General features: G+C 40.1%; 1 protein-coding gene across 1 annotated transcript; it reads right to left on the bottom strand.

Annotated features, from left to right (window-relative positions):
* Positions 1-296: 296 nt before the first annotated feature.
* Positions 297-88,573, bottom strand: DUSP8 (dual specificity phosphatase 8; the record flags this gene model as incomplete). The annotated part of the gene is made up of 6 exons (XM_081319872.1): positions 297-1,416; positions 2,411-2,534; positions 6,799-6,958; positions 8,197-8,363; positions 63,710-63,848; positions 88,343-88,573. 6 exons carry the CDS (start codon positions 88,571-88,573, stop codon positions 297-299), a joined length of 1,941 nt encoding a protein of 646 aa, XP_081175998.1.
* Positions 88,574-121,896: the final 33,323 nt, after the last annotated feature.

The raw sequence follows: 121,896 nt of genomic DNA, 5'->3' as shown, positions 1-121,896 counted from the left end.
AATGTGATTGTGGTTCGTCGTGGCGGTGGAGGTAGGAACCAAAGGAGGCACTAAGCATGCACCGTTATGTTTCTTGACTTCAGATTCCTTTAGCTTTTTGCCTTCGTTTTAGCCGATATGCCCTTTGGAAATGCACACGGGCACATGAGAAAATGCTCTTTAACACATACCCACACCCACACCCTCCTCAGTTAAATATGTCAGCAATCTTCCTCCTCATCCCTACCTCCCTTCCCCCCCCCCCCTGCATCCCTAGATGCACCCACACTTGCTCTCAAATCTCACACGGTGAAAAATCAGGACACCTCAATGATCTCCATGCTGCCCGAAAAGCTAGACTGTTTGCTAATTTTGCCCAGGTCTTCCCGAGATCTGCTCTCTGATAAGGTTTCTTCAAATTCCATTTGGCAGCTCCTCCTTTTGAACTGCTTCTCGGGCATGGTGTCCTCGTGCCAGCTGTGTCGCACCTCTCGCTGCTCTCCTCGTTGCTTGTCCCTCAATCTGATCTCACAGCTTGCCTGGATTGTGCTGCAGCTGAACGAGGAGTAGGTGGTGGCACTGGCAAAGAGAGTCCCACTCCCGCTGCCTTTGCTGCCTGTTGCTGAGTCTGTGCTGAAGTACCAGGGGTTCTCCGTAGAAGGCGTGCTTGGGGATTCCATGTGCATTCCCCAAGTACCAGCAGTGGAGGGGGTTGTGGCTGGCTGGGCCAGCTGCTGCCCTCCATTGGGAAGGCTCAGCCGAAGGGTCTGCTTGAGATTGTCCTCCGTGCTGGTGCTTTTGTGCATGGCACACATCCCGCTGAAATTCAGGCTCAGCCCATGGGCAGGGGAGCCTGCTTGGTGCCTGTGCTTCCGTCGTTGTCGTACTTTGGCCTCTAGAATGAAGTCAGGTCCACTGGGCCAGTCAGAACCATCTGGAACAGGAGAGAACTGACACGTACCATTGGGACCTGAAGGGCTGTCCAACTTACAAAGCTTGGGAGTTTCCCCTACTTCTGTAGGAACTGGGATCTCCTGCCTTTGAGTAGGACAGTAGGCTGACTTGATGTCCAGAGAAAAAGAACGCTTTAGCCGGTTGGTGTCTTGGATGCGCTCAGAAGATAAATGCAGCCCATTGAGTCCTTGCTGCAATGCCATTGGTGAGACAACCTTTGAAATTCCTAGTGATCGTTCAGAGTCAATGGAGGATGTTTCCAAGATTGTGCTTTTTAATACCTCCTCAGGCTTTTCCGACACAGACAGAGTCTGGGGTCTATTACCTTCACAAGTCTCAAAGTATTCTTGCTGGGGTTCCCCTTCACCTTTCTCTCCTTGGGCCTTCAAAGCTTTGAGTAGCTTCAAACTTCTCTCGTACTCTAGGAGTTGACCTAAGAAGTTGAAATTGGGGGATATGGAGGGACGTCTGTCTTTGACAAACCTGTCGGGGCAAGCAAAGAGCCATGAATTATTACATGGCATTTTCTTACTTCCAAAGATACATTTTACAGATCTTGAAAGATTTTGAACATCTAATCAGCAAGCCGTGGTTGTAAAAGATTCTTAAAAACTCTATAATTCAAAGCAACACTAGAAACTAATTATATTCATCTTTCCCACGTGCCCATGGCTTTAAAAAGTAGATATATATTTAAGGATCTCTCCTTGTCCAATAGAGGATCAACTGTTACCAAGTTCCACAAATTTCAAGGGTTCAGCAAAGTGGCTATAGATGTTGATTCCATACCCATATAAAAGCTCTTACTTTTGGGCACCAGAGACCAGTTCAGCGGAGAGAGGTTTTTCCACGGACCGGAAAATGTGTGGCTTTGTGTGCTACCTGCATTCCGTGGATGGGGCTTTGCATGTTTGTATGGACCAGTTGCTTGCATGCCATGGACCAGTACTGGTCCACAGACCAGGGTTTGGGGACCCCTGGAATTGAGTATTAGTTCAGCACTTAATTTTTTTTGTTCAGTCTGCCTTATCAGTTTTTAAAAAAACCAAATTTACTCTGAATCACAAAATGACTTAAATTTACCTGTGAGTGATCCCAAACATTCAAAGAGTGGGAGCCAATCAGCAGGCTACCGCAAGCCTGACAGTTACGTAAATCAGCTTCTAAGCTTACACTAAGAAACCGGCCCACAAATTAAGAATTAGAGCCTCACAAAAGGCACATCATTGATGGTGTTACTTTCTTTTTATGTGCTCCACTTGTCTTTTTGTGGGGGGGGTACATAAGAGGGGGAAAAAAGCTTGACTTCAAAAACAGCTATTAAAAAATAAAAATAAAACCTGTCCTAAGGAGCTTTTGAGGATTGGGTGGGAGGGGAGAAGGGAAGGTGGGGTGGGTGGGGAAGAACCAGCCAGCCAACTATTCTCCTTGGAAAGGAAAAAGAAACAGCATCTTCTGGAAATTTGTAGAAACCTACCTGTAGGCATCATCTGAAGACATGCCCATGGTCTTCATGATGTACGCAATGGCAATGGTGGCCGATCGGGAAATGCCTGCCAGGCAGTGCACAATCACCTGACAGCTAGAAACCTTGGCCTTATCTGCAGCACAAGAAACAATAAACATAGTTTATTGTTGTTAGCATATGGTTGTTTATGATTGTTTTTTGTTTTTATACCTTGTATTTAGCTCTGGGAAGTCGGGGGGGGGGGAGGGGGGAAGGGGGGGGAGGGATAGGGAGGGCTAGGTAGGGGTGGGCGGAGGGAGGGGGGAGGGATTGTTAAAGATAAAATGTATTGTAAAACTTTTCAATAAAAAAAAAGAAAGCAGAGGTCACTTCAAACAAAGACATCTTAAAGACTACCAAGACTCCTTTCAGATTTGGTGGAGTAAAAGCAGCTCCGAGAAAGCTTATCTTACCAAATCTGAAATCTTAAAATGTGTCATAAACTTCCTTGTTGTCTTTGTTGCAGACTAACATTGGTCTCCCTTGGAGGCCAGAAGGAAAAAGCAAAAAACTGTAGGAACAAGATATTTAGCTCTGCGCAGGTGGATGCTTTCAGCCAAAACCTGCTTTAACTAAAGTGAAACCTTGTTTTGATTGAATAACTGGGAGATGGGGGGATGTTCACTCTGGTAATCTGATCACCATGGCATCATAGGGCCATATATTTCATCCTTTGTTTATTGACATCCTTATGCAAATCACATCATTTGTATAGTAATGTCATTATGTAAATTATGGACTGTTGCAAATTCCATTATATTAAAGTTTAGGTTTCACTGTGCTTGTCATGCTGGTGACCCAGCTCTTGCATTTAGCTTGCAGCCAAGAGAGGGAATCTGAGGATCTCAGACTACAGCTCTAATTAGCCCAGCCAGCATGGCCAGCAATCTGAAATTTAAAAAAAAATGATGTAATCCAGTTGTATGTTCCATATATAATATGTGAATCAGAGAACTTGCATAATGCAAATTTAAAATAGTTTAAAGGAACCGAACAGGCAAATATGTCCACTCATCCCTTATGAGGGGGTGATTTGATTCTTACAGCCTGGACTATGGCTGTCTATTTGACAATCATTTGCAACAAATTGTGTTGCTTTGACATGATAAAAATTATGGAACAAATAAAGCCTGGATTAAAAATCTGGGCACAGAATTCATTTATTTAAGCATAGCATCAATTAAATAAGTCAACAGATATCAGCATTGTTTGCAAATGTTTCATTCATTCATTCATTCATTCATCCTGTAGATATTTTGGATATCAACATTCCTAAATCCTAAAAGGTCATTCTGGCTCTGAATTATGGGAGTTGATTCAATACTCCGGAAGGTATCAGGATGATCAAGAGTGTTTTCACAGACTTCCGGTGGCGGCGCGGCGCCGGAGACAGCCCTTTCGGGCTGCCCGCGGCTCAGCTGTGTTATTTCCACCCGAAACAGCGCCGATCAGCTGTTCGGGTGGATTTGAAGCCCCCTCCTCGGGAGAAGAGGAGGGGGTGAGCCCCCAGGTAGGGGTTGAGTTCTCCGGGGCCGCCTGAGCTTAAAGCTTGGGCGGCTGAAGGATCGAACTCCCCCGTAGCCTGGGTTGCTCCCAGCTGGTCAGCGTCTCTGCTCCGTGATTTCTGGAGCGGAGCCAGGCGTTTGTGACCACCCCTGCCAGAAGGAAAGACTATGGAATAAAAGGAGCAGGCAGAGCGGTACAGGAGGAAAAGGTGAAGAGGACTTTTATTGCTGCTTTCTAGCTTAATGGATTTTATAAATTTAAAAGTGAAAGTGCGTAGTAAGTGAAAGTAAAGATGGCGGCTAAACCTCCTCCAAAAGCTCTTTGGAGTGCTGGAACTTCTCCGGTGCAACAGTCATCATTGCAAGCGTTCCTTCTTCCTGATGTATTGACACCGAAGGATTTACAAGATGCTCTCGGAAAATATGCCCAGGTAATTCTGGAAGCAATGGGTGATAAATTTGCAAAGATGGAGGAGAAGTTGGAGAAACTGGAGGAGAGAATAGAAGAGAGGATGGAAGAGAAGTTCAGAGTGATGAAGGTAGACATTTTGTCTTCAGTGTATAGAGTGGCTGAATGTGTGGAAGATTTGGATGAAAAAGTGGAAGATTTGACTCAAAAAAATGCCATATTAGAAGTAAAAGTACTGGAAAATGAAGATTTAAGAGACAAAATGGACAAAGAATTGAGTCTTGCTCAATATTACCAGATGCAGTATGCTGTTAGAATCAGAGGTTTAAAAGAGAATATTAAGGAAGATCTAAAGCAGCTGATTTCTGAGGCTCTGGAAGTAGTATTGAGTCAGCCAGCATCTGAAATAAAGGGAGGCATGGATAAAGTGTTTCGTGTGAATTCATGGATTGCCAGACAGAGAAAGCTACCTAGAGATGTGGTGGTTTATTTTGTAAAGAGGGAAATTAGAGATGAAGTTATTCAAGCTGCTTATGGTACTAAAGTCGTGATTGCTGATCAAGAAGTTTTGGTTCTAAAAGAAATTCCTCCAAAGATTTTAAGGAGAAGGAAGGATTTTACATTTTTAGTGCAAGAGCTCAAGCAACGAGATATAAGGTTCAGATGGGAGATTCCAGTTGGGTTGATGGTGATGCATGAAGGTAAAAGGTACCGTTTGACCACTGTGATGCAGGCGCGTGATTTTTACAATAACGTTTTAAAAGCAACCCCACTATCACTTCTGGAAGTTGCAAAGGGATCTGGACAAGGAGAACACCAAGAGGCTGAAGATGGACAGACAGAGGAGAATGGTGCTAGAGGAGATCAAGCTACAACTTCTTTGGATGATTCTAGAGAGCAGAGGGTGACGTGTGCTGCTTTAAAACGATAAAAAAAAAATAAAAGAACAAGATCAGCAGAAGTCTATGGAATTTCCAAAATGTACTTACAGCCAAGTAGTGGGAGGAGCACGGCCTAAAAAAGATAGTCCTGTTTAAGCAGTGCTCCAAGAGCTTTGGGATGATATGCATGGCAACTAAATTTTTAATTTGGAACGTTAATGGACTAAATTCACCACAGAAGAGGAAGAAAGTTTTTTAATATTTAAAACAATTTAAGATAGATGTTATATGGTTGCAAGAAACGCATATTAGGGTTGTGGACCAAAAGTATTTATCGAACTCAAGGTTGGGCACGCAATTTGTTGTTTCTGCAATGAATAAGAAAAATGGAGTGGTTGTTTATCTTAAAAGTGCTTTAACAGCGGACTTAATTGAAGCAGATAAGCATGGAAGATACGTTATGATAGAGTTGCTGCTAGTAGGTAAAAAGATGCTTTTAGTTGGATTATATGCTCCTAATCAACAAGAAGTTGACTTTTTTTAGTTTATTTCATACAAAGCTTATCCAGTTGGATTATAAAATTTTTATTTTTATGGGGGATTGGAATGGTGTTTTGGATGTTCAGATGGACAAGGCTGGAGCTTTAAAGCGCGTCCCAAGTCATGCTCGACTGCCTAAATCCTCTTTTGAAATGAAGGATGACTTGGAACTGCGAGATATTTGGTGTGAAAGACATTCATATGAAAAGGATTATGACTAATGACTTTTTTTTAAGGATTAAGAAGGTGAAGATATGTGCAAGAACTATTTCTGATCATAGCCCAGTTTGGCTAGAGATTTATAAGGAGAATAAGGAGATTTTTTTTTATATATATTCTATATTAATAGTGTTTGTAGTTATCCTATGTGAGCTAGAGAGTGATAGATTTTAGAGTCTATGGTTGTTAGCATATGGTTGTTTATGATTCTTTTTTTCTTTTTTATACCTTGTACTCAGCTCTGGGAAGTCGGGGGGGGTGGGTGGGAAGGGGGGGAGGGGTAAGGAGGGAGGGATAGGGGAGGGGTAGGGGGGACTGTCAAAGATAAAATGTATGATAAAACTTTTCAATAAAAAAAGAGAGTGTTTTCACAGACAATCTGAAGCACTGCTTACATTCTATGTCTTAAGAAATAAATTATTTCTTTGTACCCATATGCAGTTGTTTAACAAATAATATCTGACTGAGCCTGGCTGTTCTGAAGTTTAAAAAGCATATTCATCAAAGGAAGGAGCAGTATTGTCTCAATTAGTTACTAATTGTTCCTCTGTGGTATCCAAATTTACATCAGCCTTATAATCTGGCCATCAGCCCCAGGAACTTGTTTTGTGCAAGGGAGAAGGTCCGTCTTCCAAGGGCAGGCTGGTATTTTGCACACCGTAGATCTTTAAAATATGGGATCAATGGAAGGGGAGAGAGAGGGAACTGAGCAAATTGGTCATCATTTGCCACCACACCAGAGTAACTGAAAAGGTATGACATTTTTTCCCCCCAAGAGCTCTTTACCAATAAGCCTGGTCTTACCAATGAACTCAATCGATTTATCCAGCCAAGGAAGCAGTTTCTCACAGTAATTGTCATTGACTGGAATGCGCATGAAGTGACTGTCACAGATGAAATCGGGTTTGGGACATGAATTGCTGGCGTTGAGAACATAGCTGATCCCATTCTGGGTCATCAGGTCCTGAAGGGAAAAAAAAGAGCTAGGTTCTTTCATTTGTCACTGAGTGCAGAATCCTCTCCCCTATTCTTCCAGAGGTTCCAATTATGCTCTAGTTTTAAGAGGCAGTGGAAATCCAGAAGATATTGAACTACAGTTCTCAACAGCACAGTCAGTATGGCCAAGGAGAAGGAGGCAAGGAATTACACATCGACAATGTTGAGAAGGTTACAGATTTTCCACTCCCAGTACATTGTCCTCCTTTCTCTCTTGCACTGTATCTCCTACTAGACTGTCTACCATCAGGTTTTGTAGCCATAGAGGGCTTCTATGTATTTTAGCCACCAGTTGAAAATTGTTGAGCAGCTTCTTGTCATAGCAAAGAGCTGTACCTTCACCAACAATGTCAAGGGCAACACAATGTTCCTCTTGTTGAGTTAACCATTTTTTTTCTCCACAGTCCCTGTGCTTAATGCTTATTAACCCCAACCTCAAATTCTAGGAGCCAGCCAAACTGCCCAGCTTACATTCTTAGCATTTTTTTCATTCTTGTGTCTTTCTACTCCCTGTATAAAATGTTATTTTTTTTCTTCTTTTTGCACCTCTAATTTAGATGCTTCCTCCCACCTCCTTGTGAGCAAATACGCTACTGGCGCCCTCCTGCCTGGGATACATGCCCACTGATATTGTAATAATGACTTCTTTCTTATTCTCTCTCTTCCCTGCAGTCCTATCATAGCCAAAGCATTCTGGCACCTTTTGAAAGGACAGTGCTGCTCCCTCCCTCTCTGCCTTTCCCAATGCCCATCTTTATGCATTCGGGGGCCCTCTCAAAAGGATTTTTTTCTTGCAGATGTAGGCTGCACTGCCTACACTCTCTGGCACCTCAACTTACCATCAGTCACAGCTGAATGCCAAGGCTAATACCTCATCCTCTGGCTGGACATGGAAAAACTGAGGTCAGTGTTGTTCTTTAGCCTGGCTGGCACCGTACTCTGGCAAGACAAAACTGGCTCCCCTCACATAACATTTCTTAGGGACAGCCTCACCATCCTGACATTCCCACTGCTAATGCCTTTTATGCTTCAAGGGAAGTCTATGAAGTCTCTCTCTCTCTGCACCCTTCAGAGCTCCAGATAGACACTGTTGTTCAACTGGGTGATGTACGATTGCCCACAGGGAGCAAATGACTCGTGGTGCCTTTACAGAAGAAGATACAGATTCTACAAGACAAGCCCAGCTCCCTCAAAACGACAGAGTACCTTATTTAAGACATCTTTCTGGGAACCTAGGTAGAGGTGAGGCAAGATGCGTGTTGGGCCAACATTGGCCACTGGCAAGCATGGCTGCGAGATACTCATTGGCAGGATGGCAGTTGGTTTTCCTTCACAGAGTCCTGGGAAACAAGACGAAAAGGTGGCAAAGCCCCCTGAAGGAAAGAAAGGAAGGAAATAGGAATTAGGAGCAATGTTTTCTTGTTCATTAACTGCGTTTTGCTTGTAATATTCTACACTCATTCTAATCACCTATCACTTCAGTACCGAACTAAACTTTCTATCTGTGGAACTATTTGGCCAGAGAACATTTCAGTACAGCCCTTAGCTTTCATTAAAAAATTAGACATGCATATAAAAGCAAATAACTGATTTTGGTGACAGATTCCCCCCCCCAGGCAATTTACAAAGGGAATGTACCTGTTCCTAGCTAGGAAGAAAGCATGGCTCTTGGGGATATTGCGATAGCTGTCCTGGTGTTAGGCTTTGTCAATGTGTTGCATTCCCACAATCTTCAACTTTCCTTTTTACTTGCCTGCTACATTGTCTCCTTGTTTAGCCACTGCCATCTGTTCCAGAGATTTTGTCATTAAATGAAATGGTCACTATGTGAACACATAACTCGGAGACAGAGGAGAAGATTGCTGGTTGCTACAAAGATTGCTGGTTGCTGCCAGCTCATTCAGATAAAATTCATGCAACCTACAGTATATCAGTGTTACTCTGACTCCAGTGTTTCTGATTGTCAGGTGCAGAAATGTGGTTATAAGCCAGTACGTTGGTTGGAGCATGAATTTATTTTACTACTATTTATTACCATTGTATTTGCAAATGATGGCTAGCTAAGGTAGTTGCTAAATGGGGAATAGCTGTTTTAGGATCAGTATTTCATTAGCATCCATTGTCATCTCTCTTAAAAATTTCCTGATCTGCTATTTGCTAAAACTTGTTAATGTGGGTAATATTCTTTTACTTTCTTACATATCTTAGTATTATGAAACTATTACTCAGTTAAGAAACATAGTTAAACAAATATTAATGTAAAAAAAGAGAATGAGCAAAGAAAGTATGGTTAGAAGGATGAATTAAATTGTTAACTTCACTTTCTCATCCCTCCTTAGTTCATTTGATTCATTTTCCATATCATTTTGAAATTGTTAAAAATACGCATACAAATGTTACTAGAAAAATCCAATTCCCTTATATTATTTTTTATTTCCTCCATACTTAATTTTGTGGTTTTTCTTTAAATTCAGATATGTACACCACAAATTTGTGAGAACTGTGACTATTAGAAGATAAGTATATTCTACTTTGCACATTTATTTAGTAAATAGCAATAGCATTTAGACTTATATACTGCTCCATAGTGCTTTACAGCCATCTCTAAGTGGGTTTACAGAGTCAGCATATTGTCCCTAACAAACTGGATCCTCATTTTACCAACCTTGGAAGGATGGAAGGCCAAGTCAACCTTGATCCAGTGAGGATTGAACTCCTGGCAGCAAGCAGAATCAATCTGAATACTGCATTCTAACCACTGCGCCACTATCGCTCATGCACTTTTTTAAAAAATCAGAACTCAAATGGATACAATTCGTTCTTCTTTCTTTAAGCTAGATTGTTAAAAATCAACAAAACAAACTGGAAAAATGAACCTCAAACCTACATTCCATAGTTCTAAAAAACAACTTTAATAAATTTAAATCCAATAAGAATCAATCAAATTCTCTCAAAAGAACGAGTAAGTATTTTCTAGAATTCTTCAGACTTATAGCATATTGTTCAAATAGGAATTCTGGATCGTTGGAGAAATATACTATTTTTGTGGATAAATACTTGAAAACAATTATATAAACCAACAAAGGAAATCACTTAAGACTTTGATAAATAACTGTATTTCCTAAAGCAAGAGAGGGATACTTACGTTTCTGTCAAGACAAAGCATCAATTTGCATATATTGCATGCTCCAATAAAAATCTACATTTTAAACCTAAGATTAATGAGTTAGCTCATTTATCATATGCATTAATCACTTCATTCTTTCAGTGCTTACTGTAATGACAATGGCTGCATTTTCCATTCACTCTTGCTTTTCCTTTTTCCAAAAGCCAATTTCAAGATTGTCTGTTTATCACCCATTGATTCCAACTGTTTACAGAATCTATGCCACCTAATAAAAATCCCAAGTCTCTCTAGAGCACCGTGTTATTTTTTGACATTGCTCTTTCAGTATTTTACAGATCACTATCCCCAATGCATGAGCAAGCAGCACAGGTTGCACATTTTTAACTGATTACAAAACAACGGAGTATCTTAGTGATGGGAAGTAGCAGACAGACAGTGTAAAATAAAATAATAAAATAAAATAAAACAAAACAAAACAAAATAAAATTAAAATAAAATAAAATAAAATAAAATAAATAAAATAAAATAAAATAAAATAAAATAAAATAAATAATCTGCAGGGGGGAGATGGGCCGTAAGCGTGTGTGCATGTGTGTAATTCTAGGAAAGCAGGAAATAAACTACCCGGACTAGAATTTGGTCAGGGCTTTGAGGGATAATTTTACTCTTCATTTATAAATAGTCCTCTTGAGAATCTTTAGCGGTCACATGTGAGTGAGATTTGTCATCTGAGAAATGGCAGACTGAACAGTTGCCAGTGTTGTTATATCCTGGTTTAAGAGGGTCTAAGTCAAGAGAATAGCTTTGAGCAATGATTTTAAAAATGTTCATCATTAGAAACCATTCCTGTGTTGATTTTTTTTAATCAAGGAAAGCCTGCTGTATTGCGGAAAATTGATGGCCATTTTTCCATGTGTGTTATAGCATCACTTCAGATTAGACATGCTGAACTAACTGCTATCTGCTAAGAAATGAGAATATAATATTAAGTTTTCAAGTGATGGATCAATTCCCGCATATACACAAAGGTCTGTGCCTGTTATACCAATCCAGGATTTTTAAAAAATAAAGAAAAATGGTCCTGCAAGGTGTTTCTGAGTTGAAGATGTGTCCCAGGTCTGAAAAGGTAGAAAGTTATGGATCTAAACCACATCCAAGACTTTCCCATCTTTGCACACTTCTAAAAGAGTTTTTTAGTTTGTTTCAGGTAAGCACTATATATTTTCTAATTGAGGAACACCTAATAGCACCTATCAGATTTATCCCTGAAGAACCATTTGAAGATTACTGAATGAACCAATCACTCCTAGGATCTTTCCAAAGCACTGATCCCATAATTTTAGATCTTGTTCCTTTGTCCATCACCAATCATCTCTGGTTGATTCACTGCCAATACAGAAGCTGGGTTTTTATAGTTGACGGAGACCCATGTCTGTTTGGCAGTGTTTCAGCATCTTCCTCCCTTTACTCTCTCTCTCCAGCTCCTACTCAAGTACGTAAAAAGATCTTTTCTAATTCATGTTCTGGCCACTGGCCAATTAAGCAGCCCCTTGTATAGGTTAATTAGAAAAACGAGTCTATACTCGTGGGTGGTCAAGGTATTTAGACAGAGATGGCAGGATTTCATTTCTGATCAAATCCTTTGAGCAAAACATATCTGATTCATGTTTTTCCATTTTTTTCCCCTGCCGTTTTTTTTAAACTGCTCACGCACTCCTTAGCTACATTTCCTAGAACTCTTCGCTGTGGGAGCCTTGCTTTCATTAACTCCTAATTCGGATCTAACAGTGTTTGTTTTTCCAGCAGTAAATATCAGACTGAAAGCAAGCAAAAAGTCCACTATTAACTGACAGATATTTCCTCTATGACCAGATAACTACTAAAACTATTGAAATTTGAGTTTTCAGGATCTCTTTGTCAATTTGAGATGCAGAGAGTTAATGCTTTTTGCAACACTCCCTCAACCAGGATATTAAATCAGAATGAATGAAATGAGATTAGTGCAGGTGTCCATGAGCTATGGTTACTTCTGTTTATTGCCCCTCTGCCTTTTGCATTCCGTTTCACCAGAGGAGTACACTCAGACGCATGTATAAGATGACAACTAGCAGTCAAAACGGAAGCATTCCAGATGCATTTCTATAAGAAGCCATATTGTACCTAGTACAGTACAACAGTTCTAGCTGTTAGTATCTCACAACATAAACAACTTAGTCTGTTGAAGAGAACGAAAGCATCTATCCTAACTGATTTATTCCTCAAGGCCAGGCTAAGCAGTACTGATGTCAGATCCGTGGATTTAGAGAAAGAAATATTTGACCTAACGCTGCAAGAAGGAGAGGGTTTTTAGCAGCAAAAATGATGCAAAGCATGCTATGCAGAATCCTCCCTCTTTCTGCTGATCAACCTTGTTTGCCCCCCCCCCCCCAAAAAAAATCACTCCAAGTATTCAGAACTCAAGAATGATCAATCTTCATCATGTCCATCAGGAAAAAACCCCTAGGATTTTATATATGGTGATGGCAGAAAGATTGCTCTATGCACAAAATTGGAAGGATGCCTCGATTCCTACCATGGACGAATGGTTACAAAAGCTGGATGGAATTAGCAGAGATGGCCAAATTGACTGTGCTGATCAAAGAAAAGAACATAAGTATTTTTGTTTCTATTTGGAAACCGCTACTGGACTTTGTGCTTGTGGTAGAAAAAAGTGATATTATGATTTTGGGTTTTACTCATTAGACTGATTTGCCTATACAGAAATGGCTGGTGCATATTACTATAGAAATATAAAAAGTTGAGATTTGATTTTAATGTCTGATTTTACTGCAACAGAGAGAGTTGGAAGTCAATGCCTTTTGTTTCTTCCCCTCCCTCTCTTCACACCTTTTTTGTTTCCTTTTTTTCTACTATTGTCCCCTACTACTTGCTTTTGTATTTTTACATTTCATGTTATAAATGAATAAAACTAATAAAAGAAGAACAAAAAAAAAACTATGATGATTTTTATTCTACATATGTGTTAATGAATATCCCAGCCACAGAACCTGTAAAGTGCTGTGAACTGGTAGTACAGCATCAATACATCACTGTTTGATTCATATTTCATTATTTCCTAACTGTAGTACTGCCTTCCTGTCATATGGGAGTATTAGCAAAGAGTATTCTCACAGGACATTACAATGGGTAATACTATGTAATGGTGCCGATCCTATTCACCCAATCATAACTTTCCCCAAGAGTTAGCCCTACAAGTCCTGGAATCTATAGAGTAAGTCTGGAGGCTAAAACATATAAGGAACGGTTGCTGGAACTGGGTATGTGTAGTTTAATGAAGAGAAGGGTGAGGGGTGACATGATAGCAGTGATCCAATATCTCAGGGGCTGCCACAAGGAAGAGGACGTCAAGCTATTCTCCAAAGCACCTGAAGGTAAGACAAGAAGCAAGGGATAGAAACTAATCAAGGAGAGAAGCAACCTAGAACTAAGGAGAAATTTCCTGACAGTTAGAACAATTAACCAGTGGAACAACCTGCCTCCAGAAGCTGTGAATACGCCAACACTGGAAGTTTTTAAGAAGAGACTGGACAGCCATTTGTCTGAAATGGTATAGGGTTTCCTGCTTGAGCAGGGTGTTGGACTAGATGACCTTTAAGGTCCCTTCCAACTTTATTATTATTATTATTATTATTATTATTATTATTATTATTAATAATAATAATAATAATAATAATAATAACCCATGTCAACCATTAGCGCCAGTCAATTTGAGTGTTCAGTTGACTGAGTTTCGTGTTTTATGAATAAAAGTTTTATATAATAATAATAATAATATAGAAAATGGCCATTCATTTATTTGTCTATCATGCTCATTTTCATCATAAGAACCGGGTCGCTGCTTGGATCATACAGATAGTTTTCATTTAGTGACTGCCTCATTTAGCAACCATTCACAGTTATGATAAAATATTAAACAGGGGCAACTGAAAAGAGCAAAGAAAAAAAAAGAGTAGGAATTCTGCAATTAGCCTTTAAGATTCCCGGTTGCTAATTTTTTATTTACTTTTTTTAAAAAAAAAAAAATTTAGAACCCAATATAATTTCATTGAAAATCCACGAGGAAATACAAGCGAAACGCTTAGCCTCTCTGAAGGTGGGGTGGCTTTTGCTTACAATAAAGGCTAGCTGCCTTTCCACCTTGAAATCAAGGGAGGAAAATAGAACAAGCAATTCCTTTTACAATTATGACTCTTTGGCAGGATATCTGGTTTGGGAACGGCATTCTCTTGGGCATGAATGGAATTGAGAGAGGGAATGAATCCCTAAGTGGAACAGTGTGGGTAGAAGCAGCTCTTAGGTTTCTTGTAGTTCCACCCTCTGGTAGGAAATTTGTCTGAAAACCTGGCAAGATACGAATTGCTTGTCCTTGGTTCAGAATCCCAAAGCAAAGCTGCTGCATTCTTTGACACTTTAGATAAGATTCCCAGTCAACCACTAATGTGTATTTGCACTGTGGCAAGTTGAAAATAAACAGAATGGATGTACGTAGAAATGGGATACAGCACTAAGAGAAATCTGGATTGTCTAGCTAGGTTCCATCTATTAGAAAGCACCTGGATATTAGCAAAGGTGGGAAACATCACGGCAACTGAACTTTTTCTGTTGTTGTTCGAAACGTTTTTATCGAATTATCAACTTTAGAAGTTGAAGAACTCACAGAGTATTCTATTTAATATTTTCTTTTTTTAAATATATATATATATATATATATATATATATATATATATATATATATATATATATATATATATATATATATATATATATATATATATATATATATATATATATATATATATATATATATATATATATGTTTTCTGAGGTTTTAGCGGGTGTTTGTATGTGGATCTTTGGTTATTCGGGTTTTTCCCCGCGTAGAACTAAAGGTGTAGGCGCAACGTTTCGACGGAATCCCATCCGTCATCATCAGGCTGGTGGCTTTAGCTTCCTTCTTCTGGGACACATGCTTCTCCCAGAAGAAGGAAGCTAAAGCCACCAGCCTGATGATGACGGATGGGATTCCGTCGAAACGTTGCGCCTACACCTTTAGTTCTACGCGGGGAAAAACCCGAATAACCAAAGATCCACATATATATATATATATATATATATATATATATATATATATATATATATATATATATATATATATATATATATATATATATATATATATATATATCCTTTTGTCCTCCCTTCTCAAATCTGCTCTGAAGACTTCTCCAACCTGCCATTACAGATTTGGGACAGTTTTATTGGTGGATGCCATTTCATCAGTGGAATGACATAACTGCAAACACCCAAGATCAACTTCCCTTTTTAAGCACCTTAAAGTATCCTAGTGAGGCAGCCTTTCATAGTCTGGTATCCTTTTTAGAAGGTGCAACCCTTAATAGCTTCCTAACTCTTAGTTTTGCTTAGACAATGTACTGTATACGGTTACACAAAAGGCTATTTACTGTACTATCCATAGGATTTCTTTTGGTCCGCACTGGAGCAAGAAAATTGCTTGAACTGATCACAGCAACCATAAACAATAATTTTGTACAATATCTCTTAAAACCATAATAGAAAGGCTCACGGCACTATGTTTACTTGTAATTTGCACATGCCTAAAATACAATCTAGCCCAGCCAAAAGAAACACTAGCAATCTGGCTATTAGCTGAACCACAACATGATTAAACTAGCACTCTAAAGTGCTTCTTACCATCTTTACATTAGCACTACACAAGCAAAAAGCTAAGCCAATTACAATACAGTATATTCAGCATTGAGGTATTCAGCATTCCTTGTTTCCATCAACATAAAGAATAGAAAAAAGAGAGGCTTGGCCTACAAGAGACGATTTTGAACCAGAAACCTTGTAAACACTCCTCCTTGTGGGAGACATGCTTTCCTACAGGAGCTATATGTTTCTTGGGTGAATATAGAGTACAAATGACCATGAGCATAAGATATGGGGCTTATTTAACATTGGAAAACCTACAAGGAATGTTGCTCTCAAAGTAGATAAGAGGAAATAATAGGGAATTTGTATGTTAGTCGTATGTGTTATTGTGCTAGATGTAGACAACACTACACAGAGACTGAATGTACCACCCTCTTGGTGCCTTTGCAGTCACAGTCTTATAACAATCCTTTTCTGAGCCTCTCATTTTACTGCTTGTAACCTCAAGCCATTGAATTTAATTAAGCCAGGAATAAACTTTCTTTCCTTGCATTTACCAAAATAAGCCTGAAAGAAGGAGAGCATGGTGTCTGCAAGGCACATTAACTACCGAGGCAAAGAATGTGGGCTTTTACATTTTTACACATATGACAATTGCTAAGCCAATGTTTGTGATGCAAAATATTCCATCTATTTTAAAAAGAGCAAACCTGAAAATAAAGGATTTGCAGTATCAGATCTTGGGAGTCAAGGCCATTTAGCTGGGGAGGCAAAATCCATCAGAGGCATACAAGTCAGCTTATGTTGTGAAAAGAGAACTTTGGGAATGGAATGGAATGGAATGGAATGGAATGGAATGGAATAGAATAGAATAGAATAGAATAGAATAGAATAGAATAGAATAGAATAGAATAGAATAGAATAGAATAGAATAGAATAGAATAGAATAGAATAGAATTCTTTATTGGCTGTGTGAGACTTTGTCTCTGGTTCATAAGCTCTCACTGTACATACCACAAGCAACACATACCTGCCATTTGTTTTGGATCTGTATAGGTAGTCCTCGACTTACGACTGCAATTGGGATCAAACTTTTCCTATAGTTAAATTTTCTACTTTTGTCCTAAGATACCCACCTAAGATAGATTTTTTCTAAATATATATCTTGCTTTCTGAACCTCATCCAACCCTGGTTTTATTCCTCGTGTTTTCTATATTGGGCATTTTAATGTTCAAGCATTTAACATTTTACACAGATCAATCAATTCAGGAACATTCAATGTGAAAAAAAAACCCCATTCCCTCAGAGATAGTGTGTTGGGGGGTTAACATGGCTGCTGAGGATAAAAAGCTTTAGGTGGGCCTCAGTTAAAAATAGGAGGATCTTCTCTCCGATACGTTTTCTTTCTCTTTCTGTTACACCAGATGAAGCATCAAGGTTAAAAAGAAATTTGAACTGATCAGAAATCTAAAGCAATCTCTTCTCACAGGGTCTTGAAATTAGGTTAAAGCCAAAGGAAATTAGCAGGTAAACAAGCTGAGAAGCGAAACGTCTTCAAGGAAAAATAAAGTCCAGTTGCCTTTTGAAAAAGGACCTTTGGGGCTGACTTCTTTGGTTTACAAGATTTTTTTCACGCATTTCTTGAAAAAAAACAAACCAGTGTTGGTTTCATGTAACAAACTGTGCCTCACAGAACTTTGTGAAGTCTCACAGAAACATCATACCGCTGTAACAAAGAGCAGAACATTCACTTCCACCTCTGCCCTATCCTGCTGCAATGTGCTGATTTTGGTATTTTGAGCCTGGTTTCCCCAGGTCAATGTAACATTTTTCAAAAGAGCAAAATGGGCAAGGCTCACCAAAATTTGGAATCAGGATTAAGCAGTGGTTTCAGATTTTTCTTAACAACCCCTTCACTAGACATATTTCTGAATGTAATGTAATGAATGTAACAAAAAAAATGTGAGTTAATGTAAAAAGGTCCAGTGAAAAAAGAACAAAGGAGCAAAATGAAAGCCAGCTGGGCCAGTCACTGTCTTTTAGCCCAACCCACCTCACAGGGTTGTTGTGGGGAAAATAGGAGGAGGAAAGAGAATTTGGCATGTTCTCCACCTTGAGTTACTTATAAAGTAAAAATCAAACAAACACACAGAAAAGGGCCAAATGCCAATTCTTATTTATGAAGTAAAATTCATCACATTTGAACTTGCAACCTATCAGATCAAACAACTCTACTGATGCCTATATACATGACAGGTTCCATTTAGCCCAAAGGTGTTTTGGGATGGGGGCTGGTTTATTCTATATATATTCAAGGCCTTTGAGCAAGATGACTGCCCAAATTGATCCTTGTTGGGACAATCAATATTTACTTCCCGAATAGTAAATATATGGTTATGCTGTTTGGCTAGCAGTGAAAATATGAACTTGAGAATGAACACAGTGCAAAATTTAGATAACTGAACAACATAAAACAGAAGTATAAGATCATTTCCCAGCTAAACCTGGTAATACATTGCTGGTACATTCTGTATCCTCATCTCTAGGTAAAGGTAAATACCAACTATTTACCTGTTGGTAAATAGTTATTGGTAAACCCAAATCATTAAAATAACATGAGTAAGATTCAAATTAATATAACAAAAAAGAGCTTTGCAAAGCATGTTAGTACAATAAAGCACATATCTAGGAAGTATCTTTCTTTTGTAAGGTTTACCTGGTGACTTGGAAAGATACACACAGAGACAACCAGAAACAGTTTTCAAAGCAGCCATGTGAACTTTGCAAAGGAAGTGGCTGCTTTAACATTTCAGAGAAAGCCTCTTTCTAAGCATAACTCTTCACTATTTCCTTCCAAGCATGTTTTTACATGGAAAATCAGTCTATGGGAATGTGCTAGACATATTTGATTATGATAACAGTTTTAAATCATCAGCAAAAATATTTTTTAAAAAAAATGAGACACTAAGGTATGTTTCAGAAATCAAATTTCATTTGAAAAACTTTTTTAAAAAAATACGTTAATTTATATCAACTTTTTTCTTGTCAGGAAAATTCCATTGATTAGCAACCAAATTGTTCAGGGTTGTTTTATATCTATATCTATATCTATCTATATCTATATCTATCTATATCTATCTACATCTATATATCTATATCTATATCTATATCTATATCTATATCTATATCTATATCTATATCATCTATATCTATATCTATATCTATATCTATATCTATATCTATATCTATATCTATATCTATATCTATATCTATATCTATATAAAGCCGTGAGTTAGCTTACCATCAGTACATTTATTTGCAATCTGCATTGTGGAATGAACCAATTGCACATCAGTCCTGAATTAATTGAAAACCAAACCATACAAAACCTTGTTCAATTATGGGGACTTCCGGTGGCGGCGCGGCGCCGAAGACAGCCTTCCCGGGCTGCCCGCGGCTCAGCTGTTTGTTTTTTCGCCCGAAACAGCGCCGATCAGCTGTTCGGGCGAAATTGAAGCCCCCTCCTCGGGAGAAGAGGAGGGGGTGAGGCCCCAGGTAGGGGTAGAGTTCTCCGGGGCCGCCTGAGCATGGAGCTTGGGCGGCTGAAGGATTGAACTCCCCCGAAGCCTGGGTTGCTCCCAGCTGGCCGGCGTCTCTGCTCCGAACTTCTTGGAGCAGAGCCAGGCGTCTGCGAACCATCCCTGCCTGAAGAAAGGACTATGATTTAAAGGAGCAGGCAGAGCGGTACAAGAGGTAATGGTGAAGAGGATTATTTTACTATACTCTCTAGCTTTTTGGACTTTTTAAACTTTAAGTGAAAGTGCGTCATAACTGAGGACTAAAAGATGGCGGCGAAACCTCCCCCTAAAACTCTCCGGAGCGGTGGATCTTCGCCGGTGCAACAATCATCACTACAGGCATTACACCCTCCTGAAGTGCTGACATCGAAGGATTTACGAGATGCTCTGGATAAACTTTTGGAATCAATCAATCAATCAATGGGTGATAAATTTGCACAGATGGAGGAGAAATTGGAGAAATTGGAGGAGAGAATGGAAGAGAGGATGGAACAGAAGTTCAGCGTGATGAAGGTAGACATTTTGTCTTCAGTGCATAAAGTGGCGGGATGTGTGGAAGAATTAGATGAAAAAATGGATGATCTGGCTCAAAGGAATGCTATATTAGAAGTAAAAGCACGGGAGAATGAAAATGCAAGAGAAAAAGTGGAAAGGGAGTTAAGTCTAGCCCAATATTACCAGATGCAGTTTGCTGTCAGAATCAGAGGTTTAAAAGAGAATATTAAAGAAGATTTAAAGCAGCTGATTTCTGAGGCTCTTGAAGTGGTATTAAAGCAGCCAGCATCTGAAATAAGAGCAGCTATGGATAAAGTGTTTCGGGTGAACTCATGGATTGCCAGACAGAGAAAATTGCCTAGAGATGTGGTGGTTTATTTTGCAAAAAGAGAGATTAGAGATCAAGTTATACAAGCTGCCTATGATGCTAAAGTGGTGATTGCTGAACAAGAAGTCTTGGTTTTAAAAGAAATTCCTCCAAGGATTTTAAGGGGAAGGAAGGACTATACATTTCTCGTGCATGAGCTCAAGCAAAGAGATATAAGGTTCAGATGGGAGATTCCAGATGGGCTGATGGTGATGCATGAAGGTAAAAGGTATCGGCTGATTACTGTGAAGCAAGCGCATGATTTCTACAATAATGTCTTAAAAGCAACCCCATTAACACTTCTGGAAGCTGGAAAGGGATCGGGAGAAGGAGAACATCAAGAGGATGAAACAGAGGAAAGTGGTGTTGGAGGAGATCAAGTTACAACTTCTCTGGATGATCCTAGAGAGCAAAGAGTAACGCGTGCTGCTTTAAAACGAGCAAAGAAAATAAAAGAACAAGATCAGCAAAAGTCCTCAGATTCTTCACAACGTACATATAGTCAAGCTGTGGGAGGAGCACGGCCTAAAGAACTTAGTCCTATCAAAGCTGTGCTCCAAGAGCTTTGGGAGGATATGCATGGCAACTAAATTTTTAACCTGGAATGTTAATGGACTAAATTCACCGCAGAAGAGGAAGAAAGTTTTTCAATATTTAAAACAATTTAAGATAGATGTTATATGTTTGCAAGAAACGCATATTAGACTTTTGGATCAAAAGCATTTATTGAACTCGAGACTGGGTACGCAATTTGTTGCCTCTGCAGAGAATAAGAAAAATGGAGTGGTTGTTTATGTTAAAAGTGCCTTAACAGCAGACTTAATTGAAGCAGATAAACATGGAAGATATGTTATGATTGAGCTGTTGTTAGAAGGTAAAAAGACGCTTCTAGTTGGATTATATGCACCTAACCAACAACAAGCTGATTTTTTTAGCTTACTCCACACAAAGCTTACCCAGTTGGATTATAAATCTTTTATTTTTATGGGAGACTGGAATGGTGTTTTGGATGTACAGTTGGACAAGGCTGGAGCTTTTAAGCGCATTCCAAGTCATGCTAGACTGCCTAAATCTTTTTTTGAAATGAAGGATGACCTGGAATTGCAAGATATTTGGCGTGAGAGACACTTACAGGAGAAGGATTATACTTTTTATTCTGACAGACACCAATCTTTTTCGAGGATTGATTTTATTTTGTTGACTAATGATTTTTTTTTCAGAACTAAAAAGGTGAAGATTTGTGCAAGAACTATTTCTGACCACAGTCCAGTTTGGTTGGAGATTGATAAGGAGAAAAGAGACAGGCGCTCGTGGCGTGTAAATGAGAATTTGTTTAGAAATCAGAGAAATGTGGAAGAATGTAAACAGAGGATGAAGGATTTTTTTGAGATTAATATGAATAAAGGTACCTCTATGGACATGGTTTGGGATGCTAGCAAGGCCTATATGAGAGGGGTGTTGATATATATGAATAATAGACATAGACGTGCAGTGGAATCTAGAAGGAAAGAATTGGAGAATGAAATAAAGGAAAAAGAAAAGGCTTTGATTTTGAATCCAGAGGATGTGAAGCTTAAGGAGGCTATTAGACTGCTAAGAGGACAATTTGATAAATTAATGGCAGATCAAGTGGCAACCAATCTGCGGTTTGCTAGGCACAATACTTTTTGCAACGCCAATAAACCAGGCAGATGGTTAGCTTATAGACTGAGGAAAAAACAAAGGGCCTCTAATATAGACAAGATTGAGTATAAAGGTAGGGTTGTGTTTCAACAGAATCTTATTAAGGATGCTTTTGTGGATTTTTACTCGAAATTATATACTAAAGAGGAAATTAATGTAAAAGATATCGATATATATCTGGAGAATGCTAGCATCCCAGTTCTTACGCAAGTACAAAAAGAGGGGATTAATCAATTGATCACAGAAGAAGAAATTCTTACAGCAATTAAAGAACTGAAGGTGGATAAAGCGCCAGGCACGGATGGCTTGACTGCGGCCTACTATAAAAATTTACAATTTGAGATGATAAAGCCGTTAAAGGAACTGTTTCAGACAATTCAGAGGGGGGGAAAGGTGCCACCGTCTTGGAAAACAGCTTTTATCTCTTTGATTCCGAAGGAAGACCAGGATGCTACTCAAGTTAAAAATTATAGACCGATATCGCTTTTAAATACAGATTATAAGATATTTGCTAAGGTTTTGGCTAATAGACTGATGAGGGTTCTGCAACAGGTGATTCATGGTGATCAAACGGGGTTTATTAGTGGTAGGCAAATGAAAAATAATGTGAGACATATAGTTGATGTGTTAGAGTTTTTGGAAAGGCACAACCAGATCTCTGCAGCGCTAATCTTTTTAGATGCTGAAAAGGCCTTTGATCAATTGAATTGGCAATTTTTGTTGAAAGTTTTAGATAAAATGGATTTTGGGGAAAATTTTTTACAGCCGATTAGGGCATTATATCAAAAACAATCTGCCCGCATTATAGTTAACAATAGCCTGACGGCAGTATGTAATATTGAGAAGGGCACAAGGCAAGGGTGTCCGTTATCGCCCTTGTTATTTGTGTTAACATTAGAGATACTATTGGCTAAGATTCGGAGCTCGGAAAAAATTAAGGGGATACAAGTTGGAGATCAGGATTATAGATTGAGAGCATTTGCAGATGATCTGGTTGTTACAGTGACCCAGCCAGAGAACTCTGTTGTGGACCTGATGGAGATAATAACGCAATATGGGAAGGTTTCTGGATTTAAAGTAAATACACAGAAAACTAAAATTTTGGCTAGAAATATGACAATTTCACAGAAGGCTCTCTTAGAAGGATTAACTGGATTTGAGATTGTTAAGAGGGTTAAATATCTGGGGGTGATTTTGTCGCCCTCTAATACAAAGCTATATAAAAATAATTATGAAAAACTATGGGGGAAAATTCAAAAAGAATTGGAGAGTTGGCAAAAATTGCAATTGTCTTTGTTGGGACGGATTGCAGCAGTGAAAATGAATGTCCTGCCCAAATTTTTATTTTTATTTCAAATGATACCGATTCTTAAGAAAGATTCTAATTTGGAGGAATGGCAGCGTGGTATCAATAAATTTGTGTGGGCAGGGAAAAAGCCACGAGTTAAACTTAAGATTATGCAGGATACTCGTGAGAGAGGTGGCCTTAAATTGCCTAATTTTAAATTATATTATGAAGCTGCTGCATTAGTAGGAATAAGTGATTGGATTAATTTGACGCAATCGAGGTTATTAAATCTTGAGGGCCATGACTTGTTGTTTGGCTGGCATGCATATTTGTTGTATGATAAGAAGGTAGATACTGTGTTTAGGATGCATATTTTAAGACAGGCATTGCTGAGAGTTTGGAAGAAGTATAGACATAAGCTAAGCAGCAAGATACCATTGTGGGCAATTCCAAAACACGCAATAGAAAATATACATGCTGGTTTCAAACATGACGTGACTACGTACAAGGAAATTTTAAGTTTCGAAAGGAATGTTTGGTGTTTGAAATCATATAGCCTCTTGCGAGAAGAGAAGGTTGTTCAAACTTGGTTTCAATATATTCAACTACAGGCCAGGTGGAAAGAAGACCAGAAAAATGGATTTACAATGACTGATGAAAACTTGATAAAGCAGATTAGAAATCAGGGATCAGCACATATTAAACGGATATATCTTGCATTGATAGAGATTGACTCAGAAACAGAGCTTGTTAAGGATTGTATGATAAAATGGGCCCAAAACATCCAGGAAGTTATCTCAATGGACACGTGGGAAAAGATTTGGGTGAGGAACGTAAAATTTACTCAAGCTCAAAATCTAAGAGAGAATTTTTACAAAATGTTTTATAGATGGCATCTAGATCCTAAAAAGCTTGCAAGTATGTATCCGAATTATCAGCCTAAATGTTGGAGGTGTGGTGAGGAAGATGCAACATACTTTCACATATGGTGGACATGTAAGAAGGTTAAGGCTTTTTGGATAAAAGTCTGGTGGAATATGCAGAAGATTCTTAAACAGAGGATAAAGTTTTGTCCGCAACTCTTTCTGTTGGGAATAATTGCAGACGCTACAGTTGTGGACACCAAGCTGATGTTGAACTTAATTACGGCGGCAAGACTTTTGATAGGCCAATACTGGAAGAAAGAGGAACTGCCGACCATAGAAGAGTGGACTTTAAAGGTTTCCGACCTGGCAGAGATGGCGAAGATTTTGGCCTATTTGAAAGATCATTCGCAAGAACGTTATATTATGGAATGGAGAAAATGGATTGAGTTTATCCAGAACAAGTATAGGGTTAAGAAGTTTTATGTAGCATTCGAATAAGTCTTCTTTCGTTTTCTTTTTTCTTTTTCTATTTTAGTTTTTTATATATATTTAATAATGCTAAGGTTTGTTTTATCCTATATAAGCTAGAGAGTGATGGATTTTAGAATTTATAGTTGTTAGTATATGGTTGTTTATGATTGCTTTTTTTTTATATATACCTTGTATTTAGCTCTGGGAAGTCGGGGGGGGGGAGGGGGGGAGGGGGGGAGGTAGGGGGGGAAGGAGGGAGGGGGGGAGGGGGGGGGGTGGCAGGGGGAGGAGGGAGGGGGAAGGGGGGTTTTTTAAAGGAAAACTGTATTTTAAAACTTTTCAATAAAAAAAAAAACCTTGTTCAATTATGGGTGTGATCTCTATGCCAGCACTTGTTCAAACACTGAGGGAAGCCTGCAATTCACAGTCTACCACATTTAGAGAACAATATCTTTCCCACCTTTCCTTCTGTTTTGTGATGTATCAAATAAAGAGAACCTATGCAACTTGGATTCTTTTTTAATATGGATGCATTTTGCACTGATTTTCTTTAACTGAAAAGTTACTGCATTTCCCTCTATATTCTGCAAGCAGTCAGCTGCCCAATAAATATCAGTGGACATTTTTTTAAAAGGCACTTCACTTGCCAGAAGTAGCAACAATTTACTCTGATTTAGTTAGCTCACAATAATTAAAGCTTAATATTTTTTTGGCGACTAAAACATTAGCTCATGTAGTATCAAATCCTTTGCTTCATTGCAGATCGTGACTTAATACAACACTTGTCTTTGTTCTCTAAAGATGCAAGATCCCCATGGATGCCAAATCCACTTTCTAGGCAAGCTTGGATGATAAAATAGACACCAACCAACCACCAGATGTCACTATGAGTGAGTTGAGCAGCCATATAAATTCGGTTAATAAAGGGGGGGGGGAGGGAAATGGATGTACTAAACTATACCTAAGAAGATTTCAGGCCAACCCAGATCCCAGCTGGAAAGCTGTAGCAAACCTCTGTGATAACATGCAGTTTTCTTAGCAGCATCTGCAGGTTTTCAAAAAGACACACAAGTGGAACTGTTGCAACCCCATTCAGCTAAATTTTAAGATCAATTTATCTCCATCTTTCCACAACTTTCTCCCAGATTGTTAGCGCCATTAATAATTTCTATTATGCACCGGAAAGCAATGTTTATTGTTGGATCCTATGTAACAGTTCCAATGAATAATCCCTAATTACTTTGATCAGTAATTGGGATCGAAGTACACCGACGTGTTCATCGGGTTCTAAAGCATTCAGTGCTGAAGGCATGAGAGGTGAAGTTTCCTTTCCTTGCTATGAAGGACTCCATTGCCTCAAGGGAATCTCTCTTATGGGGGATATGCCAACGCTGATCACGTCTTACAAATACTGCCTGTTTGCTTTTTAAAAAATTACCTTTCCTTACTGTGTTGCTATTTTTATTCTGAACAAAGAGAAAGTGTGTGTGTGTGTGAGAAAGAGAGAGAGAGAGAGAGAGGGGAGAAAGGGGGGTGGGGAGAGGGAAATGAAATGAAGAACAAGAAATAAAATGACCCAGAAACCACAGATTATCCCCTCTTGGTTTAAATTTATAAATGACCCAGAAACCACAGATTATTCCCCTCTTGGTTTAAATTTATAAACTCTCGTATGATATTTAGTGTTGTATGTGGGGAAAGACCTGTTTCCGCCACCATCACCCAGGTGTGTGATTTCTGAAGGGTGGAAACAATCCACTTCAATGAAGAACATAGTATTTATTTCAAATGAAGTACAGAACAAAGGCATGAATTATTTCATACATGCAGTGATAGCATACCCACCCTCTACACTAATGAAATAAGTATAAGCGTAATGAAATAAGTGTAAAGGTTAAATTAAAAGACTTTGTTCTTAAAAGGAATCTTATACGCTGTATGGGTGTTTGTGGGTGGGTAGCTGTAAAATACTAAGGTATTGTATTCCAGGTTATTTAGCATGTAAGATTCTTGTTCCTATAATTGAATCGAGGGTTTTTTTTAGGCAAGCACTTTGGTTAAGGATACAAAGGCGACATATTCGAATTATATATTCAATGTGTAGAAGGTAGTTTTTTTAAAAAAACCTCAACTCCTCAAATGTCAAAAACAGAAAGGAGAGGGGAGAGACACCTTCCCCCCCTTCAATTTTATAACAGTGAATTTGGTGCCTTCTTGGAAGATCAGGAAGAGACTACACGGGGAGGTTGGACTTCCTGTTGTAAATCTCTGAGAAAACCCCAGTCTCTGACCTCATATTGCCTCCAGCATCTCTGTCTTAATTAGAAGATTGGGCGAGGGGGGGGGAGAAAGAGAGAGAAGCTGCCACTTGCTTTAAAAGAAGCTTCTGTATGTTTTCTTATAAGCATGGCCAACAATGAACTCAGCCTTTGAAAATCTTGCAGGGTGCCTCACAAAAGAGCTTCCTTTTTGCTAAAGAGTCTGCTGCTTGTCACTCAGTCTCCTGAGTGTGAGACAACAGCCCAGATTGGTTCTTTTGTTCCCACACAAAGCAGTCATAAGCTGTCTGCTTTGGTCACCAGCAAAACCCACCACCTTTTTTAAAAAAAAACAACAACCCACAAAGCTTTTCTTAGGAATCTTTAGAATAGGGTGGTATACAAATCATGTGAATCAATCGTCCCTCTATCAAACCTCTCTGATATAGCTGAACGAGTTAGAAAAAGCAGTGATCCTTCTTTCAGGAAAGTGTAGCTTCTTCCCCCACCCTCTGCCCTAGTTTTTAAGGAGAAAGGCAGTGGGGACAGAAAAGAAAAAAAAAAGAAAAAAGATTTTAAAAGAGAAGATAGAGAAATATACCGTTTTGCTTAGTATGCTGCAGTCAGGATAAAGAGGGATAGCTAAGTCAGAACTGAACAGGGTGACTGGGATGCATCAGGCCCAAAAGTTTTCTACTTAAGACCATGCATGGGGCAATGACATTTGGCACCATTTCCCCTGCTCCCCTTCATAATAGGATTAGCATGTCAGAGTTGGCTTCCTTCCTCAAGTCAACCTCAAATGGAGCTCACACCGTCAGCTTGATTAGGTCACCCCTGCTGCACTAATTCTTCATCATATCCTTTTTTGTATTATCCATGGCACTGGGAATGCTCAGCATATTTCTCTTGCAGTCTCACTGCCTTCCCTTGTGCAAGCCAGAGTATTTGCTGTTTAACCATGACCAGCAGATAGGAGGGATTCTGGAAATATATATATACTGCTCTTACGTTCTTCCAAAGCTGCTTCTTTTGATGCTGTGGTCTCAATGGCTTTAGGATCTCACACCATACTCCTATTTAAAGGTTTTTATTGCAGCAAAAGGCTCTGCTGTTATCTCTGCTATCTGGCCTCTTCCTTCTTACATGTGCTGGCACATCAGTTGATCTCCCTTTCCATGCTATCAAGGTCCACCTTGCAGCACCACAGTTCAAGTCTCATCCATTTCTATCTCATCCAAGGCGGACTTTTTTAAAGCAACTACAAATTTATTCCATCTACACATCATTGTGAATATACCTTTCTCTTTTTTTTGGTCTCTATGTGAGTTCTCCATATTTATATATGTAAGACCAGTTGTTTCCATTTGACAGATTAGAAATTATTACTCCTTAATTATCCCAACATGGACCTGAATGAATAAGTAACCTAATTTCATCAGGGTTCCCAAATAATATCCAAATGATAATGTCATCTTTCATACCTAAGCATAATAGGCATTTTCTTCTTAGGTGCCTAGTTTTCCTCTGAGAGAAAATATATGCCAGATGCAAACAGATGTGACTGTATTAATCAGAAAGAATAACCTAGGATAGTTTTTTTCCAATATGATGCCCTCCAATAGCTACAGTAAGAGTTGTAAACCAGGAAATTTAAAGAATATCAGTTGTATTATTAGGAAATCATTTTGGTTCACGAGGGAATATATAGGATTCATGACAGGTAATTTCAATTATATGCAGAAAAATTAAAAAGAAATGTATAACAGCTCTCCACCTGTCAAATGTTTTTCTGAGTTTTTGCCCACTCTACGTTTTGACTGCAAAGGCTTGTATAGAACAACTAGAAAATCAGTCTGCAAAAGCAACAATACGAAATAGCGATAGAATCGATGCTTATGTGCTGCTGATCCAGATTTTCCTCTGTTTCATGTATTTTACTTAGACCAGCTTTACAGGTTCTAAGTAGAGAAAAATGTGTCATAACCACAAATGACTTATTACTAATGACACCATCTCTGAGCTATGCCCTTCCTGACATATTAAAAAAACAAACAAAGTGACAGACAAAAAGGTCAAGCACTGTAGGAGAATCTCCATTTTCGTAAAGAGTGATGGGGAAACTCTCTGTTTCACCACTTGGTAAAGTAGGTCACTCTACATGTTTAAAAGGCTGCTTTCCACCCCTTTTTTTGCACTCACTCCCTTCTGCAAATAATAAGCCATTGTGGACAGGCTGAGGAATTCTTCTAGAGAACGAATGCTATCAGTCATGGGAAGAAACAAAGAAAATGTTCTGGGGATGCAAAGCTGTGGAGAGTAACACAGGGTCTGTTGTCTCTGCCACCTACCCCACCCTCCATCTGCACATCCGTTTTGACAGTGACCTCTAAAGAAGAGAGCACAGGAGAAAGGAACATGTGGTAGATTACATAAGAGATCTGTTTTCCTTCTCTTGGGATCTTCCCTTTGCACTCCCGTTTTGGAGGTGTTCTCAGTCAATTACAAAATTAAGCTTGCTTTTTGGGGGGAAAAAAAAGGAAAAAAAGAAAAAGTTCCAGCCTCCTTAAATCAAAATCTAAGAGAGTCCTCATCGCTAAATGCCCACTGACTCTCACACAGTCTTCTTGCAGGAAACAGCAACAATCAGCATATTTCCCAATTGTGGGTGTGTGTGCATGTATGTATATTATATATTATATATACATGTATGTTTATTTTGCCTCGTGGTGCCAACCCAATTCAGACCGTATTTCCTCAGAAGGATATTGGAGCATGCTTAGGGGTCGCTGCCTGTATCTTGCATCTGCACACCCAAGGGAACAATGGGCATTTGTACCCACCACTACCACATACCTAATGCAGATATTCGCCCAGTTCTAAAAGTGCAAGACGCCAGCTTTCAATCTGCCTCCTTCCCCAGCACACAGTCCATACTAAGCAAGCTCTCCATGCATCCACCCACCCACCCCCGCTTGCTTTTTCCATTCCCTTTCATGCACATCCCTGCCTTTCTTTTAAGGGTAATAATCCCGGAGACCAACCTCGTATGTCTCTGCTTTGCTTCATTCGCCTGACCCTGATTTTCAACTTCATCTGCCCCTTGTGCATGTCTGGCCAGGTCTGGTCCTCAGAGGAAGCAATCATAACATCCAAAGGCATCCAGGCAGCTGGATTGTGTCTTTCCCAGAGTTATCTCTCCTGCCCTCGCCAAACAACAGCTGCTGGTGGAGGGGGTGGGGGGGGAGAGAAAGCCTCCTCTTTCCAAAAAAAGGGAAAGAGAGAGCTTGAGGTACCCACAGATCCAGCTCTGAGGAGAAATTAAAAAGGGAAAGAGGAAGGTAATCGGACAAAAATATTTCTTCTCCTTCTCAGCAGGATTAATTTCCTCCTGACTTCGCCCCTTGTGTATGCGCAGCGCCAACTCCAGCGAGCCTGAATGAGCTCAGCACATGAGCAACAGCCGATCCACCAAGGAGCAGTCATAGCTAACGGGTCAGGCATGCAACCACATTCCTTACTCAGCACACAGACATGCAGTTTAACTCAAGAGCTACGCTATTGGCATATGGTTTGCTCAGCTGCTTAAAGAGACAACATCCCATTTCCCCCCCCCCCCCCAAATCTGATTCCAGCTCTTGTTCCAAAATGCCACAAACAGCAGCTGGTAAGGGCAAGATGAATAAACTCAAGTCTCTTTAGCTCTGACAATTTAATATATTTGTAGCGAGATGGGGAGCGTTCGAGTATGGTGCAGTTCAGCTAACCCATTTGCTGCTGCACGTTCCAAACCACAAACGAAAGCGTGGCAAAATTGTCTGCTATCTTGCCTGGACGAGTCCATTCAAACTAATAGCTTCCAGGATACTCTTTAGTGCAATTTATTTATGGGTTTTTAAATTATTTTTATAAGTAACTCAAGGTGGCAAACATGACCAATTCTCCTTCCTCCTCCTATTTTCCCCACAACAACCCTGTCAGGTAGGTTGGGCTGAGAGAGAGTGACTGGCCCAAAGTCATCCAGCTTTCATGACTAAGGGCAAGGCTCGAACTCACAGTCTCCTAGTTTCTAGTCTGGTGCCTTAATCACTAGCGTTTTCCAGCTGTACGACATTTTCCCTTTTCCTCTCTTATCACAAATCTTAGATTCTGCTCTGTACACAGCTCCAACCTTACTGTCCACTATTATCCCCTCCCTTTTCCAGGAGTGTTGAAGTAATTTATACCAATGTGTTCAAACATTCCAATAACTATAATCAAGTCTTTAATCTTGTTCTCCTCTACATTCCAAAACTATGTACTACATAATATCTACTGAAAACAAGCTGGTATTTGTTCCAGGACAACGAGAGCATTTAATTTAAACAATTAAAAAAGAAAAAAAAGCAGGAGTGCTGGTTCAGGATATACTTTAAGCTAGGGAAGCCTTTGTGTCCCAACTGCACTTTCCTTTTAGGGCAATTTTAATGAGGACACAAACTGGGGCAACAAACTCACTCCCCTCTGGTTCATTTGTGAGCCCCATTCAAATTGACTGGTTGGTCAATATGACTTTCCTTAAATGCACAGTTAAAGATGCATTTAGAAGTATGTTACCTACATTAAATATTATCAACTGAACTCTATATACGGACACATTTTTATTGATTGAGTCTATTATTCTAAAACTCCTGAAACAACACATTCTGCATAAAAATTCATATCTGATATACTGCAAATCATCTGCCTTAAACAGAAACTCATCAGGTGTATCAGAGGAACGTGACTAGAAGGATGGCCAGCTTGTAGAAATTTAGCACTGACACATACTTCCTCGATCTGAATCTGACCTGAAAGATCAAGGTCAATTCTTAATACATGAACTTACAAAGGTTCCAACATGCAAAGCCATCTCAGCCCAAAAAGCTAAACAAAGTCTTAGTATGTATCTGAGAATACAAAATGGGTTTTATCACTAATTCCTTGATTTCTCAAGATTGAAATCTGGATATTTGAAGCACTTCTAGTCTTAATTTAATCGAGGGCCTAATTTTTTCTATAAGTAATGAACTGATGCATTTATCAGCTGTTATCTTTATCTGAGACATGCTTACTAAATCAAGCAAGGTAAAAAGCCATCAGGAAAAAAAAACTTTTAAGTTGCTGTGCCACATTTGTGGAACAGCACTCTTATTATACTATTTTTTAAAAATTAATTAATATAACCACCCATCTCACCACAGTCACTATGGGCAGTTAGGAATGGATAAAAACGCTATGCAAAGTAACAACAGAAAATAAAACCTTTAAGGACCACCAAGGTAAAAACTAACCTAGCAAACTTCCCAACACCCATGATTTATCCAGGTCTTTAAATATTTTGGAAATCTGGCAGGGCTAAGGCCAATCTAATCTTGGGTGTTTAAGGTTCCTAAGAGCAGACATGGTAGCAGAAATGCTTGGCTTTCTAGAACACTGCAAGATGATATTCTGTAACCCTGCCTGGCACTTAAATTACAATGCTTTCTGTGCTGATACTTACAGGAAGTTCTGAACTTGTGATGATTTAAAGTTATGATGGACACATACACCCCTCCACCAAAGGGTATTTATGACCCAGTTCTGAAGTTCTGACAGTTGTCCCCTGGTCATGTGATGACATTTTGGGCACTTGGCAACTGGCCTGCATTTATGGAAGTTTGCAGCATAATTTGCAATGTACGTTTTTGACAAAACCCAATACTTACTTTGAGTTTTCAGCAAAAACATCCCATAGCGAACAATGAATTTGCTTAATGACTGCCACAGGGGACAAAAAAGGTTGTAAAAATTTTTGTGATGAATTTGTGGTCCTGTGATGATTCACTTTACAACTGTCATGACTTACAACCAGAATAGGTAGGTCTCCATTATGATCTTAAGTTGAGGTCTACCTATATTACACTCTATGCATTTAAACAACTTTTTGCATTCTGTTAAAACCTCACAGCACTGTAGTCTACTGTAGTCATCTAGCAGTTCAAAAAATGTAATATAGCAGGGGTCTTCAAACCTGGCTCTTTTATGAGTTGTGGACTTCAACTCCCAGAATTCCTCAGCCAGGCACGCTGGCTGAGGAATTCTGGGAGTTGAAGTCCACAAGTCATAAAAGGGCCAAGTTTGAAGACCCCTGAAATATAGGGTACCACTGTGGAGAGGAAAAACCTAGCTGGTGTTCATGTGCGTGGAGAGCAGAAGCCAGCGCTGGACTTGGCTAGACGCAAGGAATCGTGACATGAACCAAGGCAAGGCGAGACTGGTGGAGGAATCTGGAAGATCCAGCAGCCCAAATGCCACTAGTTAATTGTTGTGAAGCTAATTTGCTCCTCTGTGCATCAAGAATAGACGCGCAATTGCCAAACAGAATAAACTACAAATCTAGACTGTCCGGACTGCATTGTGTAGATTTCCCTGACATTGTTTGCCATATATCAGGGGTCCCCAACCTGCAGGCCACTACCGGTCCATGAGGTGTTCAAAACCAAGCCGCCTGAAGTAGTGGGTGACTGTGCGCATGAACGTGCATCCCCCCTTGCGCAAGTAGTGGGCATGCTCCATCTGCACAAGTGGCACACACGCACTTGTGCGCCACTCGTGCAGAACCATCCCCTTCCCCCCTGCTAAATATACTGTAAATAATAATATACATTAAATAATAATTCATATTTCTGACATTATCTCAATCCCGGTGCGGTTTTCTATCATGGTTTTTTATGCATTGTATTTTGTATATTATATTACTGAGCAAATAGGGCAGCATTCAAAGAACTGGACAAAATTGGGCAGTTCAGAAATATAATAGGTAATATTTAATGTGAGAGTCCATGAGATTTTTGTTTGGCATACAAACAAAAGGACAGGGAAGGAACCATTTTGTTCTTTCAGCTAATGAATATGGACCTAACTACCCCTTTCCACACCAGCCAGTGCTTTCGGTATCAAAGTGCAGTAGTATACTTAAAAACACTGAATTGTTAATTACTATCAGCAATTCATACATCCAGTATTTGTATATGAAAAAAATTACAATTATAATCCACTAAATAATTGTAGTTTTTCTATTATGTGTGAGAAGAAAAACTGTCCATATTTGTGATATACTGTAAATACAAAAAGGGATTTATTCCAAAGATAGAAAATATATCATAGCACCTTACTGTATATAAAGTTAACAATGTATTAAAAGTCCTGGGGTCTATATCCAACTGTCAGTACTAGCCCTAGTCAGAAATTCGGTATTACTGAACATATTTTGCATAGAGACCCAGATTCAGACTTGCTGGCATCTCTGTGAAACAAATGATAAACTCCTTCTTCAAACTGTGCAGTTAATAATTGCTTTGGATGTGCTTTTCTGGTCTCCAGATGTGTTGAGTTTGCAACTCCTTCTCAGTATGGCCAAAGGACATAATTGTAGCATATGACACTGGAGAATTTTAAAATGCTATATATATAAGGCTGGAGTTTAGTGATAGAGAATACAAAGCACCACATGTCTAGATAAGATAGGAAGGACCTGGAAAATCTGTACTGTCCAATCTTCCTAGCCTATTACCTTTTCTTCTACCAAGAGTGCACAATGTTTAGGATTAGTTTCCTAAAAGGTGCTTTGGCATGCACAAGAGCACAAACACAGCCCCTGTTGGTGAATCATTCGAACAAGGATCCTGAAAACAGACACATCTGTTTTAATAAATTGCTGGCACTTTTTGAAACTAAAGCAAAGTATTGAAAAATCCTACTTTCTGCATTCATGACTTCTCATACAGATAGAGGGAACTCTACATCCTCATTCTCCTACAGAATTTCTTTCTTTTTATGCCTATGTTATTCACAAAAATAGTATGGTGAAAAAGTCTGATATTAAGCTAAGGTCATATCTTCAGTTTTGGCTTGGTACGTTGTATGATTTTAAGTTACTGGGTTTGTGAGTCGAGTTTACAACTTTCATACAATATATAACCCATTCAATATCAGGTTCTACCAAACTGCCTGTAAGGGAAGGGGCGATTGTACTTCCTTGGAACTAGAGCAAATGGCACAATATTTAAACAGCCAAACAGTAAAAGGTAATGCTACTAAATCAGGTCTGTAACCAAGTTATTTTTTTCCCCCTCAATGTGTGCTGCTGTCCAATGGTTGCCCATATTTTGCAACCCCGTTCCTCTTATCCCATTTCAGGGATATCCTGGGTTAGTGGGTATATTTTATAAATCCAATACATGTCATGGGCACCCACAGAAAACAGCTACCATGGACCAGCACTATCTTTATGACCCTAGAATATAATGACACTACCTGGAAGCAAGAAAATAATCCCACTAGTAGTCTCTGTTCTGGGCAGCATGTGCTTAAACACAGAGATTTTTGAGCACATTGTTAAAACAGGGAGGACAAGACCTCTCCCTTCAGGGTGCCAAAACATGTACTTGACCAGCCAAGCTACAAAAACAAATTAATTAAATTAACAGGTGAAGAAGCAAAAAGAACCGATTGGTACATGCACCAGTGCAGAAACACAGACTAAATTAGATGAGGGATCATCTGGAAAGTTGGACTATAGCTTCAGTATTTAGCTATATACAGAATTCCGAGTGACAAAGTTCCATGTCCACTGACATCATGATAGTAATTTGACATCATGGTAGTAAGTAAAGTGACAAAGGACAGGTAGTTAATGACTACTTTAAGTTGTGCCAGCATTGAATGAACGGTACTTATGATTGATCCTCAAAGTTCTGGCCGTACTAGCATTCCTGCAATCGCATAATTGCAATCTGGGCATCTGGCAACTAACTTGCACGTAAGTCAGTTGCTGGATCTCACACTAACACAATCATCATTTGCAACCTTCCATGCAATGGGGAAGTTAGCAGGGAAGGTCACAAGTTGTACTCCATGCTGCATGCCTGCCTGCAGCACCTCTTGTCCCCACTCCACAGCGCCCCCCTTGCACCCCTCCCTTGCCCAAGCCTACACATTAAAAAAAATATTTTCAATTATTTAATTAATTTTAAATAAATAATGTCATTACCGGCAGATGGAAAGCACCCTAGAAGATAAGCACTAATCAGTGTAAAATTCTACAGGCAGCTCTTCTGATCAAGGAAACCAAGTTTTTAAAGGACAAAACAAAAGTCAAGCCTCATACCAAGAGCCTATATATTTTCCAGGTATTGCTGGTTTTGTAATTTATACAAGCTGTAGTGTGAGGTGACAGATGGCCAAAAAGGCCCGATTAGCTTTATGGTTAATAGTCTTATTCTTCCATGAGAAAGGCATTAGCCAAACCCAGCTTTCCTTTCCCGCAGATTTCTACACATTTATTAAGCAGAGCTTTGATGCTTTCTAGTTCCATTTATAAATCAGTGATTCCAAGCTCTGCAAACAACAACAATAACAACTGTCCAGGATTAAATGGACCAGATAGGATGCTTTGTCTCTTTAAATCCAAATATTTACAAGGACAAGTATCCAAGGTTGAACTGCTTAATGGGAGTTCAGTGTTTTTCCTTAACGGTGACATCATTCCAGATGAAATCATCCACACTGAACAAACCGTCCTACCTCCTCACTCCATGATTAGAACCAGTGTTCTAATGAGGCTTGTTATTGTAACAAATGTGGGGTTGATTATTGTCAGCTGTGGCTTGGAATTTGGAGAAAAACAGGCAACCCCTCCCCCTTCTAACCAGGAAAACAAAGTCACTATTTAAACAGTGGGAGTTTATGAAAACCCAAGATGCCTTTCCTTGTTCTCCCAAATTCATCAGCTTCACCTATGAATCAATATGTCATGCTATGGCCCTACTATGAAACTCAGAAAAAGAACATTTTTAAGAGGATCAATGCAATCAACTACAGAAAGTTTTAACCTAAAAAATAAAGCAAGCCTGTTTCCTTTCTATTGATGAGAACTGATTTCTGATACTATTTTCAAAATAATCCCCAAATTCCATGTAGATATTATCACTGAGGCCTTTTATGAAAAGCCACTCCATATGCATAAAACAGCTTCTGATGCTAGAACTAGCATTTACAGATCTATGGCTGTTTCCCCTAAAAAAAAAATCTGCTGTGCAAATCTTATAGTTATGGTAGGTGGAGATGATGGGATATGAAGCCATTCTGGTTAGGAATGTAATACCAATTGTATGGCAAAGTTACTATTTCCTTTCTTGAAACAATACTTCTTTTTTTGTTAGGGGACAATATGTCAGCTTTGTCAACCAGAGCATAATTTCTTACGTTATTATTCCCTAAATTCCCTTTTGTCTTTCAGAAACCAACTACAGAGTGACATCATTTCTTTAAAAAAAACAACAAAACTGTTTTCAGTTCCTCCACTTCTCCTTTCCTCGTTTTTTCGTTCTTGATCCAATTATTACAAAAGCTGTAAGAGAAAAAAGTGGGCGGCAGTGCATTCCAAAGAATAATTATAGAATCAGGAAAACAAGTTTTCTGATGATAGCATTACCAAACCCAATGCCAGAATGCAAGCCTGGAATACAATTCACCAACCACGTGACCTGGCCTGTTTTTCCTGAAGGGAGCACACAGAAACTTCTACAATTTTGGCTTGTAACTACATCTTAATGGCCAGCCACTTTGAATGAGGTTCCAAGTCCTGCCAGCAAACATAGCCAGCCATCCTTCCTCAGACTTTCTGTCCTTTACAAGTTCTAACTCAAATGGGCAACAGGATTAAAATGTGCCAGCAAGAAAACATGTGGCTGTCTTCTTGGTAGGTCTCAGCCTGAAGATCCAAGAAAAGAAGGAAAAAAGAAGGTGTAATTCTGCACATAGTCATCCTTCTCTCAAAGCTGCTTGGAAAAAAAGAAGATAAGAGGAATGAGCAGAGAGAGAGAGAGAGAGAGATAGAAGATGGAGACAAAAAAAATGTATAAATCCTGGTGTTCCCTGAGACCTTCTGTGGAAATGAAAAGCAGGATTAAATGTTGACACCTTTGCACTATGTGTGGGAGAGGACTCCTGAGAATAACATGGACAGCCAAGTAAACAAACTGATGGATAACTGAACAAATTAACCCACAGCTTTCACCCGAAGCATTAATAACCAGCTCAAATTATCCTATTTTAGACACATTATCTAAAGACTTAAATGTAAAGGTAAAGGTTCCCTCGCACATGCGTGCTAGTCGTTTCCGACTCTAGGGGCCGGTGCTCATCTCCATTTCAAAGCCGAAGAGCCAGCGCTTGTCTGAGGACGTCTCCGTGGTCATGTGGCCGGCATGACTAGATGCCAAAGGCACACGGAACGCTGTTACCTTCCCACCGTAGTGGTCCTTATTTTTCTACTTGCATTTTTACGTGCTTTCGAACTGCTAGGTTGGCAGGAGCTGGGACGAGTAACAGGCGCTCACTCTCACACTTGGGATTCGACCCACCAAACTGCCGACCTTCTGATAGACAAGCTCAGCGTCCTAACCCACTGAGCCACCGCATCCCTATTCTAAAGACTTAGGACTCTGGAAAAAAACTCTAATGCTGGGAAAGGAAAAAGAAGGAAAGAGAAGAAGAGAACTACCTGCCTCAAGGTGGATAGACCGAGTTACAGTGGCAACGATGACTACATTCAAAAGAACAGGTTAGGGACAGTTTGTCATGGAGAAAATCTATCTGTGGGTCGCTAGAAATCGAAAGGACTTGATGGCGCATAATCGATCAATCTTTTAAACTTATAAAATGAAGAATCTTAAGGTTAATTGCAAAGTCACTGGCATTCTACTGAAGCATGTTCACCTGGGAGACATACTACATTTCACTCTCTGACTCAGTCCAGATTTCTAAGAAAATTGAAGAGCTGACCTGCTGAAATATGCCTCAAATGAGACAAAGTAAGTTCTAGCCGACTGTTTTCCTCTGAAATTTTCAGAACAGACAGAGCCTATTATGGCTATTAACTTGATACTCAAAATCTTGAATTGCTTCTTCACCTTGGACAGAAATCAAGTTTTCTTCAAATATATATCGCTTATTAAAATAAAAGCTGAGATACAATACGCTAATCTGACCAAACAGATGACCGTGTGTGTGTGTGTGTGTGTGTGTGTGTGTGTGTGTGTGTAGTTTAAAAAAGGAGTGGCCTAAAGTATTTTCAGAAGCTTCCATGGATATTAGCATGACTTCAGACCACTGGACAGTGCGAGCAGGCAATTTTCCAAAACACAATTCAAAACTTGCAATTCAGACAAATGAAACAAATAAATATTGAATGGAAAGAACTTCAGCTAATAGCCTTTAATAAAAGAACTGGCTGTTCTCAGGGCTGGCTCTCTGAGTAGACCAATCTATACAAGTGCATTCAATTCCAGGGTGCCCCACCTCTGCTGAGCTCACTTCTATGTAATTTCCAAGAAAGGAAACAAGTAAGCCTTTATCTGCATAAATAAATTATCATTGGTAGCTCCCTACACTCAATGGTAAAGTCTTCTATTGTAAAGGCAATATTGCAGTATGATGCTACTGAAGTGAAGCTGGTATTGTTAGTGAATACTGTAACACTATTCCCAGAATTACATGTAATTTGGGGGCTAATCATTCAAGCTGGTATATAGCTTTGGTTTCCTATCAGACTAGGAAAGGATAAGCCAACCCTTAAAATTATTCACTGACAGTTGGAGCTGCTGCTTACATTGTAGGAGTTGTTTCATGGCTATCTCCTTTTCTCAATGATTTCCTGAACAAGCCACTGTGAACTGTATCATATAGTGTATTTTATAGGCCTCCCCTCCCGTCTCCTTCAGCATGTTTTATTAGCATTTCTAAATGATGCCTATCTTTCCCTAGCTTCAGCCACCACAGCAGCATGTGACACTGGACAGAAACATTGGTGGGGGGGGGGGAGATAGGTTGAATGGATGCTGACCTGACATTATCACAGCTGGCAAGAATTGTTTCAATACAACAAAGGAATGGTGCTTCTGCTCACAATTGTCTCACAAATGGTGAATAAAGGTATGTAATACATACTGAAAAAAATTATGTGTGGATATGAGAGTAAAGACTTTTATTGTTTCAGAACTCAGAGTAGCATGATGCTGAAGAGAAAACCATTTTTGATACTCACTGATCAGCTGGAGATAAGTACTGCCTGATTCAAGTTGACTCAGCCTTCCATCCTTCCGAAGTTGGTAAAATGAGGACCCAGATTGTTGGGAGCAATATGCTGATTATGTAAACCACTTAGAGAGGGCCGTAAAAGCACTATGAAGCGGTATATAAGTCTAAGTGCTATTGCTATTGCCCCCTGAAGGTCCCCAACGTTAGGGTATCAACGTAATTGCAGGATGGCTGCAAAGTGCTTTGTGAGAGATGGTGCAGTGGAAACAGTGCACTCTGTCAAACATCCAGCTGAAGTGGCCCTTATGGTGATTCTGCAGAACATCTTATATTCAATTTGTGATACTTATTAAGGAACAAGGCTAAAAAGTATTAAAGCAAGTTATATACCCTATTCTCGCCTCCTATATACTTACTTAAAAGTCCATTTGTCCCAAATTCTAGTAGGGTTTCCATGGAAATTCTAGAGCTTGTTCTAGACCAGGGGTTCCTTTTTTGCCATCAAACCTCCCTTTAGTGTAATCTTAATGTATAGGTAAAGGTAAAGGTTCCCCCGCACATGCGTGCTAGTCGTTTCCGACTCTAGGGGCCGGTGCTCATCTCCGTTTCAAAGCCGAAGAGCCAGCGCTTGTCCGAGGACGTCTCCGTGGTCATGTGGCCAGCATGACTAGACGCCAAAGGCGCACGGAACGCTGTTACCTTCCCACCGGAGTGGTCCCTATTTTTCTACTTGCATTTTTACGTGCTTTCGAACTGCTAGGTTGGCAGAAGCTAAAAATCCACACAGGAAAATGAATAATGAAAACTACACAATGAAGTTTTGGGAAAGGTGACTGCACTGTAACAATGTAATTAAAAGGTTCTTCACACACACCCTTGGACTCTTGTCTGCACCTCCCCAAGGGAAATATACCTCACAGTTTGGAAAAGTCTAAAGACTAAAGCTCCTCAAGCTATTTGGATTAGTGGGCATATCTGAGAGTCATTGATTTTCTTGATTTTCAAATGATTTTCCTTTCCATGCATGAATGGTTGTCAGAATTGTCATGGCAAAATAGCTGATGCTCTAAACCAGGGTTTTCCAATGGTTAATATCAAACCCCCAGGGTCAATGGGACTATCCATTCTTGCTGTTTTGGTTGCTGTTGCTATGGTTCATTAAACAGCCAGATGTTCACACTGGATTGCGCATTTTTGTCCACCTACTGAGTCCTTCCCAAGGATAGGCAGATATGGTTCAATAATATTAAGGTATCTTCACAGGAAGTAAGTTGTTCCAAGTAAAACTGCCTTTTGCAATTGACTGATGGCGAATTTGTCAATGCCGATGGTGTTCATGTGGTGCTCTAATGATTCTGGTATCCCGAGTGCCGCGTAACAGAGTGAGCGCCTGTTACTCGTCCCAGCTTCTGCCCACCTAGCAGTTCAAAAGCGCGTAAAAATGCAAGTAGAAAAATAGGGACCACTCCGGTGGGAAGGTAACAGCGTTCCGTGCGCCTTTGGCGTCTAGTCATGCCGGCCACATGACCACGGAGACGTCCTCGGACAAGCGCTGGCTCTTCGGCTTTGAAACGGAGATGAGCACCGGCCCCTAGAGTCGGAAACGACTAGCACGCATGTGCGGGGGAACCTTTACCTTTACCTTTTTATCTTCACAGGAAGTAAGTTGTTCCAAGTAAAACTGCCTTTTGCAATTGACTGATGGTGAATTTGTCAATGCCGATGGTGTTCATGTGGTGCTCTAATGATTCTGGGATTGCATCCAAGGCACCAATTACTACCGGTACTATCTTTTGCCATTCTATTTATTATTGTTATTCATAGTACTATTAATTAAACAAGTACTTGTTATTTTTATATAGTAAATGGAGTATATTTTGTTGCTATCTAGTGGTCACTCAGAATTTTACAGCCCACTTATAATCATATGCAATACTGTTGATATCAAACTAATTTGTTTCTAAAACAAATGGAACAAAAAGCATCTTGAAACAGCTTAATACATGCCGTTATACACAAAGCCTCCCAAATAAGTATGTTAGTCCACAAAGGTTTATACTAGAATCGTTTGTCTTAAAATTGCCAAAAGGCTCTTGATTTTTCATGCAAAAGATAAAAAATATCATCCAACTGTTAACTGATATTTTTATTAATTTCAGGAACAGTTCAGAATTATTTCCATTCTTCATTCTCCTATTTTACTTTTAAGTCATTGTTTGATTCAATCTCAATGTAATAAGAGAAAACGGGTTTAGGAAACAGCCACTTTAGTCCACAGGTCTGCAACCCGCGGCTCCGGAGCCGCATGCGGCTCTTTCAGCCATCTCCAGCGGCTCCCAGTCCTCTGCCATGTGCAGTCCAAAAAAAAAAAAAAGTGGGACTAAAAAAGTTCAACCAATCAATTCAAATATGCAGGGTAGGTGCATATCTCGCCTTGGCTCCACTCTTCAGTCAAATCCTGTTCTGTGCATGTGCGTATGTACGCGCATGTGTACACATTTTTTGCAGCTCCCAGTTTTTCCTTTTGTGAGGGAACCGGTTCCGAGTGGCTCTTTCACTGTTTCAGGTTGCTGACCCCTGCTTTAGTTGCAGTAAATCACACATTTCTAGACAGCTAAACCAAGGGTCCCCGACCCCTGGTTCGTGGACCGGTACCGGTCCGCAGCATGCCAGCAACTGGTCCGCACAAACAAGCAAAGCCCCATCCGTGAGATGCAGGAAGCACACAAAACCACACACTGTCCGGTCCAGAGAAAAACCTTTCTCCATGGAATCGGTCCCTGGTGCCCAAAAGGTTGGGGACCTCTGAGCTAAACTATGCCAGCAGAAATTATAGATAATCTTTGACTTACAACCAGTCATTTAAAGACTGCTTGAAGTTATGATGGAATTGAAAAAAGCTACTTACAATCCATGGTCACATGACTGCATTTCAAGGCCTGGCCAACCATTTGCATATATGACAGATTGCATCATTCCACATGATCACATTTTGCGACATTTTCTTGCTGAAAAATGGCAAAAACTGTCCATTGGATAAGCTAGATTTAGACACATGACCACCTGATTTGCTTGAGGGTCGAACTAAAAACAATTGTAAAATTGAGCCCAATCACGTGATGATTCAACGTACGGCCACAATGACTTACGATCAAAATTCCAGACTCAACTGCAGTTGTAAGATGAGGACTACCTGTATGTTCTAAAGCAGGGGTGTCAAACGTCCAGCCCATGGGCCGGATGCGTCGCATGGAAGCCGTGCCCACCCCAGCTCCAGCAAGGGGAAAAAAGTCACGATACCTTGCGACACGTCACGTGATGTGGCAAGTTTGACACCCTTGTTCTAAAGTATTTTCAAGAATGCTAGGTAAAGAATGCCTTTACCTAGCATTGTCCCGTAGTATTGAATGGGGTTATATCTCCCCCCCCCCACAAATCACTTAATCATCCACATCTAATTTCATCAGCCATCAAACTCAACTGGAAATCAATACAGAGATCAAGGGATGGCAGCATCTTGTCTCAGGCATGAATCAGGCAGGTAGGCTCAGATTCAATGCATACTGTTCACTTTCTAATCTATATTCTCCTCTCATGCCCTCTGCTATGCAGCTCTCACAATAGATTCCAAACAAAAACATCAATGGCCTCATTCTGGATGTTCAAATAAACTAAATACTCTGACCATAAGAAAGGCTGAGCGCCAAAGAATTGAGGCCTTTGAACTATGGTGCTGGAGAAGACTCCTGCGAGTCCTAGAGGAGATCAACCCTGACTGCTCTTTAGAAGGCCAGATCCTGAAGCTGAAACTCAAATACTTTGGCCACCTAATGAGAAGGAAGGACTCACTGGAGAAGAGCCTAATGCTGGGAAAGATTGAGGGCAAGAGAAGAAGGGGACGACAGAATGAGGTGGCTGGATGGAGTCACTGAAGCAGTAGGCGTGAGCTTAAATGGACTCCAGAAGATGGTAGAGGACAGGAAGGCCTGGAGGAACGTTGTCCACAGGGTCACGATTTCGCAGCTAACAACAAAAACCACTTTACCCATTTCTTTTACACACATAGGTATAGTAGAGCCCTGTTTCGCTTCATTTCCCAGGAACCATTAAGCAAACCAGCATAAACAAATGGAAACATTAAATGGCTTGACACAAAGATTAGCTCCTGACTTGTCGGATGACTATGACAGTATTTTCTCCACAGCTGAATGTAGCAACCCATCCTGGGTGTATTTTATTTTCTGTTTCTCTCTGCCTCTCTCTCTCTCTCTCTCCCACAACACACACACACACACACACACACACACACAAACATTTCTGTATCTCACAAGAGGGAAAAAAAATAAGCTGACTTGCCAAGCTTATAGAAATAGCGTGGAAAGAAAACGGGCACGCATGATATGGCTGTGAACGACACAGGCCTGCTACAGCCCCTGCAGGGCTGCAAGCGGTCTGGGATTCAGGCCAGATCTGTCAAAGGCAATGTGCTTGCAGAAGAGCTGGAAGTCAGGAAGAGATCTCTCATCAATTACTGCTGTGCCACATTCTTTCCAAATAATGAGTGTCAATGGGATGCTCCAAATTTAGAAAGAAGGCTGGAAAAATCTAAACATTCTTCTCAGAATTGGTACAAACTCAAGAGCGGGGAAGATGAGCTCACAAGTATATCAGAGCCAGATGAAAAGCTCCAGAAAGGAAATGAGAGGCCTTAGCACAGGTTTCTGACAGAGAGAGAAAGGAAATGCAAGCGCAGTCTCCTTGCATCAAAAGCAGCTTTTTCAAATCATGCGCATATACAGTAGAATTCTCCCTAAACCATGTACTGAACTGAACTGACGCAAAATCTCTTTTTCCCCTCAAGAAATAAAACTTGCTTCCAGTGAATACACAAGAACAGGCTATGTTTATTTTGACCCTTTAATCAAATACGCCACTGATTTATTTCTTTATTGCATGCTAGTGCACACATAGGCACACAAGCATTGAATTTCATCAGAACTGTCTCACTTTACTATTTCACACATGGCAACTTTCAGATGTATAGACTCCTGGAATTCCCCAGCCAGCCCAGCCATCAAAAGAGGGCAGGGAAGAGCAACAAAGGGATTGGGAGACTAAACCTTAAAATGAATGGTCTACAGGTGTCAAACTCGATCGCATCCCGTGACGGGTCATGAAGTATCGCGATGTTTTTTGCCCTTGCTGAGCCGGGGTGGACGTGGCCTGCATGTGACCCATCTGGCCCATGGGCCACCAGTTTGACACCCCTGGTCTAGTCTAATGAAGAGAAGGACTAGGGGTGAGATGAAAGCATTCTTCCAATATATGAGGAGCTGTTGCAGAAAAGAGAGGGACAACCTATTCTCCAAAGCACCTGAAGGCAGGACAAAGAAGCAATGGGTGGAAACTAGTCAAGGAGAAAATCAACCTAGAATTAAGAAGAAATGTCCTTACAGATAGAACAATTAATCAGTGGAACAGCTTGTCTTCAGAAGTTGTGGGTGCTCCATCCCTGGAGGTTATTAAGAAGAGATGGGACAGCCACTGTCCCATCTAGCATAGTGTCTCACCCTTGTGCAGGGGACTGGACTAGAAGACCTCCAAGTTCCCCTCCAACTCTGCTATCTGTATTTTATATAGAAGCTGAGAATTTTTGGAAGTTGCTGTTTGGGAAACAACAATCTAAAGTCATTTCTGCTTGACACAGGTTCTACTATCCAATTCATTCAAACCATGGTGAAACTGGATATGTGATATTTGAAAACACAACAGCCATGCTCAGTTCACCATGTGCCAGCCCACATTCCCCCTCCAGCTAGCCAGTTCTCTGAACTACTGCAGCTCTCGCTGTTGCAATAATCTTCTCCCCAAACACTTCGACAACCATTTAAAAATAGCTAACATCCACGGCCATTCCTGCTCTTGAACACATGTGCATTTGTATGGGATGCTATGCCAATCATCCAGAGTCCTATTTAGAGCCATAAACATGACACAAGTGCCCAGCAACCAGGCACTTGCCTGCAGACTTTGGGGGAAGGAGTAGGGAGAGTCATGAGAAGAGATACTCCTGCCAAGCTATCACTTGCACAGTCTCATCACGAACAAATATGGATTAAAACATGCAGCGGCAGGAACAGGAAGGAGGTGGTGTTGGTGGGTTAGATTTGTGCGTGCTGTTTAATACAGAAAAAAATGTGGCTTCCTTGTATCAATAAGCATACTGTATAAACAATACCCACACTTCTGTAAGTCTACCAGATGTAGCTACATCTGACTTAATACTGACTTTCTGGGCAGAAAATGCAAAGCCCACAGGAACGTCTTCAATTTTACTGTTATTAGCTGCAAATGCTGAGTGTGTTTTTGTAGTTGAAATAGAAGAAAATGGCCAAGGTAAACAAAGAGGCTTTCAAGGTTGAAATCCATTCTTTTGTTCCTATCTTTGTGGAAATAAGACATCTAGAACCACCATCATCCCCATTCACTGAGTTACTATTTCTCTTGCTAAGACCTGCTAATGTGGCTGAACTGAAAGGTCTTGGGGCCAAATTTCTTGAAGATAGCAGGGGAAAAAAAATCTATACGCAAGCTTCAGAAACCTTGTTTCGAACAAACAAACAAAAATTAACTACAGTTTTAAATACATTACAGCCAAATCAGAAATCTGGCTGAGCTCTTGAAAATAGCCGCTCTTGGCTCCAAAAAAAAGTTTAGGTCAAACAGATGCAAAATCTTTACACAGAAGTGCCCCACTTGTTCTTTAAAGCATCACCAAATGTCCCAAGAACCCCACTCTTGCTTCCTAAATATTGTGTTATAAGGGAGATGGGTGGCATAAAAATAGAATGAATGAATGAATGAATGAACATAACTGATCTACCTCAGAATCCTCAGTCTCTAATTTAAATGATCTTATATCATCATTTCACTCACTAACATAAAGGAAGGCCCACCTCTTAATATCATACTGTCCTGCCACAGCTTCAACGAGTTTCTATGTCTTTGCCATTGTTTTACTTGGTGGTACCTGGAGTTCATGACTATGCCTTCTTTTCTTTTTCTTTTTTGGTAATAGCCAGTTCCACACTCACTCCTTTCCTAGCTCTGCCTTTTTCTTTAGCACTATACTTCCTCTCTATGGAGGGGGTGAACTGTCCGAGCATTCCAACACATTAGAGAAGAGGGGAACACACTCCTATTATTTCATTTGATAAAGACAAGGGGACTCCACTCTGCACAACTTCAAAATAGCATCTTTTATCCCAGGATGTACCAACTTTGGCTTTTCTCACTGTAGCTACCTCCCACCCCCACCCCAAATAAAAAGCTGTATGTTTTGATTTCTTTGTCAACTTGCTATTTTTTTTCAGTTTTAAACACTTTCTCTCATTTAAAAAAAAAGGTATCGTAGATGGCAAACAGAAAATTCAGCTTGGTGGGATCTAGCTAGTTGCACATTAATGATAGGGCCTTTCTCTCTTCTCTTTGGGGATATTTTTGGTTTTATATTTCTTTCTGTATTTGGTTATACCATCTGAATTAGAATTTGTTTGGTACTGCTCAGCTAATTGAGACACTTTTGCAATTTGTGATTGGGAGCAGTATTATTTAATTGTATCCTGCCTTTATTATTTTTACAAATAACTCAAGGCAGAGAACATATCCAACACATCTTCCTCCTCCTACTTTCCCCACAACAACAACATTTATGTACATTTCTTCACTTTGTATTATTTTGTGAGATGCCCAAATGGGGTATGATAAGAACATCAGAGAAGGCAGCCGAGAGAAGTCAAAATGGAATCCTGCCATTCCATGTCAGACCCGCCCTATTCTTGTTGCAGCCCATGAATGACAGATGTCCCCCCACTGTCTAGTGAAGTGCCGAGGAGCATAATATATAACTCAAAAGAGAAGAACAATCAATTTGTCTATGACTACCTGCATACCTGCAAATCTGGATAACAGAGTTTTGAATTACAATAGCAAGACAGGAATTGGCAATGCAAAGACAATAGCAAATTCTAAGACACCATTGTTTCGGGCCAACACAAGGAGTGATATGTACTATTTTTTTTTATTTAAAAAGTTTTACAATACATTTTGACTTTAATCCCCCCCTCCCCCACCCCTATCTAGCCCTCCCTATCCCTCTCCCCCATTCCCTCCTCCCCCCCCCGACTTCCCAGAGCTAAATACAGGGTATAAAATCGAAAAACAAACGTAAGCACCCCTATGTTATCAACAATAAACTATTAATTCTATCTCCCTCTAGCTCATATAAAATGAATACAAACAATATTAATATTACAAATAAAGTAAAAAAGAAAAAGAGGAAAACAAAAAAAGAGCTTTACTCAGAATAGATTTTCTTAATCCCAGTCCTTATTCATATTAATTTCAAAAAAAAGAAAAAAAACTTTCACCTACTATTTGCATTCTCCCACCTTTCTCTAATTTCTAAACAAATTCTCAGTTACGCGCCAAAAGCGCCTATCTCTGTTAACCTTAATAATCTCCAAGCAAACTAATCTATGATCAAAAATAGTTCTTGCATGTATCACGCCAAATGTCTCGCAGTGTTCAACACATACTTTTAGTCCATAACCCTAATATACTTTTCTAACAAGCAAATAACATCAATCTTAAATTGTGTTAAATATTAAAAAAACTTTCTTTCTCTTCTATGATAAATTTAATCCATTGACATTCTAATTTAAAAATTTAATCACCAATCTTAACGCTCCAAAGCTTTTGGAGCACGTCTGTCATGACCCCCAAAACTTCTTTAGACCGCGCCCCTCCCACAGCTTCACTGTATGTACACTTTGGAGATTCCATAACTTTCTGCTGGTCTTGCTCTTGCTCTCGTCTCACTCTTCTTGGGGCGGCACGCGTCATCCTCTGGCCTCCTGCAACAACCGATGAAACTGTAACTTGATCCCCTCCAACACCATTGTCCTCTGTCTGTCTATCTGCAACATCTTGAAGCTTTCCCTCGCCGTATCCCTTTACAGCTTCCAAAAATGATAGGGGGGTTGCTTTCAACACATTGCTATAAAAATCACGTGCCTGAGCCACAGTAACCAGACGATGTCTTTTACCTTCGTGCGTCACCACCAGTCCAACTGGAATCTCCCATCTAAACTTAATATCACATTTCTTAAGTTCCTGTACTAGAAATGCAAAATCTTTCCTTCTTCTTAGGATCTTCGGAGGAATCTCTTTTAAAACCAAGACTTCTTGCTCAGCCACTACCAATTTAGTATCATAAGCAGCTTGAATGACTTCATCTCTAATTACTCTCTTTGTAAAATAGACCACCACATCTCTGGGTAACTTCCTCTGTCTTGCAATCCATGAATTTACATGAAAAATTTTGTCCATATTTCCCTCAATTTCAGATGCTGGCTGGCCCAGTACCCCTTCCAGAGCCTCAGAAATCAGCTGCTTTAAATCTTCTTTACAATTCTCCTTTAAACCCCTGATTCTAATAGCATACTGCATCTGATGATACTGAACAAGGCTCAATTCTCCGTCCATTTTATCCCTTATATTTTCATTTTCTAATACCTTTGCTTCTAATATAGAGTGATATGTACTATTTTAACTCAATTGTAGATAAATGGTCTAAGTGTTTCAGTTTTCGCATTTCCCTGCCAAAAACCTTCGGCTTCATCAATTGTTTCTGTTTGCAGGCCAGAAAGAAGAAGTAATGATTTTAAGAAAGGTTTCACTCAAATCCATGCACTTTTTTGGGACCAAACATCACCAGACTCTATTAACTAAGTGTAACACTGAGTTGTCCATCTTTTAATAACCAATTCCAAAAACAGTGACATCCAGATCTATTTTTGAAAGTCTCTGCTGCCCCCCATCTGCAAACCTCCAGTTCATATTGGACATAGCCAATGCATATCCTATATTCTCCACCGAGTAGCAAAAGGGCCTTGTGGTTTCACACAAAAGGCAGTGATTATGTCAACACTTGGATCTAGCATGCCAACTCTTCACCCTTCCAAAGAGAAGACAGACTGATGCAAGTATCTTGCCTGTGCTGGTTTGACACCATCGCTGCTGACAGCTTGAACTTAAGAGGACTTCAGGCAACATGTCTGATAAGTCAATTATAATAGAAACACAGAGGTGTTAAAGGAGGGGCTGCAGATGTTGCTCTAGAATCCAGAGGTTAAAGAACAGTCAGGCTCCTGTAGGAATAGCAGTTCTGTAAAGAAGGGAATATGTAATGCAGAAAATATGTGGGCTCCGTTCATTTTTCCCCCCAGCACTTTTTGTGACGTCAGGAAATCCATCTAAATCAATATGCTTTCTCTTCCTTTAAGTGATAGGCAGCAAGCAGAGCTTGCTTGAAAAAAAAGAGAGATAATTTAACAAGTAGCAGATTTTCAAAAGGAAGGCAGAATTTCATTTCCAGTCTTTGTCTTATCTAAGTATCCATCTCAGTCATTGTTTCTTGCCATCAAAAAAATATTTACATCCACTAGAGCAGGGGTCCCCAACCCTCTGTCCATAGACCAGCATTGGTCCACTACATGCCAGAAACCAAGCCGCGCAAACAAGTGAAGCCCCATCCATGGGATGCAGGCAGCATGCGAAACCACACTCCCTTCCAGTATGCGGAAAAACCTCTCTCCACAGAACCAGTCCCTGGTGCCCAAAAGGCTGGGGGCTGCTGCCCTACAGCAGGGGTCGGCAACCTTGGCTCTTTTACGACTCGTGGACTTTCCTGAGCCAGCCTGGCTCAGGAATTCTGGGAGTTGAAGTCCATGAGTCGTAAAAAAGCCAAGGTTGCCTACCCCTGCCCTAGAGCTGTAGGCAATGGTGGGATTCAGCCAGTTCGCACCACTTCAGCAGAACTGGTAGCTAATTTTTTTTTTGCCAGGCCCAGAATGGACTTCCGGAAGGGGCATCCATGCAGAGAACTGGTTGTTCACATATTTGAATCCTACCACTGGCTATAGGTTAGGGTTCTTCTAGTTCTTATACATCTTTTGGGTTGCTTCTGATACAAAAACAACCTCTGCCGAATTCCTTATAGAACTTCAGCTCCAGCTTGTTACTCAGGGAAGCCTTGAAGCATGTTAAAAATATTACGAGGTATACCATATGTATGTATGTATGTCTATATGCATGCATATATGTATTTATTAAATGTATACGCTATACATTACACAGTATCATGATCCGTAATGCAACTATGTGTGGGCCCCCGAGGCACCACAGTTAGAGATGAACACTATCAAAAAATGAGACAGCAAGCCGCTCTGTGTTTCAGCTGTGTAACCCTGGGGAATTCTCACAAGGTAACCAGTTTCATAGATAAAAGGGGAACTCCAGCTGGGGATTTCTGAGCTCAGGGGGGAACACTTGGTAAACCCGTCATGAAGATACATAGACTTCCAGCAATTTTTCTCTTGATGTACGCTTAACAGAGAAAGGGGTGCCAGATTATACTTGATATATGCCCATTTGCTTAACTATCAATTTAGCCATCTGAAATCTTGTTACCCTTCCATACTTCAAAAAAATGTAATCAAAACTACTCTGGTATGCTTGCTTGCTTTTGACTGGAATATTTTGCCGCTTTCATTTTTAGAATACTAACAGCAGAAAAAGATATAAAGATTTTTGCTAATGTAAGATACACGTAATCCACATTCAAATGCAAACACAAGTGCCCTAAGCATAAAGGGAAGCATGCATTGCATGGCCAGTTATGATTTCTTTAAAATATACCTTCCTGGTTTCTGAACCTGTCTGTGCAAAGGAGAAAAGAAAATCATTTTCCCTTGATCCTCTTCTCTGTCACTTTTAAGATGACATTTTTATTCAAATGTATTCAAATGGGAGGAAAGTATCCACTGATTAGCACGTTATGATCAGGGAACATAACAAACTGAAAAGAGCGTAAATATCTAACTTTGATTATGATCAGCCATAGCCTACACACAAAAAAAAAATTAAGCCACCTTGTTTACTAAAGCTTTTACAAATGTAAAACTTAAAGTCTCTTTTGAGGGGAACTTGATTCTGAGAATGACTTCATAAGCACAAAAGAGCTTTCCCACTACAAATTCTTTGATTCTAATTACACATTTTGAAGTTATTCCATTATGGAAATCAGCTTTGCACTCTAAGTACTAGCCTGATAAAAGCAAATGACAAGAATTTCACACAAGCAAGTAAGTTACTAGAGGTGAGATAGAGACCTCTGTGCACAATGCAGAAACTAAGTATATAGACAGAGAGAAAAAAATCACCTCCTCCACACTTAGCACAGAAATTCAATGAAATACTGGAAATAGGATGTAGCTTTCTATCCTTCCTTATTGACAAAACGCTAACAATATGGCCATTCATAAGTAAACACATATATTTGATTTGATTTCAAAAAAAGACTGCTAAAAAAGCAGCAGCCCAGCACTGACAGATTTGTATTTATGTATTTACTATACATAATTTGTATGTTGATATCTGGTTTGGGAATAAGATGCAACAACCAACGCCAGCTATCAAATATTGATAGGATACTTAATTGAAAAAGTGACAAGTAATAGAACTATATAACTTCCTGAATTACATACAGCACCTTGACTTTTTGCAGTAATATTGTCATCAACCTATTTTGTCATATGCAGATGAAGTAACATACTTTGCTTGATTCTTTCCACTCAACCTGGTGGTGTCTAGTGATATGAAAAATCTGTTTCATGTCCTGGGATTTAGCAAAACTAAAGTGACAGTAAAGCAATAAATTCTGGATGGAGACTGACAGTGTAATGTGGGGCTAAGTACTTGGTTATTACACTTTTTTAAAAAAAATTATCTTCTGTCCATACTCAAGCTTTTTCCGTTTACTCTTTGGAGCCCCAGAAATTAAGACGAGTGTTTTCTATGGCATGTTGTTAGTAGCACTGAGGGAAAGGTATATCTAGGATGGAAGGCCACACCTGGCTGGGCCAAGTAGAATCTTTAGCCTCCATTGTAATAAGATCTGCCTTCATTGTCTCCCTACTAGCTTAATTCCCTGGGCACACTGATGATTTGCATGCATTTTATCTGTTAGCAGAACAGAAATGCTCATCACACGGAGAAGGTTGCTAAGCTTCCTGCTACTCTTCATTATGTTCAAAGGTTAATGATTGCTCAGTGTGCAGTATAATTATCGGGTTGCTAATGGTCCTTATCATTTTGCTTTTAATTCAGTCTAAAATATTTTGTTTCTATTTCTTTTCTATAATGATAGGATATTCTCTTTCTAGTTATAAATCTTAATAAAAAGAAATCTTATCTCTTTAGTACAAACATTCCCGTTCAAGAGCTCGTTGACATTTCCAGTCAGAGAAAGGAGACAGCCACTCAGGATGGGGATGGGTGTGGTTGTCCAATATACATGGAAAGGTACTAAGTTGTATTTTTACAACATGAGAGGGAGCTCAATCAATTTTAATAAACTTTGGGTAGATATGTTATCCGCTGCCTCAAATGAAAGTTAAACCACATTCCCATTATCTTTGTATTAAGTCAAGAAGTCCCATCAGGCATTCCCTACCATGTGATAAAGAGCAGTGTGCCAGGTAGATTCATCCCCTATCCCCTCATTGGAGTACAGTCTGCAATAGGGAAATCTGCCAGATATATGGAGGCTTCCTCTGTGACAAGAAGCCTTGATTGTTTAAGGATCCAGAGCAGTGCCAGCATTTGGCTGGGTTCTCCTTGGCAGACATTCCCTGAACATGTGGACAGCAGAAGATGCAACTGTTAATTATGTGTGGGAGGAAGAGCAAGCATACCTGAAGAGGGCTCATGAGTATCTCAAAATTACAACCAGTATCCCACTAGGAAAAGAAACTTGGCTTCAGTGCATTTTTGCTATTTTAAAATTGCAAAGGTTTTAGCAATCCAGTTTTAGCTGTGGAACATCAAGATCTCTAAGCTACCTATATATATATATATAGCTGAATTTTGAAAAGAACGCTATATCTGTTAAGGAAAGTTTATATAAGGCCATTCTCTGAAAAGGAAGCAGATGTGGAAATTGTGAATAGTCACAAAGGTATCCACACAATATCTTAAGGCACATATTTTTGTGCATGACATGAACCTACAAGCTTCAGACCACCAAGGCATGGACCCATTTACTTTAATAGCCTACTTTCCATACTAAACAAAAGAGGAAATTTTGTGCATTTGTGTGTGTGTGTGTGTTAGAAATCTCTGCCTGCCTATTAAGTTTTCAGCAGCTTTTTTCTTGCTTTGAGTCATGCTTTCCACATAAAACGCAGCAGCCGTGACCTACTGTTCTACATTTCAGTCCCTTTCCTCCAACTAGCACATTAGTGGTCTGCATTTGACATTAGTGAATTGACAGGCTCCAGGGCATGCAGCTCATGACGCTATAGCAAAAACTTATAGATGAGTACTTGCCAAAACCTCAGGAAGGAAATTAACAGCAACTTCTGGGAACAGGCTGCCTCCCTTCCCTGAATGAAAGAGAATGGTCCATGTGCATGTGCGCATGTGCATGTGCATATCCAACAGAGAAACAGAGTATATACGCAAGCTGGGATAAATGAATGTAAAACAGAAAAGCACCATCTTTACTGACACAAGTTCTGCTGAAGTTACAAAATACAAGGACATCTTCCCCTCTCATTTATACTGAACTTTTCTTTAAAATGCATCCTACTGAATTCTACTTTTCCTCTAGGAGCTAATGGTGAGGGGATGCCAATGGGGGTGCTTTATGCTGGGGGGGGGAACTGATGGAGTAGAGAGAAGATTCCCACCCCCATATCACCCACCCTCTTGGTTTTTAGTCTCCATGTAATTCTTGTTAATCATTTCATATTACCGTATCTTTTTTATAATCAATAGTGAGATGGGCAGCATTTAAATTTAATAATTAAATAAATAAATCTTTTTCCCTTTTAAGATAATCGAGGCAGAGGAATAGCAAAGCCACTATCCATTAGCAGATCACTGGTTACAGCGAGAGTAACTTTCTTCTGATTTGTAAATATGTACCCACTCCAGCCCGCTCACCCACTCTTGTTGCCGGCCCTTCAAACAGGATCTCCGAATTTAAGAAGATAAAAGTAAAAAAAAAAACAGGCAAGAAAGATCTAGTCCCTGTTTCCATATTCTCAGGAAACTGAAGACAATCCTGCCATTTCAAAAGTCTATTATTTGTTAGGTAAATAAAATTCTCCTTTCAAGTCAACGTAGTAATGCCGTTTTATTAAGATCTACCACTGCTCAAAATGCAAACCACAAACACCAAGTAAGGAATGATAGCCAATGTTAAGAAAATAACTATGGAGCTAGGATATACATAATATACTAAAATGTGGCACTACTGACATAAGAACTGTAGTGGTTGGGTTTTGATGTCTTCTTACAGAGCTGAAACAGCTCTCCAATTACTGAGCTGCTCTTACAGAGGCAGAGAATATAATTCTTAAATGGGGAGAGGGTTGAGGCGGGAAAAGCAAAAGACATTCATATTCTGATCACCTTATGTCTTGACTATTGTAATGTCCTCTATACAGAGCTGCCCTAGACCACCTGAAAGCTTCAACTGGTCCAGAATACAGTGGCATGAGCATTGTAGTTTCGCAAGCTGCAATGGTTGTCATTTCCTTCCGGTGCAGTTCAAGGTATTGGTTGTTACTTATAAAGCCCTACATGGCATGGGGCCTGGTTACTTGAAGGACTATCTGTCTCTCATACTATCTGCCCAGCTGATTTGTTCTGGGAGGATTGAGTGCTCTGGGTTCTTTCAACTAAGCAATTCCATCTAGTATGATCTCCGAATCACATCTACCCTCTAAAATAAGGTTCCCCCCAACATCCCCCACCCTGCTGGGGTTTCAAAGTGGTCTGAATACCTGGCTCTTCAAACAGTCTTTTGCTTGGGAGGGGGGTAATTAAAACTTCCCTTTTAACTTAGATTCTTTTCTTTGGTTTCCATCCAGTTTGTTAACGTGTCATCTCTACCATTATTTTGTTTCTTATCATTTACTATCAGCACTGAGCAAATTACCACCAGTCAATTGCAAAAGGCAGCTTTACTTAGAACAGCTGACATCCTGCAATGAAACATTTAATATCATCAAACAACAATATCTTCCTATCCCAGGACCTCGTGAAGAATTTAGGTAGGTAAAAATGTCAAATACAGCCTAATCATCTGGCTGGAATGGAATGGAATGGAATGGAAAGGAAAGGAAAGGAAAGGAAAGGAAAGGAAAGGAAAGGAAAGGAAAGGAAAGGAAAGGAAAGAAAGGAAAGGAAAGGGCAGAATTGGTGGCTCAGATGAGTGATTCTTTCTCATAGTTAAAGCAAAACGCCAGTGAAAGAGAATGACAGAGGCAATGTATAGCCAAGTACTGCAGGGGCGACAAAATTTTCAACGTACTGTATATATGGATGAGAACTAATCTGATCCACCTCTAACAAAAGCTTGTTATTTTCAGCTGGGCTCTGGTTACGTATTTTATTAACATGCTTCCTCCCCACCCTGCTGGCCTGGAAAAAGCAGAAAGGATATCTATGAATCAGGATTAACCACAACAGATTCCAGATATGCTTGGCCTGCTCCACCTATTCAATAGGCTGATGTAAGATCCGATGTTGTACAATATATACAGGAGCTGCTTGCCCTCGTTTCATACTTTGTAATAGTGACTTTGCAATAGTGGGTCACACTTTGCCTGTGCCAGTTCTCCTGCAGTAGGAATTGCTATCGTGTGAAATTCTTCAGAGCACAATAAATGCACTGGCTTGAATTGCTGCTCCACTTACTCTCCACTGTTGAGTTCTGAAACAATCAAATCAAATGCTACTGCTAAAGCTTGTAAGCCGCCCTGAGTCTTCGGAGAAGGGCGGGATATAAATGGAATTTTTTAAAAAATGCAACTTCGGGCCTGTGAAGCCTTAATTACAGAAATAATCTTCCTTAGGCTGGTAGTTATTTTAATATTTTTATAGTAGAAACAGTAAACATCTTTAGGCAACACAAACGGATAACAAAACTCTGTGAAGCAGTACTACTGCTTAGCAGCAATCTCCAGATAAAACACTACTAGTTACATTATAGGAATAAAATAAGGTTAATCAGCTTGTCAAAAACATTACAATGGCAGGACTATTCTTCATAGATGAAACCTATACTCATAAAATACTGGTTTATTCCCGAATGTTGAACTAGTAGACACGATAGCCTAAATCATTGTTTGTTTGGGGTATTATTAATGTCATTATTTTATTTTTTATTTATTATGAAATTTATTTGCCACCCATCTCGTATCCAAAGACTCTGGACTATTTATAAAGATTTTATGGTTTTATTATTTTGTGAATACATGTAAACCACTGGGCACTTTTATAAAACTGCAGTACATAACTATGGTAATAAATAAAATGTTAGGACTTGAATTATGGAAGCTATGCTGCAGTAAATATATCCTTAATATTTCTGAGAATATTTAAATGCGCACTATTTTCCACATATTCACCTTGCATCATCGTATTTTTTCCTGTGAACTCACGTGTAATATAATGCTATTCCCATCTACATTATTATGCATTTATTCCATCTTGATAAACATAGTATTGCAACAATGGAGTTGTACTCAGAAACAATCATGATGGCCCAAATCCAGTATCAAACGCAATCATGCTGGCTAGGAAAGTTTAATTAAGTTGTAAACAGAATGCTATAATGCATAGCTCTTCAATTCACGATAAAGTTATATGTTGCAGCACATCATGAGTTGGATTTAAATTAATTTGTTGGAACGTAATGCCTGATAACATGTTATCAAGATAGTTGTACTTAACAGGCTTTTCAAGACTATTATTCTTCAAACCAAATAAGGCTTTCCCATGATTATCTCTTCTATGCAATGTGGAAAGTACTGATGAGATAGCTGTGCATGTGCCCATGTGAAAAACAATCATCTTATCACAACACAAAATCCTTCAAAGGGCTTCAGCACCTTCTGGTCAGCATAAAACTCAGATGACTTAAGTTGTGAATAAGTCTAAATGTTCTAGTGTGGAACAAAATTTAGGTTAAGGCTAAGCAATATTTCAGTATCTCTCTTCGGCGCTATTATTTCTTTTTAAGCAAGCTGTTACAAGGAAGGAAGGAAAGGAGGGTTATGCCAACCTAAAGGGAGACACTGGACAATTCCTCACTGTAGTCTAAGTCCCACCTCCCATCTCCCAGCTATTTCTTAAGCCCACTTTAGACATGCCAGTCTGGATTGCAATGGTTTGGCACAGGGCTGGTCGGATGTTCCGCCTGTGTGATGGTCACTGCAAGACCTGATTCTGGGGCAGGAAAGGGGACCCTTCCTAGGCTGCCTTTTCCCTTTAGAGAATGTTCTCTCTTTCCTAATCCTCATACTTTTCCTTTCCCTGAGGTTTACATACATGGATGCCTTTACATAGACTTCATCTCTTTTGAGGGAGGGAAGCTGATCTACCTATTTACATATCTACCTATCACCTATCTACATCCATCCATCTACTCATCCACCCTTCCATCATATTATACATGCCCACGCTGGAATAGGTAAATAGCCAATATTGATGACGCGCTTAGCAGAATGTAAGTCCAGTAAACTCCGACTGAATACTGTTAATTTCAAGTCACAGAGTCAATGAGATATCAGTGATTCTGTAGGAGAGAGAGAGAGAAAAAAATAGATGATACTTTCTTTAACGATTTCCTACAGATAGTTGGATAGAAATGAGGGGGGAAAAACACCTTTAACTAAACCTAACTCTCAGTGGGACTAAGTATCCAACTGGATAAAATTTGAGCATCTGAATGCTTTCTTAAAGAATATAGTGTGTGAATAGAACAGATAATTTTATATATGAAGTGATTTGAGAGGTGGGGTAGGAGTTGTAATGCAGCATCAACAGGCATGTGGCTTAAATATCTGAAAATATATTCCTCTCACTGAGGATTACACCTAAAAGTCAAGCTTAAATGAACAAAATTCCTGAAGTTGTACTCTTTAGAACCAAAATTCTAGAATTCTAAGCCAGCCAAGAAAATAGCAGCTAAAGTCATAGAAGTACTCCAAGCTGGGGGGGAAAAAGGGGAGGGGGGAAAATAAAAAAAAACCCTAAGTTCTCCTCTTTATTTCTCCACTTCCTTATTTACACAGTGGAACTCCAACTGCAAAAAATCCCCCTTGTAGCTTGTCCTCAAGTTGTTTTATCACATCTATTTTTTCTTGGCTAACAATAACCTGAACAATGAATACAGTATTTAGATCAGTAGATACTTCTGTATATGAAAAAAAAATGCCCTTAGTTTGTAGGGGTTATAAATGTGTAGAATTTGTGGCCTTCTAAACATTTTTGTTTTTTTAAAACATTAACTATATACCGGTTAATGGATAGATCCCATATGGCCAGAGGTCAAAGTGATTAATTTTCAGCAAAGTAAAAAAGGGAACACTAAGATCCCCCAAGTTCCTGCCTGGTATTAATTTATTCCGGTTTTAATCGGTTTAGGCCAGTGTCAAGATACACACTAAATAAACTGCATATCTCTCTGCTTTGTGATACAATTGTATTTCCTGTATGGTATTAATTAGAAATCTAATGCAGATATAACTATACGGAATAGGTTGCTTCTAGATGAAAGAAAACTAGGTTAGGCAATTTACATGTACAGAATACAGCAACCATTCTTAATCTAATGCCAATTAATGTAAAAATTGAATAGCAGTCCATAAGTAACTTCATGCTTTTCTGTACCTATACTGCAGCATCCAGTACAGCTCATTATAAACTACAGCTAGCTGGTGACCAAATAAAAAAATATTCCAACGGTTTCAGAAGTGTGGTCCTTGGGTTATAACCAGTCACTAAATGACAGTTCAAATTTGTGATGGCATTGAACAGAGGGAATTACAACTAGTCCTCAAGAGTTCTTCCTGTCTCAGTAACCTCACAGTCACATACTCAACTTCCAAAGTTCCCTGCTGGCTTCCTGCAAGTCAAGGCAATGGGGAAACCAGCAGTTCCTGCCCGGTAAGGTCCTCGCTTCATGACCCCTACAGTCCTTGCTTAATGATGGCAAACAGGACTGTTGGAATTGACATCACTAAGTTACTCAGTCACATGGCATTGTACTTTACAAACATGGCATTTAATGACAACTCTGGTCCCAATTGCCATTGTAACCCAAGGACTACCTGTATACACATTCAAGGATGAGACCAAACAACCTGTAAAATGTACTTCTAATCATGACCAAGATATCAGTGGAATGAATGCACTTTGATCTCCCTCCAGCTTGTTCTTGTTCTAATCACTTGGATGATTTCATTCATATTTGCCTCCTGCTCATAGCTTGCTAGTACTAGAGTTTCATGCACTCTGCAGAAAGACTATTTAATTACAATAGCATGCTTACTTAGCCACTTTACCAAAAGCGCTGTGGAAGGACTAACCCTGATTCATTACATTGAGTCTCCCATCATCACCCTCCTTTGTCTTTTTCCAAAAAGAATCCACTCTTTGAGAGTGCTGGAAGAAATCCCTGCTCATTCATTCATTCATTCATTCATTCATTCATTCATTCATTCATTCATTCATTCTGTAAATATTAAGTTAGTAAGGTAGGGCTGAATCAGAGGAGGAGAGGTCTACTTGGACTTCACCTTAGTCCCCCAAACCTTTTCTGCTGTGTATGTGTATCCATATGTGAATGTACACAAAGACTCCTGCTCCATATGGGTAGCTGTGCTAGTTACTTATTCCTAGGGCTGACTCCAAGCAACCTAAAGATCACCTATGCAGGGTGCAACACAAATAAGGGAAAACAAAGAAAAGATTCCAGTTTGCTATGGCATGACATAATGACTTGTTATGTAACATAATGATTTGTTATCATGTTGCTCATGTTAACAAGTATATTATGCTCACTTATTTAGCATGGGCTACAAGATTCCAGTGGATGGGCAACACTACCCTCTACTGGGCAAAAATAATTTATCCCAGGTGACTTTAGAAGAGGTCTTCTTGGAGGACACCACCTGGATAACAATATTTCCTTAAATATGCCACCTCTTTACACTATGATTAATGGCAAACAATCATATGACCAAATCTGAGATACACAGCTGTAGGCTCTTATTTCACTCAAGCTGCCCTCCATTTTATTTCTCCCCTGGAATATGGGAGCTCCGAGGTATTTGCAGTTGAACTTCAACATCCATTAGATCATTGGGACTACCTGTTAATGGACCAGCACTCCATCAAGTCTGCCTTAAGCCAGTGGTAAGTTGTGGTAGCAAACGTCCCATGTTTTATTTTATACCAACCATACCCATGACCACATACCTAAGCACTGGGTATATTTAACTTGTATATGAATAAAAATGATGCAGATTTACTATAAACATTTAACAAATAGACTCTAGAATATATTTTACTATCATATATACTACTGTATGTTTGTGTGTGTGTGTGTGTGTGTGTGTGTGTGTGTGTGTGTATTTGTTTTTGTAGATTTTCACGGGTACAGGTATGTAGGTCTTGGCATATTCGGGTCTTTTCCTGTGTAAGATTGAGACTGTCTTGGCGACGTTTCGATGAGGTCCCACTCATCATCTTCAGACTGGTGTCTTCGGCTTCGTGCTTGTGCGAGCAAAGCGTGATCAGAGTTGCCGTCAGCTCCAATCACGCTTTGCTCACACAAGCACGAAGCCGAAGACACCAGCCTGAAGATGACGAGTGGGACCTCGTCGAAACGTCGCCAAGACACTCTCAATCTTACACGGGAAAAGACCCGAATACGCCAAGACCTACACACATACACACACACACACATATATATGCTAATACTTTTTAATATTATATTCTATAATATACTCATGCTGTTATATATTAATATAGTATATAATATATAGCATGACTATATTATAGAATATAATATAACATAATATTAGTATATAAGTATAATATATACAGTATAGTACCATATATGATAGTATAATATATTATTTCCAGCAATGCAATATTCAATTGAAATAAAGACTTCAAAGCACAAAAGGGTGAATCTCATTAACGGCTACAATCATAAAACCCTTCATGAAACAAACTGTACCTTCGATTATTTTCCAGAATATTTTTCAGAATAAATACTAATTCCTGTTTAACAAAAGGTGGTAAAAGAAGAAAGTAGGATACCCTCCACTCATATCGGTTTCACAGACCCAGGCCAGACATCCAGATTTCAAGACTGAAAGAGACAACCCAAAAGATACTGCCATAGGAACACTTCATACCACTGAAAAAAATGCATCATATATTTTTCCACCATTTAAATTTAACACTGACTAAAATACTTTGAACTCAAAAATCATCAGTTAATCTCTGTTAACCATCGTTTTTTAAAAAAAGCTGTGGCTTTACAGAACATAAAGCTTTTCCTCTGGCATTTTAATGCAATTCCTCTTCAAGACAACCTGTTTACATAATAGCACATCACCTCGGTAGCTGTCACTATGGTAAAATTAGGTTCCCCACCCTGCTTCAGAATGGAAACTAGTATTAGTGGCCACATTCCACTTCAGACCACATTATCTTTTGGACAACAAGCAAGAAAATAAACGAAGAACAAAATAACAATATGGGAAAAGGGCAATTTTTGAGACTCTTGCTCACCAAGATTTAACAAATTTCATGTTTATAAAAAATAGCAAATGTGGGATATAAATAAAATAGTCAGGGTTTGTTTTGTATAAATTATAAAATGCAGCTATTCTCTGTCCCTTATCACTGTCATTTGGACCGGCAATGCTTCCTCTCTGACTAAAATTAACCAAGATGTCCTAAGAAACACCAGGAAATTCATATACAGATAAGTCTTGTAATGACAACTGGGACTGGCAACTTAAGTGAAGCGTTTGTTAAATGACACCATGACTGTGGCTTATGATTTTACTTTAACTTTTCTTTGCATTATAGACCTTGCAAAACTTATAAATGCGAGGACTAGCCACAAAGCTACCTTTTTATCATTGTTATAGCTGCAAACAGTTTCTAAACAAGGCAGTCACTATACAAGGACCACTGTAATATTGCTCATTTCATTCTGCACTCAATGATTCTGCAGGACCACTTGACTCCAACTATACCTGCTTGACCACAAGACCTGGCAGAAAGCTGTGTTTCACCCCCTTCTATGAAACAAGTGTCACATAGTGGGATCCACACAGTGTGTTCTCTGTTACAATCACCTCCCTTTAGGCTGGCCTTGACCCTTTAGTGCCTCTACAAGGCCCTGGAAACCTGGCTCTGCCACCAGGCATTGGACTTGAATGCAAGGTGAGATCATCCAGACAGAAAGACCCTGAACAAGATATACATTGGCTAGCCTGGGTGAATTCTGCTTCTTTTTTAATTACCCCATTGTTCTTTTTTTTCTGTTCTAGATGTTTATTGCATTATATTTTCTAGTTCCTTGTTTTTGTGTTCCTACCAGTTGAAAGTTTTTAAGAATTCACTTTTTACAAAATTGGATGGCCCTACCTACCTACACAAAAGCATACTAAATAGCAAGGTAAGCAGTTTTCTACCACCATTGTACCAAAGTCTGGGTTGACATGAACACACAAGCTTTTGCCTTTCCAGGGTTTGAAGAAAACTTTCAGGCCAGCCCCCCACCCCTCAACTGCTGCCAAATCGTACCTGTGAGGATGGAGACACTGTGGAAGCAACTATCCAGCTTGCCCAGAAGAATGGATAGGAAACTGTCCGTTGCCAGCCCATTTACATCCCTCGTGCTCTGATCGTAGACCACAACATCTTGGTGTTTCTCTGCCTCTACCTGCAAGAGTAGCATAAAAAAAAATGTGTGAGAGGATGCAAATGGTACTCAAAACATGCACTTGGTAGAGAGCTATCAAACACATATGAAAAATAACGACAATGTCTTCACTATCCCTCTCCAGACATATAACATTCCTATGACATCTCATTAACTAAAAACTAATCCAGAAGTTTAAAAATACAGTTAATTTAGTCTACTGATGACTTCCATAAAGTGGAACAGGAGGGAAAGAGACAAATTTTGCTTCCCATCACAAAGGCAATATGAAACTGGATGCCATGAAAAACAATAGTGTTGTTTGTTTATTGTTGTCTTCTTGCTGCAGGAAAAGAGTTATTTGTAGATTGTTTAAAAACAAGGGTACTAACTTACGGTAACTGGATTGATCTGGATATTATGTACCTTTGGCAAGGGCAGGGAGAATTAGTTACTTTTAGGTAGCAAATGTCTTGGGCCAGACCCATTAAAGTAAGTGGTTAAACCATAATTATTCCAGTGCTTATATGGAGCCTTGAATGCAAGTTAAAATCTATGCAAAGAATCTATCTGTTGTGTTCCTTTATGGACGGATTCTTCATCCAGATTGTTAAAAAGCTTTTTTCAGAGCAAAAGTAGAAACAAACTTGACACATTCTAGATTGCAGGTTATTCCCCATATTAAAATATGCTATTCTTGGCCATCTGGCAGGGCATCAGTTACTTTCTCAATTACACTACAGTATAGGATCTTTTTGGTATGCTATATACTCAAAACGCACAGTCCCCTGAGGGGACTGGGAAAAAGAGGTGGTGGTTAGCAGATTTCTTTAACACAAAATAACCAAGCCAGCCTCATGTGCGTACTTTGCACTGATCTCTATAGAAAAGGAGATAGGGAATTCACCAGCACTAAAATTGTACAAATATATCAGTGTTCTTTATGATGTCAAGGCGCATGGCATATCTAGGCAATGAGAGAAATAGTCTAGGCAGAGAGCAAGGCACAGGCAAAGGTTGCTGTGCCTAATGAAAGGTTAATGCATTAAAGGCTGATGAAATCCTCATAGTGCCATGGCTCAGTGCATCCACTGAATAGGCTGATCAGTGGCATACGCTGTCCTTCCGAGCTGGTGGCCTTCTGCCCTCTGGAGCAAAGCACATCTATCATTCTGCTATCAGAGAAAGGCAGCTGTGATGAAGCAAGGTTACAGAAAAGCAGAGAGAGAAACAAGCCAACTGCAGATAAGGCAAGGGTAAAAAAAAAAGTAGCTCTTTCCAAATTGTTCCATGACTACAACAATACTGGAAGGAATTTAAAATCAAGACCATTTTCATCATGCAGAAATTTTCAGTGTGTTTATATCCAAAAAAGTTGTAGAGTCAACAATGATTGAATTATGCCCTGAACAATTTTGACCTGAAATGATTTGGAACGTTTATTTATTTATAGTTGCACCCTGGAAACTCTAACGGGGCAGTTCTCTTTAATGATTCTAAAAGTGTACAAATCTGCCACCTGGGTCCTGATCTCATGTGCTTCATCACCCCATCAAAAGAGGAAGGGACACCACCTGGTCGCAGTGTCCACTCAAGAGATTTGTACAAAAGTTAGGGAAGACAATCAGAAATATCATTATAGCCATTTTCCTTACGCTGAAGTAGTGTTCACCTTACCCCTTTCCTGATACAGGACAACTGATCCTAGTATGAGTTGGAAAGGCAGAGCCTCAGGCAAGCAGAAGAGGCATTCTCTGCTTCCATGCAAAAGATTTTCAGGTTATAAGAATAGCTTACGCTAGAATCTCATTTACCCAATGGCCATGGAGTTGCTAGGTTGCAAGCAGAAGAAAACATGTTTACCTTCAAAAACTCCAACAAGAAGAACTAGAGACAGCTGCAACTTCTTCCCTTCACCCTCCCCGCCCCCCCCTTTGCATCTGTACTACTAGTACAGTACCCAATATATAGAAATAGGGGGTGGGGTGGGGGAGAATGGGATATTTAGTGTGGAATTCACAATTAACTTGAGTATGAATAGGATATATGATGGATTAATTATAGTCAGAGTTACAGCCTGCTGACTTACCACTTCAGGTTTGAGGGGAAAGAGGTTATTCCATTAGTATGCAGGTGCTGGCAACACATTCCTCTTAAGACACAGACATGTATTTCAGACAGTAAATCAGATGTGCCATCTTCGCAGAATTAAATAGGCTAGTTTGGATAATGAAGCTTGATGAATGCATTGAAAATGAACAGCAAAATAAAGCTGATATGGGTATGTACTGTTTACAATGGCAAATTCCTCTAATCAAGCTACTCAGTAGAAAAGGAAATTTAGCACATAGTTACAGCATCCTAAATTGTGGAATAAATTAACAATGGCACTAGGAGCATCTTCACAGAGTAAGAATATAATAATCTATTGGGAATAATTCTGTTGGAACATATGTGACACAACCATTTCCAAGATGGCCTTTGAGTGCATTGTTATTAACTAAGGAGTGGGGAACAGTATATTTTTCTACAATCCAAGCAACAGACATTTGAAAAGGCCAATCAATCCTGAACAAATTCAACAACCAAGATACCTTTCTCTGAACAACCAAGAAGAACAGGCAAAACCCACTTGCAAATCCACACAAAAAACAGGTTCTATTTTATTGTTTTGAGTTCCCTGGACCTGTTTAAGTGTGTGGAGTTGCCTAGCAACTTTCAACATATCCCTTCCGATTGACTCACGTCTGCCTGACAGCATGATACTTCAGGGATGCTAATTTAACTCTCAATTATGACTGTCAAAACAAACCACTATAAGACAACTGCAGAAATAATGATCAGGCATGTCAGTTTTCACTAAATATTTCCAGGGGAAAGAGGTGTTTGATTTTACTTATAAAGTCCAAAACTCGAGAGGAATCAAATCAAGAAGGATCAGAGGGCATCGTAACTGAAAGGAAGAGAACTGCTTCTAAAATAAAGAGGTTTTCTAGCTGTTTTGTCATTGCCAAACAAGTATAATCATGCATGTATATACTGTATGTAAAATCTTGCTATCGTTGCTGAAGGGATAAAATCAGAGTCCAAAAGAAGCAGAAAGCATTGTTCTTATTTTATTTATTTATTTATTTCATTTATTGGATATGGCATTAGCACTCTCAGTCCGAAGTTACAGAACAAATACCCTTGCTGGAAAATGTTAACAACATGCAATATTGCAAATGTCTGTGGAGTTTCTCAGTCATTCAGGTCACAGTTGTCTCAAAGGAGGTTTTTTTTTTTTCCTTCAAAAGGCAACTGGACTATTTTTTCCTTGAGGAAGAAGAAGAGAACACTTCGCTTCTCATCCAAAATTTTCATTTTGAACTTGAGAACCTGAGCTTTTCATCATATTTAAGAACATGATTGTTTCATGTCTGTTTCCTGACATGCATGTTAAAACCAGTGTTACGTGAGAATCCTACGCAACAGAGCAGGAGTTACTATAGCATTTCAAGAGGGATTTATACAAATGATCATTTGCCCTTTGTTTGATGAAAAGACTAGTTAAAGACCAGTACACATTTGGCCATGTAACGTTATAAAAACACACTCAAAGGGGCAAGAAATAATCCCTCAGTTCCTAGATTCCAATATGATTGAGAAAAAGGGTCACTTATGCACAGCCTACCCTGCTACTGCTACAGGTAAAAGAACAAGCTAACACGACAGGACTGCAAACTATGGAGGAAATAGCAGCCTCGGAAGCAGAATTATCCTACAGTAGGAATTAAAAGTTGCTCGCACATGGCAAGAGCTTTGTTTGGGGCATTATTGAAGAGTTGCCGAGCAACGGCAGATACATGCAACACATTATATCTTATTAAAGTTATAGGGTTTCAGGCAACAGAAATGCCAGACAAGCTCTGGCAATGCAGAAGCAGCCTACACTGAGTAAACACGGCCCTGCCTGGACAGAGTTCAGAAGGGCAAAGGATAGCAAGAGAGGGTGGGGATGAATTAAATATGTTTCAGCTCAAGAGGATCTCTTTTCCTTTAACCAGAAATGGGAGAAATCACACCTGTTGTGAACACTTGATTAAGAGTTAACAGTGCCCTAATGCACAAGATTTTGAGGTATTTATGTACTTTCTTCCTATTATGCTTCTACTACTTCAAATCTTCCTTAGCTGGATAATTTTGGCAGTTCCTTCTTCTCACTACAAGTCTCTTGATGCCTCTAGTTTTGCCATCTACCTGTACCTATCCTTCATTAGCTCCTCCCCATTTAAAGTACCTGTTTAACTGCCTCATTACTGCCTAAAATGTCTGTGCTGCTATTCTAGGACCATGGCTAATACAGGTAGTCCTCAACTTATGACAGCTCTCCCTGAGGTACTAATGGCTCAGTTCTGAAGATCCAGTGTCCGCCCCACCCCTGCAGTCAAGTGATTGCATGTCAGGTCCTGAATTTATGGCTGTTTGCAGTGTCCCATGGTCAGGTGACTGTGTTTTATCACGGGTTTGCCAAAACCTGGTATTTATTTCCAGTGTTCAACAAAACCAGCCCCAAGAGAACCACCAGTATGCTTAATGATCATGGTGTCCACTTAATAACCGTGGGCGTCGCTTTATGATGACAGAATTTGCTTAACAACCACTGCAGAAAAAGTCATAAAATTGGGTCGATCAGGTGGATGATCCAATTTATAACCTCTGCGACTTATGATTGTGATGGGCAAGCTCTATTATAGGGTATAAGTCAAGGACTACCTGTATTGGCATAGCCCCCCCTCCCCACTTAAACACAGAAGGTTCCAACTCCTTCTCTGCTTTTTGAAACAGCAGAAATTGGCGTCCCAGAGAACAAGAGCAGAAAGTTAGAGAAAGCCTCTCTTAAGTATACAGCATCTTTGTGTTCCTGAAAGTAAATGCAAGGCTGTCCTAGCTACATTCATCCACTCCCTCCCACCTTTTTCACACTATAAAAGGACATTATCTATAGAAAATATAGCAGTTAAGTGTGGATGGGTTTTAAGGAGCAGCTGTTGGAATAACTGGTCAAATTAGGATTACTAAATGTCTATCCTAAGGAGGCCCTTGGGCAGGCAAATTTCTGTATGGCTTTTATTAAACGAATTACATTTCTCAAGAGGGGAAAGGAGAGGGTGGACTCTGTGTCATCATTTCCCCCCCACCCCTCCAACAATTACGTAACAAGCTGTGCTGGAGAAAACTACAGGTGACCTTAACTTTCTCTCCATCTATTTACCCTGAGCAAAAGCTTCCAAGAAGTACTCAGCAAAGGCGGATAACCAAGTTCTTATAGTCCGTGTTTTGTGAGAATATATAAGGCAAGGATCTTTCAGATAACGGAGTATCATAGCCTCTACAAATCTTTTAAAGTGTTCTTTTTTTTAAAAAAGCTGCCCTCTAAAATTAACTTGCTTAGATTACAGAAGAGTTTGCACATCTAAGGGAACCAATGATGTCACTCCTTCATGAAGTACAATCTCTTTCAGATTTTCCCCTCATATTCAAAAGCCTGTCCCCTCAAGCCAACTATATCACCCAAATCATCCAGGTTTCAATTCCCCCTTCAATTATGTTTTGAAGCTGGGGTAGAAACTAGTTTTATAAATTAGGCAGACACAAACTGATCATATTTTCTTCCTAAATGGGGCGTTGTCTTACCTGAACGCCTTTTCTCAACATGATGATGGAGAATCCACGAATGGGTTAACTCTGCCTTCCTGCCCAATTAGACTAAGTCAGTCAAACTTGCCATGCCTCTCCTGGGCCAGGACACCTCCCAGTTACGACGAAGGCGAAGCAAATGACGACAGTGGAATGCTGAGAGGGATCTCAAACAGAGGAGCAGAGTACTGATCTGAGGCTGTGTGCCACTCCCAGGGATCAATAAGTAATGGCAATGGTGGTTACAGGCCCAACTTAATGGACAACTGGCACACCCGCAAAGCTCCTAATGGTCTTAAGACTAGTTGAAGCACCTTTGGAGCACAGGCCAAGTCTACTGTGGCGACGGATCACCTCGGTGATAACAGCCAGCTCACATGTAGAAACCTAGTGGCGACAGATCACCTCGGTGATAATAGCCAGCTTACTAGTCCTAGTTGGTGGCGGTGAGGCCAAGAATGGCATGGCCAGCACACATCTTCTGTGGGAATGGACAATGAGACAGCTAGGTTGAGGCCTAGAGCTACAGTTGAAGCCTCCTGTACTTGACCATTCACTTTGAAAGGTTTCGGGCAAGGCAAACAATGATTGTGCTACAGTCAGAAGGGATCTGAACTCAGAACCCTCTGCAATGATTGTGAGAGGAAGAGCCTGAAAAAGGACCCCTGCGAACTGACCAGAGGCTCAGGGACCAACTTCCCTGAGCTGGAAGGCAACTTTGAAGTCTGTGGTTTTTTCTTCTTTTTTCTTTATTTTTTTTGGGGGGGGGCTGAAATCTCCCCCCCTCCTTCTCAGAAGCTAGCAAAGGCTGCACAAGCCTTTTCAGAGGAAAAGCAATGAGATCGTGGCACCCAAAATGGCGGCCGCTACTGCTGATAGCAAAAAAAGAGAAGTAACCTGTCCTTCCCCCTTGATTCAGGAGAGAAGGCAGGCAGTTCTGAGAGTCTTCACGTGCCTCTGATGCTATCAGCACGCTTAAAAAGGCAGCTTAAAAAAAGCTTTGTGACGAAGAGCCTCCTCTTGGCCAGCTGCTGGTAAGCTGGAATTCAAAATGGCAGCCGCAACTAGCGTGCTGCAAAAGAACAGCCTGGGGCTTGTGAGAGAAAGATAAGGTCCTGAAAAGAACTACAGTGAAAGCTATCTAATTGAGAAACCTTCCCCACGGATTTGCAACAGTGAAAACAGTTGAGTCCTCTGGAAGAGAGTGAACTAGCTCCATGTACAAAGCAGCTAATGGTGTTCTGCAAGAGCAGGGGCGTCAAACCCGATTGCATTGCGGGCCGTATTGTGATGTATTTGGATTTGTTTTGCCTTTGCGGGGCAGGGATGGCATGGCCTGTGCGGGCCTCATCTGATCCGTGGGCTGAGTATTTGACATGCCTGCAAGAGAGTCGGTGTCATCCAGGGCCTTTTTCTCCACTGGGTTTTGTCTCACCTTCAGACTGGTCTGGTGCCAGTTGGTTTCTTGCTTACACCATTAGTCCCACCAGAGTGGTACCTATTTATATACTGGCATTTGCATGCTTTCGAACTACCACATTGACAGAAGCCAAGGGGAGTGATGGGGAGCTCGCTCCATTCCGTGGTGTTAAGGCTCAAACTGCTGGAATGCAGGAAGCTGATCTTCTCCGGCTGATAATCTCAACCTCTTTAAGCCGCTGAGCCACTGTGCCTCTCAAATAATACGAAATAATATGAAACCCAGAAATAAAGACAGTACTATACATAATACAAGCATCAGTTCCAACCAAACCCTGGACAAATTTGCTGAGGGAAAAAGTCCGGCAATTTACTGTAGTGATGGGGTCACTAGTAAAGATGGGGTCCAGCAAAGATAAGCAACTAGGCATTCCAAAAATGTGGGACTCTAGAAGTCTCTCTCTCTCTCTTCTCTCCTATTTAATCAAGCTGTTCAGAGAGTGCCAGTTTTGTATAGTGGTTAAGGCACCAAACTAGAAACTGGGAGATTGTGAGTTCTAGTCCTGCCTTAGTCGCAAAGTTATCCAGGTAGCCTTAGGTCAGTCATTCTCTCTCAACTCTAGGTAGGAGGCAATGGCAAACCACTTCTGAAATCTTGCCAAGAAAACTGCAGGGGATTTGTAGGCAGTTGACAGAAATAAAAAATGACTCCCCTTCCCCCCCCCAAAAAGCAGCCCTAAATGGAAAAACGTCTGTTACAGATTTTAAAGCATGAGCAGGTTGACTTGGGTAAACAATTTTCTTCAAGTTGCTTGGCTCCAAACAGTCTAAGAAATGCAAGCACTTCAAACAAGGCAGAGAAACACACTGGGAACCAATGCAACTATGTAGAACAGAGCCACAAAATCAGTCCATCATCAAAAGCTTTATTCTGCTTCAGTGAAATTTATGAGTCATCTTCAAAAGCAGCTCCATGAAGACTGTATTTAGCAGCGGAGCCTCTCCAGATATTCTGCATCTGGCATAAACTGGTGAAAAGGACTCTTGGCTATCACAATCATCAATGCTTGCCAAGGAAATACAGACATAGTGCAGAGTCCAAACAGACTCTCAAGCTGCCCTTTTAGGCCTTCAGGAGGAACGAAAAGCTATTCAAAATTAGGGATAAGCCTCCATCAAGAACATTTAGTCTCCTTATCTGTGAAATTTCAACCTTGTCTGAGATTAAATCTCCATTTATTTGTCTTCACCTACCTCAGGCAAAAATAAATAAATAAAAATAAATCCAAAGGTTTGGGTTCTGTGGTCTCTTCTAGACAGATAGACTGTAATGCCAAGTGGAATAGAATATTATTAGCAAATGGGTTATGCTTCAACCTTCTGAGTTACTTTCCCTAGCACTTTCATGCAATGGCTGAAAAGCAGAAGTAGTTTTCCAGTCTTCTATAAGGCCCCAGTGAACACCTGCTCTAGAATGGTAACCATATGCAAAACCCATTTATACAACTTTCTTCCCATTTCACATTTTACAGAGCATGCATAAATTCTTCTCCTCTCCCCTCTCCCTTTTCTTTAAGTGCCGTTCTCTCAAATCACAAGTTAGAAGGCGGGCTTGCTTCTTTCTGATCATTATCTACTATGCTGCTCTAGAAATAATCTGAATCTGATAAGTAACAATTTACTCAAAAGGGAGGATTTTTTTTAGGAATTCTGGCAAGCTTTTCTTTCCCCTTACCAAGCTTCCAATTATGTCCACAGGAAACAATAAAGGAGGGTAGGGGCCTGTCAGGAAGAATAATGGGGTAGGACAATTGTGCCTATGATGTCACCCTTCCTGCCATCTGCTATTCAGCAACAGTTCCACTCACCTCTAACCCCTCCCCTATTATAACTAGAAGGCTTCATGTAACAACACAAGACTGAATTACTTTGCTAGTGCCCTCCACATGTTCCTTCTCCTTCCAAGAGAAGCTGAAGAAGCACCACTGGTGACAAAAGAAATGCTCAACCCTGATTTTCAATGTATTTGGGTTGTTTGCTAAATAGTCCCAAGTTGTGTAATAAGAGAGCTGCTGCCTTTCTGAATTTTGTAGAATCAGGAACCTCAGTGAAGTGACATGTCCCCGTGAATGCTATCAGATGGCACTGACCTTACCGAAGCCCTCCTACCAACATCATCCAAATGAAGCTATCTCTAAAGGTAGTCATGCATCCCAGGGACAATCCATAGGAAGAATATTTTCATATGTATGGCTGAAGACATATTGCTTTCCATGTGCAGCAAGATGCAAGTGTTGATGGGAATGCAACAGACAATGTCAAAGTCATGGCTGATGTGGAATCCAACACACACCATTAATTTGCTTCTATGAGATGCACAACTACAATTCAAGGTAATTACAAGTCAGGGTAACTTAAAGGAGATAAGAGCTCAACCTGAGCAAAATCCGGAGAGACCACCAGATTTTTTGAATACCCAAGGCTCATGATTCCAACAAATATGCTTCTTGAACTATCTTATGAAGACTCTCTCCTCTCACTAGCATACAGAGAAATGACTCTGTAGCCACAAGTTTAAGAGGAGGATAAAAACTAATGAACAGACTTAATTACTCCTTTTATACCTCAAACAAGGCGTCCAACATAAAGAGAAGAGGAAGAGGAAGGCCTATTTATGTTCCATGGATACATGTCTTACGATATATATGGGAAGCATGATGCCTATGGGCATCCTGATTTTAATTCTCCCCTTGCCAATTATCTGCCCAAACTGTCTTTATTTTTTATTCAGTCATTTTAACATTTAAAAAACAGAGACAGATGACAAAGCAAAACAAGCCTTTGATACCACATCTTCTTTTATAACAGGCAGACAATCTATGACCCGTTTGCAGTCTTCCCAACCCCCATTCTTGTTGCTTCCAGGAAAGATCACACCATTGAAATTAAGTAGCAAAACGAAATGCAGGCTCCATTTTAATAGTACTTATCTTGGACTGTAAAATTCAACAACACAGAGCAATAAATCTATTAAAAAATAGAATTGGTAATATCTGGCCACAAAAACAATGTTTACCCTCTAATCTAGAAGAATTTGCCTGGATATAATTCTTCAAGATATTTTTATAAAATAAATGAGACGGGTGACCACAGCCTAGTATTTTGCTCAGAAGTGTATCTACCTGTACAAAAGAAAGGGCCAGGTAGATGAAGTAATAAAGAATGTCCTAGTAACTAGAGAGGATAACAAAGAGCAATACTCTATTTTGCAACTTAATCACATCTACCATAAGATACATCATTCTGTGGGAATACCAACAACACCCTGAAAATTCCTAAAGTGCCCTCCAATCCAAGATTCTGGAAAACCCTACCATAAAGGTAAAATAGAATGCAGAAAGCAATACTTGGAAAAAAGTTTACTGCTTCTTTTTATTTTGTCCCCACAACATAAAGTAAAATAATACTATCTCTTGTGAAATACCAATACCATCAAATGTCATTGATAATCTGAAGATTAGTCAATCCTTAACTTCCATGATCCCTTGGCTTTCTCTACACTTGAGGAAATCTAAAGAAGAGAGCATGGTCTATCTCTGAACTCCTTGTATGACTTAGAACACTGCACACAAATCAAGTTTTTCTCCTACAATACCTAAACAGCTGTACGTAATCTTGGCTAGCAGCTGCATAGTAAGGGCTTAAAAAAGTAAATCTTTATACAGCATGCATTAACTCCTGTTCCTGGATCTCTTTTGGTTCACTGTCCTCAGATGGAGCTTTTTCATTTTCTCATGAATATGTTACAATACATTTACTAACAGGTAGACAATCAAGCTTACTAATCTTACTGATGCTGAGTAGACATGGATCTCTGTGTTTATGATTCTGGATGTGAGGTTGCCCACAGAATTCTCTTCCTTAAAAAGAGATCAGAGGCAGAACTGATTGCAGGCTTTCTTGTTTGCTTGTAATGATCTAAATAAGCTAATCATTCAGTGATTGGTATCTTTTCCTTTGTATGTATCTTCACATTAGGACTGAAAACTATCAGGGATCATCATAGGAAACATCCAACAGTGTATATGGGGTCCCAAAATTAAATAAAATATAAACTTTAAAAAATGTAAATAACCCAAATCTTGAGAAATCATATTTCAAAACAAACTGAAAATACTGTGAGAATTAGGAGTTTCCTAACATTTGGGGCATTTTTGAAATTATTTTTATTTTGGCAGCTGCTTCAGGAGTGAATTCTAATACCTGCAGAGACCACAGATTGGGAAGCACTATATAAATAGAGCACACAGTCACGCTGTGACTGACCTGCAATACAGATCACCCTCAAAACATGTGGGATGAAGTGATAAAATTAGAGAATCCAGAAATGAAGTCATTGCAGAAATATTTTATTGCTCACATTTAACTTTTCAAGAGAGATGAGGAGATACGTGGATTTGAATGTCTGAGGTTCAAATCTCAAAACTGCAATATTCTCTGGGTTAGAGAACCACCTAGTTTATTTTTGCAGATAAATTATGCCACTGGGCCCTATCTAACACAATGCAATTCAATAATGAGAAAAGTAAGATTCTACATTTAGGCAAGAAAAACCAAATGCACAGGTACAGAATAGGTGGTACCTGGCTCAATAATAATAAGTACGAGAGGGATTTTGGAGTCCTAAGGACAGTCACTTAAATATGAGCCAGCAGTGTGCTGCAGCTGCCAAAAAGGCCAACGTAGTCCTGCATTAACAGAGGGATAGAAACAAGATCATGTGAGGCGTTAGTTCCCACTTGGAGGGCCTTCTCAGGGTGCCGCCTGTAAAAGACTGCCGGCGGATAACACCCAGGGGGAGGGCTTTCTCTGTGGGTGCGCCTGCCCTTTGGAACCAGCTGCCCGTGGAGCTTAGGACTGCCCCCGACCTTCAGTCATTCCGCCGGGACCTGAAGACTCTTTGAGCTTTCCGGCCCAGGATGAGAGTTTTGGTTTTTTCCCAGCCTCAGGGATCAAATTTAATTATTTTAACTGTTTTTAACTCTTGTATTGTATTGATGTTTTTAAATACTTTGTAAACCACCCTGAGTCCTACGGGAAAATGGCGGTATATAAATTCAATAAACTTAAACTTAAATTTAAACTTTAAAATGCCTTGGTAAGGCCACACTTGAAATACTGCATCCAGTTTTGGTTGCCATGATATAAAAAAGATGTTGAGACTTTAAAAAGAGTGCAGAGAGCAATGAGGGCACTGGAGGTTAAAACGTATGAAGAACGGTTGCAGGAATTGGGTTTGTCTAGTTTAATGAAAAGAAGGACTAGGAGTGACATGATAGCAATGTTCCAATATCTAAGGGGCTGCCACAAAGAAGAGGGGTGGGTGTGTCAATCTATTTTGTCATAAATTTCTAATCACTTCAACAAAGTATCCAATAATCTGATCTTTGGTTTCTTCATAGGAAGCAATGAACAGTTTTCACCTTAAAAAAGGTAATATGAAACCTGAGGGTAGATGGAGGCGGGAGTGGGGAGAGAAATAAAAAGTATTAAATAAATCAATCTCCTGGTTTACATCTCCTTCATAAATCTGATTTTTCAATCTTGCCTGCTAATATCTACAGAGATATAAAGGGACTCTCAGAAATCAAGTATGGAAATTAGCAATAGGAATAAATTTTAAGTTCTTTTATCATTTGAAAGAAATAGGCACTGTAAACCTGGAAGGACACCCATTTTCTATCAATTGTGCAATATTTTGAAGAACTCCTGGGAGACTATTTAGAAATATATTTGCTTGTATGCTTAATTCCCTATTCAACTGGCTTGAGTGTTAATTATTTAACTGCACAACATGATGTTCATATTCATATTCATTATCTTTAGAGATTTTTATGGGCTTTTTCTTGTTTCGCTCTATTTTATGTAGGGTAGAATTTTAAAATGTACAAAACAGGAGTATCAATTAAATGATTAAAAAGCCATATGAGGCTCAAAAGCAGCTGGAAGTTAAAATGAAAAGACATGGTGGAACAACAACAAAAAAAAAACATCCTAAGAGAAAGGAGATCATTAGGATTCCTTTTTGGCACAAGTATCACCAACTGGGTCTCAGCACGTGGCAGAACAGACCAGCTTTACCTGGATTCAAAAGTTAAACAGCTTTGGACCTGATTAATAGATAGGAGAGATATTGGGCTTTAGGCTCAGCTTCAAGTCACAAAAGAAAAAGCCAATAGAAAACCTGAAAGCCAGTTTATGTAGTGGTGAAAGCAGCAGGCCAGAAACGAAGAGCCCGTGAGTTTGTCCCACCTTAGGTACAAAGAGAAGTAAATTACATTTTGGGCAAGTCGCTCTCTCTCAGCCCTACGAAGCAGAATAGCAAACCACTCTCAAAATTTTGCAAAGAAAACTTCAAGGAATTGTCCAGGCAGTTGCAAAAAAAAAAAAAAAGTTACACTCCCCCTACAAAAAGTTACACTGCTGCCAAGAATGTTACTGGGATGTGTGTACGCAGTGATCCAGACTTGAGTTTGACTTGAAGGAGAATCTATTAATATCTGACAGGCATAATTAGCAAGATATGAGCCCAGATATGTACAGCATTTCCCATAGAAGAGAATATATGTAGCTCAGAATTGAACTGTGGACTCCTTTTTTTAAAAAAAAAAGTTTTATTTTTTAGTTTTACATTTCAGTATTTAAAAAGCAACGTGGCGGCTGGGTTAATCGATAATAAAATAACGTACAAGTATCCTTAGTACAAGTCTCAAGCTACTACATTAAAATTTTCCTCTCTTTTCCCCTTAGCATTTACTGTTTCCTATTTAAACTAATACAATTCTTATTAAATCAATTAAATAAAATGACATTCTTACATTTATCAATAATTTTTGGATTATACATATCCTTATTATTTTAACATTCAGTCTTATAGACAATCAATGTCCTAATTAGTTTTCTCCAATTTTTAATTTCCCATTAATATTTAACTTGAACATTTAATATTTATAATTTCCAAGTTTTGAGTAAGCAAATTTCCCATTTTCACAATTCATCACAAAGTCTAATATTCAGAATATACATCTTATCTATTTAGATATATTCTATTTCTCACTATCTTACATCAACTAATTGATATGAACTAGACTCCTTGATGACATCTGAGCTTGGTTGTGGCTTGCAGATACTTCATTACCCAACTAGATACCATCAATAGTGAGATGGGCGATAGATTAAATAAATTTAAATAAGGAAGATGATAAATGAACAAATAAATAAAATCATCAAGGCTGATGAAATTACTAGTTGCCTAATGCTGATGTTACTGGTTGGCCAATGAAACACCTGCAAACAAACAACCAAACTCAGAGAGCACCAAGGACTCCAGTCATCATTTTTTTAGATTGATGGATTGTTCGCTTTGGAAACCAAAATCTGAGAACATTTTTTCCTTATATTTTGTATTCAGTGATTTGTAACACCCTTTATTATGTACTATCAACAGTACCCCCTTCATGGATTACTGCCTTGTCATGGCGAAGGGGCTTGCATAATTCAATGAAGCTATGAGCTATGCCGTGCAGGGCCACCCAAGATGGACAGGTCATAGCAGAGAGTTCTGATAAAACGTGATCCACTGGAGAATGAAATGGCAAACCACTCCAGTATCTTTGCCATGAAAACCCTATGGACAGTACCAAAAGGCAAAATGATATGACGCTGGAAGATGAGCCCCTCAGGTCAGAAGGTGTCCAATATGCTACTGGGGAAGAGCAGAGGGCTAATACTAGTAGCGCCAGAAAGAATGAAGCGACTGGGCCAAAGCCGAAAGGACGCTCAGCTGTGGATATGTCTGGTAGTGAAAGGAAAGTCCGATGCTGTAAAGATTTTTTCTCCATAGGAACCTGGAATGTAAGATCCATGAATCAAGGAAAGCTGGACGTGGTCAAACAAGAGATGACAAGACTAAACATCGACATCTTAGGTATCAGCGAACTAAAATGGACAGGAATGGGTGAATTTAATTCAGATGACCATCAGGTATACTACTGCGGGCAAGAATCCCTCAGAAGAAATGGAGTAGCCTTCAGTCAATAAAAGAGTAGGAAAAGCAATACTGGGATACAATCCTCAAAATGACAGAATGATCTCAGTTTGAATCCAAGGCAAACCATTCAATATCACAGTAGTCCAAGTCTATGCCCCAACCACCGGTGCTGAAGAGGATGAAATTGACCGGTTCTATGAAGCCCTACAGCACCTTATAGAACTAACACCCAAAAATGATGTCCTTATCATCATGGGGGATTGGAATGCCAAAGTAGGAAGCCAAAAGATAACTGGAATAACAGGCAAGTTTGGCCTTGGAGTACAAAATGAAGCAGGGCACAGGCTGATAGAATTTTGTCAAGAGAATACGATGGTCATAGCAAACACTCTTTTCCAACAACCCAAGAGACGGCTCTACACATGGACATCACCCGATGGTCAACACAGAAATCAGATTGACTATGTGCTCTGCAGCCAAAGATGGAGAAGCTCTATACAGTCAGTAAAAACAAGACCAGGAGCTGACTGTGGCTCAGACCATAAGCTTCTTGTTGCAAAGTTTAGGCTTAAATTAAAGAAAGTAGGGAAAAGCGCTAGGCTAGTCAGGTATGAATTAAATCATATCCCTGTTCAATATACAGTAGAGGTGACAAATAAATTTAAGGAATTAGATCTGATAGACAGAGTGCCTGAAGAACTATGGACAGAGGTTCGCAACTTTGTACAACAGGTAGCAACCAAAACCATCCCAAAGAAAAAGAAATGCAAGAAAGCAAAATGGCTGTCTGAGGAAGCTTTGCAAATAGCTGAGGAAAGGAGGGAAGCGAAAGGCAAGGGAGAAAAAGAAAGATACGCCCAATTAAATGCAGAATTCCAAAGAATAGCTAGAAGAGATAAGAATGCCTTCTTAAATGAACAATGCAAAGAAATAGAAGAAAACAATAGAATAGGGAGGACCAGAGATCTTTTCAAGAAAATTGGAGAGATGAAAGGAACGTTTCATGCAAAAATGGGCATGATAAAGGACCAAAATGGCAGGGACAGAGGCAGAAGAGATTAAGAAGAGGTGGCAAAATTACACAGAAGAACTATACAAGAATGAGCTTAACATCCCTGATAATCACAATGAGGTGGTCACTGACCTCGAGCCAGACATCCTAGAATGTGAAGTGAAGTGGGCCTTAGAAAAGCTGAGCAACAACAAAGCTAGTGGAGGTGACAGTATTCCAGCTGAGCTATTCAAAATCTTAAAAGACGATGCAGTAAAAGTGCTACACTCAATTTGCCAGCAAATTTGGAAAACTCAACAGTGGTCACAGGATTGGAAAAGATCAGTTTACATTCCAATTCCAAAGAAAGGCAGTGCCAAAGAATGTTCAAACTATCGCACCATTGCACTCATTTCTCACGCTAGTAAAGTTATGCTTAAAATTCTACAAGCTAGACTCCAGCAGTATGTGGATCGAGAACTACCAGAAGTACAGGCAGGATTTCGAAGAGGCAGAGGAACTAGAGATCAAATTGCTAACATACGCTGGATCATGGAGAAAGCTAGAGAGTTCCAGAAAAACATCTACTAAAACTGCTTCATTGACTATGCTAAAGCCTTTGATTGTGTGGATCATAACAAACTCTGGCAAGTCCTTAAAGAGATGGGCATACCAGACCATCTTATTTGTCTCTTGAGAAACCTATATGCGGGCCAAGAAGCAACAGTGAGAACTGGACACGGAACCACTGATTGGTTCAAAATTGGGAAAGGAGTCCGGCAAGGCTGTATACTGTCGCCTTGCCTATTTAACTTATATGCAGAGCACATCATGAGAAAGGCAGGGCTAGATGAATCAAAAGTTGGAATTAAGATTGCCGGAAGAAACATCAACAACCTAAGATATGCAGATGATACCACTCTAATGGCAGAAAGTGAAGAGGAACTGAAGAGCCTCTTGTTGCGAGTGAAGAAGAAGAGTGCAAAACGTGGGTTGAAACTAAACATTAAGAAAACCAAGATCATGGCATCCGGCCCTCTCAATTCCTGGCAAATAGATGGGGAAGAAATGGAGGTAGTGACAGATTTTATTTTCCTGGGCTCCAAGATCACTGCAGATGGGGACTGTAGCCAAGAAATTAAAAGACACTTGCTCCTTGGGAGCAAAGCCATGGCAAATCTAGACAGCACACTAAAAAGCAGAGACATCACCCTGTCAACAAAAGTGCATATAGTCAAGGCTATGGTCTTCCCAGTTGCAATGTATGGCAGTGAAAGCTGGACCATAAAAAAGGCTGAGCGCCAAAGAATTGAGGCCTTTGAACTGTGGTGCTGGAGAAGACTCCTGCAAGTCCCTTGGACTGCAAGGCGATCAAACCGGTCATTCCTAGAGGAGATCAACTCTGACTGCTCTTTAGAAGGCCAGATCCTGAAGCTAAAACTCAAATACTTTGGCCACCTAATGAGAAGGAAGGACTCACTGGAGAAGAGCCTAATGCTGGGAAAGATTGAGGGAAATAGAAGAAGGGGACGACAGAGAATGAGACGGCTGGATGGAGTCACTAAAGCAGTAGGCGTGAGCTTAAATGGACTCCAGAAGATGGTAGAGGACAGGAAGGCCTGGAGGAACATTGTCCATAGGGTCGCGATGGGTCGGACACGACTTCGCAACTAACAACAACAACATCAACAGTACAGTAAGACTTTAGCACAAAAGAATTTTTAGCTCAAATATAATCATATAATCCCAGGAAAAGACAAAAGTGTCTTTAATAATTTGCCAGGTGCAGCAGGCTTCCCCTTATGTGCTCTTTCATTTCAGAACTGGAACACTGCACAGCTCTCCCATCTACGGTATTTATCTAAAGCCCAATGTTATATCCAGAATATTACAAAAGGGAGGGAAGGAAGGAAGGAAGGAAAAAAATGTTTTTCACGATGACTCAGCAATGTCCATTTAGAAGTGGCTTCTTACCTATTTCTTGATTCCCTGACTTACCACAAATTTATCTAGCTACTTTCTATTTGGAAAACATTAATAAAGGCCTCTAGGCCAAAAACTTCTCTGAGAATTCAACATTGACATATACATGCTCACCCAGAGAGATCACTAAAAACGCATCGTGTTCCTCTGTTCGCCAGTGTTATCAGTGGCTAAAGAAAAACATTCAAGAATAATTGAATGATTATAATAGACAGAAGGCAAAGGATATTTTCCCTCACACACAAAGATTCAGGCAAGGGTGATGTCAGTGCTAGCCAAATTCAATAAACCATATGCACACATTTAGGGGGAGGGGAAGACGAAGACCCTACAGATGGTTCCAGCTGGGCCCAGCATTTGATTAAACGCTTGAATTACCCTCCTTTGCTACAAAATAATAAAAATTGGGGGAGGGAAAGGAAGAAGAAATGCTAAAAAACAATGCAATTGCTGGAAAAAGATGGCTGCCGAACTTTAAAAAGTGGCTGGCTTCTTCTAAAGAAAAGCCAGGTCTAATAAGTGGACCTTGCTTTTTGCTAATAAGCACCTTGCTCTTTGCTAATTTAGACTGGGAAGGGCACAGGCAAAGATTTAAAAGCTAGGTACTTAAAAAAGAAAAAGAAAGAAAAAGAAAAGCATGCCTCACAAAGGTGTTTTCTGATATAGAGACAAGGAAAAGATGAAGCTTTTTCCTGGCATCTGGATGACATGATAAGAACCTGCTTAAGTGCTTCAAACTGAACTGTGGTTAAAGCAAATGAGAACATGTGGTACCAAGGAGTTATGATTACGTCTCTAGTCCATTACAGGCTTACCTTGTTATGAAATTCAACTGAACTGAATGGGATCTACTGCCAAGTGTGTGCTGCGCTTATTTGGAAAGAAATTCCAGGCTGAAATTTCCTTGGAACACAACCTTTCCCACCTGACCTCTTGACTTCTTTTAAAACCTAGCCCCATTCTTTTTCTTCTATCATGTAACCAACCTTGTTATGAAACATAGACAACCAAGCATAATTTCACTATAGAACAGAGCTATGGAAATTTTAGAACTGCAGAAACTACTTTGCCTTCTACTGGAACAGAGATCTACTTAAAAGAGCTAAAAGCAGCCTAATTAAATGCTACACTTCCGATCCAAACCAAAAAAAGTCGATTTGAAGTAGGCATGAGCACACATGCCATGCCTGTGTTCACAAATCCTTATAAAAGGTCTTGGGCTCACACAGGGAAATATGTCTTTGGAGGCGAGGAAGCACCCAAAGATATATCTCTGCCTACTTCAAAGCACCTTGCCACACTTATATTTCAAATGCAGATTTTCCTGGGATCATGAGGTTCCCATGTAGACCTAGGAAAATAGAAAACTTCCCAAAAGAACACCCAACTGATTTATGCCTGCTTCAAAGGATCTTTCTCACTTTGGACTGCAAGTGCAGGTTATCCTACACCAAATCCATCAAGGAACATAGACACAGAAGTGAGCAACACAGTAACCCCAGGTTTCTAGCCCCCAAATTAATTTGTACTAGCGAGGTTGGGGTTTTCACAAATAAACCTATTTCCCTCTCTCCACCTCTACCATCTTTTTCATTCCAGCATTTAATTTAAAACAAGGGAAAAGGAAGTCTGCCTATCATTATTTTTTAAATACAGTAGTCCAAAAGTTCAATGATTTAAATTCTGCCCCTTCGTGTTGTAAGACGATGCAAGTTATATTTGATTCGACTGACCTATAGGGGCTCTCTTTCTAGATCCCTTTGAATGACCATGCAGCTTCAACCTCTGTGAGTTCCCTTGTCAGACCACAAAGTTTTCTGGGAAATATCCCCCCTTCCCTTGTTCCTAGTTGTGAATTGCAATCTAAAAGAGAAGCATAGAAATTAAAGTGCATTTCTACACAGTTACAATTCATTTCAAGACCCTGGAAGTCTGAGATTGCTAAACCTAAGAGACTCAACCTGCTTGCTTTGGAAGTACGCTAGAAATGTCTTAGGTGCACTGGACCTGTGCCATCTATCAAACAAGAGAGTAGGGCAGGATAATAAGACTGGGAAAAATGTTTAAAAAGATATGAGCAGAAGCTAGTGGGGAGTCCTAAAAGGCCGGACAGAGAGAACAGCCAAATAAATCAAATGACAGATCTGCATTCATCATTTCATAGAAAATTCTGAATTGCCATTAGTAGTTTTAGCAAGGGTGGCTGTACTAATCATATAACACAAGCCTGACAGATATCTCCCTCCGGGTATCTGGTATAGCTTCCAACCTCAGTTGGAAGAATTCCACTCAGGATAAGCTAAGCAGCTGCCACCTGTTCTGGTGTGAGAAGATATCCCTCCCCTTTTCTGACAATATTCTGGAATCTGGGTAAACAGAAGGGGAAATCCCCTTCTCCAGGACCACGTTTTTAAACAAGCTGCTCCAGTCTCCCCCTTTTATTCAGGAAACAAGGCCCAAACAGTGCATAGTGCTTGGGTAAGTCCCATACTCAGTGCTTTTTTTTGTAAAAGAAAAAGGTGCCGGAACTCACACATGTCATACAACCCGCCTTGCCTACCGCCCTGAGTCCTTCGGGAGAAGGGCGGTATATAAATAAAATTAATAATAATAATAATAATAATAATAATAATAATAATAATAATAATAATAATAATAATAATAATAATAATAATAATAATACAAGGTTCCATCCAAAAAAGGTGCCAGAACTCCGTTCTGAGCGTTTTATGACAAAAAAAGCCCTGCCCATACTAAAATAACAATAAATAAAGGATTTTAAAAATAGTAAAAAAGACAAAGTATGTATTTCAGGAATAAGCGAGCTAAACTAAGTTATGAGGCCTCTATATGCAAATTTGAGCAATCATTAACCACTACAACTCTAATAATAATAATAATAATAATAATAATAATAATAATAATAATAATAATAATAATAATAATAATAATAAAACCTCAGAAGGACATTAAATGTGAACAAGGATAAAAACTGCCAGTGTTTCTCAACCTTAGCAAGTTTAAGATGGGTGGACTTCAGTTCCCAGAATTCCTCAGCCAGCTATCCAATTAAGCACAGAAGAAATTGAAAGGAGATAAAACATTCCTGATGTTTCTGCCTGTACTTCCTCTATCAGCTTACAGATGCCAGTTCTTCCTCTTGAAAAGATCTGAGTCCCAGGCACAAATAGGAAATCTATTGCTACAGTCCTTGCTACAGGTAGTCCTCGACTTATGGCCACAATTGGAACCAGAATTTCCATTACTAAGCAAGGTAATTATTGAGTCGTGCCCAATTTTATGACCCTTTTTAAACCAAGGTTGTTCAATGAATTACTGCAACTGTTAAAGTGAATCGGGGGCCATTAGCAAATCTGGGTCCCCCAATTAACTATCTGAAGCCAGTTAGAAAGGTCACAAATAGTGGTTACATGGCCCTGGGATGCTGCAATCGTGGTAAATACATGCCAGTTGCCGAGTGCCCAAATTTTAATCAAGCAACTTTGGGGAAGCTACGACTGTTGTAATTGCAAAGACTGGTCATCAGACCCTTTCTTCACTTTGAACAGTTGCTAAATGAATGGTTGTTAAGTTGAGGACTACATTCAAATTTTCCATCCCATCTTGAGCCCTACCCGACTTTCACTAGCAGAGAGTAGCAGCTTTATACTGCTTTGGAATATCTACGGTACCTCCATCCTGCCTGCAGACTCTCAAATCCATTCCAATAGTCGCTCTGAGGGGTCTTTGGTGTTCTCTGAGCTTGGTTGTTTGCTTGTAGACATTTCATTACCCAAACTAGGTAAAATCATCAGTGCTAGTGATGTTCGCACTAGCACTGATGATGTTACCTAATTTGGGTAATGAAACACCTGCAAGAAAATAACCAAGCTTAGGGAGCACCGAGGACCCCTTATTTCAACCATGAGCTACAAACATTCTCCTTTATTAGCAATCACTCTCTCCAATTTCAGAAAAGTAGAACTCAGCACTTTCTCAGCTAAATGAACAAATACAACTTTTCTGACATCCATGGACATCCAAGGCTGCCCTTAGCAAGGTAAAAGGATTGCCCGTGCTCTTCCTCTTTCAGCAACACAAGTTGCTCTGCCTGCAGTAATTTTCGCTGACATAAATCCCACTTCAAAGGATTGCACGTCTTGTTAACCCAAAATTCTTGAGAACAGAATATATGCATCAGGCCAGGAGTTCAGAGAGAAGCAGAATTAGCCACAGGTAGAACTGCAATGGAAATTCCACAAAGCATTTCACATATCTTAACCAGCTAATTCCGTTTGAGATAATTTATTCTAATTTTTAATTTAATTTAATTTTAATCCCATCTATATCCCGCACTTCTCCGAAGACTCAGGGCGGCTTACAATTTAAGCACAAACCAATGTGCTTTAGCAATAGCCTTCATTCTATGTATATGCCTGCTTATTAGGGCTTTCGCCCCCCCCCAAGTGGCATTATTACAAAGTCAGCTTATTGCCCCCAACAATCTGGGTCCTCATTTTACCTACCTCGGAAGGATGGAAGGCTGAGTCAACCTTGAGCCTGGTGGGATGCGAACCTGCACTAATTGCAGGCAGCTGGTGTTACTTAAGGAGGCATTAGCCCACTGCTCCACCAATCTTCCCATTGTTTTTCCATTCATAGCTAAACAAGGATATTGGTTTCCAAGGATGGGGAATGTGGAAGAAAATTACTGTTATCAATGAAAGCATTGTGTAATGCCTGATATAATCATTCCTACTTCTTAAATGTATGTTTTCAATTCTGAATAAGTGACTAAAGTTAACAATAAATTTGTTCTTATATAGAGTATTTTTGGCACATATAATTTGGAGCATTATACTATGAGATATACTGCAAAGAGAGAGGCGGGGCGGGATGGATGGATGCTAAGTCCACTAGTGCTTCCTTTTTCAGCCTATCCTATAAGCAGTGATTCAATTCAATTTCATTTTGAAGTGCAGATTATGTAAAACAACTACATAACATTAGTGCTGCTGTAAATTATTGAATGGGATGTTGAATAGCTCCCATAGAATTTCTTCTGGCCTTTCCTTCATGTTTTAATCAATTGTCTATGCATACAGGAACGGATTCATAGCCTAGGTCAGCTAAGTAGCTTCTGTTGAAAGACTGTCAACATTTTTTTGACTATCCAAGTAGAATCTACTGGATGTTTGCCATGTTTTTACTTGTTATCACCTCCAAATAGTTGGTGATGCAAGACTTCTGTGTTAAAGCTGTATGGATGCTTTCTTAACCAGGCATATTCCTCTGAACATTTAAATCATATAAGCTACTTTCTACCAACATAACTAAAGCACAGTAGTTAACCTTTAATTCTTTCGTTCTATATTTTTTTTTTAATTATACCGTACTCCTGCTTGAAAAAATTATCAGTCAAACTTTAGTGGCTTTTTTTCTCTTGGTTGACAGACTCATTTTTAAAATGTACACTTTGTATTCATTATATTTTTGAATGAGGATCATTCCCCTTCTACAAACCCTCTGCCCATTCATTCTTGTTGTTTTTTATGTAGAGGGATTTTCTGATAACATGAAAGAAAGCTCATTTTGAATCGACTTCGTTTGTTCTCAGCAATGACATCACACAAATCAAAATAGCCATAAAGAGACAATACACAGTCTCCATATTATAACACCTGTGTGACAAGTCCCAGGAATAAGAGAAATAATAGATACATCAGAAGGGAAGAAATAAAACACTGGCCCTAAACAGGGATAGAAAAGTACAAGCTCATGTAATTTATAAGTTCGTAAAACCAAAACTCCAGATTCCTCAAAAGACACCCTTCCCAAAGGAAACAGTACATTTTACCCAGCACCCATGCTAGACTAACATTAGATAAATGTTTGGCTCTCTTCTGTCCGTGTTTTGCTTTAAGATGGTACTGCACATTACACAGAGTTCTTTGGAGTTCTTATTCTTTATTAAAAAAAAACAAAAAACAAAAATGTAGATATTGCAGTACTCTACATATTGCTGAACCCCAACCAGCATTATCAATAAACAGGAAACTTAAGAAGTTAGAGCCATAGATATCCCACCTCTGCTTTCTATCATGCAACAAATCTAGCTACAATCAGATGTGAAAAAAATCTCCATAGGAGGAGATAAAAATACAAAACTCCATAAAAGGAAAGGGCTATAAAATTATCTCTGAAGTCCTACACAGGACTGTCATTTGAAATTTCGACCCTGAGAGTTTTTTAAAACTAAACAAACCCTAACCTACCTTACTGCATTGCTACGCACAGTATGGCATGTTCTTTAAAATTAGGACTTAATGAGAGGGACACTGAGTCACACTACGATTTGAGTTTGGTGGATAACTAAGGGCCACGATTAAGTACCTTTATACTGGAGGCTGGCTGGACGAGCTCTGTGATGGATACCTTGTCTTGCTGAAGCCTTCTTTTGACCAACTTGGAACAGCAGATGTTGACAGAGTTGAGAACATGCCAGGAGTTGTACTCCACAAAGGAGCGGCTGTCAATGACCAACATGCCTTTGGTCCCACTTCTCAAGAGACTGGCAAGCTTCTTGGGATCCATCACTTTGTGTGGAAGTTTGTCCCCGGCCATGGTAGACTGGTCCCTTCCGCAGCTAGTGGCAGCAGGAAAGGAACACCCAGGGAGGAGAAGCCAGCTCAGATATTCCAGATGTGAAGGAAGAGGGGGGAAGGGGAAAGGCAACTTAAAAAACAGCCAAGTTTTGCCACGCTGCTAAGGCCCTGTATGACAAGTCATTGTGCCAAACCTGTTAGGAAGTGCAGAGAGAAAGAGAAAAAGAGGAGGAAAAAGTAGTCAGATATTGCAAGTATGCTGTGTTGGTACTGATCTATCCTGCTCTAGCTCAGATCTGGGAAAAACCATAGTCTTTAGATCAGGGGTCTCCATACTTGGAAACTTTAAGACTCATGGACTTCAGTTCCCAGAATTCCTCAGCCAACCATGCTGGCTGAGTTGAAATCCACAAGTCTTAAAGTTGCCAAGTTTGGAGACCCCTGATTTAGAGTCTAAAGAAAGCTCTACCTAATGCTACCATTTCAAACAAGTCTCCTCTAGAGCAGACATGTCAAACTCGTGACGTCACGTGACGTCGCACAATGTATCGGGATGATTTTGCCATTGCCAGCAATGGGGTGGGCGCTACTTCCGCATGACACATCCGGCCCACGGGCCGGCAGTTTGACACCCTTGTTCTAGAAGCATTCAACTTATCTCTCCCATGCAGCAGGCACCAAGTTTGATAAATGAATCAGTTAGAGGAAAAGGAAAAAAAGTATCCTAAAGTTATGGTTTATATCACATTTCACATCTGATTTTGATTTCATCCTAAACACTTCATCTATATTCACATAATTTACTGTTTACTGTCTTACTGTTCCCTAATAACACTCTTCTTTACAATACAGAGTTTTTGATGCTTTTTTCTACAAACTACAGAATTATTACTGTTAATAAATAATTTGCTTACTTCCATCCAACATCCTTCAGAAGCACATATTCCAGGTTGCACATACTTTTAATTCACCTCAGGCAAAACTCAGCCTTCCATGTGTATACCTTAGAATCTGGTGTAGCATTTTATCACTTTAAAACTTTTCATTACCCAAACCATTATGAGAGGGACATCATGAATATTGAGCTGAAAGCTACAAACCTAGCATATGAAGCTCCTTTCCTACATTGCAAAAATCATAGCACAGAGCACACATAATGTAATTTTGCATATTAAGAAATCTATATGTATTCCTGTTTGATCACATGCTTGTTAAAGCATCAGGCAGGGATTAATTAAAGTTTCCATGCAGACATGAAACTCACTGGGCGATCAGGCCAACCAATATTGCTGAATCCAACTCACAGGTTTATTGTTATGGGAATAAAATGAGGGGAGATTCCAAGTAAACCAACTTGAACTACTAGAGGCAATATGGTATATATGACCATAATGTAATAATATATTTTTAAAATAAAATGCCACCTACTGAGTCTGAAGGACCAAATGTCATCTAAGATATGCTTCAGACTGCATCCATACATAGCTTCCTTGCCGATGCACAGGCACTATTTATTTAAAAGATTCATATAGCTGCCCATCTTAAAACAGAACTCTGGGCAGCTGGTAAAACAAATAGAAAGCCAAATTTAATAACAGCTTTTCATTCTTAGGAATGAATGATTTCAACACAACCGGGGGTTGGAAACCACCATGTTAAAAATTCTCACTTACTGAGATTCTCAGTAAAAGAATGACTATAAGGAACTACCCTCATAGCTTAAACCTTTCAAACTGCACCTGTTCTCTTGAAAAACCTATCTGGAATATATTAATTGCCTATTGTTAATAAAACCATTATAGTATAGAGGTGATATTTATATTGCTTGTAGTTATTTTATAAGAGTTAAAGTGCGATAGATTTAATAGTTTATTGTTGTTTGCATATGGTAGATTATGATTGTTTCTACTTTTATACCTTGTATTTAGCTCTGGGAAGTCGGGGAGGGGGGTGGGGGAGGGAGGGAGGTGTTGGGGAGGGTTGGGAAGAGGGGAGGGGGTTGGGAGGGGTTTTTTAATATAAATAAAATGTACTGTAAAACCTTTCAATAAAAAATAAAATAAAACCATTATAAAACATAAATGATCTGCAGTACATTTGTAATTGAAAAAGAAAGGCAACCTGTCTTTTTTATTATCAGAAAATCTTACACTGATCTGGCTAGACACAAGTCTCATCAACTTCAATGGTACTTAAAATGGTACTTTGTGTTTGAGTAAATTGCAATAGGCCATATTTCCATTACCCAAAACTAGATAACATCATCAATGCTGAAAACAGCCAAGATCAGAGAGCACCCAAGCAGCCTTCATTTCAACACTGAGCTACCAATATTCTCCTTTATTAGTACCAAGTAGGTTTGAAAAGGAATATGCTACCATATATTCAGTTTACCTACTGATACTAAACTCGAAAACCTGTAAACACACTTTGAATTGTGTTAGATGGAAGGGAGGTTATAATCACATCTTCTGTCAGGCCCATTGCTAAGAGTCCCAAATTATGATGGTCACCTGAAATATTTAGAGGGAGCAGGGTTGCCTCTCCTTCTGAGTGAAATCACAGTAGCCTATTCTTTTTTTTAAAAAAAGGGGTGAGGTAGAGGAACCCTGATGACAATACTGGAAGTCCTCTTTTCAATATATTATTTGCCCATTCCTTTCACTCTCCATTGGATTTTTATTTTTTTATTATTTGTGTCTTTGGTAAAAGATGAACTGCTCCTTTGGCAGTTTATTTATTTATTTTTGGGACTTATATGCCGCCCTATCTCCCGAAGGACTCAGGGCGGCTAACAACAATAAAACACAATAATACAAATGTTAAAAAAAAGATTAAACTAACAAGCCCCAATGATAAAATGATAAAATATTAAAAATATTCTATTTAAAAATCCCTATCGTCAGTCCAGGTCAGCCTGATGGAAGAGAAATGTTTTAAGGCCGTGACGAAAGGACCGGAGATCCGGGGCCATCCAGAGCTCAAGGGGAAGCTGATTCCACAGGGCAGGTGCTCCCACAGAGAAGGCCCTCCCCCTGGGGGTCGCCAGCCGACATTGTCTAGCCGACGGCATCCTGAGGAGGCCCTCCCTGTGTGAGCGCACCGGGCAATGGGAGGTCGTTCCTGGCAGTAGACAGTCCTGCAAATATCCCGGGCCTGGAACAACCCTTTATCTTTGGTATTTTGGGGCAGGCTTTTCAAGCTGAAACAGCTCCTAATTAAGAGAAGTCTGAAGGGGAAGATGGAGGCTCCTGCGACTTGGATTCCTGATGTGTGTGTGTGTGTGTGTGTGTGTGTGTGTGTGTAATCTCTCTCTCTCTCTCTCTCTCTCTCTCTCTCTCTCTCTCTCTCTCTCCATCATCCATCCATCTATCTATCTATCTATCTATCTATCTCCATCTTGGCTTTTCTCTAGACAAAAATACAAAATACGTAAGTAACAAATAGGAAATACGTAATGCTGAAGAGAAAATTAGCATTAATTGTTCAAAAATGTTATTTAAAGGAAGAAAGTATGCATTTAATATAAACTTGTTTGTGCAGAATGGATTTCTAGCCTCTGCCCTCCCTTTGTTTTCAACAGTGAAAATGATTTGTTTAGGATGACTTAGCTACCGTAACTAAAATGTTCTGCATTTCTTTATGCATTTGCCCAGATATTCACAAGCTGCTTTCCAGAAATAGAATCAACAACTTTATGAGGGTGATGCCCTAGATCAGTGTTTCTCAACCTCAGTAATTTTAAAAGGTGTGAACTTCAACTCCCAGAATTCCCAAGCCAACATACTTAGTTGTCAAGGTTAAGAAACACTGTCCTAGATGACACATACTGTGTAGGCAATATTTCTTTAGTGAGAGATAGACATTTTGAGCATTTTTAAAACAAAGGCAGAACTTTGAGGGAATGGAGCAAAACTGTAGTGAGCAGTCTCTGATTGCTGCTGATATCCACTATGAGAAGTGGTCATCCTTCAGAATTAGCAGAACCAGTCTTCTAGGGAAGAATGTTACCTTCATTCAATATGTTATCACCATCCCCTTACTTTCCTAGAGCCTTGGTGGAGCAGTGGGCTAATGCCTCCTTAATTAACACCAGCTGCCTGCAATTAGTGCAGGTTCGCATCCCACCAGGCTCAAGGTTGACTCAGCCTTCCATCCTTCCGAGGTAGGTAAAATGAGGACCCAGATTGTTGGGGGCAATAAGCTGACTTTGTAATAATGCCGCTTGGGGTGTGTGTGAAAGCCCTAATAAGCAGGCATATACATCAAATGAAGGCTACTGCTAAGCTTGTAAGCCGCCCTGAGTCTTCGGAGAAGGGCGGGATATAAATGGGATTTAAATAAATAAATTAAAATAAATTACTTATATGTTAGGCAATTCTGTCTCAAGCCTACAATCTCTTTTCTACTTTTTTTTGTTTTAAAAAAACACACCAGAGTTTGATTTTATTCATCTCCAAGAGAGTAGTCTTCTTCCCTGGATGTGTTGAAACCTGTAATCCTGTTCCTCGAAGTGACACTATTACATTACAGCATTTATTTCTCCCCCCCCGCCCCCCCGCCATGGTTATCTTTTCATCTTCGTAAAGCATCACTACTGTAGAAGCTTTCTCTCTCACACATACACCAGGCTCACCGGGTGAATGCTAGATGAGGCGCCCCTTTAAAGATAAGGCACTATTTCAAAAGGCAGAAGGACAGAATCAGGGTGCAAAGACCCAGAGTGTTTCTGGCATTGAGACTTTTCTTTTTCTATCCTGTGACCTCAGCCATGCCCCTAAAATTTGTTCATATTAGTTTTGATGAAATGTTGCCTATTTTTTAAAAAAAATAATCATTTTATTAAACTTATCGAGGTATAACATACTAATGAAAACCCTAATCTTTAAATGATTCCAGATTTTTTCTACAGTTAAAATCTTGACTTCACTGGGAGTCAAGGAGATATCTGTTAAATCTGAAGGTTGACCTGCCCATTTCTAAAACTGAAGTTAGGACCCTTATGAAGACAGCCTTCTTGGGAATGCCATTCCCTTAGGAGCCTGGGGAGCTTTTAAAGCAATGTTTTTCTCCAACTGCTGTCTGCAAAGAAGTGCCACCTAAAACAGAAGTCATGATGGATGAAAGGAATTGCTGTTGCCCACTGGCACTCCCATCTACTCAATCAATCGATCTTCCCAGCACCTTCCCGCAGCAATTCCCCAGCAAAATGCTGAAAGTTTTTTTCCCATTCTCCCTCTCTTGGCTTAGTCACTGGTGTGATTCCAGCGGATCACCTGTCTGCTCTTTCCTCCTCACACCAGGAACTCAAAATTGAATCAAATACAGGACTTCAGGCAAGTTGGTGGAATGTAAAGAAATAGGAATGCAGGCCAGTACCTACAGTAGCGGGGGTAAAGAAAGGACATGAAGGTGCTAAGAAAATCGTAAGGTATGGGTAGATGTATGGATAAGCTCCACTGGGACACTGCTGGTGTTAGCTGGAGAGAATGGATTAGGAATATTAGGAATGGGCAAACTAGTGGGACATGTTGCACTGGTAAATCAGCTCCTCAGGGGAGACAAGATGGAGAGACGACAGAAGGCAATGAAAAGATGAGGATGGACAAGCAGGTGGGATGTGCCATGTTGGTAGCTGCTCTGGGAAGGGGGGGAAACAACTTGTGCTATTTGTTTGTTTATTAAATTTGTATGCCGTGCATCTCCCCTATAAGGTGATGCCTAATTACTCTAGAATCTGTCTAGTTACGTTTTATCCAAATCCTGAAATAACCGAAGTGTTCTTGGTTTTCTTTTTGCTGAACCACAGCCCAACTAAAATCTTTCTGCAATGAATGTATTTTTCCATTTTGTGCATACCGCTTTACTTCAGAGACAAGTTCCTGGCTGATATATAATATATCTTTTTCTCCCAAAGTAAATCTGGGCCACACTTCATCTTCATGGCCATCCCGAGAAAATAAAGCAATGGATGGCTGCAGTCCACTTCCAAATCACGAAAACAAACATCTTACAGGTTAGGAGCGATGGAACATACCTTCACTCTGTTGGTAAATGAGAGTTCTGTGACTGATGATGTTCATCCCAACAGCTGTTTTGTGAAAATGTCATAATATCCCCTGAAAACTCTATAATGTCCTATGTTATGTATTCATATTAAGCTTAATTTTAAACCATTTATTTTGGCTGAGTCTATAGAAAAAGATTTATCAAACACCTGGTAAAGCCAATATATAGCTCTAGTAGTCAGCAATCTGCCTTTCTGTGATGTGGTTATAAAAAAGGCAAACCTAAAGATTCCAGGTTGAAAGTCTTAGCTTTTTGCACTCCTTGAAGCTAGCTACTACAGGCTACTCCTTCAGACATTTTTTTTAAAAAAATAATTCTTAGATAAATAAACAGCATGTTTTCAAGGGAAGAATCTAAAACTTTTCCAGTCCTTTCTTAATCAGATTGCCAACTCAAGTAATGACACCTTCTTGGGAACCAGAAGAAAGAGATCTTGACTTAAGCTGCACACAATAGATTTAAGATTACAGTTTAGCCTAACTTGTTTAGTAACCTGGAGGAATGTACTATTTCTCAATCTCTGCAAAATGGAAGTAGTAATGTTCTCTCAGACATAATTACTTTCAAAGTAAATGTGCTAAGAGAACCTCATTTGTTCCAACTTTTAAAAAAGAAAGGTTCTGAAAGTCCACATCAGATTATCAGAGATACTTACACATAATTATGTAAGTTTCAGAACATGGCTGGTCACAGATCAGCTTTAGCAAATTACTTCACAAGAATTACAAGTAAATGTATACACTATCAACAAGAAGGCACCATGGACTCCCATGCCAACCTAGTGATAGTCCTAAATATCCTGAGGTAATTTAAAAAAAATCAGGCATAGTGTAAACATGAAATAAAACTAAGGGTTGATGTATGTCTTACCATCCCAGGACAGTAAGAGCACACCAACACTTAAAAGAGGGAGAACATTAACATGGGACCTAAATCAGGATTTGGGGGACCCTTTTATCAGTTTATCAAAGCCACCATAATCCTCTTGAGTGCTTCTTAAGAACATTTCCATAATCCTTTAATCCCACACTTCTCTCTTGAATGGTAATAATGAACAGACACAGGGAAGTCCGAATAAAAGTAATAAATCAGGAGATCCTGTGGCACAAGCTTAGGACAAGGTGGGCAGCTTATTAAGACAGGTGTGAATTGGGAAGCCATATAAACTGATTAATGAACAAACTACCTATTTTAAGAACAGCATTTGGCTCCCAGGATGAACCAGGATGGAAGAAGACACAACAGAGATAATCATGCCAAGAAAGCATTAAGCTCCCTGAATGTAAATGCTTAAGAGTAAAGATTGGCAATAAAACTGAGGGAAGAAAACAGCATCTAACTTTAAGGTTACATTGCCCATTTCCAATACCAGTACAAGGGACGGAGATTTCAGATAGTTGAAATTCTAGCCTACACTCTTTATTTCCCAGGGCAAGGACCCAACACCTCTCTCTTCCACCTTCAACACAAACACCACTCAGAATTACAAACACCTTTTTTACATAGTAACATCTCCTATAACAGGGGTCTTCAAACTTGGCCCTTTTATGACTTGTGGACTTTAACTCCCAGAATTCCTGGGCCAGCCTAAAAGGAGAAAATACCGCATACAGGAAATGTCAGAGGACAACATTTATCAACCTTTTCTCCAAGGAATACCTTTCAAAGATAACGCTACATCTCCACCTTAGACACCAATGCAGGCATTTAACAGGCTGGATTATTGCCTACAGGTTAAAATTAAAAAAATGAGAACTTGCAACTACATTCCAAAACATCAGCCATGGATCTCTACTACTCTAATAACATTTAACATGAACAACTTACAATGGTCATAAATGTGAAAAACAGTCATAAGTCACTTTTTCAGTGCCATTGCAACTTTGAACAATCACTAAATGAATGGTTGTAAGTTGAGGACTATGTGTATTTCATCCCACAGAAGAATCTGTTTCAATGAATGGATTATCTGATGGCAAACATGGGCTTGATAGCTTCACATCTGAACACAATACTGACCTGAGCACATTAGTCTTTCTAGGTCAGACTCTCTTAAAACACTTGGGGGGAAAAAACATCAGTCAAGTGTTTCCTTCTTTCAGAAGTGAAAAGTCAAGAGTAGGATAAATGAGACAAGGCAACTAGCTGCAAAGCATGTTGTAGGGTTCTTTTCTACCCAGAACTAGTAGTTATGGGAAACCTATGGTTCTCCAGATATTAGTGAACCATGAGCAGCAACTCCACGCAACATGGATAACTATAGGGATGCTGAGAGTTGTAGCAGCCGGCATCCACAGATATTTTATTTTTTATTCTACAAAAATGATAGCTTGTGAATTTAAAGTACCGTACATTGTGGAGTCTACATGTAGCATCCGCTTCCTAGGGCAGCATCTAAAAAGTAAAATATGTGGGGTCCTTGGTGCTCTCTGAGCTTGGTTGTTTTGTTGCAGATGTTTCATTACCCAAACTAGGTAGCATGTTAATGACTAGCACCAAATTCAGAGAGCACCAAGGACCCATCATTTCAATCCTGAGCTACAAATATTCACTTTTATTGGTAAAGTAAAATATACTTCCGCATGTCAAACATCAGAATAAAATAGCTATGGGGATGCCAGAAAGTAATTCTTGATTCAGCCTTCAAGAATGGCAGTTTATTATCTGTAGGATGGATTACCAAAAAAAGTAGCGGTTGGTTTAGAATCTGAAATGGTGGCAGGGTGGCTTAAACTAAGCAGCGTATCTATTCTTATTAAGATGCAAATTGGGCATTGCAGAGGAAATCCCCCAACCATCCCTGCTTCTTTCAAGGGCTTAACAACTTGCTTTCTTACCACCCACCCAGTGCCTTATGAAAAATCCCCTCAAATCACAGCGCTACTACAGAATTATTCATATTTCTGCAGCACTGCCAATCAAGGGTGTAAGTCTTATTAAAGAATTAGCACCTTGCGTTTCCACAGCAACTTCAGCAGTGCCAGGCAACCGCTCTACCTCAGAGGCCAGGCAGAAGTTAATCAGGATTTGCAGTGCTGGTAGCCTGGCTCTCAGGTTTCTCAGTCAATGAAACAACCGCTTGCAGCTGGAACATCTGGTGATATGATCCAAAATGTAAATTACCACCCTGTTAGAGGTAGCTCACTTTAAGCTAAAGTGGTCTGCTGGGGGAATTTAATATATCTGAGGGATTTCCACTTGGCTTGTTCTCTTTTCTGACTGGTCCCTACAATATCTTTCGCTGGTTGTAAAGTGAAACCAATGTTCTAAACAAGCACCACTAAAGGGAGCACACTGCATAACATCTGCATGCTTTTTACCATACTTGACAGGGAAACTTGGTACATTGAAGGATGGAATGCAAGCCCAAAAGCTGACATACGTTACATAAGTATTTGCTATGATGAAGCACTAGGTTTCTACATGGAAGAGAATAGCATGATCGCTCTTCCCTGATCCAATGAAGCCTTTTAAAACATAATTCAAGGATAGATACATAGTCCAAAATCTGTAGCCTATGTAAAATTTAATTTCTCTTGACTAAGGACATCCAGGATTGTTTTGCAAAAGTTAATTAGCATTGACATTTTCAATTATGTGGAGTTATGGGCATGAGAAATACTACATGATACACTACTGTATCTTATATAATTCCAGGTATAAATCTGCTTACATTATGGAATATACTCTAACTGCATTTATTCATTTTTCATGAAGTTTTTTGTGTCTTGTCTCTTTTTTCACTTCAGGATAATTCTATCAGGGTGTCATTTGTGTGAAGATTGGCTATATAAATTTGATAAGTAATCAGTCCCTGCTTTCATATTATACCCTAATTTCTGCTGTTCTCTTTCAGTATACAAAGGAACCCAAGTTTAATAGTGAAATATTATAAGAGAAGTGAATGTATCAACACTTAAGAGAGAGCAAATTTATGTTGTATATGAGCTTGCTCATAGAATAACTGAATTTTAATTTGACACTAAAGAATAGCCAGTAGAGGCTGTTATCCAGGTCAATCACTCCACACCTAAAAGTTTGTAACAATTTTAGACACATTACTATTACCCATAATGTTACTTTTAGATACATTGTCACAAATCCCATGGTGTCTCTGCCAAAGACTAGGGCAGGGGTAGGCAACCTTGGCTCTTTTATGACTCGTGGACTTCAACTCCCAGAAATCCTGAGCCATCCATGCCTGGCTCAGGAATTCTGGGAGCTGAAGTCCACAAGACATAAAAGAGCCAAGGTTGCCTACCCCTGGACTAGGGCTACTTTAGAAGAGTCCAACATATACAGCTTCACTGGGTCTTGAAGAGATGGGGATATCTGACAGAAGCAGGCTATGGATAAGTGATCTGGGGACAAAGCTACTTGGTATTTCTACTACTTCACCCCTGAGAGCGCCCCTCATGCTTGCTTCAATCTGATGGGATTCTTGGGTACATAGGCTGACTCATAGACTAAGAAAGCTCTGTGTTAATCGATCGGTAGTTCGGGCAGATGGAGGTCATTTAAAATATAAATATAGATAACTGACTTTTGGAATTTTTGAACATGGCAGTCCACCCTTGTGAATGCATCTCCATGCTAGTAAACAGTCAGAACGGGCTAAGGGACTTGTAAGAGAGTCAGGTCTACCCATATGCTAACATGAATAGATCAGTTCAACTGACTAAGGAAGATTTTACTGAGTGATAAGTGGTATTGCTCTGTTCCCAGACTGTTTTGTCTAAATAGCCCTTCTTTTCCTCCATCTCATTCTGCAGCAATTCATCAACATGGTTAACCTAGGAATAAGTGAGAGGGCATTCCAAATGTGATATCACTCTGACTCCCCAAATTTCTTAACCCAATCCCAAAGACTTACTGAAATGTTCCACAATTATATGACAAACTAGGTGTATGTACCACTTAGTTGTTAGGTGTTGCTAATGATCTGATAGCTTCTTGAATACATATACTTGTTAGCTCTCTATATTTTTTTTCAAAGAATAAACTATCTAGAAATCTGGAGAGATTCTGCTTATGACACCATCTTTAAATCAGGCATGAAGGAGAAGGAGCATCTGGCATTCAGATGCTGGGGTTAATATTATAAAAGACACCATCCTCATTTTTAGTTGAGAATTTACAGTTTAAAAGCAAACTCATCCCCCTTAGGGAATGTGAATGGGAAACCAATTAATTACTCTTGTTCCTCCACCCATATGTGGAACAATACTTACTGTACTGCAGAATTAATGAAAAAAATATTCTGTTGTTCCTACCTTTTTTTTAAACAATTGAGACCAAGATTAACAATTTCAGAGGGACAACATTCCAGCTGGCAAAAAGGATCAGCTCTTAAGTCTCTTTGATTGGCAAAGGAGAAACAGAAGATGTCAGTGTGTTTTTCCCCCCAAAACAATTTAGAAGTCTATATCTTTCAGGCCATACATCATTTTGACCAAGATTTTTCCCAATAACCTATTTCACTCTGGAAGACTATTAATTCTACTGTGAATGATTAAGGTATTTCTAGCATTGGTCTTCAATTCTAAGAACTTCCAGAGGACCAGGCTTTTTTCTGTTTGCCAAATCTTGTATTCTCACGCCTGAACTAAGGCATTCTGATAAGTTAAATAACCATGCCAATTGCAGGGGTGAGCATGTTTATTTCTCTGACAAAGAACAGAAAGCCAATCTTAACTTCATTTATTGGCCAATAGATAAGCACAGAGATGGTTCAGCCAATCAATAGCTTGTTCTTGGCCACAAACTAATTGTATTGCTCATTTTCTTCAGTTTCACATTAAAAAAAAATCTCCCACCCTAGTATAAAAAGCCAACAGCAAGCAGTATTTTATCCACTAACTGGTCAGCACTAAATTGCACTAGATAAGAGTCAACTGAACTCAAAGGAGTTTGGATTTAGACTTTTTGTAAGAATATAATGACTCTAGGCTGATTACTCTCTTCACTCCACCCCCTAGAGACTGCCTGTCCTTCTCTTACAGCCACAATAGCATTTGTGTTTTGGTAATAGAATTATTTCATTGTAGCCATGCTTTCTTTCCACTAAGGTGGGATACAAGAACTGAGTTAGTGAACCAAACAATACTCACTGCTTGCAAACATAATTTTTTTAAGAAAGTTGAATGGTAATCTTACATTTGCTCATGATAGTTTAGAACCTTGTAAGGGGCATGGGGAGAAATCATGCAGACTGTTTTGAGCTTCCGTTTGAAAGTTTGCCAGCAGCACAATACAATTCAATGGCAAGGATTTAAGCTTGTTATGTAATGGCCATTACATGACTGATCACTTAGCTACAGCATTTCTATCTGCTTTGAAGCAGACACGAGTTCATCTGAAGGCTTACATTCGAATCTTTGTTTACATGACGGCCTGTTTCGTGCCTTACACACAATTGCTACTGTAGAGAATATGTCATGTTTGAATCAGATTTAATCATGCAAGGTTTTAATCTTACCACCTCATCTATACTTTGCTGTGGCACTCAATTGTAGCATTTCGATAGAACTAGAGTACAGTTGCTAAGAAGTAAAATTTATACCAAAATTGGGGGGGGGGGAAATCCCCACACCTTCTGTTTCAGTTCTTTCACTTGTTGTGGAAATAAGTGGACTGGGCAAGCCTTTAAAACTGTTCAGAAGGAGGTTAGGGAATGTATGCAAGCACAAGCAAAGCATCTCTTTAGACAGCTCAAGGTTTTTAGGGTTCTATATGAGCCTAGAGGGGACGCGGTGGCTCAGTGGGTTAGGACGCTGAACTTGTCGATCGGAAGGTCGGCAGTTTGGCGGGTCGAATCCCGAGTGCCGCGTAACAGAGTGAGCGCCTGTTACTCGTCCCAGCTTCTGCCCACCTAGCAGTTCGAAAGCACGTAAAAATGCAAGTAGAAAAATAGGGACCACTCCGGTGGGAAGGTAACAGCGTTCCGTGCGCCTTTGGCGTCTAGTCATGCCAGCCACATGACCACGGAGACGTCCTCGGACAAGCGCTGGCTCTTCGGCTATGAAACGGAGATGAGCACCGGCCCCTAGAGTCGGAAACGACTAGCACGCATGTGCGGGGGAACCTTTACCTTTACCTTTATGAGCCTAGAAGAGACAAAGCTGCTTTAAGGAGCTTTATTAAAGGTATCTTCAGTCTTGCATGAAAGCCTGCAAAAAGATGTGACTGTTTTAAAAAAAAGGGTCTTCGCCACTAGAAGTTCAACAAATGTACAGCCCTGGGAAAATAATTAACAACTTCACAGGCATAACATGCTAAGCCATGATTTGCCTCACTGTGGTTTGAGGACTCTACCTCAATTGCCAAGATCTAGGTAACAGACTAAGCACAAACAATCAAAGCCTATTTTCACTTATCAATATTATATGAGTCAGCATAAAGTAGCTGGACTGTGTGATAGTGAATCTCAATCAAAAGCTAATCTAATCACAATGAAATGCTTCACTTTTAGGGAAAGAAAAGGTAATTTATGTCTTGTTTCTCTAAACAGAAACAATGGATATGCTCTTATTGAAACATCAGTTAGAAACAGGTCGGTCCAATTTCTATTCTTATTTTGCTAACTTTGGCTGATGGCCAGGCGTCGCCAATATTGGCACCTCCAATAATCCATACTTAAAAAAACAGCTCATGCATTAAAGACATTCAAAACGTAGCCAACCAAAATTAGAGGTATGATAGCAAGGCAGCTAACTATTCAACTATCTCCTCAGAAGCCAACAAAAAATAATCAAAATTACTGTAAAACAGATCAGTACTTCTAAGGTTCAAGGAACAAAAGTCGCATACAAATATGTTTTTTAAATTCAGATGAAGCCAAAATATCCTAAATATTGCAATTGAATGTCTGGTCCTAATGTCACTTGAAAGGGGAAGGAGAAGAAGCAGAGAATTCTATCTCCTGCTTTACCTATTTCACTGGATTTTTAATACTGTACTGACAAAGTTAGAAAATTGTGTAAGTAAAAAATGCAACATTTCTTATTACAAAAAGCAGTAATGCCTTACTGCAATAAGAGGAAATACCAGCACTACCTGTATCTTTATATTTTTGCTATTTTAAAATGCTCCAAGTAGCAGTATGTATGCAGTTGCTTTATTAACTATATTTTCTCCTCCTCTTCTCATTTCAGCTTGATGGTGATGGATGCAAAACTCTGGAATTTTATTCTCTCAACAGTCCATTAACATTACTCTAAGAAGCCACTCCATGTCTGTAGCAAAATTGCCAAAGGCTGCCTATTACATTTTCAAAAGCATTTTATCTTTGCGAGGGCATCTGCTTTCAGTTTTCACTATGCTAGAGAAGTGAATAAACCAACTGCAGGTGAAACTCGAAAAATTAGAATATAATAATAATAATAATAATAATAATAATAATAATAATAATAATAATAATAATAATAATAATAATAATAATAATAATAATAATAATTTTATTTGTATACCGCCCTTCTCCCGAAGGACTCAAGGCGGTGAACAGGGCAATAAATAGTAAAACACAGAAATACAAAAATTAAGAATGGATTAAACAAAGAGCCCAGTATTTCAGAACAATAAGTTAAAATACATTTAAAACATTAAAACAATAACAAAACCCAAACCCATCAGGCCAGGCCGGCTTGTTCAAACAAGTAGGTCTTTAGATCCCGTCGGAAGGAGCGAAGGTCGGGCGCCATCCGAAGCTCAACCGGTAAACGGTTCCACAAATCCGGGGCACCCACAGAGAAGGACCTCCCCCTGGGGGCCACCAGACGACATTCTCTGACCGGTGGCACCCTGAGGAGGCCCTCTCTGTGGGAGCGCACTGGGCGGAGGGAAGTTGATGCCGGCAGCAGGTGCTCCATAAGGTACTCCGGACCTATGCCATGTAGGGCTTTAAAAGGTCATTACCAGCACCTTGAATCTCACCCGGAAGACAACTGGCAGCCAATGCAGCTCACGGAGCAAAGGTGTAACATGGGAGTATCGGGAAACTCCCAACACAACTCTCATGCAAAAGTTCATTTATTTCAGTAATGCAACTTAAAAAGGGAAACTAATATATGAGGTAGACTCATTACACGCAAAGCAAGATACTTCAAGCTGTGATTTGTCATAATTGTGATGATTATGGCTTGCAGCTCATGAAAACCCCAAATCCACAATCTCAGAAAATTAGAATATTGTGAAAAGGTGCAATATTCTAGCCTCAAAGTGTCCCACTCTAATCAGCTAATTAAGCCATAACACGTGCAAAGGGTTCCTGAGCCTTTAAACGGTCTCTCAGTCTGGTTCAGTACGAATCACAATCATGGGGAAGACTGCTGACCTGACAGTTGTGCAGAAAAACATCACTGACACCCTCCAGAAGGAGGGAAAGCCTCAAAAGGTAATTGCAAAAGAAGTTGGATGTTCCCAAAAGTGCTGTATCAAAGAAACAGGAAAGAAGTATGTCATGGGAACATCAGCTTCAGTTTTAATCTTCCCACATATTAGGATGCAAGACACTACAAACCTTTCATAGTTACCAAATGTGCTGCAATATGCAAAGTTTATGTGCCGCCCACTATGTCAGCAACAGAACTATTGCATATTTTTCACAAATACTCAGTAACCTGACTATAAATCAGAAATAACTTATAAATATGATGCTTTAAATATCATGCATTTTTTTCACCACTTAAAAAGCCCAATGAAATTTCATGTTAAGATGACACATGTATACGTTTTGTCTTCTCTGCTCTATCAGAAAATACAGTATTCTATACAGTAGCTGCTATTCTAAATATCTTAACCACAGCAGATTTCAAAACATAAAATGAAAAGTCTGGGATAGGAGATGTGTAAAGGGTCTGCCTAGAGGAGTTTAAGTATCGCTTTATAAAGCCTTTGTAAGACCACACTTGGAATATTGCATCCAGTTTTGGTCATCACAATATAAAAAAGATGTTGAGACTATGGAAAGAGTGCAGAGAAGAGCAACAAAGGTGATTAGGGCTGGAGGCTAAATCATATGAAGAATGGTTGCAAGAATTGGATATGTCAAATCTGGTGAAAGGGTATGTCTAATCTGGTTTAAACTGGAACGACATGATAGCAATGTTGCAATATTTGAGGGACTGGCACAAAGAACAAGGGGTCAACCTATTTTCCAAAAAACAAGGAGGCAGAACCAGAAGCAATGGATGGAAACTATTGAAGGAGAGAACCAACCTAGAACTAAGGCGAAATTTTTTGACAGTGAGAACGATTAATCAGTGGAATGAGTTGCCTTCAGATATTGTGAGTGCTCCATCACTGGAGGTTTTTAAGAAGAGATTAGGCAGTCATTTGTCCAGAATAAAATAGGGTCTCCTGTTTGTGCAGGGGGTTGGACCAGAAGTCCTTCAAGGTCCCTTCCAATTCTGTTGTTCTGTTCTGTTCTGTTCTGTTCTATTCATTCCATCCTGCTCAGTCAGTAAACCTAGAGTGCTTTCTCAATCAATCCTGATTTGACTATACAGATACGCTACAATGAATAGTTTTAAGGAGCAAATTGTCTTTATACTTCCCTACACCACCAACTTTATATAGCATAACATACACACAGCCAGGGGCAAACAACCAGGAGCCAGGATAAGAGTTCAAGAGCACTGTGAGTTTATTCCATGCAACGTATACACAATAATAATATGCACAATAATCTGATCTACTAACAGTCAAGGCAAATTGGCACCAGATGACAGCGAACAGACTTCGGGGTGTGTGTGGACTTAGGTCTCTTTTGAGGGGCTTAGGGATTGCAGACTGATGATGCGTTTGACCCTACCCTCAAGTTCCATATGGTCATCTCCTATACACACTTACACTAAAAAGCAGCAATAGAGTTACTTTTATGTGGGTACAATCTGAATTTCACATGTTGCTGAACATTAGATCCAATCAGGCCCAACTACAATAATCAATAGTAAGCAATGCTCAGAGTTATAGTTCAACACCAGCTGAAAGACCATGGATTCCTAAACCTGATGACTTGGAAATAAGTCCCATTCTATTCAATGCAATTCATTCCAAGTTATTTATACATACAATTACAGCTTAGAAAAAGGTGGTATTTACAGAGATAGTGTAAAATTTATAATTAGATTGTTGGATTCATAATGGTAAGCTATGAGCTTAAATATCAGCTTAATTGTGAAGTTCAGCTTACTGAATAATACAAATAAACCAAAGCATCATCTTAATCATCTGATGTTATTGTTGTCACCCATATTAATCTCATTCGCAGAGCAGACAGCAATGGAGAAATAACTGCCAGAATAACCTAAAACTGGTAAATGTGTTTATTAAGATGCATCAGAAATCACAAGCTTTTTGAACTTTCAGAATTCTTCATTTGGTAAATTTAAATACAAGGCTTAGTAGTTCTTGAAAACTTTCTATCCTACTGTGTGGGTCAGGCCTACAATCAGAGAACCATGCTTACACAATCTGACATCTAAATCCAAAAAGGATTATTTGTGGCTAAAGTGACATGTAGAATGATAACCAGTAAATTGGTCCAGAAACCAACCATCTGATTTCTATTCAAAGTTCCAAAGAATGAAAACTGGAGAATGAGAATAAGGTCCAATCAAGAGTTAATATGCTAGAAAATCTAAGGCACAAAATATAATAAGAAGCTACTTCCAAAGAGTGCTACAGTAAAGACCTTATTAGCCCTTCCTTTACTCAACTTTTACTCATTAAGCCTGATCTGTTTGCAAGTTCATCTCAATATTCCGTAGATTTTTCATGCCCAAGGTTGTCTTCATACATGTAAGAACTCAGATGGGTCTCCATCATCTGATATGGCAACTGTACCTCTTCATTTGGGCTAGATGACATCAGTGGATAAATCCAGGTCAGTGTCTTGATCGAAACAATTTGAACTAGTAGAAAGTGATTCTGGCCCAAACCTTGTGATAGTTTGGTGTAACAAGCTTACCTACAGTATATTATAGTTCATTGCACAGTCAGCTAGATGTTCAGATTGGATTTGGTATTTTTATCCAGCTATTGATTCCTTTCCAAGGGCCTACAGTAATTGACTGGTGTTGATTTTGTCAATGCCAATGGTGTTCAAGTGGTGCTCCAGGTGTTTTGAGATTCCCTCCAAGGTGCCTTTTAAGTATTGGCACTACCTTTGCTTTCCTTTGCCAGTTGTTCTATTTCTATTTTGCAGGTTTTTGCATTTTGTTAGTTTACTTTACTATTGTGATTATTTTATATTCTGAAAAATTGAGAAAATACCACAACACTATCATGCTTGTGCTATTTTGCTTAGTCCTAATAAAGCTATATTACCCAGCTGTGGAATCTGCGTTTTTCTCATAGCCCAACATAGCTATAATTCCTTCTTTCGTCTGAACATAAAGAGGTTTTATTTTAGATGTTTGTTTGCTTGAGTGCTTGATTTTGTACCAGTTCTATATCGGTTCAAATATTTATCAGAAAAAAAACCCCAAACAACTTGACTCTGCTTAACAAAAATTGAATTCTTGTTAAAAGAAAAAGAATCGATCAAAACTCAACCTCATTTTATGTCTATGGAGTCATTCCCGATTACTCTTTCTCTTCTATTCTATAAATCTTCCACCTTTGCTCAGTCTTATTTTAGTTAGAATCTAAACGCTCTAGGCCACTTGCATTTGCTGTAAAATATGCTCTTCATTGCTACAAAAGAAATGCACACTAATAAAAATGCCTCTAGATTGTCCTTTGTCTAGCAACTGACTGGGCCTTTGACTGCCACAGCATCAAACTGAAAGTTAGGAAATGTTTACCAGGAGAAGATATACTATCACAAAGGAAAATGGATTTCTTGCCCAGCTGGGATATTCTGCAGGTGAGGCAGCAAGACATCTGGACTCCCATTGTCTCTTACGATTCAATTCTCTGTACACATTCTAGGTCTGAATCTTTTTGGAATTGGGGTGATCTCTCTTGGTCAAGCCTTTCTTCCTGACAGATACACTGCAGCCCTGGTGACTGACACTGCATGCAAATGAATGTAAATCAGGATACATACACCCGCAAATTATACCAATATTGTATTGCTTTTTGAATAACCATACAATAATCATGGCTTTTTTCCCAATGTACACTTCTCCAGCCGACCAGCCATTTCTACCTGCCTGCCTGAGCAATCTCTTCTTGACAGATTATAAGGAAAGGCAGGGAGGAGTAAGGGGAGTAAGCAGAGAATGGGAAGCATCAATGAAGCTGTGTCTTTTGCAATCCACATCTGTAATAGGAATGAAAGAGAAGTGGACTGCTCTCCTGTGGAATCCTCTGAGCCCTTTGGGATTTTATGAATGGACTAATTCCTGCAACCATTCTTCATTTTGCCTTTGGCAGAATACATGCCAGTAAAACCTTTTGATAAAGGTTGATTGCAAGACAATAGAATGCAACTAGAAGTAGGTGCAGGGTAGCTAAAAGCTTCTTACTCCATCATACCTTTCACATGCATGCATACTCACTAGACAAATACGTAGAATTGCACAGAGACAAATACACACATTCATTCAGGCTTGCATATTCACATGCAAAATGAGTCAGCTGACCCATCAAATTTCTCCCTGCTGCCTGCTCAGCACACTTCCCTAGTTTGGATGTACACACGCTTTTTAAGCTTCCTGACAAAGGGGCTTTTCAATCAATAGTAGTAAAAGTGCTATTTGAAATGTCCTAATGTGAAATATGTTTAAACTACACAGGGCAAAAAAAAAGTTGGGTTTAAAAATAGGTGGGTTTTTTATTTACTCTTCCCCTCTTTTCTACAGCAACACACTATATCAGGGTCAGCCATGAAATCATGTTTCAGAGTCAGCCTGATTTAGCAGCTTGAATGATTTGAATCATATCCAGCCTTTCATTCAGGAACTCAAGGGACCCTCCACGATGCTCCTTCCTCCTATTTTTCTGAACAACGAACTACTGGGGTAGACCTCACCAAGACAGATAAACAGAGAGAGAGAATACAGCTGGCTTGAAGTTGTCCACTGAGCTTCTGTGACTAGTTTTTCAATTCAACTTCTTAACCATCTGCCTACGCACACATTAAATCAAGATCCAAACCTCTACTCACCTTTACTACTTACACCTTCTCCGGTAGGTTTGGGGATGTTTTAAATTCCTTTTAGATGTTCTACAATTATAAAAAATAAATGGTGGTACTTTGAAGGCATATTGCAGCCAAACTCTAGCTTGTAAAATCCAGTTAATGGGGGGCTTCATTTTTTTCATAATTCAGTGGGATTTCTGCAAAAACTAATATCCAATCAAACAGTGGCAGAATTTTAGGAATTATTTGTTACAGTTTTGAAGACTTTTCCTTCGACAATTTCAAACGGTTGAAGGAAAAGTCTTCATCAGTTCATTCTAAAGTTACAAATTAATCAAAATCAGAACTTCCGTTTATAGACTATGAAGCTGAGAACTATGCTCTGAAGCTATGAAACAAACACTAATCACACTTTTGTAAAAGGAAAATAAAGACAGGTCTACCTATTATTATTATTTTAAAAAAACCCTGCTGAAAAGGCCTGGTTGTTGTAGAACCACAATATATTAGGTGAACCAGGGCCTTTAGTATCTTTAGTATCCCAATTTTCCACCGCTATTATTCTTTCCTACAAGAAGGACTTCAACCTGGTCCAGATCTAAGCAGACTTCAAGAATGCTTCTTTACCCTGACCCACCAGGAAAAAGTTTCCTCCTGGGCTTTGCTCAACTAGGCACAAGACAAGCAAGGGTGCAGAGCCTTAGTAAGAATCTTTTGCTCCTAAACGGGGCTACATGGGGCAGGCCGTGTTTTGGAGTAGTCAAGGCTGACTCACAGTACAAACATGGTTGCTGGCAAGAGCCCTGGCTCCAAATGCTTTGTGGTCGGAATGGCTTTCAACTCTCTTTAATTCATTATTTATTGACTTCTCCTAAAGACACCAGCAAGTGAAACTTCGCAGGCGCCCGATTCCCTTATCGCCAATTCTCTGGGGACTGAGCAAACTCTTGGTAGCATCAGGAACACCGCCAGCCCTATGAAACCTCCCATCTCCCAAGATCATCAGAGCCTTCAAATTTCAGCATCCAGAGAGTTTGAACCTCGTCTTCCTTTGGGCTTTCTTTCCAAGCCTCGCGACATAAACGACAATAAAGGAGAAATAGAGGCCAGACAATATACATACCCGCCACCCTCCACACCACCTTCAGATCTTTTTTTTTATTTTTAAACTGACCACGACTATATAACCTCTTTCCCCCCGCCCCTCCTCTTTAACTCTCCTTTTACTTCAACAGACGTCATAAATACGCGATGGGTTGGTTGCAGGACTGTTTTCTCCGCATCACCGCTATCGTTGCTGCGGATTTGCGAGTGCCTGCAAGCGGGATCTTTACTTGATCCTGCAGGAATTGTGTGCATTAAAACGCACACACGCAAACTCCACCACCACCAAAGACCTCTCTCCCCCCCCGAACAAACTTCCTCTTACAGGAAAAACAAAACAACAACCACCCAACAACGGCAGACCAAATTCACACACCGTCGCAGATTAAACAGAACCCAACCTGCAGCCACATTTCATCCCCGTTTCCGTCTGCGGCACGCAGGAGGCGGCGTTCGGGTCCTGAGGTAGAAGGTAATGCAGCCCATACACAGAGAATCCTTGTCGGGTTCCCACAAGATTTTAGACCCGCAAAATACCTATGGTACTGCAGTGCTCTGCGGGATGATGAAGCCCTCCCCCCCCCGCTCTGCTATCCGCAGCTGCCATTCAAGGCAACCTTTAATAGGTGGGAACAACTTACCCGCCTGGCACTTCCTCCGCAGCCCAAGATCAAAGCCCCTGCAGCGCTCCGACTCGTTGCAAAAGCCTGCACATTCGTCAGGAGGATTAACCACAATGACGAGAGGATCTGATGGGAAGAGCTTGGAAAGGCTTGGGCAAGCGCTGAGAATGCAAGTTCTTAGCCTTCTGCAAACACAAACACGCAGCCACACCGAACTGCGGTCATTATGCCAGCCGAGGAAACTAGGGAGCAGGCATATTCCCGCACCGAGGACGCGGGCGAGCGCGCGCGCTGTGTTTGTGTGTGTGTGTGTGTGTGCGTGCGCGGGGGGGGAGAAATAGCACAGATAAGCGTTAACAGGGCTGAAGGATCCAGGAAGGCAGAAGGTTGCACTTTAGAACTAAAAATGAACTGAGGATTAGGTCATGCCTTGAAAAAAAAAAGCACCTGACGTCATCCCCAGCCAATCAGAGAGGGAGGCTCAGGGGCAGGATGACGTCAGCCTCTGATCCTGGGCTTTGGGTGCAGATTAAAGAGAGACAGGCAGGCAGAATTGCCTTTTAAAAGGGGCGATGGGCCGATTTTCTTTTTGTGCTTCATTCCCTTTCAGTTTTGCAAGCTCTTAAAAAGGAAATGCCTTGGTGTCGGGGCGGGGGAGGAAGCCGGTGCAGAGGAGTTGTAGCAACATAAAACAAATTTCTCATTCTAAATCTACATGTCGTTTATTGTTGCAGAAGGGAGGATAGGCTTACTTCGTTGGCACATAGATAAATCCTGCTGCTGGAAAGAAAAAACTGAACATTGCTCCCTCGCTTCTTTCCACAGTGCTCAAAGGAAAGGCGGATTGACTAGTTGCAAAATGAATTAAGATTTATTTTTTTTCAATTCCTCTGAATTACAGAGATGGACTGAGTAACTTCCAATAGGAATACATAACCCTGGTACTGAAATTTCTGCCATGCCTTTGATGTGGAAAATAGCCACCAAATACTGGGTAGATGGCACTTCTTAGTAGAATAGGCTAGAAATCAAACAAAAGAATACAGTAGTGTTATGCTGCTACTGGTTGTATTGCATAATTGTGTAACCTTGTTGTTCTGCTGCTCCTGCCATAAACAATAATGCAGGTGATAGTCTCACACAATATCTGCTATTTTATTCATATCATATCCAGGATTGGCTTTTAATGAGCAAACTCCCCGTATTCTATCAGCACCCCACTTCCCATTGTAACCAGTATTTCATTCCCTTCTTTATAATTTCAGGCTTTGTTGCTCTTTCTTTCCTTCCCTGGGTGATACATGTCAGAAATATATGCAGTCAGGAAAACTGTATCTGAGATTTGTACACTTAATCCTATAATACTCTTAATCCAAAAAGCAGATAAATAAAAAGGAATGAGTAGATGTGATCTCTCCCAAATTCCTGTCTTGTGTAGGCTACAGTTTAATATATGTCTTTCCCCCCTCCTTATAGATGGATGGGCTTTTAATAGTAGTAATTTCTGAGGAGAGATGTCTTAATATTATGCCACATCCAATCCACTCCTTATCTGTTCTGAAAAGACGTGCCCAAGCTTTTCCAGTTCTATCTCAGTCATCTACTTTTCCAACAAATGTATATTTTCAAGAAGATATGCTAGCAATTATGTAGAATTAATGACAACACACTTTTCAAATTTCACCATAAAAGGTTGGGCAAATCATATGATCTACAGCATAGGTGTCAAACTTGTCACATGACGTGTCACGATGTATCGCAACATTTTTTGCATTGCCAGAGCTGGGGTGGGCGCGGTGTCTGTATGATGCAACCGGCCTGTGGGCTGGCAGTTTGACACCCTTGATCTACAGATTAAAGCTATCCTAGATTTGAAGGGGCTGGATTGAAGCTGATTTTATTGTATGTGTTTTATTTATTAATCAAATTTATATAGCTGTCCATCTCACAAGAAGTGACTCTGGGATAGCTAGCTAGCTAGCTATCCGTCATCTATCTATAAACACATATGGGACATTAAAAAAATTAAAAAGCAACATTAGGATAAAGATTAATTAAAAGTAAAAAGTATGCAAACCCCATACCGAGAGACAATGAATGCATTCAGCCTCAAGAGTGGAGCCATCTAAACAAAGCTTGGGTTCCCTGGAATGACCAGGCCTGATGACATAACCAAGTCACAAGGGACTTCTGGAATAACAAAAGGGGTGGAGCTGACCTAACGTCAGGAGGGAGAATGTCTGATAAGGTGGGTGCCATGACAGAGAAGATCGGCTGCCTGGAACCCACCAAATCTAGTCCCTGGCAGATGGTTTCCTCAACATGCCTTCTCTGTCAGATCTAATAAGATGGCTTATATAATCCTGATTGCTGGGATCAGAAAATAATTTAAATCATATAAATTTAGGCTGTCAGTGGATGAGGGGAAAAAAAGTAACTCATTTTACAAGGTCATAATACACAAAGTTTGAATGACTGCTGTTGGGAAAATAAAACTAAATATATAAATGTATACAAGACGCTCACAAAGGCAGACAATAATTGATTTCAAGGCTACGTCTGCCAGATTGAGGAGATAAGGACAAAAAGGGGCACGTTCTCTCCTTTTGCCTGGCATCTTGTAAGCTTACTTAGATAGGACTCAGGATATTATATAAAAGTAGTCCTTGACTTATAACCACAGTTGAACCCAAAAATATGTGGCTAAGCAACGGAGTTCCCCCCACCATTTGACGCCTTTTTTGCTGTAATTGTTACGTGAATCACTGCAGTTGTTAAGTGAATCATACAGTCAGTAAATGGGTCTGGCTTCCCCCAGCTTCTCAGAAGCTGGCTGGGAAGGTTACAAATGGTGATCACATGACTCCAGGAGAGCTCTTACTAAAGGACCAGGCCTGGCTGGAAGCCCTGGAGTTTACCAGGGGTAGGTAACCTTGGCCCTTTTATGACTTGTGGATTTCAACTCCCAGAATTCTCTGGAGTTGAAGTCCACGAGTCATAAAAGAGCCAAGGTTGCCTACCCCTGAACTACACTATCTCATTAAAAGTTGGAGGAGGGCATTTTGCTTGCTTATTCTTATATCACCTAAAGCAAGACTTCTCAAACTGATGATTGAAATTCCCAGAGGAGTGTATGAGAATCATAAGCAGCTGGGGAGGAACAATATTTAAAAGTCCCAATCCCAATAGTATGGGAAGAACAAATTGCACAAATACTTTCAAAACCACTATGTAAGAAATGCACTGCTTTTGATATGGGAAAAAGGTAAAATCAAGAACTTACATGAAAATACCAGGATGGATTTTGACAATGGAGGTGTTCGCACACCCTAACTTAATTAATTATGAGAAACCTGTGACTTATACAGATATTTTGAATATTGATAGGAAACTACAAACTAAAAAGAATTGGAAGAACAGGGCATTGAGCTATCATGGTGGCCACACATGCAAATGAGATACAGGTGAAACTCAAAAACTTAGAATATCGTGCAAAAGTTCATTTATTTCAGTAATGCAACTTAAAAGGGGAAACTAATATATGAGATAAGGGACGCGGTGGCTCAGTGGGTTAGGACGCTGAGCTTGTCGATCGGAAGGTCGGCAGTTTGGCGGGTCGAATCCCGAGTGCCGCGTAGCAGAGTGAGCGCCTGTTACTCGTCCCAGCTTCTGCCCACCTAGCAGTTCGAAAGCACGTAAAAATGCAAGTAGAAAAATAGGGACCACTACGGTTGGAAGGTAACAGCGTTCCGTGCGCCTTTGGCGTCTAGTCATGCCGGCCACATGACCACGGAGATGTCCTCGGACAAGCGCTGGCTCTTCGGCTATGAAACGGAGATGAGCACCGGCCCCTAGAGTCGGAAACGACTAGCACGCATGTGCGGGGGAACCTTTACCTTTACCTTTAATATATGAGATAGACTCATTACATGCAAAGCAAGATAGTTCAAGCCGTGATTTGTCATAATTGTGATGATTATGGCATACAGCTCATGAAAACCCCAAATCCACAATCTCAGAAAATTAGAATATTACATGCAATCAATAAAACAAGGAGTGTACATAGAACAATATTGGACCTCTGAAAAGTATAAGCATGCACTCAGTTCTTGGTTTGGGCCCCTTTTGCAGCAATTACTGCCTCAATGTGGCGTGGCATGGAAGCTATCAGCCTGTGGCACTGCTGAGGTGTTATGGAAGACCAGGATGCTTCAATAGCGGACTTCAGCTCTTCTGTATTGTTCGGTCTCATGTCTCTCATCTTTCTCTTGGCAATGCCCCATAGATTCTCTATGGGGTTCAGTTCAGGCGAGTTTGCTGGCCAATCAAGCACAGTAATCCCACGGTCATTGAACCAGGTTTTGGTGCTTTTGGCAGTGTGGGCAGGTGCCAGGTCCTGCTGGAAAATGAAGTCAGCATCCCCATAAAACTTGTCTGTGGAAGGAAGCATGAAGTGCTCCAAAATCTCCTGGTAGACGGCTGCATTGACCCTAGACTTAATGAAGCACAGTGGACCAACACCAGCAGATGACATAGCTCTCCAAATCAACACAGACTGTGGAAACTTCACACTGGACTTCAAGCATCTTGCAGTGTGTGCCTCTCCATTCTTCCTCCAGACTCTGGGTCCTTGGTTTCCAAATGAGATGCAAAAGTTGCTCTCATCAGAAAAGAGGTCTTTGGACCACTGAGCCACAGACCAGGTCTGTTTTTCTTTAGCCCAGGTAAGATGTTTCTGACGTTTGTTGTTCAGGAGCGGCTTGACAAGAGGAATACGACATTTGAAGCCCATGTCCAGGATCCGTCTGTGTGTGGTGGCTCTTGATGCACTGACTCCAGCCTCAGTCCACTCCTTGTGAAAGTCCCCAACACTTTTGAATGGCCTTTTCCTGACAATCCTCTCCAGGCTGCGGTCATCCCTGCTGCTTGTGCACCTTTTTCTTCCACACTTCTCCCTTCCACATAACTTTCTATTAATGTGCTTTGATACAGCACTTCGGGAACATCCAACTTCTTTTGCAATTACCTTTTGAGGCTTTCCCTCCTTATGGAGGGTGTCAATGATGGTTTTCTGCACAACTGTCAGGTCAGCAGTCTTCCCCATGATTGTGATTCCTACTGAACCAGACTGAGAGACCATTTAAAGGCTCAGGATCCCTTTGCACGTGTTATGGCTTAATTAGCTGATTAGAGTGGGACACTTTGAGCCTAGAATATTGCACCTTTTGACAACATTCTAATTTTCTGAGATTGTGGATTTGGGGTTTTCATGAGCTGTAAGCCATAATCATCACAATTATGACAAATCACGGCTTGAACTATCTTGCTTTGCATGTAATGAGTCTATCTCATATATTAGTTTCCCTTTTTAAGTTGCATTACTGAAATAAATGAACTTTTGCACGATATTCTAATTTTTTGAGTTTCACCTGTATAAACCGGAATTATTTCTTTTAGGTATAATCTCAGAAAATTATGATAAAAAATGTGTATACTTAATATTACATATATTAACAGCAGCGAGAATTACATTTGTGCAATACTGGAAAAATAAAGAAATACTATCTGAAGAAGATATAATTAAGAAAGATTTGGACTGTGCAGAAATGGATAGGCTCGCATTGAGAATGAAGGGGAAGCAAGGTTCAGACTATTTTCAAACATGGGAAAATTTTTATAAATGGTTAGAAAAATGGAATAAAGGGTAGAAATGGAAATTGTACTGTTATTAATGTCAAACATATAAACCCAATGTGTTCCTTACTAAATATTAAAGATTGTTATTGTAAAAAAATAATAAAATACATATTAAAAAGTCCCAATCAAGTTTTGTGGGCAGAGAGCTTGCTCTGGATTTTGCTCCTTGCTTTGCTTGCACAAGCCCACAGGGGACAGTTGCTGTACAGATTACCGTAATATACAGATTAACATTTAATTATTGTAAGTGATATATTTATTTGATCATCCAATCATAACCCCAATAAAATCATTAGTTTTACTCCATGCAGATTCACTTAATCAGGGCTTTTTTTCCTCATAGAACGCTCAGAACGGAGTTCCAGCACCTTTTTTGGATGGAACCTTGTAGGGTAGGCAAGGCGGGTTGTATGACATGTGTGAGTTCCGGCACCTTTTTCTTTTACAAAAAAAGCACTGCACTTAATCATTTAGGGGACTGTGGTCCCACAAAGCTTGACAATCACTGACAAAACTGGGAATTGCACAGGTCCAAGCTGTTTAAGGGGGTTAAGATTACCCACCTCAGTTTATACTCAAGCTCACCTACACTGAATAAAGAGCTTTCTTAAAGGGATGCGCTAGGGAAGAAAACAGAAAGATGGAGATGTGTTTTCAACAATAAAACAAACATTAGGAAGCTTGATATCAGTCAAGTCATAGGGACCATCCAGCAAGAGTCACTGAAGGGCATATGTCTACAATCAAGGGAATAGGAACTGAATAATATTTTCAAGCTTTCACTAAATGAATGGAGTAGGGGTGGTCAAGCAGAATGTTCCACCAATTCTGTGATTTGCACATAGGCAGAAAGACCTTTGTTTTGTTCTGATAGACGAGGACTCAGAGTGTTTTTGCAATGAACGAGTTTATTGAATACACATAAGTCAACTGACTACTGTTACATGTGGCAACCTTTTATAGTGGAACTGTTTGAACTGTAACCAATCAGCGGCATTTATTTTCCCGCTTCTTGCTATTTGCAGCCAATGAATGCACCAGAATCTCCCGCTCAAACCTAGCTATGGTGCAGTCTGCAAATTCCCTTTTTTGCAACTATTTACATACACAACACCCCTTACCCCCCAGTTGTTGTTTATTTATGAACAAAATCCTTCAAGTATTTTGGTGGTCTATGGATTCTAGAAGGGTATCTATTGCCCTGGCTGCTAGGGACACCCTTACCAGATTGCCTGCTTGGCTGATTGTCTCTGTTGGACCTGGGCTCTTGGCTAACTGACTCTGCTGCTTCCCTGTTGCTGTTTTGTGGATTTGATTGTATTTGAAGATCAGCTGTCACTGGCCTACTCCGCAGGGGTAATTCCCAATCGTACTTACTAGATTGTTGTTGTTGGTTACCAGGGGCTGAGTTGTTATGCAATTCTGCTACCCCGCTATCTAGCGTGTTGTTGTCACTGAACCAGGATGTACTGTTCCCCCCAGATATGCTTTGATTCCCCTCTTCTGGTACGCATCCACTAGTTCTCTTCCTCAACTGGTCTATGTGTCTCTTGCTGATCCTATTCCCTTCCCCCTCAATGGTATACGACAGGGGACCTAAAATTTCAGTAACCACCCCTGGAATCCATTTGTCCCCATGTGCATAGTTCCTGGCCCAGATTAAATCCCCCACTTTAAATGTTTTATTAGGCATGTCTAGTTCAGCACTTGGTAGAAGTCTATCAGGGTGTAATCTGTCCAATTTGGTGGTTAGTCTCCTTCCCCACCTCATTTCAGCTGGACTTTTGCCGGTAGCAGTACAAGGGGTCGTGTGTTGGGTCAGCAAGAATTCGGCCAGTCTTTGGTGCCAGTCACCTCGGATGATTCTTTTTAAAGCGTCTTTCGTGGTCCTCACATTCCGTTCAGCCAAGCCGTTGGTGGATGGGTGGAAGGGTGCTGATGTCTTGTGTTTAATCGAGTTGGCCTTGAGGAAATCCTGGAATTCAACAGAGGTGAATTGTGGCCCGTTATCTGACACTATTACATCAGGTAACCCATGAGTGGCAAAGAGGCCCCTTAATACTTGTATTGTTCTACCTGAAGTCACTGAACTGACTGGTACTACCTCTAGCCATCTAGAGAAGCTGTCTACAACCACCAGAAATGTTAACCCTTGGAACGGTCCAGCAAAGTCAATATGAATCCTGGACCAGGGATTCCTAGCTAACTCCCACTTATGCGTACGAATGTGTTGTTGTTCTGGCCTAGAGCGTTGGCACAGGTGGCAATTGGCAACGCATTCCTCAATGTCGTTGTCCAGTCCTGGCCACCACAAGTGGCTCCTAGCCAACGCCTTCATACGTACTATTCCTGGGTGTCCTGCATGTAATTCTAATAAGATAGCTGACCTGTGGATTTCAGGAATAACCACACGGTTTCCCCACAGTAAACATCCCCAGTGAACTGACAGTTCGTCTTTTCTCCTGAAATATGGAATGTACTTGGCATCCGGATTGGCGTTTGGCCACCCACTCAGGACCCAGGCCATTATTCTCTTTAAAGTTGGGTCAGTGTTTGTTGCCACAGCTATATCTTTAGCTGTTAAAGGCCAGTCAGGGATGTCCTGTAGGGACATTATTTGTCCCACAGGGGCAGGGTCATCCTCAGTGATGTTCAAAGGCAGCCTGCTAAGAGCGTCAGCATGTCCCATGTCCTTGCCCGGTCTGTATTGGAGAGAAAATGAATATGCTGAGAGGAAAATGGACCACCTCAGCATTCGGGGTGACATGATTTGGGGAGTCTGTTTATCCGTGGTAAACAGTCCCAACAGGGGTTTGTGGTCAGTCAGTATGGTAAAGTTCCTACCGTAAAGGTAGTCATGGAACTTTTTTACTCCTGCCACAATTGCCAATGCTTCCCTGTCAATCTGCGCATAATTCCTCTCGGCTTTGGTTAATGTCCGGGAGTAATATGCGATTGGCCTTTGTATCCCTTGGTTGTCTAAATGGCTGATCACAGCCCCCACACCATAAGGTGAAGCATCACACGCTAGGTAAATAGGTTTATTTTCTATAAAGTGGGTTACAGTTGATTGGCTGGAAAGAATGTCTTTTAACGTTTGGAAACTAACTCTGTGTTTATTCTGCCACTGCCAAGGAGCCTTTTTATCTAAGAGTCTGTGGAGGGGTTCTGCAATGGCAGCCTTGTGAGGTACAAACGTATGGTAAAAATTTATTAAGCCAAGGAAGGCTTGTAGTTCAGCCTTGTTCCTTGGCTCAGGAGCCCATTTAATTGCCTTAATTTTGTCAGGGGTAGGATGGATTCCATTCTTGTCTATCCTGAATCCCAAAAAATCAGTGGACTTAACCCCAATGGAACATTTTTCCTTTTTTAATTTCAATCCAGCCCTCCTAAATCTGCCCAATACCTGTTCCAGCCGCTCGACTAACATTTCCTCATTTTTTCCAGCTATCAGGACATCATCAAAGTAAGGGCATACACCAGGTATGCCCTTTAAGGTCCTCTCCATCACTTCTTGGAAGATGCCTGGAGCAGCTGCAATACCAAATTGCAGTCTGTGGACCCGGAACGCCCCCTTGTGGGTAACAATCGTCTGTGCTTCTGCAGCCTCTTCAGAAACAGTCAATTGTAAGTACGCATGCGCCAAGTCTAACTTGGCAAACATGGCGCCGTCCTGGATCGTCGCGAGGACCTGCTTCACCGTCGGGACCGGGTAAGCATGCTTTTTCATTCCAATGTTCAGGGTGGCCTTGTAGTCAGCGCAGATTCTCACATCCCCATTGGGTTTGAGGGGTGTGACAATCGGCGTTTCCCACAGACCACCCTCAACAGGTTCTAATACTCCTTGGCCTACAAGCCTGTCGAGCTCGGCCTCGATTTTTTCCTTCAGGGCGAAAGGCACCCTTCGGGCCTTAAGCCTGATAGGTTTCACTGAGGGGTCTAGATTAAATTTAATTGGGGGCCCTTTGTATTTACCGAGAGACCCGTCGAATACGTCTGCAAATTCATTGCAGACTGATTCGAGGGTCTTATTTTTAATTTTAATTACTGAATTTATTCCCCCGACCCAAATGCCCAGGGCCGGGAACCAGTTAAGGCCAATTAGACTAGTCCTATGCCCCTCAGTAACTATTAAATCTAAGACCCCCTTAAATCCCTTAAATTTAACTCTAAGGCTAATCTTCCCTTTTATTTTTATTGGGCTTTTTTGAAAGTCTGTTAGTTGAATTTTTGTTGAACTAAGTGGAATTTTCCTTCCACTTATTTGTTCAATCCTCTCAAGGGTTTCACTGGAAATTATTGACACTGAAGCCCCTGAGTCAATTTCCATTCTGCAAGGAACCCCTTGCAGATGAACTATGATTTTTAATTTTCCATCTGGAAAATTGCTGTTTTTCCCATTCTTCCTGCGATTGACGCGCGCCACCTCCCCTAGATTTGGAATTTTAACCCGGGGTCTAGGGGTCTCTTTGCCACTAAAGTAAGGGGTTACCTTACCTTCGGGCCACACATCGACTTCGTGAAGGCGGTTGTCGCGAGCACGGCTCCTACAGATGGCCTGGATGTGGCCAGTCTTCCCGCACGCCCTGCACTTCGCAGTGCGGAATCGGCAAGATGCGCGGGGATGGTTGCCTCCGCAGCTGCCACACCGGGTTTGATTGTCATTGTCCCGCGGTCTGGATGCGGTGTCCCTCCATGGTCGTTGTGCCCCGGTCGCCTGTCTTTGCGGCGTTGCGGTTTGTTGTCGGCGGTTAGGTTCCGGCCCCTCACTTCTGGGTGGTCTTGGCGCCAATTTCCCGAATCGCCTGGAGACTTCGGCGATGTCCTCTTCCCACTGCTGGTCCACCTCCCCGCAGTCCACATAGCCCTCTTGGTTGATCTCGGACGACGCTGCCATGCTACTGCGGGGGGGGGTCGCGATACCCGGTAGACTCATACGTTAAGAGTTCATCGATCACCTCCTGCAAATCGCCGGTGGGTTTGGCGATTATTCTGTTTTGTAGCTGCTCATCACGCAAGCCCAGTACGACTCGGTCCCGAATTCATATTTCTAAGTTATCGTATTTACATCGTACTGCGGCTTCCCTGACGGCAGCGACAAATTTTTGAATGGATTCCCCCGGTCTCTGGTTTCTTTTCTCAAATATGCGCCGCCAGAAGAGTTCGGATCTCCTGGGTGTAAAATGGACCTTAAGCTTGGCTAGGAGATCAGCATATGGCACGCTTGAGACCGGCTGCGGTTGACACAGTCCGACAGCGATTCGGTAAACCGGTGTGCCACAAATCGTCAATAATGCTGCCGCCTTTTTTCGGTCATCTGTGATCCCGTTCACTAGCAGGAACCCTTCCACTTGACCGATGTATTCTTCCCAATCCTCGGGGAAATTTGGGTCGAATTCCTTCAAAGACCCTATTTGCGCCATTCGGGAATTTTTCTATTTCGCCGCGGCCGCTCGGTTGACTGTGACTCGCCTTCGAATTTGCCGCCTTTGCGCAATAATTCGCCAATCCTCTGGTCTTCTGTCTATCCCACCTTCGTCGCCAATTGTTTTGTTCTGATAGACGAGGACTCAGAGTGTTTTTGCAATGAACGAGTTTATTGAATACACATAAGTCAACTGACTACTGTTACATGTGGCAACCTTTTATAGTGGAACTGTTTGAACTGTAACCAATCAGCGGCATTTATTTTCCCGCTTCTTGCTATTTGCAGCCAATGAATGCACCAGAATCTCCCGCTCAAACCTAGCTATGGTGCAG

The sequence above is a fragment of the Vipera berus genome (genome assembly GCF_964194415.1).
Source record: "Vipera berus genome assembly, chromosome: 1".
NCBI lineage: Eukaryota > Metazoa > Chordata > Lepidosauria > Squamata > Viperidae > Vipera > Vipera berus.
This window is presented reverse-complemented; position numbering and strand designations above follow the sequence as displayed.